This window comes from Puntigrus tetrazona, chromosome 8 (genome assembly GCF_018831695.1).
Source record: "Puntigrus tetrazona isolate hp1 chromosome 8, ASM1883169v1, whole genome shotgun sequence".
Lineage (NCBI taxonomy): Eukaryota > Metazoa > Chordata > Actinopteri > Cypriniformes > Cyprinidae > Puntigrus > Puntigrus tetrazona.
Genome location: NC_056706.1, coordinates 3,819,123 through 3,961,365, shown reverse-complemented (window position 1 = coordinate 3,961,365; position 142,243 = coordinate 3,819,123). Strand labels below are relative to the sequence as shown.

Here is a 142,243-nt window from a genome sequence, read left to right as displayed (position 1 = left end):
GTAGTTATGAATAATAAACTCGAATGATTGCGATCTCTCACCTCTCAAACTTCTCGATGAGCGAGAGGACACAAGTGGGGGAGGAGCTTCCCTCTGCTCTCGGTAAGGTGGCTCGTGATTGGCGGGGGTCGGCTGGGAGCGGGCGGGAGGGCGGAGGCGGGAGGGGCTTGTCCGGGGGGCGTGGCCGTCGAGCGTTCTGCTGCTGGAGATGAGGGGGTTTCGGGGGCACTGAACGAGACAAGATCAATACGAGAATCAATACAGTGAGACTGGTGCACGATCACATGACCGCAACACAGACAGACACAGATATTAAATTGGAACAGCAGGACAGAATAACAAGTATTTTTATTAGATTTCAACATAGTGCATTATTATATTATAGCATAAATTATACATGAGGTCCAAGAGAACACAGTAAACATTAAAATAACGCTGACCTCAATTTAGTTAAAAGTTCTGCTTACATTTAAATATGCATAAAACATACACTATCATTAAAAAATCTAGTTAATTTAATAAACAGTAAAGACATAATTAATAATAAACAATTCTCTGTAAAATCTTTTTAAAATATTTTTTAAAGCAGCAAATCAGCATATTAAAATGATTTCTGAATGCTCATGTGACACTAAAAACTGAAATAATGATGCTAAAAAAAATCAGCATTACATCCCAGGAATAAATAACATTTAAAAATGTATTCAAACAAAAAATAGTCCATTTAAATTGCAAAAATATATCTGTGTTTTTACAGCATTTTTGATCGAATAAATGCAGCTTCAATGAAAATAAGACATTTTTCGAAAACATCAAAAATTTTTCCTACCACAAATTTTTGAAGTACTGCATGCTATTGAATGTGCATATTTAAATAAATAACAAATTTTCCACAAATAGCAGAGCTATTTCATGGCTCTATGTGGATTGTTTAGAAACAAAGAGCTTGGATTTTCTTTAATATCTTGTGTAATATCATGTTGGTGAGTGAATGATGAATGTACAGAAAGTACCTTGAGGCTTCGGCCCAGGTAAAGGTGGGCGTGTTTTAGGGGGTGGAGGCGGGACGTCCTGAGGTCCGTTCTCACTTGTGCCATTGCAGTGCTGTGCTTCCAGGGGTCCAGGGTCAGAGCAGAGGCGCTGTGGGGTCTCGTGGGCTCCGAGGCAGGGGCCTGGCTCAAGGGAAAGGTTCTTGGTTAGAAGCCGTGAGTTGGTGGTGGACGGGCATGACAGAAAGAGAGAGGGTTCAGACTCGCTTTGGTTTGGAGAATCTCAATGAATGGAGTAAACCGTGCGTGGTGTTCTTTATCGGTTACAACCAATAACTTGCTGTGGGCTTTATTTGAGTAGATTTTGGTCGAAATAATTCACATCAGTTTGAGTTGAAATACGCCACTCTCTCTTTCGTAGCCAGAGCCTTTGTGATACAACAGCAGCATGTACACGACACAGGGAGTTCCCATCAGGGTCGTTCTTGTGATTAAAACTGGCTTTGGCAAGAAAATAAAAGAGTTTCGTATGCTAACAGTGTGAGTAATTTCAAATGAACAACCAAAACAGATTTCATGCATTTCCTAACTATTTTTACCATCAGAAGGTTGTGCAAGATGATGAATGTTTTTCTTCAGAACAACATGTGAATGAAGCCAGCACAACAATAAGAAAACAAATATGAGAAACAAAAACGACATCTGTTTATGGTCATTTTTATAGAGAGACGGACTGATTCATATTAGGTGCTATTATATCTTGTGTTGTTCAAGAGTTTGGGGTAAGATTTAATGTCTGACCAAATATACTGTATAAACGGTAATAATGTGAAATATTATTACACTTTAAAATAAATGATTTTTGTTTAGATATATATTAAGATGTAATTTATTCCCGAGGTACAAAAATTAATTTTAGGCTATTACTATAATCTTCAGTGTCACATGATCCTTCAGAAATCATTCAAATATGCTGATGTGTGGAAACTTTTCCGAATACTTTCATGAACAAAAATCTTTTTTTAGAAATGATCACTTTTGACAAATCCAGTTCATTCTTGCTGAATAAAAGTATTATCTTCTTTTCAAAACCCAAACAGTAATGAAAATAAGCCCATGCCAATGAGCACAAAAATGCTTGTCTTTAAAAAACGTAACAAAATGTAACGCAAAAATTTTAATCCATTCAAAAAGTACGTTGAAAAGGTAAAAGCTGGCTCGTCGCTGCTAGCATGATCATCTCAGACAGGAAACGCTTTAAGAATCAACAAGAGAGAGGAAAACAAGACTGGCAAATTCAATTCGGCCTAATTTAATGGAGCCGACTGGGCGTAATGGATTACAGTTCGGGTTGAGTGATGTGTCTGAAAGGCAGAAAGCATAAATGTACAACACGTTTTCACACAAATCACTGAACTGCGAGCCCAGATCCAGTGATAAGTCCGAGTATATACTCCACATCAATCATAGGCTTAAATTACACACCGGTTTGTGCTGACACAACGTGAACGTGACATCAAACTGTGTAAAAAAGACTTCTGGGTAAACGGGGAGAGCCGCAGAGCGCTCTGTGCCCGTGTTGGGCCGCCGCGTGTTAAGTAGGTCAGTGTGTTAAAGTGCCAGTCACTGCTGTGTATATTTGCCTGTTCAGCTCAATCAGCGCAAGACACTGCGATTCTGGTGACGCAACAAAATTCACAACTACAAGCGATGCACGCGGAAATATGATTCGAAGGCATTTTAGATCAAAAGGAGCATTGATAGAAAAAATCTCGACGGAATTTCTTAAAGTGGCACGGACGGGTCAGATGGTGGGCAGACCCGCCGTCTCGGTGACGTTGCCATTTTAAAAAAAGCTCGCCTGTCCCCCTACAAAGAGCTAATTGGTTCCATATGGGGACACTCATACCAGCTAGTGAAGGCAGGGGGCTGAAATGACTTCCACATGCTCCACCAAAATTACTTAAAGGTGAAGAAAGGCTAGTGAGGGAGAAAGCAGAGTTCTCCTAGCCGCACATTTGGATGTTGTTTTTCCCATGCACTCTGGAGTTACTGTATGGGAAAGGGATGTGCGCTGTGACCTACAAGCTGTAATATTTACAATTAATCACATGCATATATGTATATTCATATACTTGATATAGAAACGTAATATATTCGACTTAAATATATACATGCGTGGCTGTGTTTTTATATATACACTACCAGTCAAAAGTTTGGAAATAGTATGTTTTTTTGTTTTTTTTTAAAGATCATCAAAGCTGCATTTATTTGATCAAAAATACAAGAAAAAAAATTTAGATTGTAAAATACTATTGCAATGTAAAATGACAATTTTCTTTTTTAATATACATTAAAAAACTAATTTATTCCTGTGATCAAAAAACGACAAGTATTACTCCAGCCTTCAGTGTCACATGATCCTTCAGAAATCCTTTGAATATGCTGAAGAAGAGCATTTGTTTAGAACAGAAATCCTTTCTAACAATATACACTACCATTTGAATGTGTGTATATATATATATATATATATATATATATATATATATATATATATATATATATATATATATATATATTGATTTGCAATTATTTCTATAGTTTTCATTTCTTTAACATGTAATTAAAGTTTTAGGATTTTTTTTGTGTTATACTTTTCATTAGATTTTAAAATGTCTTTATAGGTTAGTTTTCACTCATATTCACTTATTATTTCAGCACATCAAGTAAAGTTAAATGAAAATGAGAAATGTCTTGGCAACTAGCTAAAATTAAACCAATTCAATGTTTTCAAATACTTTATTTCAGTTAATGTTTATTCTATTTCATGTAGCATTTCTTTTATTTAATCATAAAATTATATTTACAGTAGGCCTACTACAGTGCAAAAAATGACTGAAGTAATAATGCCACTACAAAGAGTGTTGCTTAATGTTAATTAAAATACAAATGTATCCCCCAAAACATTTTAACAGATGCATTTTACAAAGATGATCCCAGAAACCAACTGTTACATTTCTATTCAAAATCACCTAACTAGTTTCTCGCACGGTCTCCGATGAGACAGACTTCTTTTTCCATAGCAGACAGAGAAAAAAGATCTTTCCATTTACAGGCACAAAGTCAATTCAGGCACAAACTCATCAAGACATCTAAACACATGGGAAAATTTCTCCAGTGCAGCTGAAAGCATGCATTTTAATGAAGACTAGAATTACATGCTCATGCTACAAATTCAATGTCATCAAAAGCGCTGCTGAAATACGCTTCATGCAGGCGTCTTTTCTTTTGAGAAGTTTACTTCTGACTGACTGATATTTTCATGCTCCATTTCTCCTGAAGGCATAAAGTGCAGACAGGGGGCTTTTAGGGCCGTGAAGATAAAGCAGAGACAGACATAGTACTGGAGTAAAAATATGCTGTACTGCTCTTCAATTCAGAGACTTAAGATTAATCCTTGACATGCCTTGGCAGCGGTTTATTAAAGGAATAATTCACCTCCAGTTCAGTCTTCACCCTCATGTCATTCCTAATCCATATAATTAAAGAGGATTTTTATGGTTATACTTTTTTAGTCTTTTCTGGAGCATCTTCATGTCTTGGCAACTAGCCAAATACTCTGGTCACAATAGCCTGTCACTGGAGGATGTTTTTTAATTATAAGTTAGTCATACTGTAGAGCATAATATGCATCATCTGTGAAAATTCACGATATAAGGGAACATTTTTTCCTATGAGCTTTGTCTCATATTTATAACCAGTTAACATTTTAACATCGTTTACACGTCTATCTGGTGTATTTTAAGCAATATCACATTTTTTCAGAATATCAGCACACTTTTAATGTCATGCTGACTTTATAAAATAAAGTATAATAATGTCATTAAAAAGATCATTGCAACTTCTGCAGTGCAAAGACGGAATTTATTGATTAAATGTAAACATTTGACAAATAATGTAAAAATGCTGTACTTCAAAGGTTAGATTAATCCTTGACATGCCTTTTGAAAGCGGTTTATTTAAGGAATAATTCAAATATCGTCCTTCAGTAGATTCGTATTGGACTTACAGTTAATTTCTGTCATTGCTGTAAAGTGGCATCACAAGTCACTGGATATGTTTTTTAAAAATATGAAAAACTGTTAGAGCATAATATGCATCATCGTCCGGAACATTTTTTACTATGAGCAATGCATAGGTACACTGCTAAAATGATTTTAAGCAATAACATTTTTGTCAGAATAACACCATTAATGTCATGCTGACTTTATAAAAAATGTCATTAAAAGATGTGAATTTTACAAACAACGAATTTATTGAGTAAATGTAGAAATTTGACCAATGTAAATGCGAACACAAAATATGAGTTTAAGGTGCAAATATCGTCCGGTAGTAGATTCGTATTGGACTTACAGTTAATTTCTGTCATTGCCGTAAAGTGGCATCACAAGTAATATGAAAAATATGAAAAACTGTTAGGACGTCCGTGACAGGCCTAGACAATGCTAGGTACACTGCTAAAATGATTTTCCAAAATTGTGAATAACCCATTAAAAACTTTAGACTTTATGTTACTTTTAACTGTTATGTTTAATTCAAACGTGTTACTTGCAAATCACAAATATGTTAATTATTTGTGAATTTTACAAACAACGGCTTTTTGTTGAACTATCACCCCCAGACTCACTTCCAACAGGAAGCCCGGGGTACGGGCGTCTGTAAGCCTAATCTGAATTACCCATGATTCAATAGAACATCTGCCTCACCAGCCTCCCTCAAAAAACCACTCTGAAGACATTCAGAGCCAGATTTTCCTATTGACCGCCGCAGTTTGCATTTCAATACCAAGACCCGTGGCTTCACTTTGAAAGATTTCCAATCAAAAATCGAAAGTCCCCAGTAAACTATTTAGCAATATGTTAATGAGCGGCTCTTTTGGGTCACAACTCGACCAAGAAACTGCCAACCTGGCTAAAACTAAAGAAAACATTTCAAGGTCAAAATCAGGACATTCTCTTCGTGCATGAGCAAACGGGATGTACCGCACCTGCGCTGTAAAGGAAGTGACTATTAAAGACGTTCACACTTTAGGACGCAGGTCAAATTCTTCTCCTAAATGGTGCCAAGAGGCCTGTAAAAAAAATGAGCTGTGGTCCGGTGGAGACAGGTGGAGGTATTGCTTTCTAGGCACCGAGGCCCAGCGGACTCACGTTTGACAACCTCTGCAGAAATCTCCACCCCGTGGGTCTGATATCAGGATATCGGTTATATCCTCACAATTCAGATGGATGTCTGCACTATAAAACCACACACAAACTCTCTTATTTGAACGATGATGCACTAGTCAGACACTAGTGAAAGAAAAACGGCGTAAAAACAATTTTAACTCAGAAATCGATAGTAAATTGCACAATTAATTATAAAACATCTTGTTCACAGGTTACATTAAATTAAAGGTGAGATTTTTTTAAGGAGAAAGACTAAAATAGTATTTACTTATATTATTTCTGTAATAATAATATTTGCTTTGTTTACAACTAGGTAAAAAAAAAATGTTTACCACGCATATACTCGAAATTCTAACTATTGGGTTTCCTTCTCAGTTATTCACTACTGTTTGGGGTCAGCATTTGTTTTTATTATTATTCAGCCTAGGTTTTTATTCAGCAAATATTCAATAAATGATCAAGATATTTATAATGTTACAAAAATGTATGTTTTAAATAAATGTTCTTCTTTTGAACTTTGCTGGAAGAAATGTTTCACATTTTCCCACACAAATATCCACATTGAAAATGTGAAATCATTTTTAGTAGTAAATCCTCATATGATTTCTGAAGGATCATGTAACACTGAAGACTAGACTAAAAATACGGAAAATTCAATAAATATATTAATAGAATCATTCATATATATATATATATATATATATATATATATATATATATATATATATATATATATATATATATATATATATATATGTGTGTGTGTGTGTGTGTGTGTGATCAAATAAATGCAGACAATAAATAAGCATAAGATACTTTAAACATTTAATGATCCTCCTAATCCTAATTTATTAAACAATACAGAGTATAAATTCTAATAAAGTCAGAATAATATTGCATGAAACTGTCACATTAATTATATTTTTATCTATTATTCAATTACTTGCAACCACATTTCTCACTTTATTCTTTTTTTAATATTTTTCTTATCTTTATAAAGAAGCTAAACTATTTCAGTCTTTCTACTCAAAAAAAAATCTATTTAATTAACTGTGCTACTTGTCCTTTTTTTGTGATTATTTGTAAATCTACCACCAGTTTCTAAATGATAACTGTTCCTCGCCGGTGTTCTTGGTCTATGGTCTATGCCTGTGTTTTGGAACAAAGATAAAATAGGACACTTGTGGTTAGAGATGTGTCAGTCTGTGATTAGGGCTTCCTCGTGTTACAATAACACGACCAGTCAGAACCCCTGTGCCTGTCAATCAGCTCGGATCAATACCGCATTTAGAACCGCACCACTTTGCTGATTCATCTATCTTATGTGACTTTCTATGAATATTTCATGAGCTCACCGATATGGAGTGGAAACAAGCTCCTCAGAAATGCCAGACGTCGTTTTTTATACCTATTGTTCTGCTCTTCTCAACATGCAGGGAATATAAAGCGTAACAGCAAACATCGGGCCGCTGCGACAGCAGAAAGACGCGGAGGTGAAAGCAAACTTTCTCTTTGATAATACCCGTCCCGCCGTGTGCTGAGGGATATGTTGAAACAGAAGGACTATTTTTATCCTGATCAGGAGCGTGTGCGCTGACAGGACAGTCGACGCGCCGGCGCTACGCACAATCCAAACCGCAGAGAAGATTTGCTCTCATCTAAAACCTGGCCGAGACGCAGGCGAAGATGACACTGCATAACAATGCACAGCCTGTGAAGCTGAAAAACAAGTCTTTATCACAGCGGACCAAAAATCTGCGGGGAAACATTTCTGGAGTCTTCGGGAAGGTTTAAGGCTAAGCTATCGCAGGTGAAGAGGGTAAAAACTGCTAATTGACTGAGGCTTGCAGCGACTTGCACTAATTTGAATATATTTGAAGAATGGAAATCAGTAGATTGGTCGAAGCCAGGTTCAAAATACTCGTTTATAATGGCAATTAACAATATGGATATGAATAAAACTGTACAGTTTAGTGTATGCAAGCGCCACTGAAGTGGAGATTTCTGATTCGGTTTTATAAAAGCATGTATTGCAATAAAAATATTCAGACGCAAATAGATAAAAAACGTATGAAATTCCAAATAGCCCAAGATCTCATTGACCTGGCAGTTTAGTGCCGCGCCTTTGAACGGTATAATTCATCTAAAACTGAAAAGAATTCTCTCACTTACAGGCCATCCAACACGATCAAGCTTCATTTGTTTATTTATCGGAACAGGTTTGGAGAAATGCAGCATTACATCACTTGCTCAGCAATGGATCCTCTGCAGTGAATGGGTGCCGTCAGAGTGACAGTCCAAACATCTGATAAAAACTTTACAATAATTCACAAGTAATCCACCAATTGACATCTTGTGTAGTGAAAAACTGTGTGGTTGTAACAAATATATAATGAAGGCGTTTTAAATTTCAATCACTGCTTTTGGTCCCAATAAGTATCCATAATCTGCATGTAAGTGTTGCTTTATCCGAGCATATTTCTCTCCTGATTCAGACGAGATTAATTTTTCCACAAAGAAAACAATATTATGGATAGAAGACTTATATTTTAGTTGGATGCAATGGTTTTTTGTATTTTAATTAGCTGTTTAGACTCTCTATTCTGATGGCACCCATTCACTGCAGAGGATTCATTGGTGAGAAAGTGATGTCATGTTACATTTCTCCAAACCTCCAGACACAAGGCCTGTATGAGTACATATTTCCTAAAGTTTTCGTTTTTTGGTGAACTACTCCTTTAAGAAAACTACTGCAGTCAGAACAACATAAGCTTAAATTCTCTATTAGGTGACCTACTGAAGGTGGTCAATAATGTAGATTAAACCAGGCGTAGACATCTGTGCCTCTGAAGGCTGCGTTAATGGGTCAGACACCAGCAAAACACCCCTGCACGCATCTGCCACCCAATCTCCTTTATAAATCTAAACGGATCCACACATCAATCAATGCACTGCATCAAAAATCCGCTACAAGCGCATGAAACTTAATGGCGTTTTCAGGGAAAACTTGCGATGCATAAAGTTTCGGTGGGTGCACTAGAATGTAGTTCATTCATTTCCCAAATGCAGCAGTCTGAAAGAACGCATCGCTGTAATGGATACTGTAGTCAGGCACACCCACTCCGTGGTGAGTTGACAGCTAAAAGGCATTGTTTTGATGTATCATATAGTGCCTTTTGATTTTTAAAATAACAGATTGTCAGCTCATAGACATGGAATGACGAAACCGACATTGCATTCGCATAACCAGACCCTGACAGCAACATGGAAACACAAACAAACCGACAGTGCACGTTCCCTAATGATGGCAGGTGCATGCCGTCTTTGCATCGTCAAATAACCTTCAAAAGGCATGCATACTGCAAACACAAGGGTTGGCGACAGCGGTGGTGGTGCCCTACACACACACCCACTCACACACACACACACGTCTACATGTCAGACTGCACTGCATGTAACCCTGCATCCGTGTGCAGCAGGCATGATGCACCAGCCTGCAAAATGTAGGTGAAGCACCGGCGGTATTCCACAGACGATTCAAAACGGGCATGTCGGCGTGATTTATCATGTGCATAAGAAAGGTGCATGTCATTAATTTTACTCCATTGCATGTAAAAGCCCATCCCCCTCCACCAAAAAGAAAAAAAATCAGCATCGAATTTAACCCAAACCCAAAAATACACATTTTATGACAATGCATGGGCGAAAACAATCAAATGTCAATGCAAATGATGCATGTATAGACAGCAGATGGAGAATACACCCACTTTACATACTGACACACTGAACTATTGAACATGCATGTATAATATTCCGACCATGATGGTGTAGGCTATATGATGCTGCAGACGAGCACACAAGACTGCATATGCTCAAACTACGGTTACCGACACAATTTCGTTTCGAAAGCCCGCATTACGCTTTATAGTGTCGAAATATAATCTGAAATGCGAAAAAAAAAGGTTCTTACCCCGGAGCACACTGGTTTTATCCATGTACATCGCGCAGCAAAATACAAAACCAGTCATTAAAATACAGAACGGGGAGACACAATCCCCCCAGATGCTCAAGGACGAAATAAAAATCAAACAATTATCGCTAAATAAACGCAAGCCCCGGCTGCTCTTCCAGTCCACCGGCGAACGATCTAAGACGCGAGGAGAATCATCTCCAGCGCCTCGAGACCACGCGTTTACTACACAAACCCGACGCGAAAACCGCGCTAGCGACACCAAAACGACCCTAAAACCGACAGATTAGAAGTTTGTGCAGCGGTGGCCATGATGACACCGAAAATGCGGATATGATAAGGAAATAAAAATGCACCCTTGCGCCCCCCACCCCTCTCAGACTGCCCTGACACACACACACACACACACACACACACACACACACACACACACACACACCCGGTCCCTCCTCCCCTCACCGCCATCCTCACCATCCTCAGCTCTGTTTCCTTGACAACAGTTTAGAGGGTTTAGTTTGGACTGTGTGTATATTTTGATACCGCTAATATTATCATTCAAAACAAAATGCTACGATTTTTTTTTATCCGTGTTTGCAATATTTTGTAAATATCAGGCTTTCTGTTACAAAACGTGTCTTGGAAACACTATGGTATTTGAGAAAAAAATTATTTTGAAAGGCTATATGACATTGACATCACATTTATTAATTTTGTAATTTTTGTTTTACCCAACGCCACTTAATTTAAGAACTGTAATTTAATAATTCTTAAGATTACTAATGTATAAGGGGGTGGTTACTATGTGTTTCCCCTGACCTTGGCTACTGTCAAAGCGTTATGACTATACAGCGAAGATATCACATTGACCTAATATTATGCTCATTTGCTATTTACCACAGTATTCAAATTCATACTCCAGATATTTCGGATCAACTTTGACATGCATATAATGTCAAGTTATTTTAAATGTACAGTATTTGAACCAAAAATGCTAAGGATTTATGCTGATATCATCCAAAACCACACTTTTCCAGGGTGTTATATATATATATATATATATATATATATATATATATAAATAAAACATCTCTACTCTATATTCATCATCTCTCTACTAATACTACTTGATACTCTACTTGATGTGATTTTCAGATTTTCATTAAGATGGCACAATGAAACATTGTGCATTAGAAAAGTACTCAATTAAAAAGGTTATGACAGATCGAGGGCCTGTGACTCATGGAATAACCATCTTATAGTGAAAGCGCAGGCGTGGCGCTGTGTAATTAGGTTCTCTTTAAGAACAGGCATCACAACTGATCAAACACGTGAGCCTATCTGTCATCAAAGACATGTACTGCCTTCAGCCAGAGACTGTATGAGGAGGAGACGAGCCTTTCATAGGGAACTGAATGAACGAAACCGTAATGCTAAATCATGGAAGCTAAAGGAAAACTAAAGGAAGCTAAAGTATTTTAGCTATTTTAACTCTGAAACATGAATGTGCATTAGCTGAGTCAGCCTGAAAACACAGATTTTAATGGGATTTCTACAATTTCATTGCAATATATTAGTCTAGGGGCTGCTTTTTATGCATAAAAAATAACTGGCTGGGGTATTATAAGATGTTAGCACACTTTTTTTTTTATGAATATAAATATCAAGTGATCTGCAGTCATTTTAGACCAAACATTTTGCATTTTGAACTGTGACTTTATCAGAACGGCAAAGAATGAATGAGAAATACAAAAAACATAACATAAATACACAGCAATTCTGGGAGGTGAAACACTACAAATCAGCCACAATGAAGCAGATTTTGATAAAAAAAATTTTTTTGTAATATTTATATTTTACAGATAAATATTGTCTGATACCATGCAATTCCCTTAAAATACAAATTATTAAAGAATAATAATGTAAAGAAAATGACGTATTTATACAATTAATGTCTGGATTGCATTAAGCAAAGTATTGGAAAAAGATAATAAGGTAATTTTACTTTTTCACACTCATTTTAATTCATTTTGAACATGTCTTGATCTGAAACCAAACTTTCTGTTAAATGCTTTGCTTGAAAAATGTGCTAGCAATATAATTCATTCAAATGACGTTCATGCTTTGTTAAATTACTGATGCATAATGGTCAAAGTTTTCGGGGAGCTCAAGTTGAGTGTTCGCGAAATTTTGGCCTCCGTACATCCAGTAAAGTAAATAAGCACAATGACTTAGCAAATGCTTCTGGTGTTGCCATAAACCACTGCAAATCGTCCAGATGGGTTTCAAGCCGGATTAATGTAGCGTTTAGGACATCGAGATGAGCCTGAGAACACAGTAATGAAGTCTGACACAGAATATAAAAGTGTGTCACACTCTGCAACGATGACATCAGGTAAAGAAACAGACCTGGATGAGCTCAGAGGTCACACATTTTACACCCAGCTTTCCTCCAGACAAGACGCAACATGCTATGGTGCGCATCTAGGATCATTTGTGACGGCGTAAGTCTGTGTTGTCCAAGGTCTGAATAACCCTCTTGCACAGAGAATGACTTGAGATTACGTGGCAAGGGTTCGCCCCGTCTCTAACTCCGTTTCTTTTATTTTCCTCACCCCTGTTGTGTCGGCTACGCTGTTGCTCTCTCAGACACTGGCACAGGTTGTAGGCTTTAAATGGAGAGATTTACCCCCCTGATTTCCCTAGAGAGAAGGCCATCTGCCTACTGTCACCCGGCCCATTATTGTGAGTCGGACACAGAGCGCATGCTCGGCGACGGCATCACAAGGCCACAGGCCAGTGACTCACGTGTGTGCGCTTAGACACAGACCGGCAGACAGCATTCACGTTCACGATCAGACGTTTACTAAAAGCGTGCACTGATTTCCACGCGCGCTTAATATGTGTCGTAGAAACGTAAACGTAAAATCATCCGCGGTAACGGACAAAGACTTATATTCTGGAAATAGATAAATAAATAAATTAGAGTGGGCTCCTGGTGAAAAAGTAAAAAAATAAAAAAAATAAACATAACCTAAATAAATAAAAACAAAAAATAAAGACCATTAAAAAAATAAACCCACAAAATAAATGTGAGTGGCCTTTGGGAAAAAGTAAATAAAATGTTAACAAAACCTAAATAAATGCAAACAAAAAATAAAGACTACTGGAAAGACAAAACAAATAATTGAAAACACAAATACAAACAAATATAAACAAAGAACAAACATTTATTTATATATGTATTGTATATGAGAGGGGTCCTTGAGGAAGAAGTATACAGTTTTTTTTAAAATATATATATATATATATATATATATATATATATATATATATATATATATATATATATATATACATATATATATATATACATATATATATACATATATATATATATATACACATATACATATATACATACATATATATATACACATATACATATATATATATATATATATATATATATATATATATGTGTGTATATATATATATATATATGTGTGTATATATATATATATATATATATATATATATATATATATGTGTGTATATATATATATATGTGTGTATATATATATATATATATATATATGTATATATATATATATATATATATATATATATATATATATATATATATATATATATATATATATAAATACGTAAAATAAAAATAAACAAACAATAAAAATTATATGTCATTAAATATGAATGGCCCTTGCAACATATATATATAATGTAAACACACACACTTACATTAGAAAACAACACTAATAACAGCACGGTATCCCTGCGAGTACAACTCAATGAACTATGTATAAATTCCCAGTATTAAATTATTAAAATGATCTCCAGAGGTGCAATCATCCCCATGTGTTTACCTCAAGGCCATAAAACTCCAACAACAGCCCCTCTGGGTGAATGTAAGAGAGTTAGTAGAAGAGTTCACTGGTCTTTTGTTAGTAACAGGAGGGATGAACCAAGGGTTAATGGGGTTGACCTTCACTCTCTGTATTCAGTGCACTTTTATTGGCCTCTAGACAAATACACAGGGCACCTAAGTGTAATTAACAACACAAACTCCACACATGGGGCTCGTGCAGAATGAATTTCAAGTACTGCATCACCACATACAGCATCTTCTTCTTGACTTTTAACTTGACCAAATTAAATGCACCCAATGAAACATTCAACGTAACGAAGTTATGCAACACACTGCTGTTTGTAATGTTTACCATTGCATACTGCAAATATATTTAAAAATAGTATGCGGTATACAGTATTCCACACACAGGTTTTGCACATCATTTTAGCATTTTTTTCAATACTACATATTAGGGCTGCACAATTAATCAAATTTCTAATGACAATTACAATTACGGATGCGTCAAAAAAGCAATAATTGTTTAAAGTCCACTTATGTTATTCAAAGTGCTTAAGATGTGTTTTTTTCTTTCTACAGGTTGTCTTAAGGGTTTTTCCGTAGTTGTAATTATAGTTTTAGTTTAACAATAATTAATAATAATAATTTTATGCATATTTTAACTTTTTTTATATAATTTAAAGAAGACTGAATGAATAGTTGACATTTGAGACTTAGAAAAGCAATACAGATTTACAGAGTTTAAGTGGTCATGTGATGCAATTTCAAATTTTCCTTTCTCTTTAGACTGCTCTTGGTGCATGAATAAGATCTATACAGTTTCAAAGACAACGAGATATTCTTCATAAAATTTAGGACTTTTACACACATCCCTAAAACGGCTTGTATGAATATGCCCCTACTTTGTGATGTCACAAAGTGGGGGGCGTGTTTTTATAACATGCCCAAATGTTTATGCAAAGAAAGAAGATGGGTTTCTATGGGTTTTCACAGATGTTAAGTGTGGTAGCTCACGGAGTACAGAGAGTTGCATCAACAAATGTGTTTTTATATCAGCTTTGCATTTGTGAACACATTCGGGTGGGTTTATGTTTGGATTTGATGTAAGGCATATTTCCAACATGATGGAGCATTAACTTTTAACAAAGGTTCGAGGATAATGCCACTCTGCATCACTGCAATACTGATCTGTATCAACGAACTAAAACTGTGCCAGAGTTCACATACTGAACCTGTATTTTAGCACCACTCAGTGGACATTTCTCTTTGAAACTGCAGTGAAACATACAGCAAGAAACATAAAAACAACGTTACACAAAAAGTGCACAGAGGTACATATTTGTATGAGACCAGGTTGGTATATATAAAACGGAAGATTGAAGTGAAGTGCTTTGCATCACAAAATACAATATTCCTAATTTCGGCAAATATAGTAGAGTGGGTCATTTAGATGTTCAATGCATCCACATCAAAAATCTGCACAGCTACTACATAAGTAGTAAGAGTAGTATGCAAAATGCTATTTATGAACTGTGAAGTAGTGAAGTTCAAGCGTTTGAGTGGATTATGGCCGGCTGTTGTTGTACTGGAGGGTCTAGTGTCTGTAATGGAGCTGGTGTGGGTGCTGTACTGTAGGGCCAAATGAGGCCTTGAGAGTCTCAGCTGTTTGCTTGCTGACATGTCGAACTCACTCCCAGAGGGCTGGATTTGTTACGCCCCCTTTACCAGATGTCTAACAACACTCTCAGATAGAGGGGGCTGGTCGTCTGCTCACTTGCAAGAAAGCATGATTTTAAAAACATTAATAATATCCGGTCATTAAAAAAAAAAAAAAAAAAAAAAAAAAAATCAAGCCTTAGCTAAATTTCAAGTGCCTTCTGAATATAATCAGCAATCAGCATTTACAATTCGAATCTGATTTAAGCATCCTAATAAGCAGAATTATGTACGTAAACCGCAGTTAAAGTTCACGCAAAAAAATTCATTTACTCACCCTCGCTGTGTTATAAACCCATAAGGGATTTTTTCCGTTACTGGTAGCCATTGACTCTTGTAGTATTATTTTCCACACTATGAAAGTCAATGGCTGCCAGCATCTGTTTAGTTAACATTCCACAAAATATCTTCTTTTGTGTTCAACTTTTGTGTTCGGAAGGCAAAAAAAAAGTAGGGTGGCGATTTAAATTGTGTGGTGAACTATCCCTTTAAGTAAGTAGATACAGTCCACATCATAGGTTTTATCAGTTCCCTCCGAAAAGCGGTTTCTATTCAAGAAAGCTGAGATTAGGCTTCCCTAAACCAGACCTGCTCGATGCGTCTCTCTCTCTCTGGGACTGAAGCAGGTTGCAGATATTCAAGGAAGACCTTCAGAGCCGGTGCATGAGAGTAAAAGATTTATGATGCCATTGATTTTTACTGCAAGTAGCTTCACTTATCTCTTGCAAAGAAAGAGAATCCATCTTGCTTCGGTTACAGCATTCCAGGCTTCCATTTCAATTCTGATACTATTGTATGTATAGATGAGCTTCTCTGAGAGGTCAGGAATGCAATGCTTTGTTCAGCCCAGACGGTGCTGGAATGCGGGTTCAATGATCTTTGGCTTTGGTATTTGAGTCTGAGACCTATAATAGAATTCTTAAAGTCACGGAGCCAAGAGGCTAATAATATACAAACATCTTTAACATGGTCTATTTAAATGTTTATCAAAAAAGTATCAAATTCTCAGCAAGGCTGCAGTTAGATAAAGTTAGATATACTTTTTAGAATTTAAAATATTGATTTTCTGTTTGAATACGTTTTAAAATGTAATTCATTTCTGTGATAAGAACCTGAATTTTTAGCATCATTAATCCAGTTTTCAGATCCTTCAGAAATCATTCTAATGTACTGATTCACTACTTTTTAACTATTATATTTCATAATATTATCAAGGTTGAAACCAGCAGCATTTTTTTGAAATGTGTAATTTTTGGAAAACTGTAAATGTCTGTACTGCCACTTTTGATCAGTTTAACTCATCTTACAGAATAAACATTAATTTCTAAAATGAAAAAAGTTAAAAAGTTGCTTAAATGACCATGTTGACTCAACGTGTAACTATATTGATGCAATAAATATATTAAACAATAAAAAACTTGTACTAACTAGCAACAGCACTATTAACACATAAATTATACTGGCTTATAAGCAACACTGCATTTCAAACAAAACACAAACTCTACTCATTAATATAATAGAAACTTATATTTCAGAGCGCTAAACGCAAACAAGACTTTTCCACCATTCTTCATAAAACAGCACTTTGATCTTTAAGATGCATGCAATCCAACAGATTATGAAAACATCCATTTTACATACTTAACTGGAACAAAATGTTAAAGAATTCACAATGACTTTAAGTTTAAATGCAATTTCAATGATATGAACTCAACACCCAGTGAATGCATTAACTGTACAAATCAAATGCAGTGCAGTTTTGATGAATGCAACGCAACGCTTTGGATAAAAGCATTTGCTAAACACATACATGTAAATGCTTCATTTCTGTAGCACCGAATTAAATCTGACCGTTAATTTATTTAGTTCTCATCGTAAATAAAAGCTATGGATCAGTGAGCGCCATGAATATGTTTCATCTGTCGTCTGTATCATATGGTTTTGTCATTTTCACATCGACACCAGTGCACACGTGGACTTGGGCGCCGACTGTCGCTGAAAAAATGCATAAAATGCTACACGTATAGGAAAATCCATGAAGCACTGCGTGCATTTCTCTCATCCCTTCACTGCTGGAAAAAAAAAAAAAAAAACGCGTGGTTAAGAGGTCACATGTTTTATTTTGTCTGCCTCTCTCATTACATTTTCTGCTGTGGAGAAGCAGAGACCGAAGACGACCACCCCCCCTCTCTCCAGACGCACATTCGTCTCTCTCATGAGCCGTCTAATCAGCTCGTGATTTTGAGAGTCATCTCTGTACTTATCAAGCCCTCCCAGTTCACTTGAGCAGATTAAAGTGTCCAGGATTTGAGCGAGTGGGTTAAAGCTCCCTCTCGAGCGATTAGAGCTTCCGCTCTCTCTTTCTCTCCTGCCACGTTGTCCGTGGTTTTGAGCGGCAGCGCGGCATTCTCACACGCTGACACACTGACACACTGTCTTCGCTTTCCCTTCGTTTTCCCTCGTCTCATCCTCAGTCCACAGCTGCAGTAACAGACAGCACTTAAGCTCACTTCTTTGCTCAAAGAGTTTTCCTATTTTTTCCATTTTTACACACACACACACACACACACACACACACACACAATATGCAGCCTTATTCGTTCAAGGGTGTTTCTTTAACTACGGGAACTAGTGGTATGTATCTATACCAAGAAAATTAAGAAACCAAGAAAACTTTTTTTTATAGTTTCTGCTTAACAACCTGCCATTTCAAACATTTTTGCACTAAACTTCTTTGTCTATTCAGTGGAAAATACTATTTTTACACAATGTATTAAATATTATAATAGAAATACATAAAAGTAGTAAAAGACTAAATGCAATAACTGAATGCTTGGGACACAAACGGTCAAGGACAAGGAATATGTTTGATGCGATCTTCATAAAACTACAAAGAATTCATAAAATAGATGAAAAAAAAAGTAACAGAAATAAACAATTATCAAAATAAAAAATTTTAAGAGTAATACAACAACAAATAATAACAAACAAAAAATGTATTATATGTTAAAATAAATACATAATAAAATTTAATACAAATATATAAATAAATGTATACAATAAAATAAAATAAAAAACAAATTAAAAAGGAGAGGGTTTTTAATTTTTTTTTTTTTAAGTATTGTATTATATTTTATAAAATATATATTTTTAAAAATCCCCAGGATATAAAAATGCACCTAGTCACTTAAAAGACCTTGTTTCACAATAAAGAGCATATCAGTACTTACTGTTTCCCTGTTAGCAAAGGTCCTGGCTGATTAAATTTGTATTTGGGTTTAAACAAATTTAATAAAGGTAAAAAGCAGCCACACGGTGATAGTGTGTTTCACTGAATTGAGGAAAGAAGCAAAGAGGAAGAGGTGAGAGAACAGTAATAGCACCTCGCACTGTCTATCACACTGTCACTTTGTTCACAGCTAGCTAACACTCACACAGTACCTGCTAAAGACTGCTTGCTCGGACGACACTGTGATTAATCACATCCGCTTCAGGCTAGCAGACGTCTTTACGTAATATACAACTCTGATGATAACCTCCATTGCGCTGGGGAAATATAAAAAGCATGCCCTAAAGGGGTCTGAGCGTAGAGAGGTTGCGGGTTGGGAGGGAAATGTAGGGGTCAAAGGTAAAGTGTCTTGCTCAAGGGTGAAACCTGGTTCTCATGGTGTTGGGGGTGGCCTAACTAAACAAACTTTGTGAATGATTGGTGAAGCCGACGACTCTCATGAACAGTCACTGCCTGCTCTGTAACATCATGGCTGTCTTTTCAGTTCTCCTCTGTGAGCCTCGGCCAAACCTTGGTGGTTTCTATTTATACCCATGAGTGGTGGATGTGTGACCGAAATGCCTGTCAGTGCTCTTTGATAGCTATATATTCTCATCGTTTAACCGTCTACCTACCACTGTCCTGTTTTCATAAAACTTGTGAGAGCTCAGCAGAGGTGGAGATTATCGAAACTAAAAGACTTTCAACTTACGTGAGCCAATATTTTATTCTCAGTGAAGATGAATAAGCTGCTGAAGAGTTTGGGATCGTCTTTGATGTATTTTTCAATTAATGATGCGCCAAATGTTCTCCATAGGTGAAAGATCTGGACTGCAGCAGGCCAATTCAGCACCGGACTCTTGTATGTTGTAATAGCTGCAGTATGTGGTTTTGCATTGTCCTGCTGAAAAGCCTGGAGTTGGAGGGCCACTTTCATGATCATTGTCATTCTAAACTGAAAAACGCCGATAACACGCTGGAAGTTCTCCTCCAGCAAGACTGTAAAATTTGAACTCGTCTGACCATAAAGCAGTTTTCCACTTCAAAACAGTCCTTTTTAAACAAGCCTTGGCCCACAGGAGATGACAGTGCTCCTGGACCATGTTCACATATGGCTTTAATTTTGCATGATAGAGCTTTAGTTGGGATCTGCAGATGGCACCGTGGATTGTGTTTACCGACAGTGGTTTCTGGAAGTATACAGTATCATGCCAATGAGGGCCCGGGCACCCAACAAAGGTCTTCGGCTTCGTCCCTTACTCACAGATTGTTTCTCCAGTTTGTTTTTACATGTTATTTATGTACGATAGATTTGCAAAGCCTTTCCAATTTGATATTAGCTTAATTAATTAGTTCTCCCAGCTGAATCTTTTCAAACTTTCTTGCTTTTTCAATCCTTCGTTGCGTTTAAAGTTAAATAATGTCTTAATGATGGATTTGTTTCGTACCTGCATAGCTTTTCACTTCACAAAACATTAACTGACGGACTCATGGAGTCATGTGGATTATTGTCACGTATGCCAAGTATTACATTTTGTTGCATGTATTTATCTTTGTGGAAACGGTTTCTCTGAAACACCTGAAATGGTTCAATGCTAAGGCAACAATCAGTGCTAAATAAGGACTTCTTCTACTCGGTTTGTGTTTATTTCGTAACCTCCACAGCACGAAATATGGTCGTAATTATGAATCGAAAATGAAAATATGCAAAAACCAATAGAGAAAGACTTTTATGGGATCCTAACAAGAACCAGAACAGTAAAGCTTCATCAACACGGCTCCCAGTTGCTCCACTGACTCCACTGTTTATTTCCCCAAAGGCTCCAAATCACATTACCCTACAACAATAAAGAAAGTGTAGACTATGTCGAAATACTACACAGGGCTGATAAATCAACAAGTGAAATTGTAATCAGATGAACTCTCTACTGCGCTGCCTTTTCTTTTGTATTAATAAAAATTAACTGCTTGAAGAAGGAATGGTTCTGTTTCGGTAGAACATTCCTCGAGCGGCAAATCAGCTTATTAGAATGATTGCTGGAAAAGACTGGAGTAATTCAGCTTTGCATCACAGAAATAAATCACATTTCAAAATATACTCAAACACATCAAAGTTTAGCATTTATGGGTTCGATCAGTTCTCTAATACTAAATGCTAATACTACAGACCTTCAGACCCACACATTTACAGTATGCATCAAAGTGTGCAAACATACAATTTTCACAATTCATAATATTGGAAATAAAGACACACATTCCGAATGGAAACAACCACCTCAGAGTAATCTAATCTCTCCACCAGATGGCTTTTATATGAGCATGTGGGCGTTTATAAACGTCTTAAAGGGTACGTCTGCCGAACCGAAGGCATAGCTGGGCTGCCATTGTTCCAGGGGCTGAGGTCAGCGAAGCGTTTATGAAGGCCGGGATTTAGGATTTCACATTTCTATCTGATCAAATTTCTCTCTATCGCCGATTCTGCCAAAACGAATCAGAACTTTTATAGAGAAGCTTGAAAAACAATACAAGAGTTTATATGAGATTCATCCAGCAAGTTCTGCATTGCGTAGGTCGCAAATAGCAATATTACAGAAAGTCTGACTTGACTGGGAACGCGTTACTCAGCAATGAAGTTGATATTATGAGTGGAGCACAACAGTAACTGTCTGCTGTTTCAATGACCTTGAACCCGGCAGTATTTTTTCCATTTATTTCCTCCACTGGGCCTTTTTGTCAGTTCTAAAACATTAACATGGTCATGAACTGATAAATTAGAAGTCCCATGATCTTGATATATAAGAGGTCACTGAACAATCTTTCTAATTTCCCTAAAAACAGCTTATACCGAAGCCAATCCACGACATCTTGTGTGTAAAACGTGTAATGTAATTTATGAATTGATTGCATTTAGATATGCTTAAATTCATACACTACAGATCAAACATTTGGAATAACTACATTTTTTATGCCTTTTTTGTCATAAGTCTCTTTTGTTCATCAAAGCTGTTTTTGTATCAAAAATAGTTAGAACAGTAATATAGTGAAACGTTTTTAGATTTAAAATTTGTTTTATTTGAATATATTTAAAAAATGTACTCGGGTCTATGAATAAATGAATGCACGTTATGAATAATATTTTTTTCTTAAGTAGCAAATCAGCACATTATATTATATTTATTTTAATTAGATTATTATTATATAAGCATTTCTCATGGATCATTTGACACTGAAGACTGTAGCAATGATGCTGAAAATTAAATTTTAAAATATGTTCAAATAGAAAACCCTTATTTTAAATTGTAATAATAATTCTCAACTTTTTACTGTATTTTTGATCAGATAAACCTAATGACTGAAGTGCAATATACTGCTTTCAAAAATATTAAAAGTAATATAATTATTATAATTATATCATAATTATTCCAAACTTTTACTGCTATAGTCTGAGTTGTTTGAGAGTTTAAAGAGACTCAAGCAATGCATCATGGGAGTGGGTGGTCGCTCTCGAGCATTTTTGCCATAATTTATCACACTTACTTGTGGTTTGCACATAAACATAAAACATCATTTAACAAGCTGGGATTTGGTGGTAGGTCTGAGAGGTTTCTGTGTTACTTTTAAAAATAATTTTCTCTGAGAAGCAAGCGAGTGGGATTTTAACTTCCGCAGGCCGGCTGTTGCACTATATTGCACAGCAATCAAACAAGGATGAGTTAAAGTAAACATAATGTATTATCCGTACTCTGTGTTTATAAAAGAAACCAAAAGGGTCATGGGTAAAGGCTCTGTTTTGCATACAGGGCTTCTTTAAGGTTTAGCGAGCCATTACGAATTCGGTTTCCTTCATTCCCAACCTATATATGGATACCTCTCGAGGACTGTTTCTTTAACGGCGCTCTGGAGATTTACAAGGAGTTTGGCTCATTCACACAAGTGTAATTCTCCACAGAGTGCCAGGCCGAGCAGCCAGACAGACTTCCTACTCATCTACCGAATTGGCCGTTGACCAATGAGAACTGCTGCTCTTTCACGCCGTCATAATAACAGCACTTCAGCCGCTCTGAACCATCAGAAGTGAACGAGCTGGAGTTTTCTCGCTCACAGCTACTCGCGATAATCGTCTGGGAGGAGATAAGATTGTCTTCCAAAACTATGCGACAATGATCATGGGAGTTGTGGGGCTGATCGTACTCGGGCTGCGTTACGCAAATACACACCCTTTTAAGAACAGACGGGTCCAAGTTTTTGCAACACGTTCTTCCCTCACATTCCAACATTTTCCAATGAAACTCCTTCATCCAAGGCAAACAGACTCAGAGACAGAAAACATGGTGTGAGATATGGTTTCTGCCATTATTTCTACAACAGAATCATGTATTCTTAAAATGAAGACAAGATCAAGTTTCCACTAAGGTCGTCCAGTTAAAAAAAAGTACTGTGATAAAATCGTGGTGCATAAATTATAATACCACCATAGTACTGAATTATTATCATATTCATGGGGATCATATTTGTGGTCAATAAGTTGTTGGGGTTTTTTTTCCATTAATAGTTACAATAATACTTTTTTTCCAGATGAGAGTAAATAAAAATATGGAGCAGAACAACTGTCTTCAAGGAAATATGCATATTGGAATGATTACTAATATGACACTGAAGACTGGATTAATGATGCTGAAAATTCAGCTTTGCTTTACAGGAATAAATTACAATTTTAAATACATTCACATAAAAAATAGATATTTTGATTCATAATATTATTTCACAATTTTACTGTTTTTTTGATCAAATAAATGCAGTGTTGGTTAACATAATAGACTATTTTCAAAACATATAGAAATTACTGACCCAAAACATTTGATAAATAAAATCAATGCCAAACAAAAAGGGCACATGAAATTCGATTCCCTTTTAAATTGCAAATCTATCAACAGACGCTTGAAGAGCATTCAAACACATTTGATACAGCTGTTATATTGATTATACCAGATCCAAGTGAGTTTAGGGTAACAATGCGTGGACGAAAACCCAGTGACCCCATCTGTTACAGTCATGTGCAATGAGGATAAAAATGTTTCAAAATAACAGCAGATTAGAACACCCACACGCTATTTTTACGGGTGAAAATAGAAACTGATCCCGTTCACAAGTCTTAAGTGAGATCATTTCGCCGCTCTTGTTAAATCAGCCACAGACAGTGCTATTTCTACTCCACATTCATTCTTTCTTCTTTAACCTCAACATCGTGTTATTTATGATGTGCTGGGGTACATTAATTTTACTGAATTACACAGTCTGACTAAACAAGATATCATCATGCGTTGCGTTAAGCCAAACGATTCATATTCAAATACTACAGCGCCACAGTTTAAAGTCACCATGAAACCAAATTGACAATAGAGGAGAAAAGACAAATGCAACTTCCGTTAAATGCTGACATATGCTCGGTCCTTTCTATAATTTAGGGTGCATTTCATGCCCAATGATGATAATTGCTTTTAAATGAACAATATGACATATATTGTGCAGTTCATCTGTTCACTAGTCAGTTTGCCTTTAATTTTTTTGCTTGTTGGTTTGTTAAAATTAAATATATTTGTACAATCTACAATGAGTTTAAACGTAATTTCCTTTCAAATAAGAAAATATTTCATTTTATTCTTTCAAATCAGAAAATACTTCTTATAACTATAACTATAACCTATCCTCATAGTTCTATCAACTATATTATAACGTAACCTTAACCCTAACTAAACACCTTTGAAAATTAAAAAAAGAGGTATTTTGAGCAGTTTTAAGTTTGATCTCCAGTGACCCATACAAATTGGAAATCTGTATAAATGTATATCTATATAAATTTATGTAAGAAAATATACATTTCCTGTCAACTATGTTGGGTTCATGCATCGATAATTTTATGATTTATGTTCAAAGTAAATATTACAATTTGAGGTTAACCTGAATAAGAGCATAATATTTTGTTATACTATGGAAGTCGATGGCTACCAGCATCTGCCTGGTTACCAGCCATCTTCGTTTTGTTTTCAACGCAGCAAGAAAATAAGGTTTTAAACAACCAGAGTGTGAGAAATTGACAGAATTTATAATTCTGAGGGCGAACTTTCCCTTTAATTTGATTTAAAAACCCACTGTACGAACCTGTGAACCACTTGATTTCCCCCACAGAAGAGCTTTGAGGGTAATAGATTGAGCAAACACAACGAGTTATTAAAGAAGACCTTCCCCAAGTCCGACTCTTCATGTGTTTGGTCTTCCAGCGCGTCAAACACCACTGACACGTTTCTGAAAGGCCCCTAGCGAGTCGGTGGTCATCGCAGATGCGACCCACTGAACTGAACTGAACTCCAGACGCATTTAATTGGATTTCACAGAGCAGCGCTTGAGTAAATACCCCAAACTGACAGACCCTCAAGTAAACCACACACTCGAGTACAAACAAGGCAGCGTAGCGCCAAACAAAAAAACCCCAGTCAGGCTTCAAGGTCTCTGCTGTTGCCTTATCAGCAAGTGAGCAGCGGGGCATGTGAATATCATTACATGCACAACGAACATCTGACGAACTGCATCGCCAACACACGTTTATCTACATACATTACTGTGGCCGCTGCAAACTGGAATATATTGCACCGTGTTATCAAGATACGCGCCGCATGCTCTTTATACGGGAGCGTTATCTCCTTTTAAATGGGAATCGCATGAAAATGTCACTCCGAACGCAGGGCATTGATTTAGTGACACGCCGTCCTCTGAGACAAACGTGCGGTGGCAGGATAATACATTATGCCACTTTGACTGATGACCTTGTCTTCAGACACATCCATGCAGAGCACAATCGCTTCTGCGCCGCGTAGGATAAATAAGACAAATGCTGATTTCTTTTGGTAATCATTCAAATGAGCTCAGCCTCCCCTTAACAGCGCAAGGGCGATTTTTCCGGGACTCGATCGTACAAGCGCCTACACAACATGCTAAACGCGAGGACCGGAGTGGTGGCATTTTTCTAGTCTTAAAGACATCCGGAGTCAGAGCTCGCTTTCTGTGAGAAAAACATCAAGCATTTCAAGTATTCGGCATCTATGTCTGCGTTTGCATCAGCATGCGTGCGTTACTTCAGACGAAGCTTTTATCCAAAGTTTACAGGGTCACAATGCGTGCACGTTTACTCTTTGTAAACATCACTCGTGTCTGTTGTAAACATTATCATAATATAGATGCGTTTGTGATGAGAGTTTATTGGTTTGAAGCGTTGGGGTAGCAAAAAAAGGTTCTGTTCTTCTGGAGTCACAAGAGGTTAAGTGTCTTTCTCAAGGACACAACGGTCACAGTTAATGGATCTGGAGGGCTTTGAACCTGCAAGCTTTGGTTTAGCAGATCCTTAGCTACATATACTGCGTGGGCCAATGATACACGTTTCTGTAGTCTAGATCTATTGAATTATTAAAAAATTAAAAAAATGCGAGCAATGCACCTTTTATATGATAGCGTAAATGTTTTTCTTTTCGGCATTAAGCTCCTTTCGATATTTTTCAGCAGCTTTGAAGTAAAAAAAAAAAAAGTCAAGGTGACCATACAGACATTAAAATAATACAATTCTTGAGCACTTAGGCGTAATAATATTCCATTTGGTAAATTATTACTTTGTAAAAAAAAAAAAAAAGGAAAAAAAAAAAGACACGTTATGTAAATCAACATAAGTTAAAAGAAAAATAGTAAAACTGTTAAATAAAAAATCCTTTTTTTAAAATATTTGAATACATATTCATTACAAGAAATAAAGAAATTAAGTGTTAAATGTGAAATATTGCACAATATTAATTTAATATTTTAATGTATTTTACTGTATTACTGTTTTATTAAAATAAATGCAGCCTTATGAGCATAAACAAATATATATATATATATATATATATATATATATATATATATATATATATATATATATATATATATATATATATATATATATATTCCCCTTTGAGCATTTTTTTCTTATATTAATACTATAATAAAAAATTCATCCAAATTAAAACGAGTGAGGCATAACCAACATGCAGGAAGCCATTTTGTTGTCATGTGACAAGAAAACCATCAAAACAGTCAGGACCTCCTGACCCTGCTATTAAAAAAAAACTTTTACTTTTTGATGACAAGTCAAGTTCAGGTCAAAAGCAATAATCTCGAAGATATTTATGATTCAAACTTGAAAAATATATTTAAAACTGATCATTTTAAAGTAGAAAACAGCATCAACTTTTCAACATAAACATTTTAAAACACACTTCAAGAAGCTGGCACATTTTTTACAGAAATTCTCCTTCCTATCTTCCTTGTTTGTGTCGGACACATCTGCGTTTGCATACATCAATGTCACCTCTGTTATCTGTAACGACGCTTTGGCAGAACCGCACGCGAAACGCTCAAACTGAAAAGAAAAGAAACGACAAAGGCCACACGCGTGAGGGCATCCAGCCTTAGACAAGCTCCAGACTCACCTGATCTGCGCAGGGCAGGCTGCGGACTGGGCAGACCGCTGCTGATGTGGTACGAGAAGCGCATGCTTTTGAACTGGCTGGAATAGGAGGACGAACTGTGCGGGCTGGAGCTGATGAGATGCGCGCTCTTGGGTCGATTCAACTGCATCCCTGCCTGCGAAACCCTCCCGCAGGCATACAGGACACAAGACGCGGACGGTTTCCAGGGAGCGGGGCTTTATAATCCAGGTCCAGACGCGAAAGCTTCAGAACTGTCCAGGTCCAAAACCACCAGGCACTCTTGCGTCCCGAGGTCGTCCTCCTCCTGTAGATGCTGGAAAGGGCGAATCAGCCGGATCGATCCCCCCTGATCAGCCGGTGGACGGTAAATCCGAACAGAAACAGCCATCAACGATCAGTTCAACCAAAACCACACACAAGTCCGAGCAAACGCGATATAAGCAACTCCCGACGCGCAATGACCTTTATGAAAATGAACCATCTTCTCGTGGCAGCGTCGCGGTCACAGAACGCACAGGAGCGACGGATAACGTTATAAATCCACAGCAGAAGACGGTAGCATTATAACACGACGCTTCCAAAGCAAAAGAGCTCCGAAGAACCGCATCGGTTAGTGACACTCGCGTTTTAAAACGAACTTTCCCGTTTCATCTTTTCCCGAACTTCTCGTCGCGGAATGCAAACGGCGGCCGCACATTGCCGTTATTCTTCCGACGGGTTTTTCCCCCCCGTTTCCTCTCGGTATAACCGTATCCAAGAATATGCACACTCAGCTGCTTCGAACACAATTTTTACATTCGCCGTTTGAAAACTCCTCCGAGCGTCGGCGTGTATTTTAAGCGGGCTCCCCGAACAAAACAAACGTTCCAGCGCCGCGGCGTTCCATTGTTAGAACGTTGAAATTGTTACAGTTCTCGTCGCTCTCCACCGGTTGCTCGTCTGTTCTTTTGTGGGACTCGACAACGCCAAAGTGTGTTAAACTGAAAACCTCCTCCTTCTCCTCCTCCTCCTCCTCCAGGACATATGAAACCGAGCTTCAACCCCCTCCATCTCTCTCTCCTCTTTTCCCAAAGTCTGTTTCTCATTTTTTTTTTTCCCTCTCCCTCTTTTCCTTAAGGGTCTGTGCGTGAAATCCGATGCAAAGGGAAAACTTTCAAAGGATTTGAACGTCCCCCCCCCCTTCTTGAAAAGAAACCCCGGTGTGTCCTAATCGGGGCGGGGGGGATCGTTTATATTTCATAAATTAAACATTTACACCCCATAAAAATATGTGGATTTTGGAAGAGAGCTTAAGTGGTTGTAAACATGGACTCGTCCCATTTGACCTACATTGCACCAGTAGCTCAAGTTAAAAAGGCTTCAGAGGGAGGAGGGAAAAACTACTGAACTTTTAACCACTTTTGAATTTAGGTGGCTATAATTGGCTGCCATTAGATTAATAACGCTCCGTTGTACTTAAATCCCTTAACGGCCAATGATGAATGCATTGTGACGAATTAATTTTAACTCCACTTAAGATCTTAATTGTCAAAACCACAACACGTCCACATCTCTAAAAACAAAAAGAACACAAAGAAAGTAAATCCGTTCTTCGGTTTATGGCCATTTGTAGAGAATATGTGTCCTGAAAATGATGCAAATGAATAAATAAATGCTGTCCTTAACAACAGACTCCAATTCCTGTAAGCAATATGTAATTTACTTTTTTTTTTTTTTTTATTAATTAAATCATTTATGGTTTTGGAGTAAAAAAAAACCCCACAACTGTCATGTCCATGACGGATTTTGTGAGATCAACCTGCCTTTTTGCCTTTCTGTCAGCAGTGTGAACCTTCCGAGTGCGTTTTCCCATAAATGAACATGTTATGGGTGGAAAGGGCGCCGTCAAATTCAGCAATGTTTATATAAGTTGAGTTCGTACAGGCTGAGTCAGTAGATTCTGTCCAGCTGCAAGGACTGGAACTCTTCACACGTCTCTCTATGCAATACATTTTTTGCATGTTTATCATCTCAGCTTAATCAGTGGAGTTAAAAGGACATACAGTTCTGAACGTATTCCTGCGTCCGTCATAAATGGTACACAATTCAATCCACTTTTAACTTAAAAGAGCAAAAACGACCCGCCCACCACTAACTACTGTGATGACAGTATTTGACTATATAGGTGGTTTGAGCCTTTTTTTAATAATTGCAGGCATCAATTACAAAGTTTGACCATTAGATGTCAGTCTTGCCTATAAAGTCAGACACAATTAACCTGCTGCGCTTGTAGTGAAGTAAAGGGAGGACAAAAAGTTTAGAGTTAAAACTTCAGCTGTTACACTGGAATTTATTTATTGGTTTTGTAAAAAAAATCTGGAAAAAACGACAAATATAACGTTTAAGGAAGCATTAAAAGGATTAAAAAGGAAGAATGCACATTCAAAATGTCTATGATCTTCCATCTTTCGGAAGTCTTTGATCTAATGATTCAGAACAATTGTTAGTCCCTCTATCAGATCTTCAGAAGGCAATCGAACCTTTTTCTGATATTATACATCAGTCCTTCACTCCGTGAACATCCGGGCCACACAAAGATTTCCGACTTCTCAGGCTATACCTCGGCTGTTGGAGAAACAATGAGAATATAGCATAAAAACATAAATCAAACTGGAACACACATGCCATGCGTTTTATTGCAATAATAAAATTTATTTATTTTTTTAAGTAAATGATCAAATATTACCTAATTTGATGATGCTTTGTTTTAAAATAAAAAACTTTTCATGTATTTTTTATTTATTTTTTTTTACAAAATTCTATATATTTTCAAAAGACAAAATCAAACATCAAAAGTTTTATCTGCAAAGGGGTGGAAAAGCATGTTCAAAAACTTCTATAAACTCGTAAAGGCCTAGTTTCACAGACAGGGCTTAGGCCAGGACTAGGTCTTAGTTAAATGAACATATTTAAGCAGTTTTTTTTTTTTTATTATAAAAATGCCTAAAACGCCTTGAGACAGAACAATAAAACAGACATATTTTAAGATATTTTAGAGCAAGATATCTTCAGTTCAGACAGCTCAAACATGCATTTTAATCTGGCACTGGCTATAAGCAATGTCTGTGAAACCGGAGGATAAGGTTTACAAATAAGCTTTTATAAAGAATTACACTGGCTGTAATTCTTACCTTGAAATCAGGATTAGGCCTTCAACAAATCAACAAGAAACAAGTATTGAATTTCATTCAGTAAATATTATGCAGTGTCATTTGTGCTATTTTTTTTAAATAATCTTCCTGATATGTAGGAACGTAACCGCATTATCTCAACATTAGATCGGCTTTCAAGATGTAAAAAAAAAAATCTAAAATAAAACGATGCATTAATGTCAATGTCCAGGTCAATAACAACTTAACAACGTACTATGAAATGCATTTAAACGTCCAATTATTAAATAAACTATTAAAGTTATTGACTAATAATCTTCGTGGAAAGGAACCACATACTAAAACACTCCCATAAAAGTAATACATATATTAATGTATGAACAGCACCTCATTGTCATCCACCAGCACACTGTACACCGTGACAGAAGACGTCCGTGAACGAGCCCCTGACGTGCGCCGCTGACGTCTCTTCAGGGCTTCTGAGGTGCTCTGTGTCTCAAGTTGTCTGGCTGATGACAATATCCAATAAATAGTTTATATTGGAAATGGGATGTTAGTTCAACAAATCAGAGCATTAACTTTACTGTATCACATATCAATGAACTACTTATGTTTTATTACACAAATTTAAATCATCATTTGTGACCCTGGACCACAAAAAGTGTCATAAGGGTCCGTTTTTTTAAATTCAGATTTTATCATCTGAAACCTGAATAAATAGGCTTTCTATAGACGCATGCAGGTCTGTCAGGAAAGGACGATATTTGGCTGAAATACAATTATTTGGAAAAAGAAAAAAAGAAAAGTGCCATTAAAGTTGTCCAAAATGAAGCAATTAATATTACTATTTTTATGGTAATATACATGCACACACACCATCCATTACAAAATATCGTCATGGAACATTAACTTTGCTTAATATCCTTATGATGTTTGGCATGAAAGAGAAATCAATCATTTTTGACTCGTACAATGTATTGCTACAAATACACCCATGGGTACTTACGTCTAGTTTTGCGGTCCAGGGTCACATTTTTAACTTTCTGAAACATGCGGATTAAAATGTCAGCTCTTTCATAAGCAGCGCTTACCGTCTGGAGATGCAGCGGATGCAGACAGGGCCGCATTCACGACGCTAGAGGGATGCAGAACAACTAAACCGTCATCTCTCTCTTCCCACTTGCTCTGCCAACGTTTTTGTCTGGACCTCTTCCACTCGTCCACAGACGCCGAGAGACATTCTAGAAGGTAATCACGAGAAAGATCGAGAACAAATTCTGGAACTAAACCCTTTAAAATGTCAAGGTACCTGCTCACTTGGAGATACCTGCTTTTTGCAAGGCCTTCTGAAGATCAGAGTGAGTCTCTTTGAGTTCCTTCAGAATTTCAAGACTTTCTCGGCTGATGTTGCGGTAGCGCAGAGCGAAGTACAGCAGAACAAGGCAGCCAATCAGAACCATGGATTTTCTTAGAAGACCAACTAAAAAGACGATTTTCTCCTATGCAAAAGAGAAAAAAAAATTGCATAAATTAATCCACGATCGACAGTATGCAGATTTTGACCACGTTACTAATATGCAGTAGTCTTACCATCTGTTCAAAACCATGGTCCTCGTTTTCCAAAACCATCTTGCAGATCATTCTTTCGAAGTATACATTCAAAGCCACAAGTCCAAAAAGGAAAAATCTAAAATGAAACATGCTGCATCAATGTCGAAGTCTAAATTTAACAAAGATTCTAATCAGTACAGTTAAAACATTAAGGTCTACTATACTAAAGCACAAAATTGCCATAATTCACTGCATTCTGAATTATTACGAAATAAGTCGAAATTCAGGTCAGGTCCCCCAAGAACATTTTACCAATCCTAAACCACATCAGTCCTAATAACTACTATTGATTTTGTGCTTAATCATATATAAGTGATGTATAATTGTCCAGGAATATTATTATATTCAGGCGTTCCAAATTATTACGCACGTTTTCTTTTTCCAGCAAAATAATTAAAAATGAATGTCAAGAATTAGGGGAAACCATCAGGATCCATTTAGTCTCCAGCGCCATCGTTTTCCAGAACTGCAACCTTCCTAGAGTCTCCACAAGTGCGATGTTTCAGGTTCTAATTGACTTTGCTCGGGTGCAAAATCCTAAAAAAAAGACCCTCACTTAATACGAATAACATGCTGAAGTGTTGTGAAATCCATTAACACTGATTTTTCATAGGCTTTATGGACAGAGAAGAGTGACTTTTGAAGAACAGCATCACATCGTCTTGAATTACTGTTTGAAGAATTTACCTTCCAGAATCTGGCAGTATGTTTAAAGAGCTCATATTAGTCAATTTCTCCAAGACAGATATTTCAGGATGAGCTCCCCAAACTTACTGGCAGATTCTGGAAGATAAAGTCTTCAAACAATAGTTCAAGACGATGTGATGCTGTTCCGTCAAGAGCTGTTCCTTCTCATGGGCATTGAATCATTTTATTTAACTTTTAGTCCGAGTTCAATGTCTTTCTTGGCTTATTTTATCTGAAAAAAGAAAAGATGCGTAATAATTCAGAACACCTGAATGTAAAGGAGTTTTTGACTTTCAGCCTTTCTGGGCAGTTCTACCTCACACACAAACACACACATAATACACACACACATAATACACACACACATAATACACACACACACACACTGTATATGATTACACAAAATAAATAGATTAAGATTGATGTGGTTTGGGATTGGTAAAAAACTTCTTGGAAAAAAAAAATATGACCGCAATATCAACTTGCATAGCAATTAGGAACGCAGTGTATGTTTGCAGATATTTAAGAAACATGCTAAATTAACATTTGTCTGAAAAACAATGCTACAATCAGTTATTCTCTTTTGAAAATGGGCAATACCTGCATCAATTCTACATACAGCATAGATACATAGATTCTATTTTAAAAACCTTCTAAACTGTTGTTTTTTTTTTATTTGCATTTTTCCGACATTGGACAAATGAATAAAGCAGAACGCATGCCCACATTACACCTACTACGAAACTTATTAAAGGACAAATAATTAAAATTAATTCAAAAATAGCTTCTGCAATGTCTTGTTCTAAATTCGTCCTAGTGTCTTATGTCAGATAGATGAATAAATATAATATATGCACTCAAAACGAATACATTTTAATTAAAATATTAAATTGAATATAAGCTTTTTACATATGTGCACATTTGTAAGACACATGCGTACGTTTGAACATATGCACACTAATGCATAGTTTTAAGTGGGATAATTAATCCAACCAGTGCAGTTTGTAGCACCTACTACTCCGCATATCGCAAGAAACTATCAGCGACAGCTAAGAACCTTGATCTTGTGCTTGAGTGAAACATTTCAGTGTGGAGTGCTTTGTGATCATTTCACAAAATAATGCAGGGTGTCATTAAAGGATAGAACTGTTCAAAGCGATACTGATCTAACAAAACCTGCAAGCTAAGACCAAAAGAGAAGTGCCAGTTCTCATTTCCCATGCAAAGAAGAGGTTCACACAGAAACACTGCAGCATATAATCCTTCAGTAAAGGGTAAAAAGAAAGAATCAGATAAATTAAGAGAGAACCCTTTCACTTATTTCTATAGTATCATCTATTCTTGGTTTATACTCACCTTGCTCCAGCTGTGCGCCGGACAGAAGTCAGAAGGAAAGAGGCGGCAAAGCCCAGGGTGTTGTAAAAAAGAGAACTAAACGTGTGCGTTTCAGACATGATGAAGCTCTGGAGGAAAGCTACGCGGTTAAAGATTTCCGCAAATGCCACCTGCTGCTCCTGTGCAGAATGCCTCATCTCCGCAAACACATCTCTCAGGCCTGAAACATTTCAGCTCGGTGTGGATCACAGAACACGAGCAAAGAATGAGGTAAAAGACAAGACATTTTGAGGTCAAGCACATACTTCAGTTTGATTGGCATTGATTGCCTCATCTCTGCAACATGCAAAAAAAACAAGACTTTTCTGTCAGGCTGAAATTATCTACAAAACAGTCTGAATGGAGTCTGCATGTTAAGTGGTTAAGAGTGAATTAATTCCAGAATACGTTTAACTGCAGATACTTGCAAGAGAACCTAAGCTATAAGAGAGAGGAGGACTGTCACATCCCAACCTGACCTTTACATCTCGGAGCTGTAAGTAATAAGGGATGTATAATATAACGGTAGCATATTGGTTACTGGCAAATACTGCACAATTTTTAATACTATTTCAGCGTGCATGATCATTTGCCAAATATGACCTCTGCTAAAATACTCAATTGACATTAAAAAAAAATTAATAACACTGTAAAATATATTTTAACTTAAAATGAATATCCATTTTTTGGACTTTGTATCATAACGAGAAGCCTAAATAAGCATGCATATAATTTTTTTTTTAATATAAATGTGTATTTTAACATTTTATTATCTGTGAATCCAAACCAAATATCATACTTCAGTAAGCATATTTCCTTCTATTTTATGTTTTGGTCATCACCTTGAGTGGAGTCCTGCAGGGTGCTCTTGAGTTCCTCTCCATTGCGAAGGATGCTTTCCTGGGATTTCAACGCGGCACTTTGGGCCACGACCAGATCTTCTGCCATCCGCTGGGTGGAGGCCAACTGCTCTGCAACCCCCGCCGAACTCTCAGTCAACCTGAAACACAGATGAACATTGGTTCACATTAATATTTTATGCACATAAATACATTTCATATTCAAGATAGGCATCAAGGGACCTTTGTACCGGTGAATGGTGTTCTCAGCTCTTTGTTGCCAGCGCTCGCTCTGCAAGTAATGACATATACTGTGTGCGTGCGTAAAAAACTCAGTGTAGGTATTGAAGGCCACAGGATCCATGTCTTGGGTGCAGGTTTTGACATCACTATCTTCAGGACACTCTGGGAAACTACGACCTGACCTGTGATAAATTATTAGACATTTAACACTGAATAAAGACAAAATACTATGGATAAACAAGTGGTCCCCATCTGGTTTGTTCAGATACTGTCAAATCGATCAAATGCAATGAATTAAAAAAAAAAAAACAGTGTTAATAAAACGTAAATAATGCTTTTAAATATGCTGTTATTTAAAAAAAAAAAGCATTATCCGTTAAGATAGATAGATGAGATAGATAGATAGATAGATAGATAGATAATCTGAAATCTTAAAACACTTCTTTCCTTCTGAGGAAAAGTAAAAACTGTTTAAACAAAAACAAACTGGTTCGATGGTCTCCCAGATTAGCTGTTAGGGTTCAACGTAAACCACTGAAGACCAGCGAGCCTTAAGCTGGTTCCACCTGTTTTTTTTTCTGCCGAGTCAAGTAAAATGAGCTGTTGACCTTTGCAGGTGGCAGTGCGTGAAGGACAAGGCGATCTTGCTCTGCACATCGTCACTGAACTCTTTGCAGCTCGACTGTATTTTCTCCAGCGCGCGAGACCAGCACGCGCCGTAACGCGGCTGCCGAGACAGTTCACGCACGCGCTGCAACTCAACGCGGCCCTTGTCCTCCAGACTTCTGTCGCTACTCACGGCGCAGACGACGACAGCCACGGACAAAAACGACGTGGTCCACATCGTAGACCCCCGGGAGTTGTTGGACAGACGACAGCAGTGGTTAAAACCACGCAAACGTGCAATCTATATTGTGTGACGATTAGGAAGACCCAAGGCTTCACACCACCTCAATCTGTGTCATTAATCGCTGTGAACGGCAGTGGTTCCGCCTAGAGGCTGGAGAATGGGTGAATACGGCCTGCGTCTTGCATTAAGTCCACGCGATGTTGTGGAGTACATTCGACACGCGCACAATCCAATCCATATAATTATGCTGCATGCTTTGCGTTATGTTTAACCTTCGGGCCTTGATACACCACGAGAGATTCATTTCCAGAAATAAATGCACTTCCAATTTTTAAAAATGTTTCACTGGCGTTAAAACTTCGGGGATCGTGATGTTTTTGTTTATGTTCACCCTCACCAAGGCTTTATTTGATAATGGAAAAATACAGTAACGATTTCAGCGTAATTACTCCAGTTTTCAAAGTCACGTGATCCTTTAAATGTACTGATTTTCTTGCTGCTCATTATCATGATCATTATAGTACTTACTAAGTAGGTTTCAGATATTTCAGACAAGTAGGTTTTTTTTTGCATAACAGTATCTGTGTTAACAACTTTTAACACCCACCCTATACCCTATATACACACCCTATATACTGTACAAACACACAGGGTTGCTGTTGCAGAGAGCATGGTGAAGCTATTTTCATTCATTGTTCGTATCAACTGTTGGTAGTTTTCTGGTACTGAGAAGAAGGTGTGATGGTTATCATCATGTACGGATCACCTCAAAATGACCAAATGCATGCTATTTTATAGGCCTTGCCAATATACAGTGTATCACCCTGTCACTACTATTTTGTGTCTTCCATTCAGGGTCAGATATTAAGTAAACTGTAAAAAATGACTATTTACTGTAAAAATGCTACAGTAAGAACCTGTTAAATGATCAATGTTAAATTCATTTTTTTTACAGGTAAAAACCGTAACCGGACATTCCCAGAATTCCCTGCATTGCATTTTAAATTTAGTTTGAATTTGATATTTTTACTTTAAAATAAGTATAATTCTTCTTGTTTTTTTCTTATCAGTTATGTTTATTAGGATTTGTATGTCATGTGTAATGTTGTTAAATGAATGTTTATTGCATATTTCAGTTGAATGAGTCTCGCCATTATGTTGTTTAGTGTTTGTGTGAATGACACTAAGCACGTTCTATATATTTTTCATATTTAAAAGCTGCTCATGATAGGCTTTGGTTCATCGTGTGACTTTCTCGGTTTTCAATTGTAAATTTAACATAAAACCAAAACCTACCACAGCTGCCATTTTTTACCATACATTTTACTTTTTTTTTTTTTTTTACAGGATAGTGCTTAGTGCAAAAATGGTATCGAAAATGACAAAAACGCCTCGCATTTAAAATACTGGGCTGTGAAATGTCCCAGTAGAGCATTCATCTGTTTATTTTTATCTGTTACCTAACATTGTACATATTTCATTATATTCTATTCTAAGCCTTTCTATGATGGGTTTAGTATGGATTTAGTGCCTCTCAAGAAATTGTAGCTGTCAGATTTATTCTGTTTTCGCTGTTTCAGATGTGAGTGTTGTTGAATGCCCAAGCAAGTGTTTTTTGATTGCAGGAGGACGGGAGACTAAAATAAGCCCAGCTGAATGTAAGGAAACATCGTCAAGGACTCAAGGTCGCATGCATATAAATCACACCATGTAAAAGCTCATATGGATCTGGCGATTATTTAAAATTCATATGCCAGAGCTTTTCATGATATCATTTGCATGAGTGGCCCTTTAAGTATTCTCTAGTCTTTGATTTACGTTTGATGTTGAATCGGTTTTAAAGGTAACGGTCACATACATGTGCATTTCTTTTCTGTTTTCTGACAACTCTGTGAATGCACCACTTTACAACTGCAGGCCTGTAAGTAAAGATGTCCCACAATAGTACTCTGATTTCCTCTTGTTCTTTCGTTTTCTTACCTCATTATCACATTCATGTATCAAAAGAGGAAGTCGAAAAAAAAAAAAATAATTACAAAGACCAACCTTGTAAACATCACCCCGCAACACTTGTTGATTGCTCACAGCTAAACCGGTGAAAATGTCAATGTCAAGTAAAATGTGTAACTGTTAAAGTTAAAATTGCACAAAATGAATTCCACTTGCATAAAGTGCCTTATTTGCGCTTCGGTTTTTGATTTAGATCAACTGAAAACGACAACAACAACAGCAAGCAAATGGGCATCAAAAATAGATAAAAAAAAAAGCCAAATGTTTTTTTTTACAAGGTAGATTAAAAGGCATTTTTGTATATTAAAAAAATACATAATTGCTATATTTGTAATGTTTTTAACTTTTTTAGACTTAATATCTGTCACAAAACCAGTCATAAGGGACAATTTGATTTATACATATTTTGAACGCAGAATAAATAAGCTTTCCATTAATTTATAGTTTGTTAGGATACGACAACGTTTGCCCAAGATAAAACTATTTGAACATTTGGAATCTGATGGTGCAAATAAATAAATAAATAAAAAGCTAGGCCAAAGTATGGAGAAAATTGTCTTTGAAGCTGTCCAAATGAAGTTTTTAGCAATGCATATTACTAATCAGAAAGTTTTGTATTAATATAAGTAATAATCAGTAATATATCATCCTAATGATTTTGGCATAAAAGATAAATCAAGGGTCACATAGGCTATGTGAATCAAATTAAACCGTAAAGAGTCAAAGGTTTTGTTTTCATTTACATTTGTATTGATACAAATGTATTTCTATGACAGTCCTAGACTCCTCTATACGACGTGCAGACTTGTTTGAAAGGGGAGTTTATAAATGTTACAAATCTAAACTTTTATCACAAGGCAAAAATATCTGACAGCACATTCAAAAACTTGACATGGATTCATCCTAAAGAAAGAGGACTTTATCGCAGACCGGAATAATACAGTTAGGCACTATTATTCTATGTGCAATGCAGCTTTTCTCGCCCTGGACGTTATTTCCCTCTCTGCTTATCCACTTCTCAGCACTCGCGAGAGCGCAAGGGCTACCCCCTTTCCCTTCCACCCCACCTCTCGCGAGATCTCGCGTCCGAAGGATGGTGTTGTGTTAGAGGGAGTGGGAGAGGAGGGTGAGGGGTACCCACAAAGATGTTGCGTGATTTTTTGGAAATTTATTTATTTAAATAAAAATGGCCGCCGCAGAGAGCGGAGAGGAGAGACTGTAAGTGTGAATCGCATCCATTCCCATTGTCACGGATTCCAATGTCAGGCGTCGCGAGCGGCGATGGCGTCGGTTTTGATCGTCGCTGTGATATTTTGTCAGGCAGGCGCAGGCTGAGGGGGGGAAATGTTAGCCGCGCTAGCCCGCGAAGGCGTTGAGAATACGTCACTCGCATTTCTCCCGCTCTTTTTCCACGATCAGCGGACACTTTGTGCGGCACGCTTTAGCCCGGTGTCGTTTTCTGACGTTACTTCCAAAACTCCCCCGAAATCTGGAGCGAAGGGCTGCCTGGGGGTTTGGACGCACACATGTTTTGTTTTGCTGATATTCGCGGCTCTTTCGCGCGAATGTTACGGCGCTCCTGTGTTGTTTGATTCCGAAGCGCTCGCTAGCTGTCAAAAACAGCAGACTGAAGTAAGTTAGCTCGCTTGTGGCGCTGCAGGACAAGGCAGGGGACCGAATTGAGATTTGCTCCAGATAGATCTGCCTGTCCTGTTGTGGAAAGGCTCGCCTGAGTGCTTAGAAATGAGGTTAAGATGCGTTTTAGACCAGCGCGATGCTGTCGGGCTGCTTAGGTAGCTGTGCATCATCAGGTACCAAGTTTGCATATGCAAGCAAGTTGGCCAGTGTGCTATTTCTCTGCCTGATGTCACTGTGCGTGCGTCTCCGTGTTGTTATTGCTGCTTGTTTTGCCCCTGCAGCATGCAAACCGTGTAACTCCAGGTGCAAAACACACTGTTGTGCTTCTCGCATGGCTGAAATATAGATAGTCAGCTTGCTTTAGCAATGCACAAGGCACTCCCATGTGATATTGTTGAGCTGACTTCCGGTAGCCAGCTAACGGATCTAGCAGCATCATATTTGTCTGTATATATATATGTGTGTGTGTGTGTGTGTGGCCGACCGCAGGGGGATTTGCACGAACTGAGTAACATGCAAGACACAAAGCTCCATGTCTTCTGCACACACTTGCGACAGGTCTCGAAGATTCAACTTGCATCCTGTTCAACTTCTTCCTGTGTTACATGCTCCATGAATTCATTGCAAGGGCAGGTACTGGCTAGATGAAACATTTTGGTTGCCAGCCGTGGAATATTTTATAGTTTTAACTCAAACTGGTTATTATTTCGAACACGTATTACGAATTTCATTTGGTCACTAAAATGTAAAAGTATTTTTTACTCAAATGGCTAGTAAGTTTGTCAAAATGTTACAGAAAATGGCTAGTACGATTGGATAGTACTTTAAAACAATATGTTCTTCTAAGGCATTTTCTAGTAAACTTTACAGCGGGGTAAATTTTCAACATTGTGAGTCAAAAGGAACTTCAAATAAACGCCGTCACCATCTCTCCTTCCCTGCTTTTCCGATGTTTTTCATTCTGATTAAATATGGTCCTTGATTGTCAAACATGGTATAGTTGTTAATATTTGATAAGGTTTCATAAGAGGAGCTGTCTGATGCACATATGCATTGATTTCCAGCTTAGGTTCAAGGCCTTTGCCACCTTCTGCTCAGTGCTAAATTGAACAGTGAAAGTTCGCAGTAAAAACTTAATTATGAGCGATACCAATTAGCTTTTGTTATGCTTCTTTAATTGAGTGTCCCCCAACAAAGTTGTGGCTTAGAGAAAACCTACGACGTTCATTTGTGTTCATCTCATAAATGGGTAGTTCATGCTTAAGGTCAGATCTATAAATTATTCCATGGCTAACAAACAGAATATCTCATCTACGCCAGATGATCCAGTATCTGCGCTAGCAATAAATTCAAGGAGCATGCCACACACGATTCAGTCGTAAATTAATAAATGTGAACGCGTAAGATTAAGTTAAAATCTGTGTAAATAAGGGAAATTGTATACATCAGGTGATGTGACTGGACTTTTAATAACTTTTTAATAAGTCATTTTAGGAGGTCCTGCAGAGTGGATCATTTTACAAATATTTATGAAATGCAAATATAAAATGACACTTATTGGATGGTTTATGAACAAAGTAATCGTAGAAATGTATATTCACGACACTTGCCCTTTAAAAGATATGAATCAATAAGTCAAGTGAATATCACTGACAGTGTAGTGCAGTCGGTGGTAGTTTGTTTATTTAAAAATTAAATTGGAAACCACTTATTTTTTTTTTTTTTAGTTTTGCTATCGTTTTGATCCTGATCCTTGAATGATTCTTTACCTCATGCTGTCAGTTCTTTTATGTGTCACCAAGCATTTAAATCATTTTAACTATTCATATATAACTACTCATCCCATGTAACATTGTTTTAAAAAATGTGAAAACTAAAACTGGTCGATTTTAAGCAAAGCAACATTACATTCTAAACAGTATTCATCGTAGAATATATATATATATATATATATATATATATATATATATATGTGTGTGTGTGTGTGTGTGTGTGTGTGTGTGTGTGTGTGTTTGTGTATTTCTTTATTTGCACTGCTTTTTGAAAGTTGTCGATCACTGCAAAACTATATTGCCACGATTTTCATTTCTATATAAATGTTTTGGAGTGCGTCTCATTTTAGGATTATGGATAGCATCGTTTTTTTCGCTGGAAAGAAACCATTTTAAAATAAACAATTTATATTAAGCGACTTTTAAAAAGGAAGTTTCACTGACTTCTACATAAACGTATATGATAGGATCACTTAACTTTGAGGGCCTTTAAGTTATTTATGGTTTCATGTTATTGTTAAAAATTAAGGTGAAAATGTGCTTTCTGCTTCTGGAACCTAACTGTTGCTCTCTACTGAAGTTGTAAAACCTGTCAAATTGGCAAATGCTACTCTACGTAGTACGAGTGCAGATTAAATATTTTAGCTTTACGTCATGCATACTAAGTGCAGCATGTGTAGTTATAAATTGGCTGAAGTAAGTTTTATATCTACCTTTATTTGATAATGACGGAAACCGTCTAATGAATGTTGTCTTGTGTCGTGATTCTTGTTGATGTGCTGAAACATGTCAACGACTATTTTTGCGGATTGTTAGTCATTGATGAAGTCAGTGTAACATAAAAGAACTAAGGAACTGTTTGTTTTAGCTTCGTGTGCCTGGTAACTTTTTTTGGACGTGTTCATCGCTTGAGTTTGCCTTCTGACTTTTAATGCTTGTACTGTCATTGAAAGTGACAGCTTTTGAGCTAAGAACATGTGGGATCTGTTACCGTCTCCACCCTGGTAGAGTAACTGTAAATGCTCTGAAAATCTAAAAAATGTGTCATTTAATTCAGTCTGGCTGTGAAAGCTTAGTAAACTGGAAGTAGGCAAGTAGCATTGTAATAGACGACTGAAGGAAAGTTCGAAATGAGTAAGCAGTATGTTTTGGTTAGTTATTTCCCCTCCTTTTAATCTCTGTTTTCCTATGCTTTACATGTGGAAATGAAGTTTACAATATATTTGTGATTTGATGTTTTTTTATGGAGGTAATATTGCGACAGCAAAGTGGTTGCGTGTTTTTAGAGTAATCTGCCAATTACGTTTAAGTTGATGATTGTGTAAAAATTACAAAAGATTTTGTTGTCGCCTTGAGGGGCAAGCCACAGATGAGCGGGAAATTCCTCCGTTCTCTGAAGACACAATGATTCAACCTCGACACCTCCAGGGTGATTTCCGTGTGTCTGTAAGCAGAGTAGAAATCAAATTGAACGTGTTTCTCCTGGAGTTACGAAATAGACACATCCTAGGTTTCACATGACGCCTAAAGATGTTGAGATGCGAATTGCATCCGCTTACTCGGTTAGCCGAGTTTTATGCTAACACTTCAAATTCAGGCCACATCTCGCGTGCTCTTTGGCGGTATTTAATAGAGCTCGTGCGATCCGAAAATGAGCATGCTTTGATGCCAAACTGTTGAATTTACGATGGCAAACGTGCAACTACAGCACTTCTGTTCAGTAAAAAAAAAAAAAATACTAGACAAGCGGTTAACTTGAATACAGACCCGTAAGACTGTCGTTCTGTCTCAGTGTGCCACCTATTTCTTGTGTTGTCAGCAGAGGTGAGGACAAGAATGAAGACCAAGAGGGCTCAAAAGACAAGACGCAGAAGCAGAAGAAAAACAAAAGGGAACGGCAAGATGTGGAAAAACTGGAGGCCACAGTGTCCGTTCCTCCACCCCCGCCCCTCCCCACGCAGGGGGATGTTGGACAACGGACGGAGGCAGGGAAGTCTGAACCCATTGACCCTGAAGTCGGAGCTGCTCTCAGCGCTCCAGAATCTTCTGCATCGGCCAAGCAGCGGCGTTCTATCATTCGGGACAGAGGCCCACTGTATGACGACCCTTCACTGCCTCAAGGTTGGACGCGCAAGCTGAAACAGCGCAAGTCGGGGCGATCCGCTGGAAAATTTGATGTCTACCTGATCAAGTTAGTACAAGCTGCAGGAAGTTTGTGTTTTTTTTGAGAGCCACTGGGAAGATATTAGTTTCGTAATGCTGCGTCCAAATGACACACATGCAACAAATCAGTCATTATGAAAGTTAAGTTATTGCGTTTGGAGAGTCTTTGACCTCTAATTAAAAGGGACAGCATTCATCTGCGCAACAAAACTAAACCTGTTAACACTGGAAGTACCAGTTAGGCCCTCATATGATATGACATGTTCCCTGTTTACTTGTTATCATGAATAATTTATTTAAATCTTATTTGTTATATACTTGTTTATATTTCTCACTACACTTACATGTAGTTTTAGTATGTGAAATTGTTTCGGCTTGTCCAAAGACAGTTTTATACTGATGCTTTGAGTAAGAAACATAACCTTTTTATTATTAGTATGTCTGAAGCCATTAACACCAATGATAAAGATACAGTTTTAATAATCATTCTAAATTTAAACGAATAGCACACTGGAGCTACAACGTTACTAATAACAGCACAGTGGATCAATATAGTTGGAATTATTTCCAGAATGATTTTTTCTAGCTAATGAATGCCACAAACATTTGCATCCAATCAGAATCCATTCTGCTTTACAGAGCTTGAGAATTTAAAGTGGCAGACGACATACACAGCGTCGTCTTGTGTACGCTAATAAAGTTATCGTTCTTTATATGAATGGCCTTTTAATCACAGATTTATGGTTGATTTGATTTGAGGTGGTGTGTCACTTCCAGTGTAAGATGAGCTTGTGTAACAGGTCCCAACAACGTTTGAAGCATGATATAACAAATCAGTGGTTGTTCAATAAATATAAATTACAAGTATAAAGAGAGAGTTGTGCATTACACTGGTCGGGTTCACAGAGATTTATGTTTTAGAGCTGAATGTGGATTGATTTATAGGATTTGTTTTATGGCTAAATAATTCAGTGTTATAAAAGTGTATTGTTCTGCCAAACAATTTGACATCATGAATAGGGGTTCATGCTGTTCCCTTTGATTAAATTTTTTTTCTTTAAAAAAGTTGAATTAAAGAAAACATTTGTATCCGGACTATAGATTTGTAGGAGTGACTTTCCATAATTTTTCTTTTATTTCATTTTACTAAAAGGTGCTTAACAAGAATAAAAGTGGAATTCAAGGAAATATTCATATTTCATTTAAGATTTTTGTGTTTTAAAGGCGTATTTGATTCGTTGTATGGCTAAATAATTCAGTGTATATTGTTCTGCCAAACAATTTGACATAATGAATAAGGGTGCAAGCTGTTCAACGCTGGCCAATATGTCACGGCTTTCAATGTTTTTTCTTCTTTTATTTCATTTTATTTTTATTAAAAGGTCTTTAATAAAAATGCATGTGAAATTAAAGAAAATATTTTTACTTGGACTACAGGTTTACTCCGATTTTTTTTTTTTTCGTTTTATTAGAGGGTGCTTAATAATTATAAAAATGTAATTAGAAAATACTCGTATCTGATTTAAAAATTTAGTGCAAACAAACTTCATCAAATAGTTTTCTCAAAATTAAAGTTGTCAATTTGTATAATACAACAAATATTGTTTTTGGTTTTTTTTTTCAGCCCAGAAGGGAAAGCCTTCCGTTCCAAAGTGGAGCTCATGGCGTACTTCCAAAAGGTGGGCGATACCACCACGGACCCTAATGACTTTGACTTCACAGTCACGGGCCGCGGGAGCCCCTCTCGCAGAGAAAAGAGACCGCCAAAGAAGCCTAAAGTAGTCAAACCCTCCGGTCGCGGGAGGGGGCGGCCGAAAGGCAGCGGCAAAGTACGGCAGGCCACTGAAGGGGTGGCTGTAAAGCGTGTTATAGAAAAGAGTCCAGGAAAACTCCTCGTAAAGATGCCCTTTGTGGCCCCCAAATCTGAACCAGGGGCTCCAGTGGGGCAAGCGCCAGTTGCCAAAGTGCGGCGAGGCCGCAAGCGGAAATCGGAAAAGGAGCCGCCAAGCACGCCTAAAAAACGTGGCCGCAAGCCAGCAGCCGCTTCGCAGTCGGCGGTGGGGACTGGTTCAGCTGCTACATACGCCGCCGCAGCCATCCTCACCGCCGAGGCTAAGAAAAAAGCTCAGAAGGAGTCTTCCGTAAAGCCTGTTCAGGAGAGGGCGCTTCCCATCAAGAAACGCAAAACTCGAGAGACTTTAGAGGAGTTGGAAGGATCCACCGCTTCCACGACGGAGACCTTCACACCGGGGATAGCAAAGCGACTGACTGCATCAACTGTGACCCCTACTGGGGAGGAGGTAGAAACGAAGTCTCACAAGCATCCTGTCCGGAAGTACAAAGAGGCGTCCACGGATCCAGGGAATGGCAGCAGCGGCAGTGGGACGGCGACCAGCGGCAGCGTACCGAAGAGTCACAAGAAGAGAGATCAGCGAGGGCAGCACTTTAAACACCACCACCATCATCACCATCACCAACACCACCATCTGCAGGCCATGCCGCCCTCCACCTACACCCCGCAGGCTCACCAGCTCTCCCTAGGTCACTCCACGCAAGGGGGGCCGCCTGCGATGACGGAAAACGAACCCCAGGACTTGAGCACCTCCAGGCCCAAAGCGGAGCACTGCAGGGAGGAAGCCAGAACTGATAGCTCCTCGAGCAGGGACGCTCAGAACGCAAGCAAGATGGCCTCCTCTGACCTGAGAGGGCAGCAGATGACTGTGACGGGGGATGGCAAGGAGCTGAGAGACATTGTTCCTCCCTCTGCCGTCCCGAGGCCGAGCCGAGAGGAGACGGTCGAGTCCAGGACACCAGTGAGCGAGCCAGTGAGCTGACTGACTTAAGTGACTGATGGGCGGGAAGAGGCGGAGGCGGCCGCGGGCGAGACGAGTGATTTCTCGTTCTTTTTTACTGAGGAAAAGAAGAAAAAGGAAACAAAAATATACAAAAATGTAAACGTACTTAAACAAAAGGCAGCTGTTGTCTCGTTCTCTCTGTGGGTTGGACGCGGGGCGATAATTCTCTTTGCTTCCGGATGAATTCTCTGCTAAACCTTTTCTTTATGGTTTCCTTTTATTTCCCACTATATCTTTGTATTAGTATATCTTAGCAGTCACCTAAACCAGTTATTCCTTTGTCAGAGCTTGTAGGAAGTAGAAACACACTCAAGTGGTAATGGATACACAAGTCACACGCCATAGTCGTAGTAAAGCGAAACTTTCCGATCAAAAAATGCGCTTGAAAGTACTGCAATGCCTCAGAGTCATGTCATCTCAACCCTAGCAAAAAGGTGTCCTATCAGTGTCTTTCTTTTGTGTCTAAACGAATGGCAAGCTGAGGAAGAAAGGGCCACATTTTCCGATCTCCACCTTTTCCATTTGAATTGGACGCAGCTGTTGCAGCATCCTCACCCTTGAAATAAGACGCTAGCTTAACTGACAGAAAAGAACTTCCTAGTTGCGAGTTCATGCCAAGCCTACATTTCCAGCCTGTTGACCTGTGAAGATCAATTGAATTTGGAAGTAGTATTTCTTTTTTTAAGCACACGTCTATTAATTATGAGTAGTTCGGTTAACCTAAACACTTGTTTCGGCGGTGCCTGAGAAAATGCATTTTCTTCGGTGGGGCAGATAAAGCACAAATGTATTTGTTAGGGTATATTGAAAGCACAGTCCAGTGTAGCATCTGGAGTAGATGTCAACTCGCGTAAAAGAATACGAGAAAAGGAATTACGTTTACCTGCTTTTTTTTCCATGAAGTACAATTTAAAAAGTGGCCTTGTGTTCTTGCGACACAAATCCCTAACAAAAAAAGCATACCGTTTCAAATGATGTAGCTTTTGGTTTTATTGTGTGTGTGGTTCATAGACTAATCCCATAGAGCTGCTGTTCTAAAAACGATTCTGACGGGAAAGTTAATAGATGGCTATATTTATATAATGTCTTGTCAGGCTGTAGCTGTGTCAAATGCATGGGTTGCTGATGTTTGCGTGCTATTTATTACAGTACTCCGAGTTTGTCTTTCTTGTACATAAAGCCACGTTCAGCACCAACCATGAGGGTCAAACATTATAGATACTTAGATATTTCGAATCATGAGTATTATTAAACATTACTTGGCAACAAATTAAAGAGAAACCTGCATACATCGTACAAGACCATGCAATTACGATTAGTTCCATTAGTTTTCTAAAGCCTACTTTTTTCAAAATGGCAGAGAACATTTGCAATCAGAAAGAAGGACACCAAATCACAGCTCCGTGCGCAAAGTTGTTAGAGATTGGACATACTAAAGATGTCTTGGTAATTAATTTGATTGTACCTTTGGGATGAAGCGTAGTCCTAAGGAAATTCTGAACCAAAACTGAGGAAGTTCTTCTTTGTTGATTATGTTAAATAGATTTTGCTTTACAGCACTTTTCCTGTTTCATTTTTGTTTCTTCTTCTAGATGAACTGCACCTTACTTTTAGAACGTCTTCACAGAATCAAACATTGGACTTAAGAAAAGCCTACCAATTTATTTGCGTATATTTTTCTGGTTAGCCTTGCACAGACTTCTGTTTCATGTCCGGAGGTTGTTACTTTTTTCAGATGTGCGCTAGATTAGAATGCATGTTCAGTGTCGTTATAAAGAGCCATTCTACCTTTTCTGTAAAAAAAACAAAACAAAACCCATATTTATGAAATCATCATGCATAAAGGCTACATTTCACCAATAATAGTGTTGGGTCAGGTCAGAGTCGAGTCCAAATCTTTAGTCAATTTGTGAGTGGGAAATGATTTTTAATTTCTTGTCATCATAATTTTATTTTGTTTATCTATCATGTTTCACATGATGTGGATTCGACTTTACTCTGTAAAGAAGGTCTGAATGTCATAATCCGTGTCAAGTTCCACCCAAGTGCATCCAAGTCTGAGTTCACTCATAATAGCAGTCCAACTACCACATCTCTAACTTAAAGTATTTGAGATCACATATTTATGGCCAGTAATGAGATGACAAAGGCAGTTTGTAAATGTCCTGATGTTTGACTGTTACATGCAACTCTGTGTGCTTGTCTAATCTAATAGAAATAAATTATATATATATATATATATATATATATATATATATATATATATATATATATATATATATATATATATATATATATATATAAACATTATTATAAATTATGTATAAAACCAATTACAGACATCTGGGTCTGATTACGGATTATGATTTTGTTTTATAGATAATGCAATTGCTGTTTCGAGTGAGAGTTGCTGCTCCTTTTTTTTTTTTTTTTTTCCCAAAGTATTGTGGTCATTTTTTTTTGTGTATGAAATCTTCACGGTTATTGTGGCATGGGTGATGGATGTGCATTGTCACTGACATAAATGCTGAAAAATATGTACAACTAAACCTTAATCAGAGTCATAACACTTGTTAGATCTTTTGGTCTGGTAGTTCAACTAGAGCATGGTGTTTGTTTTTGTTTGGGTTTTTTTTTTATAAACTTGCTATCGTTTAGGAGATCAGTTGCATGCGAGAGAGAACTTGCTGGCCCTTTTTTCCGAGAGTGTTTTAGAGTAGGCCGTTATCTGGAATCTTACTTTTTTTTGTCGCTAAATGTGTAGATTAAATGATGATCGACAATCACGAAGAACATTGCATATTTATTTTTCCCCTCGAGTCTTATTAAGATTGAAAGCGTCTCCATTCTCTTCCTCCGGCCTCCCGCTCCCTCGACCCTCACGGGGGGAAGAGGCACAGAGAATAAAAGAGCGTTTCCGCTCTCCGAACAAGGGCTATGTAATCATTTCAAGTAGTCTAAAGCAGATGAAGGAAATTTAAGGACTGAAGGATTTTTAAGTCAGAGGAATGCACGTCTGGTCCTCGCTGCGAAGGCAAACTCCGTTAATTGCTTGAGGTCAAACAGGAGACTTTAAGTGTTAAAGTCAAACACCACCGGCTCACCCTCTGTCCTTGGCAGAGCTTGAGCGCTCACTTAACCGGCGGCTGACGTTGTGACCTGTCTGCGGTGAACGTCTCCCCTGGTCTGACTAAACTCGGGCGGGAGATCGGAGGTAGACGAATGGATTCCTCGGCAAGCACATTTCTCAGTTACAGAACCTCCAGACATGAATTGAAGTTACGACTCCCAAGCTGCATCCGTCTGGCTGAAACAGAAAGGGTAGTGCCTTTATTTTGGGAGACTTACTAAGGTGGTAGAAGTGACCTTTGATTCTAAGAAACACCTTTATCCCAATGAAGCAACGTGGAAGGTGAATTTACTCAAATGCTTGGATTTTATTAGGTCATTTTTCATTGGTAGGATGTGCACTGGTGTGTGTGTGTGTGTGTGTGTGTGTTGTAACTAGGGTTTCATTGTTCATTTTTTCTTTCTTTTTTTTTTCGCCCCATTGGCTGGGCTAATGCGTCCACCTAGAAATGATGTATTGTTAAATACCCTCTGCTTTATGAACTTCTTGCCTTTTGTAGCGCTCAAAGCCCACTGACAAAAATGGAGCCCTACAAACGGGTAAAGACAGGATAAGAAGATTACTTTTATTATTTATACATGTTGGTTTGTTTTATTTCCTGTTTTTGTTTGGGTTATTTGTGCCTCTGGCAGTGAAATATGCTTTGGAATGTCCTTGTGTCCCTGTAGCCAAAAATACATGCTATGTACGTGAACATGTATCAATATGCATGATTGCCATTAGAAGATAGGACATTGCTTGCCCTTTACTATTATATATAAGATGTTTTCAAACAGCACTCCAAGAGTTGAGCCCAACCACACCAACCGAATCCGAAGAGTTTCATGAGGTATACAATACTGAATGTTTTCCGTTTTAAATGAAGGTTGTGCACTTCAGGTCTGCTTTAATACGAACGGATTTGTTTCATTTGAAGTTTTTTTTTGATTTAACTCTTCAAGGAGCGGCTTCAAACGCCGCTCCTTGTAGTGGCTAGAGTAATTCGTAGATTTCTGTGTTAGATTTATTTTCATCAGTAGTATTTTTTTTTTCTCTTCCGATTATAAATCCAACTTAAGACGGTTCTATCTTCATAGCAATAGTGCACCCAGCAGATCGGATATGAGTTTCTCCTTTAGTAGGTCTCCGATTTGTGTAACAGTAGGACTGAAGTAAAAGAAATTTTCCCTTACGACTAAAATGCAGCACTTTGCAAGGAGGACAAATTCAAGTAAATGAAACAGAAGTTAAAACTATAAGAAATAGATTCCAGTTCCACCGTGGTAGAAAGTTCATGGTCTATTTAACATAGTCTTGTGCCTTGAAGTTTCAGTAATAGAATTTATCTTTATACTGTAGTTGTATTTTTATTCCGAGTCCTGTGTTTGCCTCTTGTTGGTATTCAGTGCTTTGGATGTATTAAGGATTTATAGAGATCAAGAATATGTTTGCCTTGCTTTATTTTCTTAATTGAGAAAAAAAAAAAAGGATAACATTAGGGAGATGTACTTGGGCAATATTGTCGATGTAAAAAGCTATAGGATTTTGATGTTTTTTTTTTTTGTTTTTCATCCCTGATATGTTGAATGTTTCACAGATTATTAAGTAAAGTGTGTTCGTTGGGAAATATTCTCCATTTTAACGAAAAAACTTGGCCTCAAACATAATCTTCCAATCACATTGCATTTTATGGAAAAAAAAAAACAAAAACTTCAACCTTGACCGGAAGGACAACGAGTCTAAGATCTGCACTTTATAAAGTATGTTTCCCGGCAGGACACCCATTAACTTTTTGTATGTGTTTTTTACCTTTGTCCAAAGCTGTTTTGTTTTCATATTATTTTTTAATTTAGTTTCAAATAAAAGGGATGGGTAGTATGTATCTAAAAAAAAAAATTATTTTAACCAAACAGACTAGGTGTCAGTGGTAATTCACCATCTGCCAAGCCTTGCCTTCCTGACAGTGAAAAGTATAGTTTGTGTCTACTTTTATAGTAATGTGTTACTGTATAATTTGTTTGCCGTATGTAACAGATACACAATAGTAAACAACATTTACCTGCTCTCTGTCTAAAACGTTTATTTGACTCGCATCACAAACAATGGCAGCGTTGTTTCCTGATTGTGAAATTAATGCGTTTTCGTTCATCATCGGGGTTTTGTCTGTAGTGTCAGGAAAAAAACATCTGGAAAGCAAAATCAAAGTTTCAATTTCACTTAGTTTTTGGTTTTCGTTTAGGTTTTACAGTTGAAAACAATACTTGTGGCTAATATTTTACATTACGTTCACATAGAAAAATGCAAAAACGGCACTTATTATCGGGACAGTGAAATTTAGCCTATTACTAAATGTGGAAAAAAGGAAATGAAAGATGTGAGGAAGTAGAAATTCATGAAATGTGATGGTGACGAATATGAATATTAATGAACGTAATGTGACGTTGGTCTAGATTTAATCTACTAACGTAAGAAAGTGGGCGGCATTCAGGATCGGTTCCTGTCCCAATGTGCGCGCTGTTCATCCTATCCGCCCTAAAAAGTATTGAAAGTTACTAATATCACATTTTAGGATGAACAATATGCACATTGGGACGCAAGTCAAATATCCGGCGGCGGCGCATGAATATTAATTAGATGACGCAACTGAGACGAAGCAATAAATATTCATGAGATTCTGTGACGGCTGCGGTCGTGACTCAAAGTAAAACGAAAAAGACCACCAACACAAGTGACAGCCACAAGCAGGAAACTCCCTCTTCCAAAGACCGCGTAAAACAATATCGGTGTTGATTAAAAAGATTTTCACGGCAAATAAGATAAAAGATAAAGGCTGGCGAAAACAGAAGGCTTTTGAAAATGTCCGGAGCGGAGTTTGACAGGGAGTTTTTGTACAAGTTACCCGCGTCTGTTATGGACGCCTTTGCACGGGTTATGGACTCGCTTTCGCGCTCGGACTGGATATCATTCGGTAAGAATGGCCTGTTCGTTGTTAGGTTTTTGTTAGTGTGGTGTTTTATTTGAATCTTAACGCGAACCACGGAGGATGTGTTGATTAGCACGCTCGCTAACTCCTTAGCCGTCTGAGCGGTGACGTCAAAAGTAAAGTTTTTGTGAAACGTTTATTTTGTTACAGCTGTGGTTAATTTACTCCGTTTAGTTGAAGTAAGTAAAGTAAAGTAAGTCTTTGTAGTGACATGTGGGTGTTTATCAGTGTATCTGAGGTTACTGCAAATGTTTCGCTAAATGTCAGGGTCGCCCTGGCCTGATGACCGATGACGCTGGAGTAAATAAAGGGGTTCATAATTTAATAACCTGATAACGAATAATCAGATTTAAAAGCTTACAAATGCACATGGACCACTGGAGTTGTTGCGGTTTATTTTGTGTCCATTGATTTATTTAGGCTAATCCATCATATTGTTGAATCACAGCATCTCTTCCATAGGGAATCACGGGATTGGAAATTAGTTTGATGCTGTTTGTGAAGTAAACGTTGTAGTGATGTTTTTAAATGAAAGATTCTCTCACTCAGTTGGAACTAAATCTCATATTAAATTACTAACTAAAATACTGTGGTGGAAACTTAACTAAAGCAGCTCTTTAATGTCCATTGCAGCTTCACAGGTAATATCAGACCAGACAGAACTACGTCTTTTGGAACAAAGCTCCAGACGGACAGACAACCTGATGCACAAATGGGGCTGTCGCAACGGGACGGTCGGAGAGCTTCTGAAGATTCTTGAGGGCTTGCAGTGGTTTAGGGCCCGTGATATCATCCTTGAATGTATGTATGCTTTTCGTATCATTGTGTCTTGTTTTTTTGCTCGCTTCTGTTGTCTATACGACATCTCGTGCCCTAACCCTACCCTAACCCTAAGCCAGGTTGTTAGGTGGGTTTTGTGGTCGTTGTGAAACTCTAGGCAATTTATTTGACAAGAAGCACATTTAAGTTGTGGCAGAAACACAATACTGTCAGTTGTGGCAGATTTATTCTGTGATCACACATTCTTATTTGTTTCAGTTTCTGTTCTCTGATCACTAGAGAGGCTGTCAGAGTCACAGCCACAAGCAATTACATTCTCTTCTGACATCTACGGCAACAACTAATTAGGATTGTTATTTGATCCAACTGGACCTTATTCGCTATAAAACACGTTTTAATTTAATTTTGCATGATTCATCGGTGTTTGTCTTTTCAAATGTGTAACAACTATAATGCAGATATATTTATTAAATAGGCTCATTAAGTTAAAGCAATTGAAATGACACTGTTTTTAACACAATATTTTCTTCAGATTCACTGCTTTTTTTCTTTTTTTTCAAATTGTGTATATATTTTGGAACTGGCATAAGGGAGAGAGAGTACTTTTTGTTGATCTATAAACTTTGCTGTTGGCAAAAGGCAAGTAATCTCAAAATAGCCGAATATCTGCTGATAAATGAATTATATCAGATTGTTATCAGTAATAATATCAGTAATATTAAAAGAGTAGTATTGTTATTGTTAACTAAAACTAAAAAGTATTCCAACTAAATTTGATTAAATTTGGTGAAAAAAAATAAATATTATATAATTTTTTTTTTGTTGATAAAAACATTAACAAAATTAAAGTTAGAAATATTCCCATGTTGAAAAATAAATTATAAAAATAAAATTACACAGATATGTAAGTGTAGAAAAGCTGATAATTCAATTTTATGGTTTACTTTCGCTCAGGCACTGAATGTCATATATTTGTATAATGGATCCATTAATGTACTTTTGCATGCGTTTCCACAGGCAGACGTATACCACCGATTCATTCAGAGCAGCAGTCACCTTCAATGGCGCCAACAGTCTCTTCATGTTCCACTTTTGTCAAAGAGCCTCTCCCTATCCCTGGTAAAGTTCAGTGATGGCATCTGTCAAACATGATGTTCTTTTTAAAAATGCAAGTTGACTGCTTCAGAATATCTGTGATAAGAACGGTCATTTTTCTTTTCCAGAAGTCAGACCTCTACCTAAGCCTAGCCCGCCACCGCCTGATCTGGCCTCTATGGATTCAAGAATTTCAAATGTAGAGGTGCTTTCTTTTTTTTCTTTTCTTTTTTTATACTAAAAAAGAAATTCAGCCAACAAATGTAAAAGAAAAAAACTTGCTAGGTTTGACTGTACAGTTTTTATTGTGCTGGTGAGGCATTAGTTAGCATGAATCTTCCTTGAGCCGTCATGTTTTTCTACCTTTTGATCTTTTAATCCACTAACACATTTGTGTCTGTTCGTAGTGCCCGTATGTGAACCGTGTGGATCCCCCGCCTCTTTCCTCAACTGCAATGAGCTGGCCATTTGAGGAAATCCAGAGTGGCACATGCAACTTTTGCCCACTCTATCAGATTGGAGAAGGAGGTTTCGGACACGTGTATAAAGCTTTGATGAGAAACACTGAATTTGCTGTAAAGAAGCTAAAAGAGGTAGATGGGAACTAACAAAGCAAATAATTATGATTCTGTTATCGAGTCATTCAGTTTGTTTTCTAAGCATCCATGTGTTTTTTCACTTTCTTTCATGTGGGTGTTCGGAACAGGACTCCCATTTAGACTGGAATGTTGTGAAGGAAAGTTTCAGGACGGAAGTAGAAAAACTATCGCAGTAAGAAACTGTCTGTCCATCTTTTGCTCCTGTGGCTTATGCTTTCTGTTCTCAAGCCTTTAAATCTGTCTTTCCTGTTTTGTCTTAAAAAAATGTCACCCAAACAAAAAACAATTGCTGAAAATGAACTGACCCTCAGGTCAACCAAAATGTAGATTTAGTTTGCTCATCAGAACAGATGTGGAGAAATTGAGCATTACATCACTTGCTCACCAATGGATCCCCTTCACTGAATGGGTGCCGTCAGAATTAACAGCCCAATAGGCTGATAAAAGCATCACGATAATCCACAAGTAATCCACACCGCTATAGTCCATCAGTTCATCACAGAAACGCTGTCTGCTGCTAAGAAACAAATCTTTTCATTAATATGTTTTAACTTCAAACCTTTGCCAAAAATACAAGCCCTCTATCCATAATAAAACTTATGCCAGTGAAGAAGGTGTCTTGTCCGAATTAAAAGAGAAATATGCATGGGTTCTAAACAAATATAATGGATTTTGATGTGAGGACAAAAGGGAATGGTCTGATTCACTGGAGGAAGCGGTAATATAAATTATGGACAGAAGTGACTGTTTAAATGTAAAACACCTTAATGGTGGATTTGTTTCATCCAAACCAGCAGCTGATGGAGTGGAGTAGTGTGGATTACTGTGGATTAATATCCACTGCAGAGGATCTATTGGTGAGCAAGTGATATAACGCTGAATTTCTCATTAAAATGTTGGATGTTTTTGGGTGAACTATTCCTTTTTGATTGGCTTTTTTCAGTTTGGAAGTGATTCATTTGTTTGTTCAACAGACGTGCAGAATGGGACTTACCCGCTTGAACTTTTGCTCTTTATTCACCACACCTCTTCATGACCCAAAAATGAAATTCATCAGCACACTCTCCAAAACATTTTTGTGGTTAGTTGTCACCCTTTTGTCTCTGACGCTCCAGCCTTGCTTCCTTCAGCTACTGTAATGCTCTTGTTGAGTGTTGTTATGCAATATATCTAAAGCCACATGGTTTTTAATTAGGCTCTTTCTTACACAGATACAGACATCCCAACATAATGGACTTTGTTGGCTATAGTATAGAGCGACAAACTTATTGTTTGATATATGTTTATATGCCAAAGGGCTCCTTAGACGGCTGTCTTCAATGTAAGGTAAGTTACCTCTCTCGCTTGACAATATAAGCTCTGCATCAGTGTTTAATATGTTACTCAAAGGATAGGTCACTTTGTATTAAACTTGTCATCATTTGCTCGCCCTCATGTTGTTCTAAATTTGCATGACTTTATTCTAAGGGAGATATTTTGAGGAAAGTCCCTGTGTGATCTATTTATTTGCACTGAATGTGAATGGGGACAGAGCTGTCGAACCCAAGAAATGACAAAATAATCACCTAAAAAATATTAATATGACTCCTATTTTAAGTATTCTGAGATTGTGAATGACATTTAAATGATTTTTCCACACAAATGCGGTTTTGTCCAACCTGGCTTTCAGATCTCATTTGAAGGCTTGCATGTACATATATATAATGAATCATAACTTGTAATCATCAAGTGTAGCATCAATAATGATCTCAACAATATCACTAATAAGATGTGGCATGGGTCTTACAAGTCATATGTGCAACTTCTGTGGTACTTGAGTGGTGCTTTTTATTAATTTTGTGGCTTGTTTTCTAACTAACTAAGCCCTCAAAACAGTAATTTGTGTTTATAACCGGATTAGTAAGTGTTTTAGTGTCATTTTAGGCCATATAACTCTCTTACTGTCATTCACAGTAATGCTTGTTTCTTTCAGGATAGCAACGCCCTCTCTTGGTCGCAGCGTGTAAATGTGTTGCTGGGAACTGCCAAAGCTATTCAGTATCTGCATTCTTGTTCACCTGCACTTATTCATGGAGATATCAAGAGGTGAGTGCAAGAGAATCCTTTCAAAAGATGATCAGAATTTGTGTTTGGAAATTTAGTATCCAGCACTAAGGTTTTTTCTTTTTGCTGAATATATTTAACTTGAACATGCATGTTAATCATGTTCCCTCTGTTACAGCTCTAACATCCTTTTAGGGGACCACCTGGAGCCCAAGCTAGGGGACTTTGGATTGGCACGTTTTTGCAAGAACCCTAACAAAACCCCAGGCAAGACTTCCACCGTAGCTCAAACCGCTAAGGTCCAGGGAACTCTTGCATACCTACCAGAAGAATACCTGAAGGATGGACAGATGGGGGTAGAGATCGACATCTACAGCTTTGGAGTGGTGAGATAAATCTCAGTCTCAAAATCTCATTAACTCCAATACATTTTTAATTTAGATTCTCTGATTGTATGAATTAAATTTAAGAAAGACCCAGCCTTAATTATATTTTGAGAACATTAACACATTTGCAAATGTGTTTTTGTATTTGCTCAACAAAAAAAAAGTAAAAAGATACTTTTTTTTTTTTTTTTTTTTTACTTAAGAACTAAATGAAAATGTAAAAATAATACGCACTTAAAGGTAAAACACAAAATATGTGGAAAGCAGACATGATTTAATTCAATCATGCTTGTGCTTGTGTATTATCATATATTTGATTTATCACCCATTCTTACAGCAAAGGTCTTTCTGCGTTCTGTATTTATTTATTTATTTATTTATTTTTCTCTCATACCGCAGGTAATGCTAGAGGTACTTACTGGACGCCAGGCTCTGGAGATCGATGACCAATCCAGAACTGTGTACTTGGTAAGAAGAGCTGAGGTTGTATTTTAGTCGCACATGTTAGTGTAGAGTTGACTGGTGGTTAAACCTGCTACTTCTCACAGAAAGATTTAGTAAAAGAGGAGGAAGATGATGGAAGAAGTTTCAGCAAGGGGAGGCACTCAAAGGAGCTGTCCTATGCTTACGCAGCAGAGAACATCTGCAGGAAACATCTGGATCCTCGACTGACTAAAGAAATACCTTCCCCGCATGGATCAATGGAAATCTCTCAGCTGGCATGTCAGTGTTTAGACCGACGGAGGAAGAAGAGACCTCGTATGACAAAAGTAGGAGAATCTATTCAAATGCTTTTTTTTAATTAGATTTTAAAAGTACATTTCTGTTAAACTCATCATGTCGTGACCCTTTTCGTAATTTGTTGTTGTTGTTGTTATTATTATCATTTAGTTCGAAATTTACTACTGTTGAAAATTTTGGGGTATTTTTTTTATTTGAATACAAAACGTATACATTTTAATACAGCATTAAATTGCATTACGTTAAATTGATTAAAAGCCATATATAATGTCAAAAGAGATTTTTCAAATAAAAACTTTGTCAGAATTCTTTGAAGAATACAAAGTATCACAGATTCCACAGAAATATGAAGTAGCACAACTGTTTTTAATGTTGATAATAATAAGAAATGTTTCTTGAGCAGCAAATCATCCTATTAGAATAATTTCTGAAGAAGCATGTAACACTGAAGGCTCGAGTAATGAGGCTGAAATTCAGCTTTGCATCCCAGAAATAAGTTGCAATTTAAAATCACTCTATTTCAATATGTTTTAAATTGTATTGCTGCCAGTGTATGCTTTAAGAAATAAAATTGGTAAAACATTACAAAATAAATAAGTCTTACTGATCCTAAACATTTAAACAGTTGTGGAATTGTAGTAGTATTTTTAGAACTAAAAAGTGCATTTCTTGAAGTTATTAAATATTAAAGGATGGAGTGAGTTTTAAAAACTATTTCACCTGACAACAAACAAGGGCGTGATTTTTTTTTTTTTTTTTTTTTTTTTTTTTTGATTTTTTTTTTTTTTTTTAAGGGAAATCATCCAGAAACAAAATTCTGTTCAAATGGAGAGAGTGGTCACAAAAAACGAATTATCACTAGCTAACAAGTGACCAATTAAAAACCAATAATACCCTTTCTTAATATTATGTTTAGTTAGAATTATCAGGTTTATTCTGGTGTTTTATTTCGCTGTTTTATAGGTCTTCAAAGCACTTCAAGATGTGGATTTAGAGTCGAAGACCTCTGGCAGGTCGACTACGTTCAGATTGTCTCCCGTATCATCTCATCCATCCACCCCTGAGCCTCTGCGCTCCGACACCAGCTCTCTGAACTCTCTTACAAATCAGTTCTCCAAACTCCGCCCTCAAGAGGACACGTTCCCCTGCCTTAAAAACACTGTCTGTCCCACCTTGACCTCTGCCGTGACTCAGTCCAGCTGCTCCGAGTTGGAGTTCAATGATGAATCATGGGCTTCACAGTCCTCTGGTGTGCCGTGTGAATCAGATGAGAGTCAAGGCTTCTCTCAGTACTTGACAAGTCAGTGTAGCAGAGCTCAGGCCATGTCATGTGGGGCCAGTGGCGTTCAGAGCACTAAAACAGGTGGTTCTCTAGCTGAAAACTCAAAGTCCAGTCCCAACGAAGGTAATGAGATTATTTACTAAAATTAGTAGATTATAAATAGTTAAGAGCCTTTTTCTGAATGTATGGTATTATAACTTTCTAGTTGACCCTGTCTGAATTTACAGATTTTACTGAAAAGAAAGTATTTATCAATCCTGTGAAGCAGCGACTGGTCCAAAAAATTGAGCTTTATGAAGAGGGAAGGATTTTAACTTCTGATCTGCTGTCATCAGGCACCTCTTTATGTAAGTGTCCAAATCACCTGTAGATAGATGAGATTACTGTATAAAAAAAAAAGTTTGTATATTCAAAGTGCAATTTGACGTATTATATATTATATCGGGACCCAATAAGAAATAAACACATTTCATGGCTTTTTATATATATATATATATATATATATATATATATATATATATATATATATATATATATATATATATATATATATATATATATATATATATATATATATATATATATATATATATATATATAAAAAACAATTAAAAGTTTTTAATTCAATTTATATTTTAAATTCAAACAAGAAAAAAAAAAGGAATCTTATTTTAGTTTTACTCCATGCACTAAAATAAACAAAACGCTGATAATGAATTAAAAACAATGAAGACATTTAAAATAGTTTATTTTCCAATGAAAATGACAAATCACACAACAAAATGACCAAAATATTAACTAAAATTCAAATGAAATATAAAAAATAAACAAGAAAAGACAATACCTGAATTGTGCTAAAAATAACCTGGCCTGATAGACACTAGAATAAAGTTGAAGCAACAAAGAACTGACATTATAAACCATGTTATAATAACTTCCATTCGCATTAGCATTCATTATACATTGCATAACAGATAATTAGATCTGCAGAGCTGATCAGTTATCATTTTGCAGAGTCAACAAGTTTAATCGACAAAAACAAGCAGCAACGGACAGCGACAGATGTAACGCACCGATTAGACAAAACCCCTCATATGTGTCAGTTGTGTGACTTCTTTAATATTGGGTTAAAATATACATGATCTTTAGAAAATGTGTTAACACAAAATGGGTGTGCTTGTTGGTTTGAATTAATGATATAGTTTATAATATAATTCATGCTATTTCATATATTTTGTAGACCGGGAGATGAACGCTGAAACGAGGGAGCCTGAAGAGAGTGATGAGTTTGCAAGCGAGACATCTGGAATCAACATGCAGTCTTCTGCTACAGTTTAACACTGGACGCTTGGAGGAGGGAACCCAGCAAATATGTTGTTCAAATACTCAATGATTTATTCACAGCTTGATGCTACTTTTTTTACAGTTGTGGTCGAGAAAATACCTTCAAAAATACCTCAGCTAAAGCTGCAAATTAATAAACTTGTCTTATGGCAATAGAAAGCGAACATGGTACGGATGAAGAAAGCACTGTAGTTATGAACCTGTAAATCTTCACTGACAAGCAAACAAAATATAAAAGTGCATAATTTGTTATACGCCAGTTTTTTTGGCGATTTAAATGTCTGTCTGTTGCATGTTTTTGTCGTAGTTTTCAGCAGGATTTTTTTTTTTTTATAACAATGTCAAGACTATGAATTATGGACTAATCATCTACTTGTATGAGAGTACTATATAACATTAACGACTAATCTATTTCTGTGGTACTAACTGGTGATTGTTACATACATTAAACCTTTAGCCTGTACAATCTTCATCATGCATGTTTGATTTGATTTTTTTTTTTTTTCCCTACATACTGCAATGTCAAGTTTTATTTGAAACACTTTGTGTGTGCTGCTGTTGGTTTTTTAATCAGGGCCCTAAATGCAATTTTGCACATTTCTACATTCAGCCCTTTGTAACTGTATACAACCGTTTTAAATGCACCCACTTAATGTGCTCTTTTGAAAGAAAAAAGAAAGTCAATTTTTGTGTCAATTATCGAACTTTTTTTATTTAAATTTTTTTATAAGCAGTGAAGTGTTTTGTAAACATATATTACCATGAAATGATTATCATATGAGTACTGGAGATGGTAAAACAACATGTTAAAGTGACAGGACAAATTGCCATGTTAACCACAGAATATGTTACGTAATAAAGTATTGTTTACATGAATTCTGAATGTATATATTCTGTAACTGAGACCCACTGTATAGATATTAATGCTAAAATATATCAACTTTTTTATATAAAGATTACATTAACAATAACAACTTTAAAAAAAACTTTTTACTATGCTTTTATGGTTTATTTTTAGATACGAAACATTCAATCTGAAACTACAAAAATCCAATATGAAAATATAAACTGTTTTAAAACTATGATAATCTAAAAGTGAAAGAAAGAAATATGGTCATTAATTCCTCCACCACTAATGTAGAGTATTAGTTGGCTAAAGAGACAAGTGGTATTGAAGAATTAACTTTAAAATTTAAATCAAAAAGCTTTACATTTAGAAAATACCAATAAAATAATTTAACTGTTTAATATCTAGCAATACTTATTAAACTGATGTATTTTATTTACTGTTTAATTCTATTGTCAAATTCAGCTTTAAATTCTCTGTATAATTAACAATGTCATTCATAAATAATAAAGCATAACTATATACATGAATTCAAATTTATTTTCATTCATCTTCCAAATTTATTCCAGCAGATTTGCAGGCTGGAAATAAAGTTCAATTATAGTTACATAAAACATTCATTTTAAATTCATTCATTATGTCTTGCATACTCTTACATTTTATGGATACAGAATCACATATTTACATACATAAAAATATTATGCCTTTTGTCATTTTTAAACATTCCAAACGCGATATGGTGTACTGGGAAAAAAAGATAGGCAGTGATAGGACCCTTGTTTCCAAACCAAAATCATATCTGGCCAGAAAATATTTGAGCGCATAAAGTAATGCAATATTTTGTGGGGTGCTGCGCGCGCTCTAGAGGCTGTTGAATTATTGAGCGCCTGTCAAGAAGATGGCGGCTTCCTGGGCGGCATGAAAAGATGTAGAGTTAGCAATATCTACAGTGAAAGGCGCACCCAGGGTCGAATTCGTTCTCTGAGTCCTCCCTCGTGATTTTTAAATTAAGTTAACGAATCGGAACGAGTAAGTATTTGGTGCCAGGCAATGTCAGAATCCGAATTTTGTTGCAGCTTTCTGTGACGGCTAACGGTACATCCGCCATTTTTCTTGAGGGAAGCTAAGCGAGTAGGCAGGGACGAAACAATAACTGAACTTACTGAACTGTGCATCTCGAATAAAATCACTCTTGCAATCTTAACAGTAAATAAACATGAAAACTGTAACATTTTTCTCTGTTGTGCCAAATGAGTATGTAGAATCTGCAGTGTTGTAATGAGCTGTTTAGCATTGAAGCTAACTGGCTGCCCAATGGATCTCATTGAACATTTCAGCTAGTGTGCTAACGCGGCTAATAGCTAACAACAGCGGCGGCCAGTTAAGTTGCTCTTTAATCTGACCTGCGCTGTTTCGTAGAGGGGAAAAATATGAGTTTGAAGAGTTTTATTGTGTATTTGTTTATAAATGTACATATGCATTTGAATCACTAAAAAGCACTAGGCTTTTTTTCCAGAGGGTGGATTGTTTGGTTTGTTTATCAAGATGGCGGCACCCAGACAAGAGAGGCATGAAAAATCCACATATCACATAAAGCTACACTACTAACCTCTGTCCGCATTTGCTTTAACGCGTAATTTTTGTAACCTTTTAACACATTTTACCTGCGTATTTAGCATTACAAAACGATTTCCGTAACATTAATTTCAATAAAAGCTGATATTTTGTTTGGTTGGCTCACCTTTTTTTATTTGCATTTATTTTTTCGTTAATCATATAGGTTCACTGTCCCGTGTGTGTTATTTTTAAATTTATACTTCCACTTCTCGTTTTAGTTTTAATATTATGGTTCATCATCATCATTTTCACGCCGCCCATTTTTTCCGCCGCCCATTTCTATTCACTAGCTTGTGTGTGTGTTAGCTTAGCCGCTTAGCAGCTAACTAGGCGCCTGTGCTGGTAGCGTAGCGTTTAGCTAGCCTCTGCAAGATGGCGGCGTACACATCCTCATCGCGCTTTTCTTTTTCTCCTTAAAGACATTTAACCCGAACACGCCTTTTCGCTTGCTATACAGAGATTTAAGAAAACATGCATAGGAGCCCATCTGCATGCGACGCTGTGTGTTTTCAATTGCTTCAGTTCGTTTCGCCGGTAATTCGCGTTTGCTCAGCCGCCGGCGTCTGTCTATTTATTTTCTTCTCGTGATGAAAAGCGTCTTTTGCCGCTAAAATGGCGGTTCGCGCAGAATTGAGCGGCTAACATGCTAACCGGCCGATATCGTTTCCACGCGCTATCCTTTAATTCCCAACGCGCATAAACGGTGATATTTACTACAACCGAGTCTTTTGCTGTGTTTTGGGGAGCATTTGGTCAAAAAAGGCGTGGAAGTCGAACCCATTTCGGTGACCTAGTTAGCTTGCGCGAAGCTACAGAGCACTAGCGGGCTAATCCAGTTAGCACGGACTTTTGACACACGAATGCTGTTGGAATCCAGACTAAAATCAGCGCTGTGCATGGGATTTGTTTCTCGCTAGAGAAGTGGACATGGCTTCTTCGGGGACCTCGGTTCTGCAGCCGCGCTGGAAGAGGGTTCTGGGCTGGTCTGGCCCGGTTCCTCGCCCGAGACACGGACACCGAGCTGTGGCCATTAAAGAGCTGATGGTGGTGTTCGGCGGAGGGAATGAAGGCATTGTAGACGAGCTGCACGTCTATAATACAGGTGAGGATGCTATTATACAGTAATAAAGGCAATGGTATTCCAGCGTGTAATTGCTTTTTACTTCTGCAGACGTTAGCTCGCTATGTTACTGCTAGCCAGATTGTCTATTCTGCCTTGTCTTGTTGGTTAGATTTGCCGTTTATCTATTTGACTTTTTTATTACAAACGCCACTTGACTGGTGAAATGATTAATTTGATATACAGCACTTTGCACAACTTTTTATTATTATTTCTTGAGCAATTTCTAGGCTTATTGTTTACAGTGTTAGCCGGGTGCATTAGCGCAGTTAGCGGCTAGACAAAATCTGCATAAGTGATCAGCTACATAAGCTAACTAGCCGTAAGGAATGTGCACAAAAATAACAACTGGCTGTGTTATTCAACTCACATTATCATGGCGTCTTTGCGTTAACGTTAGCACAGTTCATTTTCAGTGCATCGTCTGCTTAATGTGGCGGTGCATTTAGGTGCACTGTGAGCTGATCTGTGTTATGTTAATTTGTTTATGGGTTGAAGTGTCAGCTAACCAGCTAACGCTAGAGCAGTAGCCAAGCACGGGAACTGGCACGCCAGGAAAATGCAAAGAGAAATGGCGGGTTAAAAAGAACGCCGCTTTGCGTCATCACAACACACAGGCCCCGCCCACAATATTTCCCGCATTGCCATGTAAATAGTTCAGGGATGAATGGAAGACATTGTAATTCGGAGCATTTCTGGTCATGGTAACTTTATTGAGGTTTCAATCATTTTGCAGGGTTGCGGAAAGGCCTGAGGAATGATTTGAAATGATAAGAAGTAGATGCACTAAAAATTGTTTTACGTGGATATGTATTGCACTGTGCTACTGAGTGAAGATTTTTAAAGTCTTGATATAAAGATGTGCACTTTGTTTGTAGGCCATTTGTGGTCTTTTGGAAACCGTTTACACCAACACAGAATCAGTATAATTTTTAGAACCGTTAAGATGCAATTAAAGCACTATGCTAGATAGTATTGCATTTTTATAGACGTTTTGATCGAGTTTTTATGTTAGTTTTTTTTTTTTTGTAGTTTTTATTTATGTATTGTCTGTAGCTTTATTCATATTTTTATTAGGTACTTTTATTAGCGCACCAAGCTCTTTTTAATAGTATTTTAACTAATTGCCAAAGCAACATTTCTCATTTATATTATAAATATTTAATTTCACAGACAAAATATAGCATTTCTGGTCCTTTTTAAAGTGTGTATTTTCAGCCTGCCTGAAAATGCAAGCTTTAAACTTTTTTTTTTTTGTTGTTGTGAAAAATACTGTATGATTACAGAATCAGAGTTGCTATCAAAAGTAAGCTTATTTTACAGGTTTCCTTTTTTCTATTGATTTTAAGTAGTTTACTTCTAATTAATAAACGTACAAAAAGACTGGAATTAGCGTGGTATTTATATTATGTTTAAAGACTACATATAAGTTTTAGGTATTTTACTAATGAAGTTAAACTAAATGGAATGGAGACAGGTTGCTTTGGCTTTTTTTGTTGTTTTTTTTCCACATGGTGCACTGCAATACAGCACTGAAAGCACTTTATTTATCCAAACCCACAATGACGCAAATATATGTTTCTCAACAGCCACCAATCAGTGGTTTATTCCTGCTGTCCGGGGTGACATTCCTCCCGGCTGTGCCGCATATGGATTTGTGTGCGACGGCACTAGACTCCTTGTGTTTGGGGGCATGGTTGAGTACGGAAAGTATAGCAATGATCTTTACGAACTACAGGTGAGTCTCTCTGCATCATCTTTAACGTTGAACTCAAAAGAAACCGCTATTGTCTTTGTCATATTTCATATGTCGTAATTCATTCATTCTCTCAAATACTTCAAACAGGCCAGTAGATGGGAGTGGAAACGTTTGAAGCCCAAAGCCCCCAAGAATGGCCCACCACCATGTCCTCGCCTGGGCCACAGCTTTTCCCTGGTTGGAAACAAATGCTATTTGTTTGGTGGACTGGCAAATGACAGCGAAGATCCCAAAAACAATATTCCCAGGTAGAAAGCTTCGCACAGTTCATGCTTTAACTAATTCGTAGATGTTTGAGAAGCAGATCCACAAATAAGCTGTTTCTTCATTTCTGCTCCAGATACCTGAACGACCTCTACACACTCGAGCTACGCCCGGGGTCTAACGTAGCGGGCTGGGACATCCCCATTACATACGGTGTGCTTCCTCCTCCTCGTGAGAGCCACACTGCTGTTGTCTACACAGAGAAAACGTCCAAAAAGTCTCGTCTTGTCATCTATGGCGGCATGAGTGGTTGCCGTCTTGGAGACCTCTGGACTTTAGACATAGGTGAGAGAAAGTATTGGCGTAAAATGATTTGTTCAAGAAATGCCAAAGCTATAACAGTAAGTAACGTGCATGAACTGTGTTTTGGTTTGTAGATACTTTAACTTGGAATAAACCTGCCATAAGTGGTGGGGCCCCTTTGCCCCGCAGTCTCCACTCTGCAACCACTATAACCAACAAGTGAGTTATAACTCTCTTAAACCTCTTTAAACATAGTGTTTATTTAAACATCGACTGTCTTCAGCCTCGGAATTGATTTGAAATCATTATTGACTTCAACACACGTTCATAGGCTTACTGTGTTACATAGTCTTTTTTGTCAAAAACAAATTATTAGTTGATTTCTGTTATATTTGGCATTGTATGTTTTTCCTCTTTGGATGATGAGTGTCAGAAGCTTTATTTTAACAGTGCTTAAAATGCACCTGATCACATATAAAAAGGAGCCCCTGTTCTCCCAAAGCAATAGTTTACTGCCTTTGCTTATGAGTTCTGTCCACTTAAACTGTGTATGGAAGTATTATAGTGTTTGGTTCTCTGTTATTAGTAATATTTAATAATGTTACTAAAAAAAAGCTAGTGATTATAATCCTTTCTCATATAGCATTTTCTTTCATTTTTCTTTAAATAACAGAACAAATTAAACAATTCTTTATATATCTAGCAATTGATTAATTCCACAAACATTGCATACTATAACACACCCAGTTGTTAAATTTTGTTGAATAGATTTTTATTTTATCCTGCATAAAATTATATATATATATTTTCTTTACAACTTAATTTCTTTACAACTAAAGTATTTCAGTAAATTTTTATAGAATATATATTTAAGTGCAGCATGCATTATTTATTGTCTTTTAAATAAATAGTGTTTGTAACTTAATAGTGTGACAGAGTGTAGCTAAATAGTTAAATATATATTTTATCAACTTAACAGTATTTGCTTTAGCCATAAAATGCTTTTTTTTTTTTTTTTGGAAGAAATTAAGTGCAGTTTTCGTAATTTCTCAAACTAAAAAATGTATCAACCTTTAGTTAGTGTGGAAAGAACTAATACTGCTCTAATGTTTTCCTAGGATGTTTGTGTTTGGTGGATGGGTTCCTCTGGTCATGGATGATGTCAAAGTAGCCACACACGAGAAGGAATGGAAGTGCACTAACACACTGGCCTGCTTAAATCTAGGTTTGTTAAACAAAGAAGCCAAAGGCCTTTAAAAGAGAACAGCCTCTTAAAAAGGCTGCCTTTGTTCATATGCTTTATTATCATCATCACTGACCTCGACCTTTATTTCCTTTAGACTCAATGTCTTGGGAAACCATCTTGATGGACACGCTTGAAGATAATATCCCAAGAGCCAGAGCCGGACACTGCTCTGTGGCTATAAACAACAGGCTTTACGTCTGGAGTGGAAGAGATGGCTACCGCAAAGCCTGGAACAACCAAGTTTGCTGCAAAGATCTGTGGTATTTGGAAACGGGTGAGTTGAGCTGATACATCTGCACCCAAACCAGTACAAATACTTACATATGCATGGCAAGCCCACTGGTGTCAGTGTAGCACAAATAAACATCACAGATACTTTCCCGCAAGTTTATGTATAGTACATTCTCGTTTTTTATTTTTCACTAGTTCTTCGCATGAATATAGCTGTAGCCGGCATGGTGCTGTATATTATTTCAAGCAGTCTTTAAGAACACATTTTTTGCTTACAGATCGCCCTCAGCCTCCGTCACGTGTGCAGCTGGTCCGTGCCAACACCAACTCTCTGGAGGTGAGCTGGGGGGCAGTGCCTACCGCTGACACTTACCTGCTGCAGCTGCAGAAATATGACATCCCTGCTGCAACAGCTGCCACATCGCCAACGGTCAACCCAACCCCGTCTTTACCCATCAACTCGCCTAAGAGTCCGGCACCCGCCGCTGCTGCTCCTGCAGCTCAGAGTCTGCCCCTCACTGGGGTCACAATGGTGCCACAAGTTCCTTCGCCCACCACCGCCATGCCAAGCAGCCCGCTTGCAGCCTCACCTCGTGGACCAGGTACAATAACGTTCTGCTTTTTGCAGTTGGCAGACTGCGAACTTCATGTGAAGAATGATATTGTAAAATGATCTAAGCCAAATGATACCCTCCTTTCTCAGCTATTCTCAAAGTGGCAGCGCCTCATTCCACCCCTGGGACGTCAGTCGTTACTGTACGTCAGGCTACTCCAGGAGGGAAATCCCCAGTCACGGTTACATCACTTCCTGCAGGTGTCCGCATGGTTGTTCCTGCACAGAGCACCCAGGGGACGGTATGTAAATCGGCATCAGTGTAAATCTTACATAAGGGCTGCATGATTTATTTAAATAAAAGTGGAAATGCAATTTCGCGAACCCCGAAGGCTGACATTTTTATTAGATATATGTAGTTCATTTGCAAAAAATGGATAACTTAATCTCCATCAATCTGCAGGCGTTGGTGTGTGGGCCTGTTTTAATAAAACAAGCTTACCAAATAAGCCCGACTTATTTCAGTTAGTCTGACATTTTTTGAACCAAATCAACTAGCAATAGGTCAGACTAACTGAAGAAAGTCTGACTTATTTGGTTAACTTGTTTTAGGAAAATCTTGCAGGTGTGAAAACTAGGAAATTAAGACAAATATTAGTGTTGTAATTTGTCAGCCAAATATTACAATAGTAACAACCCTTGTGTAATAGTAACAATATTTTATTTAAATTAATAATATATTTTTATTAAATTAACTTATAAACAATGTTGTTCTTGTTAATATCCGTCCATCCATTTCTGTAATATATTAATTAGATTTAATTAGATCTTATTTATAAAAATGTATTAATAACAGATCTTACTATTATTTTTTGTTTTATTGATATAAAAGCACAGCATTTTTTGGCACTTTTTGTATATATATAAATTTAAACCATGCTGAATTTGCATTAAAACCCTTTGTAAAACTGTTTTGGTCTCTAGCCAATCGGCAGCAGTCCTCAGATGAGTGGCATGGCTGCATTGGCTGCAGCCGCAGCTGCCACACAGAAGATCCCGCCCTCTTCCACGACCACTGTGCTAAATGTCCCAGCCGGAGCCACCATTGTAAAAACGGTCGCTGTGACTCCTGGATCCACAACTTTACCAGCTACTGTCAAAGTAGCTTCACCTGTAATGGTACATATCTATTCTCATGACCTTTCACTAAACAACATAAAATATGTAGCTTATTCTGTCTGAGAACCATCTAGGCAATAGGCATCTTTTTAGGTGCCTAAAATGGATTGTTAGTAATAAATTAAGAAGATGGTATAGGTGTTTTGGATAAACTGTCTGTCTAATGTGTTCTTAAAATAATAGAACATGTATGTTTCATCAACTTCCCTTTCTCACATCCTTCCGGACTTGAACCGGCCAGATTATCCACTTCCTGTCCTGTAGCTGTTTGTGATTTGATGTTTCTTTTGTTCCTACTTCCATCCCAGGTTACTAATCCTGCAACCCGAATGCTGAAAACGGCTGCAGCTCAGGTCGGCACTTCTGCCATCTCTACTCCTAACACTCCGACTCGGCCCATCATCACAGTGCACAAATCAGGCACAGTAACCGTAGCCCAGCAGGCTCAGGTCGTCACTACCATGGTTGGAGGAGTCACTAAAACTATAACCCTCGTTAAGAGCCCCATTACAATGGGTGGCAGTGGTCCTCTGGTAAGGGAAATTTTTTTTTTTTTGAAAATCAAAATGACTTCTTTATTTCTAGTTCTTTATTTTTTTTTCATTCACTGTTGTTTTTCCAATTTTGGTTTTATATTAGTTGACTTGATAATCCTCATGTAATAATCGTTTGTTTTCAGATCTCCAGCCTTGGGAAAATGATGTCTGTTGTCCAGACCAAACCAGTACAAACCTCTGCGGTCACCGGGCAGGCTGGAAGCAGTCCTGTTACTCTTATACAAGTCAGTGTTTCTACTTGTTTTATGTCCATGCATTTCTTACCTGAGCTAACTAATTCTTAAAGGGATAGTTCACCCAAAATAAGAATGGTTCTCATTTACTCACCCTCAAGATGAATAAAACCTGTATTTCTATCTTTTGAGCTCAAAAGAAGACATTCTGAACAGTGTTTGTAACCAAACAGTTGACGGTAATCATTGACTATTGCGATTTGTACTTGTACATGTTGTAATTTCTGTAATGACAAAGCTGAATTTTGCACATCACTACTCCAGTGTCTTTGGTGTCACATGATTCTTTAGAAATCATTCTGATATGCTACTCTTATGAGTTTCTTATGAGGAAAAAAACAGGTGCTTATTTTGATTTGTACTTGTTTTTCATAGACAAAGACTCCTCTGCCTGCTGGTACCATCCTGAAACTGGTCACATCTGCCGATGGCAAGCCCACCACAATCATAACAACAACACAGGCAGGAGGGGCTGGCACCAAACCCACTATCCTGGGCATCAGCACCGTCTCTCCAACTGCCGCCAACAAACCCGGAACCACCATTATTAAAACCATTCCCATGTCTGCAATCCAACAAGGAGCGGCAGGTACGCTTAACATCTGACTGTTCATTTGCTTTGTAATTGTGCAATGTTTACAGAGCTTTGAGTTCAGTTTTTATCTCACTTTTACTCTCTTGTTTATCTGACTAACAGATCTGTTTTTTTACACATCGTTGCAAGCTCACATGATTTCCTGATGTTATTTCCTGTGACGTTACTAGGTCTGACTACCAGCTCTGGTGTCAAGTCCCCCATCACAATTATCACAACTAAGGTTGTTACTCCTGGCACGGGTACTCCAGGGAAAATCATAACCGCTGTGCCAAAACTGACTGGTGCGGGACAACAGGGGGTCACACAGGTGAGGCTCATTTGAACTCCGTAACCACAGTCAAAGCATATCCATGCATCATTTTAAGCTCAACTCATTTTGACTTGGTGTACTGTGTGGTCCGTGAACATTTGATTTGCTCTCAGGTGGTGCTGAAGGGGGCACCAGGGCAGCCCGGCACTATCCTGCGCACTGTGCCTATGGGTGGTGTGCGTCTGGTTTCACCAGGCAGCGTTTCTGCTGGAAAACCAACTGTTACCACACTGGTGGTCAAGGGCACCACGGGTATGAATATTTAGTCTTTTTCTGCAGTGTGGTTTTTTACAGATTACAGAGAAGTTGTTGTTTTTGATAGCTATGCCTCATTAATAATGCCCTCTCTGAATTCAGGAGTCACAACTCTGGGTACAGTAAGTGGCACTGTGTCGACTAGCATGGCAGGAGCCAATGTGGTAAGCGCTAATGCCAGCCTAGTGACTCCAGTCACCACACTTGCCTCTATAGCCACATTGTCCAACCAGGTTATCAGTCCCACCGCCATTACTGTATCTGCTGCCCAGACCAACCTTGCCACTGCTACAATACAAGTGAGTCACTCTTCTTCTTCTTCTTCTTCTTCTTCAGCTGGGATGTGTAAAGACAATCTATTAAATTAGATTTGCATGATTGGATTTGATGTTGTTCTATGTTTTTTAAAGAATCAAATCAAAGAAGTATTCAGCACAACTGTTTAACTTTGAAAATTAAGAAATGTTTCTTCAGCTGCTTTACATCACAGGAATGAATTACACTGTAAATATTCAATAGAAAATTGTAAAAAAAAAAGTTAAATAAAAATTTTTTGTGTATTCTTCATTAATCAATTACATTCTTGATGAACATAAGAGACTTCTTTGAAAAACCTTTAAACATAAAAATAGACATACAAAATAGGTAATAAATTAAAATTACTTGTACACTGTTTAAAAGTAGGGGGCTGGTGAGACTTTATTTTTATTTATAGAAACAAATATAAGTAGTAATAATAATTAGTGTTGTTAAAACATTAATCAAAAATATTTTTTGTTTACTTAGTGTGTATACTTTGTATATTTTTTAAATACAAACACATGCTTGTATATTTAGGAAAAATGTTGTTTATATGTTAAATATTTTTGTCATATAAACATGGAAATTTTTTCAAAATATGTACTATGTAAGTGTATGTGTATATACACATTTACAGTACACATACATACATAAGGTAAACAAAAACTTTTGGATGTGATTTAATTGACAGCACTAATCATAAATTACAATAATTTATCCATGCAGAATTAATTGTCATTGTTTTTTCCTCTTAGTCGGCAGCCCAGCCTACTCAAGTAACCCTCATCACGACTCCAAGTGGTGCTGAGGCCCAACCTGCACAGGATCTTCCTGTCTCCATCCTAGCCTCTCCCACTTCAGAGCAACCCTCCACCACTGGTGCTGATGCTGGTGACGGCGCTGGCGATGGTACTACCACTGTGACACTGGTCTGCTCCAACCCTCCTTGTGAGACCCACGAGACAGGAACGACCAACACGGCGACAACGGCTTCTGCTAAAATGGGCACCGAACAGATTTGTTCCAACCCTCCTTGTGAGACGCACGTGACGGGCACCACCAACACAGCCACCACGGCCTCTGCGAACATGGGCAGAACACAGCAGGTGTGCACCAACCCACCCTCAGAGACCCACGACACAGGCACCACCAACACAGCCACCACTGCCAGCTGCAACATGGGATCTAAAGAGATGGGAACTGTGAACAGCAAGACGGCAGCGTCTTCGTCAGCTACGTCTTCAGCTTCTGGTTCGGAGCCAGCAACACCCGTCTCGGAGAGCAGTGGTGGATCGGGCCCCATGCGGCCGGAGAACCTCCGCACAGGGACCACCAACACCTCTACTACCGCCCGCTCCAACATGGGCTCAGACCAGACGGGAACGGTGCAGAGCTCCAACAAGAGCCAGGCAGCCATCTCCTCTACGCTGATGCCTGTTTCCGCCAACTCTCCCGGCGAAACGAATGAGACGGGCTCCGCAAATGCTTCACCTGTGTCTGGTGATGTCCAACAGGTCTGCTCAAATCCTCCCTGTGAGACACACGAGACAGGCACGACCGACACGGCTACTCAGTCAAGCTCTAATACGAGCAGTGGACAAACCAATGTTGTACAGAGGGTGTGTTCCAATCCCCCATGTGAAACTCATGAGACGGTTACCACCAACACACCGACCCAGGCCTCATCTAGTATTGGTGTTGGACAGAATGCCGCTGTGCAGCAGGTGTGCTCCAATCCGCCCTGTGAAACCCATGAAACGGGCACTACAAACACACCGACCCAAGCCTCGTCTTCTATCGGTGCTGGACAGAACGCCACTGTGCAGCGGGTGTGTTCCAATCCACCCTGTGAAACCCATGAAACGGGCACTACAAACACACCTACTCAGGCCTTGTCTTCTATCGGTGCTGGACAGAACGCCACTGTGCAGCGGGTGTGTTCCAATCCACCCTGTGAAACCCATGAAACGGGCACTACAAACACACCGACCCAAGCCTCGTCTTCTATTGGTGCTGGACAGAATGCCGCTGTGCAGCAGGTGTGCTCCAATCCGCCCTGTGAAACCCATGAAACGGGCACTACAAACACACCGACCCAAGCCTCGTCTTCTATCGGTGCTGGACAGAACGCCACTGTGCAGCGGGTGTGTTCCAATCCACCCTGTGAAACCCATGAAACGGGCACTACAAACACACCTACTCAGGCCTTGTCTTCTATCGGTGCTGGACAGAATGGTGCTGTGCAGCGGGTGTGCTCCAATCCACCCTGTGAAACCCATGAGACCGGCACCACCAACACAGCCACAACAGCAACAAGCAGCTTAGAAACTGGAGAAGGAGCAGGTATTTATCTGTACAACACCTCAAGATTATTTTCTTTGTGTGTACACATTTATAATATATATGTATTTATCATTAATGCTAAATTTTCTGTACACTTTTAAAAGGAATACATTTTTCAGCTCAGTTGGCAGATGCATTTATTGTTTTCATGCGTTATAGAAGAGAGACTTTGGTGTATGTAACCAAGGGGTATTTTAATTAAGTACTTACTTTTGCCCCTAACTTGATTTCACTGATGTCACTGATCTCTTATGCCACTTGTTGTCATTAACCAGATCATCTGTGTTTGTTCTTTAGCCCAGCAGGCCGGTGATGGACAGAGTGACAGCGGCACCAGCTCAGAACCCTCATCATCTACAGAACCAGCCAATCCCACGACGCAAAGCAGAGCCATCACAACAGTAACACAGGCCACGCCCACTCCAGGACCATCTGTACCGGTACAAACACACCTCGAATCTGATCAGCTGCTTTTATGTGGATTTCCTATAGCCAACATCCCTGTATATTCCACTTTGAGTTTATAGGAAAGTCATTTTGCATACACACACAGAACTTTCCTGTCTAAATGTAAGCATCTTTAACAGATTAAGCTGTAGTGCAAGGTAACTACGTGGTTTGCTGATAGTCATGCAACGTTTTTACAAATTCTAAGGCGTGCAAATAAATTCTCCAGATAAAGATTTGTTCGTGTTTTCTCCACAATGCAGGAGATCTCATCCATGGCTGGATCTGCGGTAGTGGCTGAGGTCCCAGGAGAGGCCGAGGCCATGGAGCAGACCAGCGCTGAGGCCGTGGCGGTGGGAGAAGAGCCCATGCAGTCCGAGTGTCAGGGAGAGCTGGGTGAAGAGGCAGCCGTCAGGGTCGTTGCCATCGATGAAAGTGCAGAGGGTGAGGAGGGCGCCATGCTACAGGTTCATGTCGCCATGGAAGCACAGCCAGGACAAGGAGATCAGGCAGAGGTAAGGAACCTTTTGGCTAGTCACCTTTTATTTATTCAGTGCATTATACAGTATGGATTCATTATTACTGCCTTAAGTAACTCAGCATCAAAGTTGCATCATAAACATTTTTAGCATAATTCTAATGTAAAGCAGTTTTATAGATAATAGTGTCAAGTTCATTTATCAGTTTAGTGTTGATTCAGTTCAGCAAATATGTGGAGTTGATCAGTGATGAAGAATAAGATATGCTGATTTGCAACTTGAGAAACATTTCTAATAAATATATATATATTTCATGTTGTAACTATGCTGTTGTGCTGTTTAGTATTTTTGTGGAAGCTGTAAAATGTAAATAATTTGAATAGAAAGGTTGAAAGAATTGCATTGCATTTGAAATGAATATCTTTCGTGACATTTTAAGTCTTTCTTTTAAAATTCTCCTGTCACTTTTAGTCATTTTTCGTTTTTTTTTTGGTGTGTAAATAATAATGAATTCCCTGTGCTTTCCGTACAGCAAATGGAGGCTGGTGTGGAGGGCGCAGAAGCAATGAGTCTCGCTGCTCAAGACTCAGAAGCCCTTGCTCTGCCTCAGGAGCTGATGTCTGCAGAAGGACAGCAAACCACCCTCATGGTGACCGGACTGACCCCAGAGGAGCTGGCAGTGACGGCAGCGGCTGAGGCTGCAGCACAGGCTGCAGCTACAGAAGAAGCTCAGGCCCTCGCCATCCAGGCTGTCTTACAGGCGGCTCAGCAGGCGGTGCTCAGTAAGTGATCGAGAGACTGCCTTGAGCACTTATGATGTTTACAGTAGAGTTTGAATGCTCAGCTTGGCTTGGCTATTTCTCAGGCGAGGCAGACGCAGGCCACGACGGGCAGCCAACCACCACCATCCCTATAGTTTTGACTCAGCAGGAGCTCGCCGCTCTGGTTCAGCAGCAGCAGCAGCTCCAGGAGGCGCAGGCAGCCGCAGCCCAGCAGTTAAGCGCTGAAGCAGCCGCAGCGGCACTGCCCACTGAAGGCTTGGCACCAGCAGACAGTCTCAATGACCCAGCGTCTGAGAGCAACGGCCACGAAATGACAACTGCTGTTGTGGGAGCTGTGGCCCGTCTCCTTCCACGTACGTCTACAGAGAGTAAGAGATTTAAATGATCATTTTTAATGGTGCATACAAAAATGGTTGGTGACGCTTTACAATACAGTCGTATTTCACTTTAGCCATTCAAGCTGTAGATGAGTTTCTCTTAATCGGAACAGAAGTGAAGAAATGTAGCATTACATCATTTGCTCACCAATGGATCGTCTGTAGTGAATGAGAGTCCAAACAGACGAGTAATGCATCACGATAATGCACAAGTAATCTACACCACTCCAGTCCTTCAGTTAATATCTTGTGAAGTGAAAAGATGCAATTTTATCAGTAGTTTGAACTCTCATTCGGACGGCACCCATTCACTGCAGAGGTGCAATATATCTCTGCACCTTTTTTGATGAAGAAACAAACAATTCTTGCACTTTTATGTAGCTAACTAACAGATGGAACCTTGTTGTAAAGTGTTACCAAATTAATTAAGGTGGCCTTTATTTTTCTAATAAATCTGGTGCACGCTAAAAATGCCTCTCTTTTGCTGCAGCTCTAGCCCCATCAAGTACTTTTGCACCATCTCAGCCGATGGTCGTTGCCAGTCCAGCAAAGATGCAAGCGGCAGCTGCTTTAGCTGAGGTGGCCAATGGGATTGAATCAGTAGCTGGGGTAAGTTTACTGGTGGCACACGATTTGAACCAATGCATCGATATCCATTAACTTTGAGACTACTGATTATCTCTTTTTTTTTAACGTAGAAGCAAGAAGCTCCTCCACCTGTTGTAAAGCCACCGGTGAAGAAAGAGAATCAGTGGTTTGATGTCGGAATCGTTAAGGTCACAAACATGGTTGTCACACACTATTATGTGCCAGCAGATGATTCTGCGCTCACTGATGTAAGTAATGATTAAGTTGCTGTTTGTGTTTTGCTGCAATTAGTAAAATGTAAATGGCTTTTGGAAAAATAAGTGCTTAAGAACTTATTGAAATGGACTTTAGTGGTAGGGCCAGTAAGTTTTACACTTTGGCTGACATGCTTTGGATTTGAATATTCTTAACAGTTCTGTTTAATAATAGAATTACTTCTTAAAAGACTCAAATTTGTACTTGTCAAATGCTGGCATCCTATGAAAATATTATAGTGTCTTTCTATGTCAGTATCTGCATTTAAAGAGAGAGAAAGAATCTGTATTAGTTGACCAATAATCTTTTTTTTTTTTTACTGTGACATACAGGATGATTCTGGCACAATCCCAGACTACAGCCGAATGAAAAAGATTGAGCTTTCTCCGGGCACTGCATACAAGTTCCGTGTGGCCGGGATTAACACGTGTGGCCGTGGGACGTTCTCAGAGGTCTCTGCATTTAAGACATGCTTGCCTGGCTTCCCTGGAGCACCGTGTGCCATCAAAATCAGCAAGGTTGGTCACTGCAAATGGCTAGCTTTTGGTCTGCACGTGGGTTAAACTTGGTGACTAAAATAGTCTTTTCTCCTACTTTAGAGTCCTGATGGTGCCCACCTAACCTGGGAGCCTCCTTCAGTGACGTCAGGGAAGATCATCGAGTATTCGGTGTATCTGGCAATCCAAAGCTCACAAACAGTTGAGGCTAAAGCGTCCGCTCCGGCTCAGCTTGCCTTTATGCGGGTGTACTGCGGGCCCAACCCGTCCTGCCTAGTGCAGTCGTCTAGCCTCTCCAATGCCCACATCGACTACACCACCAAACCCGCCATCATCTTCCGCATCGCTGCACGCAACGAGAAGGGGTACGGCCCTGCAACGCAAGTCAGGTGGCTACAAGGTAAGGATATTTTGTTTTCTCTTTTACATTTTAAGTTAATTTTTATTTTATAATTTGTAGCATTATGTGCATTTTGCTTTTTTATATTAGTGTTGTCAAATGATCGATCACAATGAATCACATCTTGTAATTTGTGTATTTATAGTGTGTATATGTGTGTGTGTGCATTTATATATGTAAGAAATATTTTGTTCTTTTATATATTAAATTGTATATAAATTTATATTATAAATTGCATGAGTAGTATTTTTTTAAAAATTTGGCACATTGTATTTACACATGCACAGTACACACAAAAACTTGATTAATGTGATTAATCACTATTAAACTTTTTTTTTTTACTTATTTTTTTGTTTTTATTTTATTTAAAACAAAAGTTTAAGTGATGAATGTGCATCTGCTTTGTAAAAGCCCATATATGGCTGATATGGCAGTATGCTAATACTAATGCTATTGGGGATTTTTGCTGTTGAAGCAAAATATATATTTGTTGCTTCTATTCACTACGTTTTCCCAACTATGTTGTGAAAAGGTGTATTTAAATATCAAGCTATGGAATGGGGTTTTTAAATAATTTTCTTGAAATTTATGTGCAGAAACCAGTAAAGATGGCTCTGCGGCCAAACCTGCAGCAAAGAGGCCGGTCTCGTCACCTGATATGTAAGTTTGTGGCTATTATACCTTTCAAAATGAACAGTAGCGATCTGTGTACCCAAACCTAATGTGTTTCTTGACCTGTTCAGGAAAGGCGCCGGTCCAAAGAAGGCCAGATCTGACCAGTGAGAGTTCACCGTGACACCTGACCCCGCCCCGTTTATGAGCTGAACCATGACTGAACTCCACCTCCTGCTGAATGACCTTCCTGCTTTCACTTCTCAGCCCATTCCATCCTCTGCAATGAACCCGGAAGGAAACTGCAGCCAAAAATAGGAAAACGTTCAAAACAAGGAAAAAAGCTTTCCGTTTTTGAGAGATCCGTTCCTGTCACTGGACATGTTGGTGCCATGGACGCCTAATTTCCAACTGTATTTTTAACAAAAAAAAAAACAAATGTTCCTCCTCAGAAGCACATACATTTGCTTTTCCTGACGATTTTGTGTAAAGAGATTCCAACAGCAGCGTTCAACCTAGTTATAACTGTATTATCAGATACTCATTCTTTGTTTTCCTCCCTTGATATTCATTTATTTTTAAGCTTATTTCAATACAAGCAATAGATAACGACAGAAAAATAACTTTGCTCTCTTGTCAGTTTGTTGATGTTTTCATTGTTTGGGAGGTCTGTATATTTCAACCGCGTGCTGAAAGGAGACGGAGACACGGAGGAGAGAGTATGGAGGGCGAAACGAAGCAGGGGAAACGCATCAAAGTCTAAGGAAAACGGACAGCACTTGGTGACGCTTGTGAGGGAAAAGACTCAGTTCGTAATTATTCATTCACTTCGAGTTCAGTAGCCTGTTTTGCATCACTGTGTGTTCATACATTTGCTGTGAGGGACAATTGAGGACCGCAACGCTGAAGACTAAAAGGACTTCGATCCATGTAGATGAAAAGCATACTACTTTTGCATTGCATCAACTAGATCTTGTATAAAGAGAGAAAAAAAAAAATCCCAAAAATAGTAAATGGTGATACAGGAGTTCTTTGTGTGTGGTTTATTTTTGTATTATTATGTTTTGTTTTGTTTTTTTTCTTTTTAAATAAGAAAAGGTATTTCCTTCTCATGTGTTTGTGCTTCAGGGCGCAGTTTTAAACCTCACACCCCTGCTCAACATGTTAACTGCTCATTCCTGTAGTCTCCATGCTTGTGGATTTGACACGCGGGTCACAGTGTTTCCCGTGTTCATGAATTATTTCACATTTATTTGGGGAATTGTAGTGTAAAATGTATGTATTTGTTCTAAACAACGACCCACTTTTGAGGCTTTCTCCACCCAACTTTTTACTTTTCGGCATTTATAGAAGCTTACCGCAGAAAAAAAGATGCTTTTATTTTTGTTTCCCTCTTGTCATTAGTCTATAGTTCCTGTACATTTACTTTTCTGAATCTCACGTTTCTTTTATACGCTTGGTTTTGTGAGTTGCTAGATATGAGTTGGGATTCTTCTCAAGCTGTGCGGCAAAAGTTTGAACCATTTTCATTCTCTGCTTCGGACTGTTTGGACTTATGGATGCAGGCCTGTGTAAATGCGAAAACGCTGAAAAGTCGGGAGAGGTTTTGATTGGTATGTCTTTTTTGAATGGAAGTTAGAAACAGTTTGTTCCTGTTTCTAGTGGTTGGGAAATGTTGCTGATGGATTGTTGGCTTAGCCAGAGTTTGAACTCAGTTGTAAATTAGTTCTTTCACGTAGCAAGACGTACAAAAAAAAAAAAACTCTTTGCCTTTTTTATATAATTATCTGTAACAAAATGTTTTTACATGTTGTCATCTATTGATTGCTTTTGTGTCTTGACATATAAAAGTAATGGAATTCTGTCTCTGTGTTCATTTTGTCTCGTTTTGCATCTGTTTTTGTCATTTGTTTTGCTGATCGTGTCTGATGGTCTTGTCTTCTGAGAAATGAAATGTATAAGAACTATAGCTGAACAGCAAGAGATTAAAGATTATTTGTATCAGGAAAAAGAGGAGAAATTGCTTTGGGATTTTACCTCAGTGTTCTCTTTGAGTACAGTAAGTGAAAATGTGCTATACTTTCCCTCAAATGTTTGTATAATTATGCTGTCATTAAGAATTGCATAAGTGTAGGGCATGGATTTAGAAAATTATTAAATATATGAAAATGTATGTATGTAGGGCATATAAAAATGTGATCCTTTAAGTTATAGGATAACCAGGGTAAAGTAAGTGTACTAAGTTGGTGACGTTCCCATAAATTTAGAGATATTTCTTTGCTTTTTTTTTTTTTTTTTTTTAATTTTAGCAAGCGCAAACAATTTTGATTGGTTCGTGCAGACCAGCGCTGAGAAAAGTAACAGCTCCCACCTGACATAACTCTGTTTCTACCAGAAACAACTAAACCAATTATACTAATAATACATATATCGAAATAGTAGGAATCTATATTTTTTTGGCCGTTTTTATTTACCTGTTTGATTAGAATAAATCTGTGCGTGGTCGTTTTAAAAAATAATTTTGTCTTCATTCGCTTGCCGTAGCACAGAAACAATCTCCATGGCAACTGCTATTCGCCAGAATCGCCTCAGCCGAGCATCATCGGATCTTTGACACAGACAGTCTCTTCGAAACGATCGCTCTGCTAGCAATTGTTTTCCTTTTGTTTTATTTTATTATTTAGTTCTGTTTTGAACACTTTATATAGCGAATGCTTGCCAGTGCGTGAAAGGGAATCAAAGACGCACATTAGCTAGCCTGCTAACGTTTGTGTAACGTTAGCAGTGGAATGGATCAGTACAGTATTCTGGGCAGAATTGGGGAAGGAGCTCACGGAATTGTTTTCAAAGCCAAACACATCGAGGTAAGACTAGGCCGTTTTGGGTTTACCTATATTAATCCAATAGGTTAGACAATAGGTTGAAAAAAAAAACCCTGAATACTGCGTTATCTGTTTATTTTCAGACAGGGGAGACGGTGGCTTTGAAAAAAGTAGCTCTGCGAAGACTCGAAGATGGAATTCCAAACCAGGCCCTACGGGAAATCAAAGCTCTGCAAGAGATTGAGGACAACCAATATGTGAGATATACTGATCGCTTAATATTTCAAGTTTTTTGTTTAGTAAAGTCAACAACAAACAAAAATGATTGGGAAAATTATGCCATACCAAGTTATACTCTGAAAATAATGACAAACTAAGTCATAATTATAGCAACAAAAAAACACCCCTGCAAATATGACAAAAGGTTTAGAACATAGACAAGTTAATGTTATGACATAATGTCATTACATATTACATTAACACATATTAAATATATAACTGTGAGACAAAAGTCATAATTATAAGGTCATAAGTTGAAATTGACAGTTTATGAGTTGAAAGTTATGATTTATGAGATAAAACTCTGACATGAAAAGTTCAAATGATGACAGATATGTGGAAGTAAAAATATGACTATTATAAAGTTATAATCGACAGAAAGTTGAAATTATGAGTCATACTTAGGAGGTGAAAAAAAGTAAAAATTATGGCATGCTAAATTGTGATAAAAAAGTTGAAATAATGACACACTATGTCAATAAAAAAATGATAACATTAAAGTCAAAACCATAACAGAAGGTTGAAATAATAAAAAGTCATACCTATAACAAAAAGAAAAATCTATGTCATAATTAGTGTAAAAAATAGTTTCATAACTGTCACTTTTTATGACATTTTGATTCCACAAAACATGATTCTTTGAAGCATAAATGGTTATTTGAATAACTGGAAATCCATAGAGACATTATTTGTATTTTCATTATTCCTCGGATCTGATTATTTATTCATATTTTTATCATCTGTGTAGGTGGTGAAGCTGAAGGACGTCTTCCCGCACGGCACAGGCTTTGTGCTGGTGTTCGAGTACATGTTGTCAGATCTGTCAGAAGTCATTCGGAATTCCCAGCGTCCTCTCACCGCATCCCAGGTCAAAGGTTACATGATGATGCTGCTGAAAGGAGTGGCTTTCTGCCACGAGAACTCAATCATGCACCGGGTGAGACACCGATTGTTCCTGATGCCATTACATTTGTCTTTCACTGTGATCTGTGCTATATGTGCGCATCACATGTTTTTCTGTGTAGGACCTGAAACCCGCAAATCTTCTAATCAGCTCGACGGGTCACCTGAAGATCGCTGACTTCGGTCTGGCCAGGCTCTTTTCCAATGAAGGAGATCGTCTGTACAGTCACCAGGTGGCCACCAGGTGATCATTTACTAGAGGTTCTGTCATGCTAGCATTGAGCTACATTGAATTTCAGCTACAGTATAGATCATATGTGACCCTGGACCACAAAACCAGTCTTGGGGAGTATTAGTAGCAATACGCTTTGTTTACGCTTTAATAGGATATTAAGTAAGGATCATGTTCCATGAAGATTTTTTGTACATTTCCTACTGTAAATATATCAAAACCTAACTATTGTTCCTATACTAACAAACAATGTATCAATGGAGAGCTTATTTAGTCAGCCTTCAGATGATGTATAAATCTCAAATTGACCCTTATGACTAGTTTTGTTTTCCAGGGTCACATATGGATAAAAATATCTGTTGTGCTGTGTTTCAGGTGGTACAGAGCGCCAGAGCTTTTGTACGGTGCCCGGAAATATGATGAAGGAGTCGATATCTGGTAAGAAAGTGTGGAATAATTGTTTCCAGTCACCAACTTTTTTAATATAACATTTTAGTGTTTATTACAAATGAACTATGAACTGTCAGTTTTATCTATTTTTATACATTTTAAAATTAATTGTAATTATTATAATCCCATGCCTTATCAAATTATGTGAAATGCATAGTTTACATTTCTGTCTGTTTTCCATTTTTTGCTAAATTAATGTTGGTAAATTGTACCAAAATAATTAAATCGAACTAAATTGTCCGGTTTCAAAGTATAATGAGTAGACATTCTATTGAAATGAATACTGAAGCAAGTATTTAACAGAATTAACGGTTCATTTTGCGAAACTTTCTCATTCCTCAAGTGTCCACTAGATGGCAGAAGTGGCTATTCTTCACCCTTCAAGTGTCTCTGTGTGTCTTCTTCTGGCTTGTTTCAGGGCAGTGGGCTGTATTTTTGGGGAGCTTTTGAATAACTCGCCGCTTTTCCCCGGAGAGAACGACATCGAACAGTTGTGCTGTGTGTTACGAGTGCTGGGAACTCCCAACCAGAAAGTTTGGCCAGTGAGCTCTCGTTTATATCTGCTATGCCTGTTCAGCACTACAGTTCACAATTACAGTTCGTCAATGTTTTGACTGTGATGACCCAATCTAGGAAATAACAGAACTACCGGACTACAATAAGATCACGTTCAAAGAAAACCCCCCTATTCCTTTGGAGGAGATCGTGCCTGACACGTCACCGCAGGCTGTGGACCTGCTGAAGAAGTTCCTCGTCTATCCGTCCAAACAGAGGATCAGTGCTAGACAGGTGCGCTTTTAAAGTTCTCTGCGGGTCCATTCAGTCATGTGCATCGAACAAGTCTCATAATGCCCTGTCTGTTTCCTCAGGCTTTGCTCCATCCGTATTTCTTCACGGATCCTCTCCCAGCCCATCACTCAGAGCTGCCCATCCCTCAGCGTGGAGGAAAGCACTCCAGACAGCGCATGCAGCCCCCTCATGAATTCACAGTGGATCGACCCTTACACGAGAGCTTGGTGGATCCGAGTCTGATCCAGAGGCATGCGCGGAGCTGTTTATGACAGCGGTATGAGCAGAAATGTAGGGCTTTGTGCTTAGTTTCGCACCATTAAGCCACAGACTCTTATTTAATTTTTAAGGACAATGAAAAAAAAAAGGAATAAAACGTTACGTTATAAAAGCTCTGTTATGCAAGATTGAGCTATATAATGTTTAGGTGTTCTGAATATACTTTTAATAGTATTTTTCTGTGATATGTGTTTACATTTTATTAAATATTCTCAAGAACTAATCAATTACGAGACAAAAAGGCAAGGTGATCACATAGCAGGTCATAATTATGACAAAAAAGTCAAAACGTTTGTCATAATTAAGACTTTTTGCCATTACCAAAGTGTGATTTGTCTTTTTTTGGGGAGGAAAAATAAATAAATGTGCAAATTATTTGCTCTATTACAGGCAATATAGCGTTTCCATTTTTTTCCATTTTCCAGTATTCTTTTAGTAAACTTTCAAATGGCATAGATTTACTTTTTTTGTGATAGGTGTTCAAATTTCTAATGAGTATTTTTTTGTAATAGACACAATCAGTTATGGGATTAAAATTCAAAATGATGGCGTACTAAGACATTGATATATTTAATGTCATAGTTATGACTTTTTATGAGTTATTTTGACTTGTAATGATTTACCAAAGCGTGATTTGTCATTTGTTACTGAAAAAATAAAGAAAATATTCAGATTATTTTTTTATAATGCTCTATTATACAGAAGTAGGTTGTAAATTGTTTCAGTCATATCTAACGGTATTTGTATGTACATATTTCCATTTCAATTTACATGCTACAAGTTACAGAACACATTATAGAGGAGCAGCCTATTAGACTTGATTATATTCTTAAGCTGTTTTACTTGTAAAATGAGGATGGGAAAAAAACATTCTCCCTTTTTCCTCAATCACCATTAACTTTATGATTTCACACCAGCTGGTGTAAATGAACTGGTTTTGGTTTTATTCAGTTAGACACAGCTTTATGGTAATAGGTATACCCAAACAGGTTTGGTCAGGTTTAGTGCCAACACTCTTCAGTGTACCATGTTTTTGCACCAGAGAACAAATAAAACTAGTTTTGTATCATATACTATCATTCGAATATTTGGGGTCAGTTGCATTAAATTGCATTAAAGTTGCAAAAGTGACAATGAAGACATTCATACAAAGATTTCTATTTCAGATCAATGCTGTTCTTATGAGCTGCAACAGGTGTATCCACAAAATATGAAACGGCGCAACTGCTTTCAACATGTTTATAATAAGAAGTATAAGATATTAATAAGATTTTTTTTTCTTGAGCAGCTAATCAGCATATTAGAATGATTTCTAAAGAGTCATGTGACATTGAAAACTGGAGTAATGATATCAAAAGCTTTTTCATCACAGGAATGAACTGCATTTGAAAAGATATTCAAATAGAATAGCTATTTGAAACAGTATCAACATTTAACTATTCTTTCTGCTTTCACTGTATTTATGATCAAATAAATGCGTGATCAGAAGAGATCACACTTTATTTGAAGGTGTCCTTGTTACATTTCAGTACTGAGTTATTATTAATTAAATAAACGTACTTATTATATGGTTAGGATTAGAGTATAACTTAGGGTTACTTGCATGTAATTATGTACAATTTATTGTTATTACAGTAAGTACATGTAACGTTTAACAAGGACACTTTGAAGTGTTAAAGAGGCTTCTTTTAAACAGCTTAAAACTACTGAGCAATAGTGTGCATCCCCTGTTAAATAGTTAATAATAATAGGGAAGCGTTGTAACTTTCAAGTGATCGTTACATTGTTGAAAAGCTGCGAAGGAAACTAGTCTTATCAGTGAACATGCAAACAACTAGTTTCTATTAATAGTGCTAAAGCAGAGTTACTTTTTTCACTTAATTACTTTAACCATAACTCAGTGGTAGCGCTGAATCATTTCACAAAACCTCAAAGGTGAAGGCAAATAGTGTAGCTTTAGTGTATCTTCAATTAAAGCAGACATGATATTGCAGTTAGGGCATAACCAGGACTTCTGTTTTGTTCGTAGGCTAGTAAAAATGTCATATTTACATTTTTCAGCTAAATGACACACAGCCTCATTCCACCGCTCTAATTTCCCTTCTGACCGGGTGAACAATAGGAAAGAAAACGGTTCGCTTTGATTAACAAATGACTTCCACAGCCCTGGTCTGTGTGCATGTGGCCAGGCTGGATGCGTTTAGAATGATTGCAGCATTTGTCTCTATTTGCATTCGTTCGATCCGCTCAACTGTCCTCTTGTGTTACATATTAAGCTGCGCTTTGCATCTTTTATTGGCTGCACTTTCCCTTTTGTTCCATCAGTGGTTTGGCTTTTATCAAGATTTTTTTTTTTTTATACGTTTGGTTGTAATTCATCGAGTTTATAGCAAGTGTAGTTAATTCATACCAAAATAAATACTGTTGCTATTTGCAAATTTTCATGTCGTTCCATAATCTGTGTAACAGTCCGTTTTTTGTATCGTAACTGTCTTCAAAATATCCGAAAATATCCGAATTTGGGAAGACATGAGAATGAGTAAATCATGGCATTAATCTGTATTTGAATAGTTTCAAATCAAAATATTTTTTATTGTATTGAGAGTTTCCTCTTACTTTACGTGTGTCTTAGCAGATGTGTGTATTTGATTTTGGTCGTTTTACTCCTTGCAGCTTTGCGTGTTTGCAAAGCAGACCGATGTGGGATATTTCCAGACTTTTTTGTGCATTTGCACTCATCATGAGGCTCCACGTTTGCTGAAGCTGACCTGTCTTTTGCTCCTCCCACTGTCCCCACATGTCTAACCTCAATCACCCACAATGCCAGAGCACAGAAACCTTTGCGCATAAACTTCTAACCCATCAGCGGAGCTCATCGTCATCGCAGACACCTGTCCCGAAGCCTGAAGAGATAAGTTCAGGTATGAAACAATCAGATCTGCATTACCATATCTGCAGCTGCACTGGCAAAGCAAACAATGCAAGAGATGCTTATCGCGTTTTTAGAGCAATTTGATTCTGAATGTCATCTCGGTTAAACAGACAGGTGAGATTGTCATTGGTGTTGTGATTTGTGATGCACTTCAAATATGTGCGAAAAGTAGAGCAAGTATGGGTTTTGTAAGAATGTGGTTTAAAAATGCTAATGATGAATTTTTTCCAAACATATATAGAATGTTTCTATGTGGTCTCTTAAAAGTAACTGAAGATATTCTATTGCAGTTATTGAAACAAATAATCCTTTCAAGATTGCATATATATATATATATATATATATATATATATATATATATATATATATATATATATATATATATATATATATACAGTATAAGTGTGTGTGTGTGTAAATTTCCTTTTTCACACCATACAGAAGGAGTTCCTGTCAGACATGGAGACCTCAGCTGAACAGCCTCGCTGGGTTTCCTCCTCCATGGTATCGTCAGAGGTGATGCCCTCTTACCCATCCGACTCCAGCTATATGATCCACACTGAAGAGGGTTCGACGTTCCCCAGCTCTGATGCTGATCACAGCAGCCTGCCTTCTCTGTTCGGCAGCCCAGTCCATGGCCGTCCACCTGGAGCTTTTCAAAACAGCCCAGGTCAGTGCTGCACGTCCGTGACAAAGCACGCTTTATTACAGCAGTGTCACATAGTACTTACAGTAATATATGCTACATACCATTCATTTAAAATGTTTTCGAAAGAAGTCTCCAAAGCTTTCATTTGATCGAAAATACAGTAAAAACAGTAAAAGCTGTCAAATATGATTTCAGTTTAAAACTTTTATTTTATGTTTAAATAAATAAATATATATATATATATATATATATATATATATATATATATATATATATATATATATATATATATATATATATATATATATATATATATATATAAAGTTATTTATTCCTGTGATGCAAGCTGAATTTTCAGCAACATTAAGTCTTCAGTGTCACATGATCCTTTATAGATATGCTGATTTGCTGTTTAACAATCTTATAAATGTTAAAACAAGTTGGATTACTCCATATTTTTGTGGAACCGAAAGTGTATCAGGACTGTTTGATGAATAGGAAGATTAAAAATACGGCATTTATTTAAAATATCTTTTGTAACATGTTAAATGTCTTTACTGTTAGTTTCGATCAATTCGATGCATTCATCATGGATAGAAGAATGCATTACTGAGCCCATGATTTTAAATAGTAGCGTATACTTGACTGAGCAATTACTGTATGCATATCATACACTATTACATTTACATGGCACTAAAAGAGCTGGTATGGAAAAATAGAGATGATTGTTTGCTATGTGCAAGTATGGGTTTTGTAAGAATATGGTCTGGAATGTAAATATGGTCTTGTGTACATATGATAAATGTTATGGCAATTGATTTGAAAACAAATATTGTATTCCTCTAACAACTCTTACAACTGAAGATACATTATTGCAGTTATTGAAGCAAATAATAGTTTAAAATAAAATAAAAAAATCTTACTGAACCCAGGCTTTTTGAATAGTAGTGTATACTGCACTGAACATACCATATTACCATATTCATATTATAAACTGTTACATTTACATGGCACTATAAGAGCAATGCCGCAGCATTAACGTCCAAAATGTAATGCGCTGTTCTATCAAATAAAAGGCCTATAATTAATATAAAAAGTACCATCTAGTACAGAAATTATTATATGTAAGCCAAAGTATCAAGCCATAAGGTGAGCGAAATTTTTTTTTTTGTAAATATTAAAAGTTTATTTGCAAAAAGTAATTTTGATGTAACTAGATTACAAGTCTGTATCTAAAAGCTTGGTTTTAAGCAATGGCTATCTCACAGATGTATGGCTAAAGGCTGCTTTTTGCCCTTTCATAAGGAGAAATGACCCTGGCTGTGACCAGTTCCACTAAAAAGAATGTCGTTGGCTGTTTAAGTAAAAGCTGAATTAAAAAAAAATATTAATTTGTTTCGATAACTCAATAAGATGTACAAAATTACTGCTTTTATCAGAGGAAAGAGTACTTTAAAGCTTTAAATTAAACTGTAAGAATTGTTTTTTACTATTTGAACTTTAAATTTATTATGTTTTTTACTTCACACAAGTAAAATAATACTTTTGCTGTCCAAGTGCTTTCTCATTTCCTATTTTAATATGCAGAAAAGTTGATTCAAAAGAATAATTGATTAAAAGAATTAATTCTGTGTCTCTGTGGTGCTTTTATCTCCAGCACTGTCTCCAGAACCTTAACTTCTGTTCCTTTCCCTGAGATTTCTTTCCTCTCTCCCTCAGTATATCCCGTCTACTCCTCTCCGTTCCTCGGAAACCTGTCCTGGCTGGAAAGTTCTACCAGCCCCTCTCTAACCAACCTCTTCCCATCATCCCCGTCATCGTGGCACAGCGGTGCGTTTTCGAAGACGTCCTCGTCATCGTTCCACGGCTCCCCGGCCCTCTCTTCCTCCAGGCCACCTCGTCCTGCCCTTCACTCCCCCACCCAGCACCCCAAGGAGAGCTTTGGTGTGCAGGAGAGCATGAAAGGAGAGAGTCCTCCTGGAGGTGGCGAGGTGTTTGGCGGGGTGTTTCCCTCCTCAGTGAGCGACGTAAAGACACACTACAGTCCCTACAGCAGCTTCACGCACGATTACAGCAGTTCACTTTTCTACACACCCTCGTCCTTCTCACCCAAATTATGCAGCAAGATGAAATTCTCTCCTTTAGGTGAGAAAGCATCGAAAAGGGCAGATAATGTGGGGTGGTTGCGGTTAAAAACTATTTTCATATTTTCTGTTTCTGTCTTGTTTTCCAGTAAAAATATCTAAACAGTCTTAAATCAAGATAAATAAATACTAAGATATTAAGTTTTGTTTTCTGATCAGATTAGTTTTGCTTAAAGACGGAAAAAAAAATGTGCCAGTGGGGTCAGGAAAAATAAATTTCTTTTGAATTAAGTGTATTTTTAATTTCTTTCTTTTTTCTTTTTTGGAAAATTTCTTCATTTCTTAATTTTAACGATGTTTAGATATTTATGCTAGAAAAACAAAACAAAAATACAATCTATTTTCTTCAGTTAACCAGAGCCATTTTTTTTAAAATTCAGTTTTTATTAATTTTGTTATAATATCCATACAACACAACACAGTTTTTTTCCATCCTTTACAGTATACTGACAACCCAAAAATAATACAGAAAGCTACATAATCAAAGTTCCTCACAAGTAGCTTTTCTCCGAGCGGAGGTAAATACCGACACATATGAAAACAACGCAACAAATATTTATTAGCATAAGATGTTGCGTAAATAAATACTAAGACGAATGAATCAGCTAAATAAAAAATAATCTAATGTGAGCTGACACACTGGGAATGTCAGTTTACAATATTTAACTGTAAACTACAAGATGACTTATTCTTTACATTTTCAAAAATTGTATATTTGACAGCTGTTTACTATAAAATTACACGAAATGTCTCTTTAAGATGCAGTTTTGCAGTATAGAATAAGGGGACTTATTGTTAACCAACTAACAGATCTTTGTGTCATAACTGTGATGATTTTTTGTGATGAGTACAATCTTAAAGTTGAATATCCTGGTTCTTTGCAGTACCTTTGCCTCGGCTGCTATATGGCGAAGGTTCTTCAGCACTTTGCTTTCTGAAATGGATAAAAATCATCACCACATAAATGTTTTTTCTAAAAAAAGTTATCATAGTGCATCAGTCCTCGACGTTCAAATCGAATTCTTAAAGGTATTTCTGAGGGCGTGTTTCATTGTGTTTGTGTGTAAAGATTATTTCTGACCGTGTGTGGTGACAGAGCCGCGTGAGTGTGTGAATTGCGGGGCCACTGCGACCCCTCTGTGGCGGCGTGATGGAACGGGACATTACCTCTGCAATGCCTGCGGACTGTACCACAAGATGAACGGACAGAACAGACCCCTCATCCGGCCCAAAAAGAGACTGGTACGGCTCTCCCTCACTCACTACTAGACTGATACACTATCAAAATACTATAAAACGGTGAAATATTTCTTGGAAAGGATTTTAAAATGTACTTTATTCTTGTCGTGCAAAGCTGAATTTTTATCATCATTGGAAACCATTCTAATGTGCCACTATTGACTGTTAAAAACTGGCTTTTGTGAAAAAAGTGATACATTTGGATTGTTTGACGACTAGATAGCTCAAAAGAATACATGAACATTCTGCAATATTATATATGTCTTAGCTGTCACTTTTGATCAGTTTAAAATCCCCCTTGGCTGAATAAAACGATCAATTCCTCAAAGTCTTGTTAAACCCAAACTTTTGGACTTTCTCTTTCTGCAGGTCGTCAGTAAGCGAGCAGGAACTGAGTGTGCGAACTGTCAGACCAGCACCACCACGCTGTGGAGACGCAACGCCGGCGGAGAGCCTGTGTGTAACGCTTGCGGACTCTATTTCAAGCTTCACAATGTGAGCAACTTCCCGTGACTTAAACCATTCATTTAGTTCATTTAGTAAAAGCTGATAAGCCCCCATTTCAATGTAAGACGATGTGTCACTTAACACGTATTTAATACAACAAAAAATAGTACTCTGTTAATTTAGTAAAAGCTGACGAGTGTCACTTTAATGTAAAAAGTTCAGAACTTCACTCATTTCATCATTGCCTGTGCCTGCTGTATAAAACTGGAGGAACTGATGTAATATTATGGTTGAAATCCAAACCTCTTTTCCTCCTGTTTTGTTTTTGTATTATCTTCTGTTGCTTTAAGGTCCAAAACAAACCACACTCATTTCACTTGACTTGGTTATTTCAGTAAACGCCGATGTTTTAATTTTAAAAAATGATGTCGCTCAAAACTTCTACAATTTCTACAGTTACTTGATTTGCATGAATTCGTTGTATTGTTGAATTGCATGCAAAAGACATTCCTAGTAAATTCAATCTTGTAACTCTTTCAAAACATTTCGACATATTCAGCGCGTCGTCTTCTAATGAGCAGAACACCGTAAGGGAGTTTCTCAACCGTGTTTTTGTTATTCATGAATGAATTTTGTCATGTCCCACAGCAGCTTTAACTGTATGTCTAATAATCCGTTCATTCTCATCAGGTGAACAGACCGCTGACTATGAAGAAGGAAGGCATTCAGACACGTAACCGTAAAGTGTCCAGCAAGAACAGGAAAGGGAAAAGGTTTAGCGCCACAGAGGACAATCTGTATTTTTCGAAGAACCCCGCGTCTGATCATCATTTCGACCTGTATTCTCAAAGTCCTGGAGCTCTGGCCGTCTACAGCCACTCTTCCCATTCACTGCCGCCCACCTCTGCCTTCCACAGCCACGCCGGCCTGCCCTACCCCTATCACCCACCAGCTGCCATCTTACCCAGCGTGGTGTGACGGAAACCCGAAAGAAGACTCCCCAACTATGTGCTCAGATGCTCCAAAAACTTGAAAGCTTAACCAAAGTGGACACGTGAAAAAACATGTCGCCCTAAAAATATTTGGATGTTTATGGCTCACACAATATCTGAATGGCAATGCATTCCGTACAAAATCGGATTATAATAATCAGATGATAATATAAAGATATCAGATGATAATAATCGGAAATGTTCCTTGAGCAGCAAATATTAAAATATTTTATGAAGGATCACGTGATCATCCTGAAAGTCCAGCTTTGCATCACGGACACAAATGACAGTGTATTCAAAACAGAAAACTATTATTTTATATAGTACTAATATTTCACATTATTACTATTTTACTGTATTTCTGATCAAATTTATGCAGCCTTGGTGAAACTTTTTAAAATCCAACCCCAAACTTTCAAACTGTAGTGTACATATAGACTACCTTTACTTTTTTTGTGTGTTTGTAATGATTTTATTTTTATCAAAACATTTTTTGGGATTTGTAAGCTGTTTTTAAAGTGCTGTATAGGACATTTCATGTGCTTTACAAATAAACATTTAAGCAAAACATCTTTTTCTTTTTGCATTTACTGTAAATCTCGACAATAGATACAAGAGGAGCATGAAGACTCGCTTGAACGCCTTTTGAATTCGAAACGGTCTCCAAGCGATCGGGCTCCTTAACGTAACTGCATCGCGACAGACGTTTGATATTGTGGTTGTGGTTTTTCTATGGCTCCATTGTGAGCTCTGCAGCCTGCGTGAATCGGCTTGTAGTGGGAGTTCGACAGTTACGATATGACATGACGGCGCATATGCAAATCGACACTTTCCATAGCATGGCGGATCAAGTGCTGTCGGAAATCATATGGGCTGTTTCACCAGCCAGTTGCTTCAGACAGGAGAAATATTTCTTCAACAGCATTTGCTTATCGTGGGAGCCACGCGATCTTTAACAGCCTGAAACGCATTGCAGTTTAACCTTGCAAATCGCAAGCAAATTTATAGATGTTCCACTTTCTTATTTTTGTCACGTGTTGGTTGTGTGATGATTGCCTGTGCAGAATTCAACACCATATGTTGCTATGTGGTTGCTAGGGGATTTCAGATGGTTGTTTACAAATTAAAATCATAAATCCGACTGTTATGCCGATTTATGGCATTTAGTGTCAAGAAAGGATTATATGTATATCATATAAACTATATATATATACTGTATATATGTGTTTGCGTTTATATGATATAAATATATACATATTTTTTGGTTTAACCTTCATATACCAAAATATATTCCGGAATTTATTTCATTTTCAATCTTCCCAAGCCTATATAGACTCGAGATTAAAACCTATATTTAAAATAACATTCGTAATAGCTTAATACTTATTAAATATATTTTCTAAAATTCTAACAGAATATATTTTAGAATGTATTTTCAAAATACTGTAAAAATAAATTATTGGCAGCTATATTTAAGCAGGTTTTTTAAAGTAAATATATTCTGAAACATTTTAGCAAATACATATAGTTGGCCTTGGTATTTAAAAACATTTTAATATATGTGTGTGTGTGTGCATGCATGCTATATTCCTAGCGTCTCGTAACTGAACTATTCATAACATCGATTTAGCATATATTTACAATGTTTGGCTGTTGTGTGTGGTTGCCAGGGTGTTGCTATGCCACTTATAAGGTGTTCTTAAGTGTTATTTTTGTGCCTAAGTAGTTGCTTTCTAGTGAAAATCCTAACTCTTTCCAGCCCCGTTATGGCAGACAACGCATTTAGAGTCCAGAAAGGTCAAGCATCCCTGACCCAGCATCCCCGAGGCCAACAAATTGGCTTCACTGTGCGCATTGCTCCACGCCGGTCTGGGAAAAGGCCTCAGCGCTGTGGAATATGGGTTTCTGTGTGGTTGGCGATGATATCTCAGATAGCACCCCTCCCCTCTCCTCCATCTGTTTCCATCTCTCATGGTTGACCACATAGCTCTGCTCCCCTGGCTTCTAGTGGAGCCTCATTGTGCAACGCAGGCAGCTTCTGGTTTTCCGGACTCTATAAAAAAAAGTGCAAAAGGGAAAAGGAGATGCACAGAGAGAGGCTGCAAGCAATGGCACTGGCATTTTTTTTTCAAGCCTGGTGCACGAGGCACACCGTTCGCTTTTTTCTGTCACGGGCTTCCTCCATTCAGGGTGAAGCCGTGTTATCTGGTGGAGTCGGCACCATGGTGAGGGGGAAATGCTACTGAATGACTGGGAGAGATTAGCAACCACAGGACAGGTCCAGCCGACACGCACAGGCCCGAACGTTAGCGCTCGCAACCTCTTTTCCATTCACGTAACAGACTGACAAACACAAGTGGGGCTTAAATGAGGGCTTTCTAGTCACACCGTCACATCTCTCCATCTCGTCTGCACAGGGTTCAGAGCCAGAGCCTCCTCGAGACGGCTTTTCTGATTCAAAACGATGTAGGCGATGTCTCAGTGTGCCGAATAAACTGCTTGTGTGCGCGAAACCGCTGATGTCATTGCAAACTGGCTGATCTGTTTGGTATTAAATGTTTAAGAAATATACAGAAGTCAAAAAACAAGTTCCAGTAGGTAGGATTTATTTGATGGCCTCCTCCCAGGGTCAAGACTTTGCCGCCTGACCTCAGTGACCTCTTAAAAGCATCTTCCTCCGCTGACAGCCATACTGATGTAGCTGGTCATTTTGATGGAATATTGTAGTTGCTTTAAATTTACATTAATAAATTATTATTAATAGATTTAATTAATCTAACTCTTATGCAAATGAAGATGCTCAAAATATGATTTTTTTAATCAGCATTTGATTAAACTGATTTTCTCCATTATTGATTTTACTGAAGAACACACCGCTTTCAAAAGATCTGTAATTGCAAAATGAACCATGGTTACTTAAGTCAATATATTCAATATATATATATATATATATATATATATATATATATATATATATATATATATATATATATATATATATATATATAAAGCATGTTTCTGTTCTTCAACAAAGCAGCTTTGTTATAATTACAGAAAAATTACTGAAAATATCTAAGCCCATCTTTGAGATGTCACAAACCCTCAAAAACGATATTCTTTGAGCGAAGAATCATCATCTTAACATGTAAAATAAAACTATATATTATCATTTATAATTTATACTGTGAAAAGTGTATATTATTATAAATATATCTGTATCTATTTACACATTCACTACACCAATGCACTGTTAGGTGTTGCATTTGATTGTTTGTGTCTTTATTTATTATGTTAATAAAAATTTTTTTTTTATATATACAATCTAATTTTTTAGCATGTGACAAAAAAAGAAAAGAAATTCCCTGATAAACCTCTAGCAGACCTTAGTTTGATGCCTTTACAGAGCACTTGGGGCCTCAGTCCCCCTAAATTAAGAACAAAAAAGAGGAATTAAGTTATTAAAATAAATAAATAAATAAAAACGTATATATATAAAGTCTCGACTCATATCATAATCATGTTTTCTTTAACGCTTGTAAATACGCAACACCGACCTCCAGCGTTCGAGCGCGGACTGCAGCGAGCTCGAGCGGCGCGTTAATGACGTAATTTAAGTGCGACTGCTCGCGCGCCTAGTAGAAATATAAACGGGAAGAACGGGAGTTAACGTAAAGAGCGATTCAATAATGGGGGCGGGGCGCAGAGATGAGGAAACGATGTTTAGTTGGTTTGGTACGATGTGTAACCATCGTACCAATTACTTGGGCATTACTTGACCGAGTTTGAAGGTTAGTTATATGGGTAAACGCGGTCAGGACGGACCAATCACAGTCGTTTATGTTTACTGTAAATTATCTTTTATAGGGAGTACTAAATGTTTTTTTAATTGCGTGTCAGAAAACGTGATGTCAAATAACATTTAACTTTTTAATACGCTTTAATATGTGTCATTTATTGACGTCCGAGCCTCCACGCGCCCCCTGGAGGTTAAACTGCTTTATTTCTCTTAGAAGCAGATTCGCTTTCTCCCCTCTGCACAGTTGGGCGTGTTAGCCGTTAGCATTTCCAACTAAAACATTATTGTTTTCCTTCTTACCCTTTCTAGTGAACATTGATCTTACTGTTGTATTTGCTATGCCGTCCTCATTTTGCTTTGTTCATTTTTCACTTTGTTCATTTATGTCCAGTCCAGAGAATAACAACAAGCACGGAAACTTAGGAAAGCAGACAGCTTGAAGCTCAAATGACTGGCTTTTTTTTTTTTTTTTTACATACAGCATCTGAATTTCAAAGTGTGCTTTTGACAACGGCATAAGAATCTGACAGCAAATCATATATTTTCATACGAGTCAGACATTTCTGAAAGCAGTAAGTAAAACCTGTTCTGTACATTCTTGAGACATCTGTCACTTTAATCTTTTCCCCCCAGACGTTGTTTTTAAGAAAGAAAATTAATTGGTCTGTTTTGTTCTTCTGATTAAATATGCAAGTATTTTGCTCTCGAGGTCGAATTTGTGGAAAATCTGAATAATTGAATGGAGGGATGCCTTTATGTTTTCATCCCCTTCTTTTAATTGTGTTGTTGTTATTATTATTATTATTATTATTTATTTATTTATTACATAGAAATAATATGATATAAACACCTATCTTCATAGCAAATACAGAATAAAAAATGGGTTATTTATTCTGTATATGCAATAAAACCTAAGTGTAGCATCTTCAATAGCCCATATATTTGTTACTAAATTATTAATACATCCATATAAATAATCTTTCTTATACTTGCAATTTGGGAACGTTTGACTTTCTCAAGGTTTTTGGTGTGGATCTGTAAAATCCTCGACTGATGGATCCTGTTCCAGATTCCAGAGGTTCTACTCGATCACCAAGAGGAACGCCAGAAACCAAAGTGAGAGAATGATGTCTATATTTCATTGCCAGAAGGCATTCATGTTGACCATTTAGAGGAATAGTTCACATAAAATAAAGAAATTTTACTTTCTCCCAGGATATCCAATATGTAGAAGAGTTGTTTTTTAAAAAAAAATCTAAATAGATCTGGAGAAATGCTGCATTGCATCAGTTGCTCACCATAAGAATAAGTCTAAACAGCTGTTGGTTTCATGTTTGTAAGAAACATAAATCAATTAAGATTTTTTTTCCATCTGAATCAGAAGAGAAATATGATTTGTTCCGTTAGTGAGCAAGTGAAGTACTGCTAAATTTCTCCACATCTGTTCTGATGGAAAAAAAGGAAACTCGTCTGCATCTTGCATGGCCTGTAGTTGTGTTATTATTTTCATTTTTGGATGAAATATTCCTTGAAAACTTTTCGGCACCTGTATGTTGATCATTTGCTTTTTTCATCAGCGTGTACATGAGTAGCTTCATTCAGGGGTTAATATTCCACGGATATTTTTGAAGTTTGCCCACTTGATCTCTGCAGTGTTTTGCTCCGTTTGGCTCATTTGTAAATGTCAGATGTGGGAGCCAGTGCTTTATTTGGATTCCTGTTTTAGGGTGTTTGCGAATCTCACTAAAAGACATTTGTGCTCTCCAGAGAGAAAGCAACAATCCAAACCATAGGAAGAATCTACAGGAGGCGCGGAGGAAGGGCAGAATGAATAGGAGCAAAGAGGAGGAGGAGATGAGCAGTGAGCTCCAAAACCTGGTAAACTCTTAATCTTAGTCACAGTGTTTTTATCAAGAGCTGCATTCCACAAAGAAAATTTAAAAGCAAAATCCATCTTGCATAAATGTAACGGTTAAAACAGTAAAACAACCCAAAGTTTTCTATTATTGCAACATTATTTTTCCTGCAATTGATCCTGCTTCCATTTTAGATGGCAAGTAGCTTGTAGCATGGCAAAAATGATTTTGCATACGATCAGTTACGCGCATGCAGTGTTTTCTTTTATCAGTGTGAAAATGCCAGCTCAGAAATGCAATGCTTTTGGAGCCGCTGTTTGAATATTTTTGGGATGTTTTTTAGGACGTTGGTGGTAAGACTAATACAGCAGGAACAGGTCTCGTCTACGTAGATGCCTTTACTCGCTTTCACTGCCTCTGGGATGCCAGGTGATGCTTAAGCATGGTTAAATTAATTGGTTAAATTAATTAGTTCCAACTGGTAAGATGTTTGTTCTCTTTCGGAACGCGAATTCATTTTTGGGAGAACTTTTAACAAAAACAAGAACATTCTAGTCGTATGCACTGAAGCTGAATTGCATCAACTTGAATTTAGGATTTGTTTGTATACTAATACTGAAATAATATTTTTAGTGATTTAATCCAGAGAACTTATTCTTGATACTTAACCTCGTTTCAAATTGTTCACTTGGTATTGGTTAATAACCGTTGCTCTGTAACAGTGGGTTGGATGTGTTTGTTTTCAGTCACCCAGAGTGTCCAGACAGGGTGAGCGCTGTGATGGAGATGCTGGAGACAGAAGGTCTGTTGGGACGCTGCGAGCGAGTAGAGGTAAGCTACACTTGTAGCGATGCTGATATGTTTACCAGGTTCGTACCTGGATTCCTCCTAGCTTTGAGTTTCAATTGCTTTGTTTTTTTGCGCTTAAGGCCAGAGCCGTGTCAGAAGACGAGCTGCTACTCGTTCATACGTAAGTTTACATGCAAGACTGAACTGTTAATCGAATTGGTTTTATGATTAGCTTACGCCACTTGGGGGAATGCGTTGTGCACAATAGGAAGGAGTATGTAGAGCTGATGAAATCCACTCGGAAAATGACCGAAGAGGAGCTGAAGGCTCTGGCTGATAAATATGACTCCGTCTACCTGCATCCTGTAAGTCTTCACCCGTCCAGTCCCAGTGTTTCAGTGTTCATCTCAATCCAGTACATTCCCTGATGTCTCTTAAAGTCAGCATGATAATATTAGCTATGTTCACCATTATTGACTATAAAGTACTTGGTTGCTTATTGCTTATTACTTATTGCTTTTATATTGTGATACAATAGATAGAATGCATAGAATGTAGTTGATAGAATTGAGTTTATTTGTTTAATTATTGAATTTCCACCAGGAATTGTTCACCTCCGCCTGTCTGGCAGTGGGATCAGTTCTCCAGCTGGTGGATAAAGTGATGACGTCACAGCTGCGTAACGGCTTCTCCATCAACAGGTCTTGTGGCTTCTGTTGTTCCGAGTGGTAATAATATCGATCATTCATCTATTTGAGTTACTGGTTATTTTTCCCTGTACACGCAGGCCTCCTGGTCACCATGCTCATGCAGATAAGATGAACGGCTACTGTATGTTTAATAATCTGGCCATAGCAGCTCGCTACGCTCAGAAACAACATGGAGTTAAACGGTGAGAGTCTGCAGGGGGTTTTTAAGCACATTTTCGAGCCCTACATTCTTGATGAGCAATTCATAGATGCAAATATAAAAAATGTGTTTCGGTACTTTTTTTCGTCACACATAATGACTTTGTTCGCCTCTGAAATGCCTTTTTTTTTAACTGATGTATCTGCAAAATTTATTAACAAAAGATATAAATTAATGTGCAGTATATATCTGGTCAAATTCAAAGTCCAGTCCTGCATTTATTTCCTCTGATTATTCAGAAAATATGTAACATTACAGAAGCCAGATGTGTTGCAAAAAAACATTTCACGTTGAAATGAATGGTTTGAGAATCTATAGCATGAGTACCTTTTTTCTTCCTTCAGAGTTTTAATTGTGGATTGGGACGTGCATCACGGACAGGGAATCCAGTATATTTTTGAAGAGGATCCCAGGTAAATTTCCGTGTTATATTATGTCATATCGTGTGTATTCTGTATGAATGTCTTGCACTTGTAAAGACTTTCTCTTGTTTCTTCCAGTGTGCTGTATTTCTCAGTGCACAGATATGAAGATGGCTCGTTCTGGCCACATCTTAAGGAATCTGACAGCAGTTTGGTGGGTTCAGGAGCAGGACAGGGCTACAATATCAACCTACCCTGGAACAAGGTACACCGCACTAATTTACTTGTCAGTGTTTACGTGACTCATTTCAAGAGATCGACCAATTCATATTTGCATGCAGAAGTTCTAAAGATATCTGTTTAATTGAAAGGTCGAAAATGGTTCAGCAAAACTAAATTATCACTAACATTACATTGGGCTATAAGTGAAAAAATAAAATGCTAAGGAAGTGTGGTGATTTGGTGCCGAATGTGGTCTGATCTCTTTATTTAACTCCAGGTAGGGATGGAGGATGGAGATTACGTCACAGCTTTCCAGCAGCTCTTCCTGCCTGTGGCGTATGAGGTACACCTGTCAGATTAGTCACCTGCATGTCGAAATTAAAGTTTTATTGTTTATTAACGACTAATCAGTTGTGTGTGTGCTGCACAGTTCCAGCCTCAGCTGGTGTTAGTGGCTGCTGGATTTGACTCTGTGATCGGTGACCCAAAGGTGAGACGCTCAGCTTTGGTTCCTTTTAATGTGATTTTCTGAAACTCCTTCCATTTTAATTGTATAAAATTTTCTGTGTGCCTAGGGCGAGATGAGAGTGACGCCACAGTGTTTCTCCATCCTGACCCACATGCTGAAGAGTGTAGCACAGGGCCGACTTGTGCTGGCTCTTGAGGTATGACCGTGTTGTACCACATGAGAATAAAGCTTTGTGGCTAACGCCTCACTCAGACTCACTACTCATCTTTCATCTCTTAGGGTGGATATAACCTCCGGTCCACAGCAGAGGGTGTTTGTGCTAGCGTGAGGTCACTGCTGGGTGACCCTTGCCCTCATCTGACCTCTCCTGGTGCTCCTAGTAAAAGGTGAGTGAATTCGAGGAACACATCTCTATGCATTCCTTTACATTTCTTTGTGTTATTCCTTGTTTTCTTTTATTTTAATGTTTTGTTGCAGTGCTCTGAACTCCATCTCAAAAACCATCTCAGCCTTGTATCCATTTTGGAAGAGTCTTCAGACATTTGGTAAGAATTACCAAAAGACAAGAATTGTTATTTACAAATAAACTAATTAAATCACTGTATTACTTTGGTGCAGATATGCAACATTAAGACTCATTAGGAGTTTGATTACCTTGCATTATAAAAATGTAGTTATTAAGTATACAAAAGAAATATATTTTTATATTTACAAATCTGTCTTTGCACAAAAGTATATATTTTTAATATCCCTCATTATTTAATTTACTAGAAATGACCCTTTTATAAAAATCTCTACAAAAGTATCTTTAAATGTCCTTTTCAAAAACCACTGAAAAAAAGCCTTTGAGGTTTGTAGAAGTCATTGAAATGGACCTTATATTCTTGATGAGTGATTAATAGATGCACATCTAATATTGATATAAAAATGTGTGCAAATCAGTGGAAAAAACACTTTAAATTTTTTGGTCATTGATGTTTTAATAGGACATTAGAATCAACTTCATCTGTTATTGTGAGATATAAAAAAAAAACATTTATCAGCAACCATTTTTGTGCAAATTATGTGGTACATCAAAACTAACAGGTGCAAATTTTTCTGTGGCTATTGAATGTGTGTGTTTGTTCTTCAGAGGGTGGTCTTCTGTCAGATGTCCCTTCTCTGCCCGCTCCAGTGTGTGTAGAATTGAAGGCTTCCCCTCCGATCACTGGACTAGTTTACGACCAGAGAATGATGCTTCATCACAACATGTGGGACGGGTGAGAGCATTAATAACATAAAACCCCAGTATCCCGTGTCACAATATTTTTCAGTTCGTGTGTGATTTGATTGCTTGGTTATACATGACGTGTAGGATGAGAATGTATTGATTCCCACAGTCATCATCCAGAGCTCCCTCAGAGAATTTCACGAATCTTTTGCCGACACGGGGAGTTGGGTCTGGTCTCCCGTTGCCTTCGGATACCTGCTCGTCTAGCAACAGAAGAAGAGCTGGCACTCTGCCACAGGTGACATTTAAATGAGCAAAAATCAGTATCAACCCCATAGAAAACATTAAATGCAAATCTCTGTTTCCTCAATCCTGTTTCGTAATGAATTCTTGCTAAAACTAATTGCATTTGATCCAATTCGTGTCCCTTTATCTCTTTAGTTCTGAACACATAGGCATTATAAAGAGTACAGAGCACATGAAACCCCGAGATCTGCACCGACTGGGAAACGATTACAACTCCATCTACATTAGTAACGAGAGCTACACCTGTGCCCTAATGGCTGCTGGGTCGTGTTTTAACTCGGTACAGGCCATGCTCACAGGCCAGGTGTGTCATTTTGTCGTATTTATAAGTAATATGCTTCTTAATGTTTTAGTATGCAAAATGCAACAGCATTACTGCTTGAGTTTGTCTCCAGACCTTCTCAGTTCTTTGTTTGGTCATGCAGGTGAGAAACGGTGTGGCCATAGTCCGTCCTCCCGGTCATCACGCAGAGAAAGACACAGCTTGTGGCTTCTGTTTTTTTAATACGGCCGCGTTGGCGGCGCGCTATGCCCAGAGCATCACTCGCGAGTCCCTGCGCGTCCTCATTCTTGATTGGGATGTTCATCATGGGAATGGCACACAGCACATCTTTGAGGAGGATGACAGGTTTGTCCAGTCCAACAGTCAACCATAATCAAATACAGTAGATATAGTGACCTGGATCAGTGCTGTGTCTTAACAGCTAAATAGATGCGTAGAAAAAAAGTACTAAAATGATTAAAATAGATGAATAAAATAATAACATTTTATTTTACAGTCCTGTTTCTCATGTACATACTATGTATTTATTGTAGTAATTAAAATAACTAGGTACTAATCCTGAACCTACCCTTTGACCTAAACCTACACCGTGTAGTTACCTTATATTAACAGTAATTTCCCGGATAAGTATGCTGTAACTACACTGTTAAAAAATGACTAAAGCTAAAAATGAAAACAAAAATATAATATAAAAAGTATAAAAATAAAAGAAAAATATTTCAAATATTAATAAACGTTATAATAGTATATAAATAAAACGATAGTCTGGATTCCAAAGTCAGGGCTTCTTAAAAGGTCCATAATTTATTGTTTATGAAATTTTCCTTTTGCTTGTATTTTAGTTTGCCTAAAATTAAACCAACTATTTTGCTGTCATACCATTGAGACTTCTGAATGCAAGTTATATTTTCTGTTTGATCGGTCAACCTATTTGCATTTTAAATTACTGAAAATATGGATTTGTTCAGATCAAATCTAGTATTTAACTTCCACATCTTTCAACGACAAAGCTGTGTTCATAAAACAGTCAGTGCTAAAGTGTGATGATTAGTGCATAATCATGAATCTAAATGTTGCAGTTTAGATTGTTTGCATTATAAATGTGCCCTCTTTTTGTTGTCATATGTATAAATATCGTGGTTTGAAATCAGCCGCATTGCTGACTTTATCAAATGTCTTACTGGTCTCCCAGTGTTCTATACATCTCTCTGCATCGCTATGAAGACGGGGCATTTTTTCCCAATTCGGAGGATGCTAACTTTGATAAGGTGGGGCAAGGGAAAGGCAGAGGATACAATGTCAACATCCCCTGGAGTGGAGGAAAGATGGGAGATCCAGAATACTTAGCGGCTTTCCATCACATAGTAATGCCGATAGCCAGAGAGGTACGATCCCATCGTATGCTCATATTTACCTGACGTTGTTAAATGCTAACTAAATAGTGTTGTCTGTGTTCTAGTTTGCCCCAGAGCTGGTGCTGGTGTCTGCTGGTTTTGATGCAGCGCGGGGTGATCCGTTAGGAGGGTATCAGGTGACCCCAGAGGGCTACGCCCACCTCACCCACCAGTTAATGAGCCTGGCTGCAGGAAGAGTGCTGGTCATACTGGAGGTGGGTTATTTTCACTCACACATTCACAGTGTTTGCTCTTTGCACTGTGGAGGCTTTCAGTGACTTATGCTTGAAATCAATAACTAGAGAATGTCTCTAAGCCCAAGACAAATTTAAAGATGTCAGATAAGAAAAATAATAGTAAATCGAGCAGCAAATAAGCATATGAGACCCGTGCTGGCAAAATGAAATGGAATGTGAGACAAAAAAAAGTGCTTTTTTGCTCATTGTAACTTATTTTACCAGCACCAGTCACACATTAGAATGATTTTTGGGGGATTATTATGACACATATACCCCAGCGACTTAAAGAAATAGTTCACCCAAAAATGAAAATGACTCCATATTTTACTCACCCCCAAGCCATCCTAGTAGGTGTATATGACTTTCTTCTTTCAGACGAATACAGTAGTTTATCCTGGCTCTTACAAGCTGCGACGTAAAACCTATACACCTTCAGGGGGTTATCACATGTCCTCTGAAGCAGATCAATGCATTTTTGTAAGAAAAATATTTCTAGTTTCACAATTACAACATAAATAACGGACTGACTTCTGACTCAACGTCAGCCAAGAAGCCAGAACTGTATATTCTCGCGGAAAATAACAGTCAGTTATTTACGTTTAAATTTTAAAACTAAAAATATATTTGTCATTAATCTTCTTCAGAGGACATGTATGTACTGGAAGGCATATAGGTTCGTTTTACGTCACAGTTCTTATGGATATATCAAATTTATGGAGCTTCAATAATATTCACTATCCACTCATATTACAAGCTTGGAAGAACCAGGATAAATAATAAAAAAGTATAAAGAAGTAGGTGGTATACACCTAGGATGGCTTCGGGATGAGTAAAATATTGGGTAATTAAAATGTTTGGGTGACCTATTCCTTTAAGACCGGTTTTGTGGTCCAGGGTCACATTTATGATGTTATCTTGCTCTTATCACCATAGGGAGGATATAACCTTACCTCCATCTCTGAGTCAATGTGCATGTGCACCAGTATGTTGCTGGGAGACTCTCCTCCGCCTCTAGACCATCTGCCACCTCCAAAGACCACCGCCACTGTCACGATTAACGATGTCCTGCGCGCTCTCGCCCCCTTCTGGAGCTCCCTGAGAATACAGAGTGAGTTTGCTTCCTGTTAAGTCTGAAGAATTGCATTGTAAGAACAAGATCCTTGTTTGAATGCGACATGCTTTTGTTATTGTGTTTATATCAGTCCCAGAGTCACTTCGTTTGGCTTTGCCGTCTCCTAAACCGAAAGGCAAGCGGGCATCGACAGGCAGGGGCAAGAAATCTCCTGCCCAAAGTCCCGGACAGACACCTCAGCATCTCGAGCAGTCCGGCCTTGATGAGCTCAGTAAGGACCTGCTGTCTCTGAATCTCAACACGAGTACCGCGTCAAACCCCAGCCCAGAATCAGTCCCCATCGGAGGAGCCAGGCGGAAGGTGAAGCCCACCCCTAAAAACTCCGATTCAGATTCACCCCTAAAACTCAAGTTAGAGAAATCCAGAGCTGGAGACGACATGCACGCGGAGATTACGGCTGTAAAAACAAAGACACCTGTAAGCATTCTCTAAAGTCGTCTGCGATATGGTGGCTAGTTAATGTATTCATCATCAAAACCGCTCTGTTGAACAGGAGCGGAGGATCCCGGAGTCTGTGGTCACTGAAAGTTCAGCTGCCGTGGATGAGCAGGAGGGCTCAGTGCTGGAGGCTGCTGGTGGTCAAGCTACTATGATGTCAGTCTTAGAAAGCGTGTTTGGAGCACAAGCCTCAGATTTGGTAACGTATTAAAGTTATGTTGGTATAATAACATTGCAGTTAAATGTGGCCCATGCATGTAGTTATGTTTTTTTTTTAAACTATTATTACTATTATTAAATAACTAAATAGAATGAATAAATGATTTGATACATTTTACATTATTAAAAGTATATACAGTATGCAGAATGTTAGATTTTATTATTATGTATTATTATTTATTATATTAGATTTTATGATGTATACATATTTTATATAAAAATATGTTTATTAGTAGTAACTAGATACAAATATAATTAATACAAAAATTGAATTATGATATTATTCTCTCTCTCTCTCTCTGCATATGTGTGTGTGTGTGTGTGTAATTATAAAATGTAGTCCATATAATGTAGACGAAAATTGTGATTAGTCACAATCCATGCATAATCCATTACACATTTTAGGTAATATAATCAGACTACTTTTAGATTCTTTTTAAATTTCTTTTTTAGACTGAACCCGTTCATGATTTAAATAATCATTAGATAATCTTGTACCATATTGATATAAAAAAAAACTGTGTATTTTTAAAGCGAGTGATAGAATGGCATAATACTACAACTCTGCAACACTGAAATACGGAAAATGACTTTAGGATGAAATACAAACACATTTCAGTTCCCTTATTACAAAAACTTAAATTATGAAGAAACTGGATTTATATACAATAACCGTAACAGTCCACCCTTGGATTTGATTCAAGAAATCTTTCAAATGTAAATTAAAATAAATAAAACACTAAAAAATGAAAGATTTTAACTGGTTACTACTAGTTTATTGTAACTGTAGTCTGATTCCAGTTTAATCAAATTACAATTACTTTAAACTTTATACATATAGGTGTGTGAAGAGCTGGATTTTTTGTTTTTGCTTTCATTATGTCGTGTCACTCAATACTCTGGGTGATATTGTAAATGTGAATCTTAGTGGTGATCCAATCATGTGGCTTTTGTTGCTAGGACACCATGTATGTGGTGGACCCGTTGCCATGGTGCCCACACTTGGAGTCAGTGCGACCGGTGCCTGCAGGAGGCATCAATGTTTTCCTGCCATGTGAAGAGTGTGGAGGTGACGCAGAAAACTGGATCTGTCTCATCTGCTACAAGGTGACAGCTCAAATCACAGCGAAATTAACACCTAGAATAGATGTCAAACTCATTCATGTAGCAGAAGGAAGTTGCTGAAGGAAGGTACGGCTTGTCGCTGACAACAGTGATGCACACTAGGTCTCATTCACTAAGCATTTATGTCAATCCTTACATGAGTTGTTAGTTTTCAAGAATGCACAGAAAATAGTGAATTATTCACTTTGTTATATTTTCAATATTTATATCATTACCCATTATTATCAGGGAATATGCATAAAAAGCTATAAAACTATTTGTATCTGTATCATTTCTACCTGTAACTATTTGATCTGAATATATGCAGCTCAGTTTTTAAATGAAAAAAAATATTCGTGAATAATATTGCAGTATTCACTTACAGAGTTTGCATAAGCTCAGTTCCTAAAAGACCTGTCCTAATTGAAAGAAAATAAGTTGATTTAAAAAAAAAATAAAAAATAAAAAAAAAACCTAGTCCAAGGTGTGGTAATAATATAGCATATCGAAAAATGTATAAGCAATTTTTGTAGGATAGTTATTTTTAATTGGAAATACCAATGTAGCCAGATTGATAATCAGAAAACAGTACAAAAAAAAGGATAAAATTGGAAAGTTGGAAAAAAGTCTGCGTAATCTTCTCTAGGCTAAAATTTGCACATGTTGTGAATTAAGTGAATCTTCCTCAGAGGATCTCCTGTGTGTATAAATATGAATAATACACACAATTATGAGTGAATACGACCAATTATTTTTTACAGATCAGATATGAATCTTATGAATCACTATTTTTATTTTGCTTTCAGGTGCTCTACGGGCGTTATGTGAACCAGCACATGGTGACCCACGGGCAGGAGTCTGGTCACCCTGTGGTGCTGAGCTTCGCCGACCTCTCTGTGTGGTGCTACGCCTGTGAGTCATACATCCACAACAAGGTGTGTGCCCCCCCGATCACGACCTGTAACCTTCTCAATAACCAATCACTACCGACTTCAGGAAATTCATTTGATTGTAACTGTCAGATGTAACGGCTGTCACTGTCTGTCTCTGCACACACAGGTGCTCCATGAAGCCAAAAATGCCGCTCACATCGTGAAGTTTGGAGAAGAGATTCTTCCTTTTAACTAAGCCGGCAGAGAGAAGGAAGTGTGTGTTTGCATGCATGTAGAAGCCGCGAAGAGACCCAACTGATGGGCCGCGGACGCAAGTTTCTTCAGTTTATCTGTCTTCCTCACTTGTGTGTCTTGAGCGTACGTCATAGATTCTCTTTGTGAGGTTGTTTGCCAAAATACTGGTTTTATTAAAGGAATTATTTTAATCTTAAAGAAATTGTTTTTTAAAAAGGTCCTCTCTCTACGAATTGTCATTGTAGTTGTTCTTCCAAACAGTGCTTTGATTTTTAATGACGGGTTTTTGCAGAAGAATGGTAGCTTGGTGCTAAAACCACACCAGCCAAATCTGTAGTATTCAGTTTTTTTTTTAGATGTATACGTTCTCAACAGCGTTTGCACAGAGAAGCATTCCTGTTTTCAATGCATGACTCCGGGTCAAAACGATCAAACTGTGGAAATTACAAAACCACCCTAAAGTGAAAGCAATAAACCGTGCAATATTTACTTGAACAGCATCCGAGGACCGGCTGTAATGAGTTGATTTGTGTTTCTTTTCTTATTTTTTATGTTTATTTTTGCACAAACACAATGAATCAAATCTTTGGAAACTCTCACTTTGTAACTCTTGATATAAATCTAAATAAAAACTCTTCTGTTCCATGTTTCTTCTGATCTATAATTATACACTCACAGAAAAAAATACACCAGCTGGGCCAGTACCCTTTCAGAAGGTACATAAATACTAGTATTAAACACTTACATAAAGTACAATATTACATATATTGTAAAACATGTTTGTTGTAAAGGTATTGCAGTTTATGTTTATGGAATGATATATATATATATATATATATATATATATATATATATATATATCTATCTATCTATCTATCTATATATATATATATATATATATATCTATATATATATATATATATATATATATATATATATATATCTATATATATATATATATCTATATATATATATATATATATATATATATATATATAAAACCTACAAATACATTTATTAATATATATGCACTGTCAAACAACTAATTATGATTAATTGCATCCAAAATAACAGTTTTTGTGTACATAATAAATATGAGTTTACTGTTTATACTTATGTATATATAAATACAATTATTACAAATATTCTGAAATATATATGATTTCTCCTATGGTGTCTGTTCTTTTGTAATAATGAATGTTCATGTCCTGTGAGCGGTCAGGCTGGCAGTGAACCTGCTAAATGATGCACAGACGAGCTTCTTCCTTCCTTCCCCTGCTGCGTCTTTCTGCACTAGTTATCTTGTGCTCATCTGAAATGCATCACTTCTGCTCCATGTATTATTTTCCCACTTCCTCTTTATTCTGTGCATAATGTAACGTTTCTACAATCGATGAGCTGTAACTCTCTCTTTCCCCCCACAGGGACTGACAGATAATTTCATTTTCTCATTGTGCATCATTGGATTGCATTGCTGCGTGTGTGTGTGTGTGTGTGTGTGTGTGTATGTAGAGACCCTCCTCCCAATCAGAATGGCCCTGCGCTCCCCCTCCCGTCTCCCACTCTCCTCTCCCTCCATATGTGCGAGGAAGATGGTTGCGAGCGGCGTGGGCCTGTTTTAATGTCGCACATCCTGCCTTGATCCCTCCGGGAGGAAGAGGAGGAGAAGAATCCCTCCATTCGGGTCAATTTCTCTCTTTCGCTCACTCCTACATTTTTGCGTGATGCTGCTCTCGAGCCATTCAATTTTAATGAGATTTTTGTCCTCCAGATCCTGTGGTGGGAGGAAGAGACCTGGAATCAGCCAAAGCAGAGAGGTGAAGCTCCCTTCATCCATCTCTTCATTCACCAGGTTGACATCAGGTTTTCAGGTCATTTTCCTATAGGCATCAGCTCTCTCAGCTGTTCATCATGTCCCTTTTTATCATTTGAAATGTGTTTTGATGTGTGTATTTAAAATGACCATGGCATTATTATTTTCCCATGGTAATACCATGTGTTGCTAAACATACTACATTTTTCTTAAATATATGTGCATGTGTTTTTAATTATATATGCAGTATAAACAGTAAACTCAGTAATATTTATTATGTACATAAAAACTGCTATTTTGGATTATTGACAGCACTAATATATATATATATATATATATATATATATATATATATATATATATATATATATATATATAAACCCACATATAATTGCTTCATTGTAATGGTATTATTTATGGTGTAATGTAAATGAATAAATGTGAAGCATGATAAAGTATAGATGATATATTACCCTAGAGTACCATATAAAAACAATAACACCTCATAATAAGGGTACATCATCTAATGTACAATTAAAATAAAAATTGTATGAATTAATTCATTCATCCATTTAAAATTGTATATTTCTATATTATTCAAAAGACCTGAGATGACAGTTGTTTTTGTTAACAAATAATAGTTTTATTTTAATAGTTTCTATTAATAGTTTAAATAACAAATATTTTTTGTTAATATTATTTTATGTAATTTTGTGTTTTTGTCATTTTTAGTAGTTTTTTGTATTAAATTAACATTTAAAATTATTATAGTATATAGTTCAAAATATTAAAATAAGAAATGTTGTCTTGACAAATAAAACAGGTGACATGTTTTTTTATATATAAAAATACTTCATTTAAAGTAACGTTTTAAAATTTAGTTTGCTATAATGACCTTTAATTAATTGTATTATAATTTTAATTAGTGTGTAACCATATAAAGTATGTAACATGAATTTTAGTATCATAAATAAAAGCAAAAATGTTCTCTGAAACTGTTTCTTAAAGTTAATTAAATTAATAATTTTTTTGGTTGTTTGAAAAATGTAACATAAAATACAATTAGAAATAAAAAATTTAAGTATTCTTTTTATTTCAGCTATTTTTTTATTTCTCATTCTATTTACAGTTAAGTTGCCTTTGTACTAAAGTAAACACAAGAAATAATTTAAAAAAAAAAGACAATGGCAAAGCGCACAATAAAATAAAAAAAATAAATAAAAACTTACACTAAAAATGAAAAGGTAATAAAGGTATCTCTAGTGATATAATATGATGTCTGTGGTGTCCCTCCGGCTCCAGCATGCAGCATCACTCGTCTGAGGTGGCCCGTCTGTATCAGACCGAGTTCATCCGGAGCGCTCGGGCGGTGGGTGTGCTGTGGGCCGTCTGCACGCTCTGCTTCGCCGTGATCGAGGTGGTCATTCTCATCCAGCCGTCGTGGGTGGGCACACGTGAGCTGCACTTCCGGGAAGGGGGTCCGGCTCCTCCGACCGGGACGCTGGGCCTCTTTGAGGTCTGTATGGAGACGGACTGGCCCGTCCCAGAATGCCGGGGGTCTCTCCACACCCTGACCCCGCTCCCTGCCTTCCAGTCTCCCGCTGTGCTGGTCTGCATGTCTCTGACCATGGTGTGGGCCAGCGTGGGCTGCCTGTGTCTCTTCAGATTCTGCAATGCAGCAACCGTCTATAAGATCTGTGCTTGGCTGCAGCTCACAGCAGGTGAGACCCTTCAGCTCATCTCTCACTCAAACTTTTGGGAAGATGCATGCAAATGCATTTTCTTCTAATATGCGTTTATTTTTGCTCAAAGACTCCCAAACGATTCACTCAACGATTCATTTTTCCAAACCCCTCTTTTGCATGCCGCTAATCTGCAGTGATTGGTCGACTTCGTTTAAAAGCAGCGTGCAGTGCTGCTTTGTGTACAGCCGTTACCAGGGAAACTGTTTTTTAACACGCCAAACTTTTCTCTGCAAAGCTGTAGTACGTGAAGATATAGCATATCTGCTTTTCACGACCTGAAATCTAAAATAAATATGCGTGTGTGTTTTCGCCGCAGGCTTCTGTTTGGCTCTGGCGTGTGTGTTGTTTCCAGACTCCTGGGCTTGTGCTGAGATGCGGGCGTTGTGTGGGGAGCGTGTGAGTAGTTTCTCCCCGGGAAACTGCTCTGTGCACTGGGCGTACATACTGGCCATGCTGGGGGTGCTGGACGCTGCTATACTGGCCACGCTGGCTTTTGTTTTGGGGAATCGCCAAGATGCCCTGCTGCCAGAAGATGCAAAGGATGGTGACGGTAAACGCTTCACGCATTCTAAAATCTCTGAAAACAATGAACGATCCACTGAGTGACTTAAGAGAGTAGTTTGGTTGGTTAATGGTTTTGAAACTGAACCATAGTTTCTTTTTTCAGATAATATAGTAAATATTTCTACAATAAATACATTATATTAAATAACATATGTGGTAGTATTTATAAATAAATAGGAATATATCAAAATATTTTTTATTAATTTGAATAGAGCTGAAATAAAATATTATAAACATTATAGATGTAAATATTAGATTAAAAATGTAAGCTTTTGTAAAAAAATTAAAATGTAAAAAAACTGTGAAATTAAAACTGTCACATTAATTAATTATTATGAAAGCTGATAAAAATATTAATAAACATTATCGTTGCATATTATAATGATCATACGATACTATAACAATAATGCTGGTTTTATACTGACAAATAGTATGTAATAAATGTTGGGAAATTATTATTTTGTAATACAAATATGCAATGACAATTAACTGTTAAATCTGCTTGCTTGATTATTTTTTCCTAAATTAATTAAAATTACTAAAACTGAAATAAAATAAATGAAGGCTTTACAGAAATATTTATAAAAAGTAACATGAACAAAAATGCTAAAACTTAAGCTAAAAATAAAGCTGAAAGTAAAATAATTATTATAATAGAATATAAATGATAGAAAAACGTTTTATTGATAAATAATATGTTAATATTTTGCCAACAATAAACATTATTGCAAATTAAAGGTTTTATATATTACAAACATGTATGTATATATATATATATATATATATATATATATATATATATATATATATATATATATATATATATATATATATATATATATATACTTTCCTTGTGATTGTGACATTGTGATATTAGATAAGCTGTACTATTTGCTAGTTTGTTCTCTAGACAGAGATATTTTAATCATGTTGTTTTCTCCTCTCTTCAGTGACTGGCTTGTTACTGGCAGCATAAACCAGGACTGAGCTGTTCTCAGCAGTCAGAAACTGCTGATAAGACAGTAGTCTGGTTTCTCTGGGGATTGTTCTTCTCTCCTGTAAGTCAGGTCACAGTTCTTTCTCCTCCTCTCAGCTGACCGTTTCATCACGTCGTTTGTGCACTTCTCTTTCGACACATAATGATGACATAAAACGTGTGAAGAGATGCTTCTCTCTTCCCCCTCAGCATGATGTCATCATCCTGTGAATTCTGCTTACATAACCTGTCTGCATAGAAACAGTCACCTGGCAACAGTATCCGAGTCCTCTCTGCCCTGGCGGAGGAGCATTACTGTGATCTTGTAATGGCGGCTCTAAATAGAAAAGAGGAAAGGCCATTTTCTTTAGTGCATTTCCAACTGTCTCCATGACCTGCTGCGATTCACAAACGGATCGCATCAGTTTGGTTTCCAGTTAAATAATGTTTTAAGATGTGACGTTTTATACTGTGTTCTGGACGTTTTGTGCATGAATTTAAGACGAGGACTGGAGTAGTTATATATGCAGCATTATAATACTGTGAATCTGTTTAGTTAGTTTTGTTGTTTCCTTTGTCAGTAAGGTCTAAAATTTGTATTTGCTGATTCGATCGCCTTTAGGCTAAAAGTAGCAAATGCAATGCATGCAATCAGTATTTGCCTTTTTTTTTTGTCCAAGAGTTTATTTCTTCAGCAAAACAGATTTGGAGAAATTTGGTATTGCATTACTTGCTCACAAACACACCGCTTTTAACTCCACAAGATGTTAACTGATGGAGTGTTGTGGATTATTGTGACGCTTTAATCAGCTGTTTGGACTCTCATTCTGACGGCACCCATTCACTGCAGAGCATCCATTGTTCAGCTAGTACCGTAAAGCTACATTTCTCCAAATCTGCTTTTTTTTTTTTTTTTTGCATGCCACTGTTGCATTTGTCTTTAGCCAAATATAACGAATCCCTGTCTTAGTTGTTATTCTGTTTATATGCAATGTTAAAATGTCATTTCTTCGAACCGTCGCATTAAATGTTGAATGTGATGTAACTTTTAATCCACTTCCACTGCAAAAGCAATGCAAAGTTCTAAACAAAATATCGGTGTTCACATACACTTTATTAGCACTTACAGTGATTTTTGTTGTTTGACAAAACTTGCAGTGCAGAGATATGTATTTTTGTACAAGATTTTATGACTGCACAAATATCGAAAAGCATTTATATATACTAGGAGCCACGATTTCCTTCACAAATTCATAATAGTCAGATTACAAACCCAGAGGGCAAGAAGTTGGGACAGTGATTAGTATCAGACAGAATGTTTCCAAGCCAAGTCAAGGGACAAAAAACACTTCATCAAGCTCGAATAGGATGCATATGACATTAAGAAGATGGTACACCACTTTAGATAGCCATTCAGAGAAAGAGAGGACAGGAAACTCACTTACAGCAGGTTTGACATTTAGACAGGCTCTTTTTGAGTCTAAACTCCTGTAGCGCTGCCTCTTGCCGTATAAAGCAGCTGATCTGATGTGTTGTGCTGTTTAAACCTGTACCGGATATCTTATGCAATAAATAGATTCCAATCGTTTTTTGTCTCAGTCATTTGTTTCCAAGAAAAAAAAAATCTATAACCAATAAGCAATAGATATAGGAGTAGATATAGCAATGTCAAACATTGAGCTGATCTGATTAATAAGTCAGTCTGTAAATATAACAAATCAGGCCTGTTTCATTAGACTGATATAAATGATTTAAGCATGTCCTGTTTATATTCATTGCCATTTGGATCAAAATGTTCCTGCTCAAAATGTTGGATGCTGTAAGAATGTTTTAATGTTGATAGAAGTCTATTGCTAAAGGCATTTATTTGGTAACACTACAGTAAATTAGTAACATTAATATTGTTACGTGTTATTACAATTTAAAACGGCACTTATTTTGTATACATCATTTGTAAAAACCTTGATACATTTTTTCAGGATTCTTTGATGAACAGAATATTAATTTATTTGAAATACATACTGTATCTTTTTTAACATGATAAATGCCTCACTTCTAATCACTTTAATGCACTGTCGTTGAATAAAAGCTTGTTGGAATGAATATGTGTAAATAGAAATATACATTTCTGACCCCAAGCTTTTGAACAGTTGTTTAAGTAACTTAGACCATACAGTGTTTGTAATTATCAGTTGCCTATATCGCTAACCATCATAATTTAGAAGAGCGAGCTTCAAGAACAGCTTACGTTTTCAAAAACCTCCAAATGCTAAAATACAATAAAAAGTGTGTACGTCTGCTCGGACCCTGACGTGACGCTAAGCACTTCTCCACGTCAAACTCGTTTTAAGACATCGCACACTCTACGATCGAATCCGTGTGTATGCACGCTTTATAAATGAGGCCCCTGATAACTATTTAATCTGGCTGTCACATAATAAAGAAAAATAAATCAATATAGCATCTCTGAAATCGCTTTATTGTCCATCTAGAGCTGCCATTCAGTTACACAGCAGAAATACTGAAAGCACAGAGCGAGTCTGCTGTTATAGCTACTGCTGCTTGGCTCACGATATAAAACCCACTGACAGCTGTAGCAAAGCTCTGATAAATTTGGAGCTCTGTCGAAGCACAGTCACACTCCTTTCATCTGTTGAGAAACTGTTGAGGGATTCTGGGTCGGCGAATGGCAAACTCTCCCTAATGCACATGACAAAACACTCTTGGACGACCCAGATCATGGACCAAGTTGGAGTTATCAACAGCATTTCAACAGATCTTATTCATAGGTAAAAACGGTTGGCGTGACTACTTGTGCAAGACAATAACTGACGATCCTATCCGTGTCTGTAATTAAAGCCTGTACTATGGAAGCCTGTTTACCCCATGGAATAAAAAATAAAAAAGTAACTGAGACTTACGATCTCGGACCGTTCTGAGCTATTCTGAGGAAAAAAAGCAAAAGCTGAAAAATTCAGAAAGCAGAGAAGAAATTGAGAAAAACTCGTGAGTTTAAACCCCACAGTTTAGTTTGTCTCGCAACTCTAAGTTAAAAAAATTTAGCTAAAAATGAATTAAAACTAACTCTTTGTAAAACTAATGTAATTGCAAGAAGGTCAGAATATTGTGCAATTCTGACTCAGAATCGTGAGATGGAAAAGCTGAAATCTGAGCAAAGAAAAGGCAGGGTTTTGAGTTCATAAATCTGAGAGAAGGATAGGATCTCACAATGTTGTACATTTTTTTTGGCATAAACAGCCTTCCATACTGTATAATGTAGCCACAAAGAAGAAAAAAAACATATTCCATAAGCTGTTATGTGTGTGGGATTTATTATAGCATAACATTGAAACAGTAACATCATATCAGAGTACCTCGGCAAGCAGGCCTTGATTAGATTTAGGCAGATGACATTGAACGCTGGCGTATCTGTAAGCAAGTGAAATGTTGCAGTCCCTCTTTCTGTCTAGATTTCCTTCTGTTCCCCCAAACATTTCCTTGTTATTCCTCTCACTTTCTCTTTAGGCTGGCAGGTACTGCAGGATGTGCTGTGCGATCAGAGCGGGGTCGTAGGTCAGGGCTCTGCGCTTGCGGCTGTGTTTTTTGGGGGGTGGCAGGTCAGTGTCTATGCGCTTCATTCTCTGCAGGCCGACGTGTGGTGTTCTGTTGCTCTGGCCTGTGACCTCGTCGTCCACGTCACCGTCGAGCCGTTTCACCCTCAGCAGTGATGCCTCGACCTGGGGGGAGGGGCCAGGGGCGGAGTCCAGGGACCGGCGGGAGCGCTTTAGGACATGTCCTCCAGATTGCTCCATGTTAGCCACAGTACTCAGATCCCGTTTAGCACGCTGGTTTGAAGGGCCTCCCTGATTACCACCCGAAGCCAAGCTGGAGAGGATCTTCTCAACAAGGTACCTTTAATAATACAAAAAAAATTGCTTAAAATTGAAATTCACCATTGACACCATTTCCTTCATTAACATTCCTAAAATAATTTTTTGATACAGGGTAATTGTAGTATTATTTAGATACTTATTTTTTTAATATTAATGTTTTGAATTAGCTTTTTTAAAAATATGATCAGGTTTTGTTTGAGTTAAATATTTTTAGTAATTTTATGTGCTTTTCTCATTAGTTTTTCTTTCATTTAGTTTTTCCATCTAATAAATGTATTTATGTTTCTATACATTTTCTGAATTAATTTTTTAACTATATTTTTAGACTGTTTAGAAATTTTGTTGTGTATTATTTATATTAGGCTATTATTAATATTTGAATGATTTGATTTCTTCATTTTCAGTTTTTAAATTGTAATTTTGTATTATGCAAATGTTTTTTTAATTATTTCTAATCTTAGTTAAATTTTCCCATCTAATATCTTTATTTTTATTAAGAATTTTTGATTAACCTATGTACAATATTTTCAGAATTTTTAATTTTAATTTAATTTACATTTTTTGACATTTTGTTTTGTGCTTTTCTATTTGGTTTACATAGGGTTGGTTGAGTTGCAATTTTTAATTATTTAGTTATTACTTTTAGTGTTTAGCTTATGTCAGCTTTTTTTCAATCCTAGACTGTATTTTTTTTACATTTAAGTAACAACTTTTTTAATAGCTTATGTTTTTGATAATAACCTTGAATCTGAGGCACTGTTCTGGTCACTGGTTTTATTACCTGAGCATCTCTTGGTCTTTGTCCTGCTCTCTCTCAGGAATCCTGTTGGTGTTCGGAGCGAGTCCAGCCTGCATCAGTCTCTCCTGCTTGTAGCGGTTGAGTAGAGCCTGAGTAAGCTGAGGATCCAGAAGACCCTGCCACGAAGCCTGGGGCTTGGCCATGCTCACGGCTTGCTCGGTCTCATCGTAGTCTGGAGGGTACGGGCCCTGGAAATCGCCCCCCTCCTCCTCCTCTTCCTCCGCTTTGCCCTGTCCGTTATTCTGTGCCTCGTTCAGGAGCCGCAGCATTGATGCCAGATAAGCTGCTTCCTGTTCCCGCTTCTGATCGTTCTCCACCAGTCGCTGGAGGGCTTGTCCAAGGCCTTGAGCTCTCAAGACCTCTGGCTGGTAGTACAGATCATTGCTCCGACTCCTGAAGTCAGCTGCGGGGTAAGACATCATCTGGGCCTCGTAGGGCACCGAATCCCGCAGCTCTCTTCGCAGGCGGACTCCACCTCCTCCACGCATGGCAGAGAGAGGCTGACAAATACAGACAGGAAGACAAAGAAATCAAACAGATGACTCGTGAACAGGTCTCGTTTCTATGCTGAACAATATGCAAAGACAGATTTCATTTATGAATACAGTTGCTTATTATTCAAAATATTCAAATGACGCAGCGTCAATTATGTTTTCATTCAAATCATTAAATGAATAGCCCAGTAGCTTTCATTATCACAATTGGCGCATATAGTAAGATAATAGCAGGAGAAGAAAAACTTCGAAACAACGTTAGACGGAACGATATAAACTAAAGGAGTATAGAATACCCAAGTCGTGTCACTCGTATAGTTTTGAATAGGGAAATATGAAACTCTTAAAATGGCCGATCAATCACAAGAGGCCCCGCCTTCTAAGTAAAATAGCCAATCGCTAATCAGCAGTTAGAAGTTCTGGTTGCTACAGAAACAATCAGTAGTCTGAGACGTGCGCATGCGCACTGGCTGATGTCGCTTGAGAAATAAGATTTCTATAACGCCGTTTGAGCAAAAGAAACAGATTTCAGATGTCAGATTTCATTAGTGATTCGAAATATGAAATTTAATCGTAAGCTTAGTGAACATTTTGGGAGAAATGTTTCCCAATGCAAAGAGATAGGAGTTGCACTTGGATGCCCGAGTGGAATTTCAAAGATGGCTGCCAAGTGACATGACTTGTTTTAAAGAGACTTTCGTATAAATTTAACAAGGGATGGAGTGGAAGATGAAGTTAGTCTGCACACAGGTAAGTAGATGGTACATGGAATGGGGACCTCCATTCGTGTACAAATGCATATATCCCTGAGAGATTTGGGTACTTTATTTTCTATGTTGTCAGGGGACGCTTTGTCGTTGTGAATAAAAAAAATTCCAGGTAAATATTTGTAGATGCTTTAATGGAGTTAATTTGTTTTGGTTACTTCAGCTAAAGTTTTTCTTATTGTTATTAATTCATAATGAGTAACTGCAAAATTAGTTCCGTTACATGGACAGGTGGCGTGCTTTTGGGTGTGTTTTTTTCAGTTTGGTAGCTGTAGCTTGGTGAAATGATGTTATTTAAAATAGTTTTACAAATACTTGAATGGATTTAGGTCATTTAGTTTGGAGAGTTGAAATTTCGGTGTTAAACATTTCCGAGTTGATTGTAACACTGAAAGAGTCATTTTAACACATTCAGAGTAAAATGGCGTTTGGTGTTGGAGTTATTTGAACATCAGTGTTAAAACAACTCCGTAAAGATGTAATTAGACACCGCCCACGCTGTTCAAATGGCCGCTGGTGAAATCCACGAAGACGCCGCCATTATCTTCGAGTTTGTTTAAAAGGTAAGTTACCTCATCATAAAATCATACTTAAGCATTTGTAATTTGGTGATAAGTCAAGTACAGTAAAATGTACAATACTCGTGCCGTGATACACTGCACATAAACGTTATATTAAAATTTGGAAGTAAACGCACACACAGCCTGGTTATATTATGCACACCGTGGCCGCGGTTTGCTATGCTCGCTCATTTCTATTTAATTAAAACAAGGAATCAAATTATTACAGTGTGGCCACAATTTCATTAAAATGCGGGACCGAATTAATACATCGAATGAGAATTTTCTTTTACAAAGCCTTGTTTATTGTCAGGACTAGCACCGTCGATGACGTGATTAGCTAGCTACTGAAGCTGTATAAAACTTTTATAAAGGAAAACGTTAGTTTTACAAACTTAAAGTGATTATATATAAAATAGAGCGCATTTAAAACATTCACCTGATGCGTTTATGTAGTCTATAAGACTTTTATATATGCAATAGACACGTTGTAGACATGACAGTAAATTGCGCAGTACTTTTTTTTCCATTGCCGATTATATATTTGATTTTTCTTAAAACATTTTGTGGTTAAATAATCGGCCCTGTTGATAAAGTACGGTGCAGCGTGCCTGCAACGTGACTGTTATTGCACATCTGTACATTGTGATATTACTGCGATGTTGTGCATCCATTCATACAGTACTTTTTCATTTACATCTATTTACAATGTCAAACTCTTTTGCACGTTCCAGGTGAAATGTTAGTCCAGATAAAGTACAACCAACAGCAGAAGTAGGTGAAGCTGGATTGCATTGAAGGGAGGTTTGACACATGCAATTTCACCTTGTTTTTTACTTGATTATAATGACTAAGAATTTGACTTAAATACGATAAATTGTCTATTGTCCTAGCTGTCGTGTTTTTGACTCATTTGCTTACATGGATTTATCATATAATGTTTTATAATAGGGGATACATTGAAAGAAAAATCTTAAATTATACATATTTACATTATGCTTGCATCATAAAGACATTTTTATTCAACATAATTTGTTGTGAAGCAAGAAAGGATGTCAAAGTAAAAAAAAAAGAAAAGAAAAATCTTTTTTTTTTAGTCATTGAGAGATTTTGCTTGCCACCAGATGCAAACATTACATACAAGGATGCAACAGGGACAGAAGTTGATGCAGAAATATTCAGTGACCTCAAATTAGCAACAGTATCAATATCAAAGATTAAAATCAAATCGTCATATGCTTCCCTAGCCATTGAGTTGTTTGAACAATCGCTTTTTATAATGTTGTTTTCTGTGTCTAGACATAGTTTGTGTCTGATTTGCAATGTTCATTTCAGCTTTAGTCATGCTGCAGTTTGGAGGAGCACTTCAACACTTCATCCGTACCTTCTTGCTGTTGGACGCCAGAAAACCTTTCTTTTGCAATGTGTTAATTTGACTTTAAATTGCACTGCAAGTAAGAATTAAAAATAAACAAGTTAATGGAAATTATTTTGTGTGCTGTAGTTTATTTAACAATATTTTGTTGCTCTTGAGACTAAATGGAACCACCTTAAGCATGCAACTCTGAACGGTGTTTTTTCTGTTTATCTTTTAGTGTTATTTTAACTCTTTTTGAGTGAAATTAGGAACTCTGGCGTAGTGTTAACACTTTTAAAATAGTTAAATATTTAATTTAACTCCAGAGAGTGTGGAGCTATATAAACTCCGAAAAAGTGTTGAAATCTACTCTTGTTGTTATGTAGGCTATTGTTTAATAATTCAGTGCAATATCATGCCATGTAATAATGTAATCTTGATGAATGGCAGTAAGGGCAAATGGTTTGTTGCTTCTGACGCGCATCTGCCTTTGAGAGCACAGAAACGCACACCTCCCACTTCAGTGACGCTTTACATACTAATCATTCATGCACTGGAGAGGAAGCATTAGTAAGCATGTTTTCCTCTCCTCTCATCTGCACTCCCATCCTCACGCCTCCACTCCGTCCCCACTGAGACAGACATTCAATTACACTGGCACACCGTCGAGAAGCAAAGAAAGATGCTTTCTAGAGCCTGAAATCACTGTAGGGTGCATAGCAAGCACATTCTGACAGCATGAGTAACCAGCTCCTCTTCGGTGTATATTAGTTCTGTCACTGGCACTGATGATCTACGTCCACCATTACTGATAGAAGACAGTGATTTCAGCAGTGATTTACGATCTAGAGCCTAGAATCTATTTCTCTACTCATGTTAGCCACCGATAAGCACTTGAGCTCAAGCCTGAGGTTATAAACAAAGTGCTGAGTCACGGCTTTGTCTTCACCCTCTGTGTGCAGCATAGTCTAAAGTGATCAGAAACAGTGCTCGATAACTTCCACATGTGCAAGTTTTGTGTTCTAGTAAAGCATATTTTGTGTCGGAATGATAAATGAAGCTTTTTCTTGCGGAGTCAGTTTCTTGGTTCAAGCTGGTATTTCAGGGCTGTTATGATTAATAATAAATGAGGCAGATATAGTGACGTCTGAAACTAAGGGAGCAGGATTCCTCCGAGCGCTGTGTGAGATGAATCAGTGACTCACTCTGGCGCATTATGACGTCCGTAGCGCTCCAGACGTACACGTTGTGTGTGTGGGAGATCTTGCTGTTAATATCACGAGTTCATGTGGTAGCGATGTCCTCTGGTTCCTTACCATCTGCTCCACTCTGCAATACTCCGCCAATGGAAACATGAACACCTTTCTGCAAAGTTACTTTACTCCTGTAGGCATCAGCCAGAGTGCTTTGTCACATCAATTTGCGTATTGTTGTGTGTCATTATAAAATGTATTAGTGATCATCCGTATCAATTATTGGATTACACCTACTGAAGAAGTTTAAAAATATATATTTTATGAACCCACTTTTTTTTGCATTAAAATTAACTGCAAATGTTTACATTTTTTTTTTTTACAGTTTAAATGTACAGATTAAGTGTTATCTACTCGGTGTTGTTAACTAAAACTCATGTACATATTATGATAAGATATTAAAATAATACAAAATACAATTAGTGTTTTTGTTGTTGTTTGTTATTAAAAATCATTTGAGTGATTGATTTAAAATGAAATGAAATATAAATATTAGATGAAAAAACCTAAACATAAAAAACTTAAAATGTTTTCCATTGGAAAAAAAATAAATGTTAGAAATGTTACAATGGATCCTGACTAACTAATAAAGTTTTACTAATAACAAAATGACCAGAAATTAAGCTAAAATTAAAATGCAAACAGAAAATATAAAAAATAGTTAATTAATAGGTAAATAAAATATTAAATACTAAAATAACACTGATCCCATTCCCAATCTACTTGCACATATCGAGTGATTAAAATGTACATTTAGATGAGAGCACAAAGCACATTTTAAGTTGACATTTTTTACAGTAGAAATGGATGGATGGATGGATGGATGGATGGATGGAGGATGAGAGTGCTCTCTGTTGCCATGACAGCATTCCTCCTCCGCTTGGAGTGAAAGAGCGTCTGTTTGTTCTGCTAATGAGATTGTGCCTCCTCTACTATTGATTTTATACCGTGTTGTCCTTTAGATACAGCCTCTAATCCTTCACATTTCCCAAAATCACTGTAGTGTTTACATTCAGCTCAACAAGGCTGTGTGTCAGGGATAGCTGCTGTCCGTGGTGCTGAAGACATGAGCGCACGCTAATGACTGATACACATGCTCTTACTTCAATTCACAGCTCTTTATCAGATCAGATATCCACAAATCTCTCCAATACATCTGTACTGCTGGACTCTTGATTTTTATGATAAAGGATATAAGCAAAGGTATAGCAAAGGCCCTGTTGCCCTGGCACTATAAAAAAATGAAACATCATAGCAACACTATGGATTCATCATCGAGTCTAAACATGAATTACCTTTTTAAAATGATTGTTGCCAATTAGATTTGTTTTTATTATTCAATCAAATATTTCCGAGCAAAACCTCTTAATAAAATGCTTTTATCAGCACTAGAACTGCAGCGTCAACAAGTACATAAGAGACATCATCTGTTATATCATAGACATCTCCGGCTAAAAGATGCATGTTTAATGTGATCTTGGCTAGTTTTCAAGAACTCTTTTTTTTCCTGCATCCATTTCTGTCTTTCTGAGAAATTTCCAGAATCTAATCAGGATAGTATTCAACGGTAAAGCCCTGTTGATATGTGCTCTGTTGTTGCCAGGCAATGACGATTTGTACGCCCTATTTCACGCCATCTGGCTCGACTGATCTCATTGCTCTCGGTGACATATCACTTTAACGGAAATTAACACGCAGCCAAGCACCTAAATAGCACATTGTGTACTTTCACATATTCAATATGCGCAACGATTCATATACAAATACTTGAAATGAAATAGGAAAGTGCCCCCTAAACACAAGGAAATTTAGCACTAAATGCAAACCTAGCAGCATAGAGATTAAAAAAGAAGAAAACTGTCAGGTTAAATTGTAGCTATAGAGAAATCAGGGAGAGTTAAGCACCTAATCCCAGCAAGCACACATGATAAGGGTTTGCTTTACCTTTGCTTCTGGTGTGGGAGTCTGGAACAGCATCAGGGAGAGGAAGAGCAGAAGAGAGCTGGTCAGAAGGCCCGACATCCTGGAGGAGAGAATGAAGCTGCCCCTGCAGTGAAGAGAAACGCTGCCACCGAACACCAGCACGGAGACGGACAGATCCAGACAGAGCGAAACAGAGAGAGAGAGAGAGAGAGAGAGAGAGAGAGAGAGAGAGAGAGAGAGAGAGAGAGAGAGAGAGAGAGAGAGAGAGAGAGAGAGCAGAGGGGGAGGAGCTTCGCTGCTACTCTGAACAGAGATGCGTGTCAGAGAGAGAGAGAAAGCAAAAGAGAGTGTGCTAGGGATTTTTGTGCATCAAAGCTGATGAAAATAGAAATGGATAGCATTTGTATAACAAAGCAGAAATGGAATGGGTAGAAATGGGTAGTCTACATAATGTCTGACTGTACAAAATAATAATAATAACAATTGACAGTTTCAGTATTTGGCTGTATCTTTTTTTATTGTGCAATGCAAAAATGCAAGTGAAACTGTTTTGTAGTACTACTACACTATTATTATTATTATTATTATTATTGTAACAGACCTAGTAAAAAGTAAGAACATGAAATTCATATTTATATGAAATATATAGTATGTTAAAATGTTAATTCAAACTTTAAAAATGAAGCAGAATGCAAAAAGCCACAAACGAAAAAGCTAGTGAGAGGTAGTAATTGCAGAATAGTAGAGAATAGGCATTTAATTCATGGTTATAAATTGTACTTGTAAAGGTAAACTGTGAATAAAATAAAATGTAAATAATACTTGAATGTTGAGTATTATAGTTCACCTTGTAAAAACAATAATAAAGATTCTCATGATTCTAAAGATTCGCTGACAAGCTACGCAATATCACGTTCACTACCACATGCGATCCATCTGTGATTATGCACACAAATTGCATGGCTTGTCAGGTCATGGACATTTTTCTGCTAATCAAAGAACCAGGTTTACTGACCTTTGGGACATTTAACACTCTTCCACTTAGACCACAGTCACACCTTGTCCATTATTATTATATGAGCAATAAATTATGCCAAAACAAAATTATACTTGTAGATACTGTATTAAATTGAAACCACCAATAGATGATGACAGGTCGCTGTCTTAATGAGTGAGATATTCATTCATTCATTCATTCATTCATTCATTCATTTCTTCAGTCAGTCAGTCAGTAAAGTGCTGTAATTATGAATGGGTTGTTAATCGCTGACATTAAAATGTCGAATTCACTGCTTGTTGCTTGGAGGTGCACACCAGTTCTGTTGCAGATTTTGTTGGAAAAAAATTTCTAAATATAAATAAAAACAATATTGTGTTTAAAATGGAGGCTACAATTAAAATGTAAAATTTTTACTTTATATTACCTTTTTGTTAAGCTGTTATATAGAATATCGCGTATCGCAATATATAGAATATATAGAAAATCGCATTGTGTTTTATTAATAGAAAAAGAAGTCAAACGGAACAGTTTATGAGCAGTGTGAAAGCATTTAAGACTGTTTAAAAAAGGCATAGAAATCATTACAAAAACAAACAGCATGTCTTTGATGAAAAGAGGAAGGGTTGGTTGTTTCTGGTTACTGTATGATGTTGAAATAAGGAAATGGTCTCAAACAGTTAGTAAGTTAAGTGCAGAGTGTTATGCTTTCTAATAAATGCACAAATTGCATGTATTCAAACAGCAATACAAGACATTGTGGTACGCAAAGTCGATGATAATTTGAACCAAAACTCTGTTATTTGCCAACTTGCCACTAAAGTATTAGCAGTAGGCCATGCATCTGAAAAATCAAGACAAATGAAATTTTTATTGACTTCTGTAATTACACAAAGTGCAAAAACACAATATGAGGCAAGAAATGCAATCCACTTACTAAGAGCTGGCCAGAGGGCCAATAAAAGAATAAAAAGCTGGTTCATGCCATGAAAGAGTAGAAAGTACAGCTTTCTGATGTATGTAGGGAGGTGTGACATGACTGAGTCTTAACGCTTAACAGACTTCCTCAGTGTTAACAAGAACAACAAAAAAGGATGTGAAAAGTAGAACGTGAAATGTAGCGTGGTTGATCGTTTGCATTGGCAGCAATAGTCACATCGAAGGAGGTGTGGTGGATCAAAACATATGTTTTGATTCAAAAGAAAAAAACTTGCAGCCCTAACAAACATTTCTGTTGAATCTTCTCATTTTAAGAGGTACCTTTAAGGCTGATATAATGCCTGCTTCCATTAAGTTGGAGAATAAGGAACAATATTCATATTGTAATAAAAAGGACAACAAACATCATTGAAATATGACTTCACAACAGGCCATACAGATATTTTCTGCATAGAAAATGTATTGATTTACTTTGCACTCAATTTCATTAAAATCACAAATGAGGAGAAAGCAATACCTGATTTCAAGAATAAACCAGCATACTAAAATGTTATTTGCATTGTAATTAAAATATGGCATGGAGTAAATAAAAAAAAAAATCATTTTATGATTTTAAGAGTATTACGGTTTAGCATGCAGAAGATCATTTGATCAATCTTGATTGGTTGCGTGTTCTTTTCTCTTCAGCAGCTCTGATGTCTTCTTATGCATTAATGTAGTCATTATCTATTCCAGTATTCGTTGAATCTGTTGAAACAATCAAATGCTTTCTGCTGAGTGCATAGAACGCTAACTGTGTTGTGTAGAGCATGATGAGTGTGGCAAAACACCCTAAACTTGTGAAAACTCAGCAGAAAAGAGTCACATGTCAGGAGCTAGTGAGATCTAAATGTTACTTTAATTCTATTGCACTCTTTTTGGTTGTTTTTTAGTGCTTTTCTGTAGGCTTTATTTAAAACAAAATTATTGAAGAACAAATTTTGAATATAGTTTTATGTGTGCATTATGAATGGATGAAATATTTGGATGAAACACACACCTTTAACTTTGTTCTTAATGGTGGTCACAATCACTGCTGCAGTCATTATGAAGAGACCGACAACAATGAAAGAGAAGAAACTGATGTAGAGTGGAGATACTCCTTCGTGATTATCCAAGCCATGATGATCTGCAACAAAATCTGAAAAACACAGACGACATGTTCTGTACAGTAAAACATGGTTTTGGGACACACAGAGCACATACAGTATAAGATGCATTTTAGAGAGCCTTGATCCAACATGATAGTATTAAGATTACAATAGTTCTGTTGTTTTTTTTTTAAATGTGCATTCATGTTTTACCAGACAGACTATGGTTTATGTATAGTTAAGGAGCTGCTATAAGCCATTACAAGGAAATCATTAAATACTTAACGGGACAAGAACAAAAATCTATATTTTAAAATGTTTATATGTGATTATATTGACATACATGTTTATCTGTCAAAATTCAATACACTAGCAAAACTGGTATAAGCCGTGTCTTATACAGTAGCTACAGCATATTTTACCTGGCTGGCTGTAGGTGTAGGTCTCGCTCTGACGGTTCACAACAGAATTAATCTGGTGTATGCAGGTGAAGGAAACCGGTGGGCTAATTTTCACATCAAACACACACACGTCATTTAAAAAGCACAGTGGGTTCTTCAAGGCATAGCTGTATTCACTCTTCAGTGACAGCTGGAAAGAGCTCTCAGTGAGCCTCCTTCTAAATGAACACATGATGATCATGCGCTCTCTGACCTCCATCTGCCTGAACACTGTAATATTGGGCACTGGAACATCTGAATGATGTCCATCTGAACAACACAATCAGTAATTACAAACAGTTTTCCAAATGGACAGATGTTTTTATATTGCATTTTTTTTTTTAATGTTGATAAGTAGGAAATGCGACATACCCTGAATTTTCCAAAATGGAGCTGTGATATTTGAAAGAATAAAAAAAAAGGACAGAGAGAAAAAACCTTTTTTAAAATTATGAATTTAATTTAAGAACCATAATTATTAAAAAATCTGTATGACTCTGCAGACTTACTCTGAAGCTGGTAATGCACATTTCTTCTGAAGGGGGTTTGAGCTTTAATAAAACAAAGACAGGCACAGTACACTTAACAGTAAAAAACTAACAAACATTTCAGTGCATTTACGGAGGACTAATTCTTAAAACCTGCAAAGCAGCCTAAGCTTGCTGAGCACAGAGGCTATAAAGTGGACCAATTCTAACTGCAAGGACAGTCTGGCGCTTCTGACTCACAATCTTTGCGTAAGTTACATTTTCATATTAAAAGGACCTGCTTCTTACTATTCAAATGTGAGTTTTGAGCAGAGTACATCAGTGATTATTGTTTGTTTTGCACAGAAATAATAAAATACAATATGTGTAAATGTATGTGTTTTTTAAGCTTAAACTGCCTAAACACATTGCATTACACCAAAAACTCAAAATAGTGTTCTTTTTAGCAACATCACATGACCGCTTAAAAAAAAAAAAAAGTACAGTAATATAACATTGTAAATACTGACTTGTTGCATAGTAATATGGTTTTTTCCAAGTCGGGGCTTGAGCTTTAAGAACATAAAGAGAGTTTTAAACAGTTTTAACATTTGCTAGATGGTAAATATTCCTGTTAAATGTCAGTAATGTTTATTAATTTCAAATAAAAAAAAACAAATATCAGTTATATTACTTTATTAGCAAACATTATGGCATCAGTGCAACGTTGCTTATCTACATTATGCATCATAACATTATAGTGCATCATAACAAATCTGCTGACTTACTCTGTGTCTGGTAATACACATTCCTCCAGTCGGGTGTTTGAGCTTTAAAGAAAAATAGGGGCTGAACTGATTGTTTGACATTTTAGAAGAAAAAAACTCCAAAACATTTAAGAATATTTATTCGGATTAAAAAAAGGCATTAATATGCGTCAAAACAACATTGTAAAACTACTAACTTGATGCATAGTAATACGGGCTCCTCCAAAAGGGGGCTTGAGCTTTAAGAAAATAGTTTTTACAGTTTTAACATGTACTGAAATTTGTACTGGTAATGCTAAATTCTAGTAATGTTTATTAACTTATAAACAACAACATTGCACACTTACTCTGCGTCTGGTAATTCACGTTCCTCCAGTAGGGTGTTTGAGCTTCAAAAAAATCAGTAAAACAAAGAGAAACACAGTTGCTTGTGTATGTCTAGAATAAAATAATTTGCACAGTGTACACTTACTATAGTAATTTTAACAAAACCAAATAATACAAATGGTACGTATAAGATGGAAATAAAACATACATTTGTATATAATTGTCACGTCTCTGGACTTGTGTTATTGTTTTTGTTGTGTGCCATGTTCCATGTGACCTAATTTAGTTAATTGTCTTCAGCTGTGTATAGTTAATTTAGTCATTTACCCGGTGTATTTAAGTCCTGTGTTTTCAGTTCTGTTTGTCCGACCTCGTCCTTATTTGCGTGTGGTTATCATCCTGTCTGCCTGCCTGCCTATCTGTATTTATATTGTTTATTTCGTCTTCTGAGTAGAGTAAAACTCTTTATTTTCAGTTATACTCGTTGTGTGCTCTTGTGCTTATTGCACCCCTGACAATAATATGGTGCTAGTAATATAAATAAAAAAAAACATTATGCATCATAACATTATAGTGCATCATAACAAATCTGCTGACTTACTCTGCGTCTGGTAATACACGTTCCTCCAGTAGGGTGTTTGAGCTTCAAAAAATCAGTAAAACAAAGAGAAACACAGTTGCATGTGTATATCTAGAATAAAATAATTTGGACAGTGTACACTTACTATAGTAATTTTAACAAAACCAAATAATACAAATGGTACGTATAAGATGGAAATAAAACATACATTTGTATATAATATGGTGCTAGTAATATAAATAAAAAGACATTATGCATCCTAACATTATAACATTATAACATTGTTATACTTAGGCCTACGCTGTACCCTACACCATAACCTGAGGTGCATCTCTCCAAAAATTCAATTCTACGTGGAGTGCTGTGATTGGTCTGCTAAAACCCCACCCTCTATACGTACATAAGCTATGTCTGTTTTTATGAGCACTTTAATATATTTTAATGTTGAACCTTCTTATTTAAAATAAAACAAAGAACAATTATATTTATTTGCTGCATTCACGGCTCCTTCTGCTTTTGCATATGTACCGCATGTCAAATCAGACAATGCTACACCGTAAAACATCTTGGTTGCATACGTAACCACAGTTTCCTGAATAGGGAACAAGATGTTTATCGTATATGTATGGTAACACTCCTTGGCGTGGCGCATGTCTGACGCCCTGTATCATCCCGCCAGTCTGATTGGCCAAATAGTGCTCGGAGAGAGTGTGCTTGGGCTTGCAATTGTGATCATTTCAGCCAATCGTCCAGGTAATTCTGTACATGGATACCCTGAAGCCACAGCCGGACCAGCACAGTGAACCAAAGGCTTCTTTACGATCTATGAAAGTAAGTATTCTTCAGATCGATTGTCACAAACTAGGTGTCTGGGCAGATTTGAGATAAAATTGACTCGGAGCGTGAAGATTCAATCGGTGTAAATGTAGGATTGGCCCTTTTTTGGGCACAATAAAATATGCGCAGCACCCATTGAGAAATTCCAGGCAAGCATTCCCTCATGACTAATGACTATTAGTCGAGACCAGAGACTGAAGTCGCTACTGAAGGGCTCGGTGTTCGGCAGCCAGCAGGAAGATGAGGCCTCTGGGTTTATGAGAGACCTTTGTAGCAGTACCGGGCAGGTGGGAAAGTCCTAGGAGCCCAATCCTTGCGAGCAGCAGACTGCTGTTTCACAGCATGAAACTTGTCCACCACAGCCATGACCGATTCACCAAAGAGGCGGTGGCAGTGGTGTTTGCTGAGGACTTTTTGGAAAACACTGTTTACTCCTTAGGATTCTAACGTAAAACAGAGACGCTGGCAGCTTTAAAAAAAAAAGTGTGAACATATTCTCAAAGAGTAAGGAGTTCACACTGCTCTTAGACGCCTTTTTTAGGGAGCAGAAAATTCATTGCAATGCTTTCTATCTGAAGGAAATTAAATCTGTCGAAATAGCGAGACACACAGGTATACTAGGTACATGTAGCGCTATTTGGCCAATCAGGTGATATAGGGCTTTAGACATTCGTCACAGCAAGGGGTGTGCCTATATGCAGACACCGTGTTTCAGCACATCAGTGGATGGATACAAAAACACAAAGTAAAATACCTCTTTTGAAATCCTTAAAGTAAGCTGTATATAGTAATAATTGAAAACAAACTTTACAATGTTTTATATAGACACAAAATGCTGGGCTAAGACATGAAATCCACTTACCAAAAGTTGACCGAAGGGCCAATAAAAGGCCAATATAAAGCTGTTTCATGCTGTGATAGATTGGAGACTACAGCTGTCTGAGATACACAAACAATAGTGACCGAGTCTTAAAACATGCTGATATTAATGTAGAAAGCAGAAGTAACTAGAGGTTACCAAAGACAGGCAAGTTTTAGAAGATATTAAGCCTATTATACCAAATGAAAGCAAATAGTTTATGGATGTTTACACACACCCTTTATTTAAACCACACAACCACAGATCATGGTTTAGACATTGTGACGTTAGTATAATTTTCTCTCTCTCTCTCGCTGTCAAACACACTTAGACACACACACGTTGGGTTTTCATGTTTTATGGCGTAATGGTTTTATACTGTGCAGACTGTATGTGGTATTGTCCTACACCTAAACCTACCCCTTTTAGATTAGGCAATTTTAGATTTTTTAAAAATTAAACCCTGTATGTTTTATTTTATTAATTTGTTTCCTCACGGGGACCTAAAAAATTTTCAGACAAGGGAAAAATGTACTGGTATTCCTATTCTGCACACACACACACACACACACACACACACACACACACACGTGTATATATCAGGCCTGGTTCGATACATGTATTCGTACCGAACATTTTTATTGCTACCACTATTGGTACCTGCAATTCTTCTTTCTTTCAGCACTTTACTCTCAATTTCAACATTTTAAACATTTAAGGCTTTTTTTCTATTTTTTTCTGCTAGAAATTCTGTTTTATTTAATAATCCCTGATGAATATGCTTGGAGAAGGAAGCAAAAGTTAAAATCACATTTATTGCTGACTCCTGGTCTGAATTAATAAAATTTAGGAACTGAGTGAATCTGCTAACTGCTAAAGAATTTATGGTGATGTTGCCCTTCTTTGATTAAAAAGTGCTGTTACTCTTGGACAGGACAGAATATTCAAATAGAAGAAATTGTGTGCGTCTTTACCTGCTGATTCCTGTCTAAGGGCTGACACTTGTATATGTTGCTCACTCAGAAACTTTATCCTAGTGTTTAGACCAACTTCATGTCACTGCGTAACATTAGACAAGTGTTATCTGTGTCTGAAATCATTATGTTCACTGATTTTGTAGTTGGCGAGTGTAAAAAAACAAAACCAAACCTAACAGCAACACTAGGTCCTGTCTCTTCAACTGCACAAAACGCACACACGTATGGAAGATACCGTTCTATTTCTGGTTAGGAAAGCTGTGGACTTAATATCCTGACAGGCTGGAGTTTGTGTAACCGCCACAAACACAATAATTTACCATCACGGTACTAAATTAAATACAAAAACTACCAATAACACTGACTCACACCTGCTCAAAGCAGAGGTGGTCAAACAACTCCATCTTGTGATGTTGAAAGCGTTTTTTGAGAATTGTCAGCGAAACTGTCATCTTTTATACTAAAGTTTTGTAACATATTTTAAATCTAAACTTGTTATATGGTATTGAAATACAAGGTTATGTATTCCTTTAAAAAAAATCTAATCTGCAATATGCACTTTAATGAAGACGATTGTGTCTTGAGCACAAATAGATATAAAGTTGGTTCTTCCTGTTGTAGAATACATAGGGCTTTCTGAGATAGATGCGGGCAGAGTCTTACAGAAATATGTAGAGTGATGTGAGAAAGCAGAAGTGGTTCTCATGAAACCTTAACTTCATACATTTCTGCTGGTTTTACAAAAAAGAGCTAATAAGCCTATTGTTCAACAGCTAAGGCTGATATAATGCCTGCTTGCAATATGTGGATGACTAACTTACAATAGATACACCTAAGAATTAAAATCTCCTCATTTACATATAGTTTAAAGATGTTGTATTGTTTTCCTTTCTTTCTAAAAGGTTTGTGGCTACCAGGGCAGATCATCTGGTCTGACACATTCTTACAGCTGCCATTTCGTATCCATGTATCAGACAAAGCTTAAACTTGCACTTAAAAGAGTCTAAAAGAGTACCATAGCTGTTTTATAATTTAAGTTGTTTTGAATAAAGGTTATTTTGGAAGCTTATTTCGCCACAGAAATACAAATAAGGTAATTATGACTCTATGATCATCCACAAAGACCCGCCCTCCTTAGTTACTGTTGCCACGACTGACAAACAGTGCCACTTTTATGCTGATGTTACAAGTTTTTGACCAATCTTTTTTAAAAGATGTTTTATTAACTATGTAATTAATAATAATAAGCAATTGTTTTTGTGTATATGACATTTTATTTGTTTTAGGGAGATTAGATATGTCCCTTTCCAGAACAGCTCATCCTTTATGTCTGTTTTACGCTGTCAGTAATCCACTGTTATTCAGACGCCCACATAGTGGTTATTGAATCTGTTAAGAAGGAACAAAGATATACACACTTGAGTTTTTTTTTTCTTGTATATATCAGTAAATCCACTTTTACTATAAAGGAATGAATATTGGGCAAAACACACACCTTGTGCATTGCTTCTAATGTTGGTCACAATCACCGCAGCGGTCATTATAATGACACTAACAACAATAAAGGAGAAAAAGCCAATGTAGAGTGAAGATACTCCATCATGATGCTCTAAGACTGCATGAAAATGAAATACAGAAGATGATTATGCGTACATATATCTCCCATTGATTCTACATATTATTATACAAATTGATCATAATTTTTGTGTTATCTTTCAAAAAAATGCATCTACATAACAGTAATTTATCAGACTGACCGTAGGTCTCACTCAGCAGATAAATGTCATTTCCAAAGGTAATGATCTCATGTATACATGTCAGAGAAACAGGAAGCCTCACGGTGATGTTAAACATGCACACTTCATGTGCAATGCATGCTGGGTTCTTAAGGGTGTAGTTTTGTTCATATTCCACTGACAGCTGGAAAGAGCTCTCAATAAACCTTCTACCAAACGAGCACATGACGATCACATGCTCTCTGTCCTCCATCTGCTGGTACACTGTGATGACGGGAACTGGAGCGTCTGAAATAAACTGACGTAATAATTCAACCGCTTATAGGCTCATAAAACATGCATAACTGACAAATGTGTTTAGAAATAAAATATATTTTGTGCCAAACATAAATATTCAGACATAAACATTTGACATAGAAACCATAACAATCATAGTAACCATAAAAGAAAATAAACTACAAGTAACACAAAATTAAATATTTCTCTTGCCAAATCTGAAAATGTTTTATTTGTGACTTTTGAAAAAACCTAAAACACAATACAATGCATTTTTTGACAGCAAAAAGGTAAAACAATTAATGTGCATATTAATCCTAAACTAAATTCTATATGTTATGTGACTGGAAACAGGTCTGAAATGTCTGTCCGTAACTGTGTAAGATTATTGTTTACTGATTGTTTCCAGTCTTATTATGTTCTCCAACATAGATTTAGATCTCAAACAAATTGACCCTTGCACAAATCTTGTATCAGGCCTTTCAATTGCTATTAAAATTATATTATATAGGAAAATGTCAGATTGCATATTTTTTGTTGAGTGATGATACTCACTGAAAGATGAATGAGACAAATCTATACAAAAAGCAAAATAGCAATGCAGCAAAACAGCATTATTAAAAAAGACCCAAAATATGAAGAAAAAAAACTGTAAAGGAATCTCATGTACTTACTAATGAGTGGCCAAAGGACCGGTAGAAGCATGTAAAGCTGCCTCATGTTGTCAAAGATCAGACTGAAGTGACTCTGTCTAATATCACACCTGTCAGCTTTGATTTAAAAAAAGATTTTTCTGGAAATGTAACTTTAAGATCATCTGCACATTCATGAGGAACTGAAGCACACACAACCACAGAACTGTAGTAGCTTTAGAAACAATATCATTGTTATTATTGCTGTTACTTTCTGTTACATGTATAAACATGTAATGTACATGCCAGTTCTCTGTGCACTTCTCAACTGTTAAAGTCTTTTAGTTTGACTTTAAAATAGAAGCTGGGCAAAATATGTATTGCTAGTAATAAAATTATTTTTCTTAAATATTTTTGCACTGATAAACCATTATGAGCTAGCAGACTCATCATTACAGCTACACAATGCTGCCCCCTACTCCATGCAGATAAAAAGAGGATGTGTCTATATATCATTCTGTTTATACTTTTGCTTGCTGAATATGAAGCCAGTTTGTTTGTATGCAGAATGCAGATAGAGGACTGATTTAATGGCTGTGTGGTCATTATCACTGTCTTAAGAAATGGTTTGACCAGCAGTTAGCCAAGGGTTAATTAGTCTTACTTTTCTGATTCAGTCTATCTTTTGTAAAATACTTTTTGTAAAGTATTTTAGCATACAAGAAGAGTTTAGTGTTAGTATCAGAATATACAGAAATGTAATATGCTCTGGTCCCCTCCCGCTTACCAGGGTGATGAGATTTACAGCAGACTGCTGGGTCTCAATGGCTGGATGTCTAAGTGGTGCCCGCAGAACAACATAGGCTTTATAGACGATTGGTTGAGTTTCTGGGGCAGACTTGACCTGTTGAAAAGAGATGATATTCATTCCTCCTGGGGTGGTGCCGCTCTTATGGCATATAGTCTGGCATATAGTCTTAGAGCTCCAACTTGACCAACTAGTGCCCAGGTCAGGAAGCGGACAGCCTGGCTAAACCGACCGTCTGCTAGCTGCCTCACGTCACAGACAGCAGTTAATTCTCAACACATAGAGACTCTTTCACCTAGACATCACATTATAGAGACTGTGTCTGTTCCCGAATTTGAATATGCAGAGAACGTCCAAACCAAATTAAAAACAATAATTTAATTAATGTTCAACAAATAAAAACTACCTATAATACAAATAAGCAAATGATAAAACTTGGCTCGCTGAATATTAGATCACTTTCCACAAAAGCATTTTTATGTAGATGATTTGATCAAAGATCAGAACCTAGATTTGCTCTGTTTGACAGAAACCTGGCTAAAACCAGATGAATACATTACTCTAAATGGGGAGGAGTGTTGCTACAATTTACAACAATATTCTTAGTACTTCTCAGAGGGCAGGATTTAAGTATAACTCATTTGAAGTTTTGGTGCTGCACATAACATTTATCACTAGAATCATGTGCTAGTGATAAATCCCCTGTCATGTTTGTACTGGCTACTGTATACAGGCCCCCAGGGCACAGCACAGATTTCATTAAAGAATTTGCTGATTTTCTAACTGAGTTAGTACTGCCCGCAGATAAAGTCTTAATTGTTGGCGATTTTAATATCCATGTTGAAAATGAAAAAGAAGCATTAGCATCAGCTTTCTTAGACATTCTGAACTCTGTTCGGGTTAGACAACACGTGTCTGGACCTATTCATTGTCGAAAACATACTCTAGATTTAATACTGTCACATGTAATGGATGTTAAAATGGTGGAAGTTCTGCAGCAAAGTGATGACATTTCAGATCACTAGTCTTGTGTGAACTCTGTATAGTTAAACCTGTAAACTCTACACCTTATTACAAGTATGGTAGAACCATCACTTTCACCACAAAAGAGTGCTTTCTAAGTAATCTGACTTATCTTAAATCCTTAGCACATCCAATACGACGCAAAAACTTGATGATATAACAGAAACTATGCACTCTCTTTTTTCTAGCACTTTAGATACAGTTGCTCCTTTGCACTTAAGAAAGATGAAAGAAAACAATCTGACTCCATGGTATAATGAAAACACACACACTCTAAAGAGAGCAGCCCGGAAAATGGAGTGCAGGTGGAGAAAAACTAAATTAGAAGTATTTTTTATTACCTGGCGGGAGAGTATCCTGCCATACAGAAAAGCATTAAAAATTGCTAGATCTGATTATTTTTCATCTCTTTTTGAAGAAAACAAACACAACCCCCGGTATTTATTCAATAAAGTGACTAAATTAGCGAAAAATAAAACGTCAACAAGTGCTAACATTCTCCAAGAGTAAAGCACTAATTACTTTATGATTTTCTTTATTTCTAAGATGGATACCATCAGAGATAAAATTGTAACTATGCAGCCTTCAACTACAGTTTCACATCAGTTAGTGAGCTACAGATCCATTGAGGAAAGATTATACTTTTTCTCTATTATAGGAGAAGAAGACTTGTACTTGTTAAATCATCTAAACCAGCAACATGTATGTTAGACCCTATTCTATCCCTATTAAAAGATTTGCTTAGTCCTAGATCCTATTTTGACCATTATTAATTCATCATTGTCATTAGGATATGTTCCCAAAACATTCAAACTGGCTGTAGTTAAGCCTCTTATTAAGAAACTACATCTTGATCCCAAAGACTTAGTAAATTACAGACCAATCTCTAATTTCCCTTTTCTGTCAAAGATACTAGAAAAGGTAGTATCCTCACAACTGTATTCCTTTTTAGAAAAAAATGGTATCTGCGAGGATTTCCAATCAGGTTTTAGACCATACCATAGTACTGAGACTGCTCTCATTAGAGTTATTAATGACATGCTTCTATCACTGGACTAGTGCGCCTTCAACAGAGTTATTTCCTTTCAAAGTTTACAGAGGTTAGGGTAAGTATTCTGGCCGCCTTTGAGGTGACATATCTCGCCCCCGGTGGGCAAGAGACTTGATTCAAGAGTCAGAAAATAGGGAGCTTGAGCTGTTATCAATTTTCAAAGTATATGGAGGAAGTTTATGTTGGTAAGTTTTTTTGCCGCCTTTGAGACGACGTATCAGTGGATAGGGGCTGTGAGCTGTTGGATCGACCAGAGTTTGGTATGTTTTGGTTTACTTTCAACATAGTTATCAATTTTCAAAATTTATGCAGGAAGTTTATGTAGGTATCGCGTCGTTTTGCTGCCTTTGAGGCAACGTATATAGCACACCCCGGTGGGCTAGATTCTTGAATCAAGTGTCAGCGGATAGGGGCCTTCGAGATGTAGGATCCATCCGAGTTTGGTAGGTTTTGCACCACTTTCTAGGGAGTTATTCCTTGTCAAATTTAGTGAGGGAGGGTAAGCTTTCCGGTGGGCTAGATACTTGAGTCTAGTACTTGAGTCTAGTATCAGCGGATAGGGGCATCGAGCTGTAGAATCGACCAGAGTTTGGTAGGTTTTGGTTTACATTCAACATAGTTATCAATTTTCAAAATTTATGGAGGAAGTTTATGAAGGTACGCGTTTTTTTTGCCGCATTTGAGGCAACGTATCTCACCCCGGTGAGCTAGAGGCTTGATTCAAGTATCAGCAGATAGGGGGCTTCGAGCTGTAGGATCGACCAGAGTTTGGTAGATTTTTGTCCACTTTCAACAGATTTATTTCCTTTCAAAGTTTACTAAAGTTAGGTTAAGCATTCCAGCCGCCTTTGAGGCAACGTATCTCAGCCCCCCGGTGTGCTATATACTTGATTCAAGTATCAGCAGATAGGGGGCTTCGAGCTGTAGGATCGACCAGAGTTTGGTAGATTTTTGTCCACTTTCAACAGAGTTATTTTCTTTCAATGATTACTAAGGTCAACTTAAGCATTCCGGCCACCTTTGAGTCAACGTATCTCAGCCCCCGCTAGACTAGAAACTTGATTCAAGTGTCAGCGGATAGGGGGCATTGAGCTGTAGCATTGACCAGAGTTTGGTAGGTTTTGCACCACTTTCTACGGAGTTATTCCTTTTCAAATTTACTGAGGTTAGGGTAAGCTTTCCGGCCACATTTGAGGTGACGTATCTCTCGCCCCGTGGGCTAGATTCTTGATTCTAGTGTCAGCAGATAGGGGGCATTGAGCTGTAGCATTGACCAGAGTTTGGTAGGTTTTGCACCACTTTCTACGGAGTTATTCCTTTTCAAATTTACTGAGGTTAGGGTAAGCTTTCCGGCCACATTTGAGGTGACGTATCTCGGCCCCCCCGTGGGCTAGATTCTTGATTCAAGTATCAGCAGATAGGGGGCTTCGAGCTGTAGGATCGACCAGAGTTTGGTAGATTTTTGTCCACTTTCAACAGATTTATTTCCTTTCAAAGTTTACTAAAGTTAGGTTAAGCATTCCAGCCGCCTTTGTGGTAAGCGTATCTCAGCCCCGGTGTGCTATATACTTGATTCAAGTATCAGCAGATAGGGGGCTTCGAGCTGTAGGATCGACCAGAGTTTGGTAGATTTTTGTCCACTTTCAACAGAGTTATTTTCTTTCAATGATTACTAAGGTCAACTTAAGCATTCGGCCGCCTTTGAGTCAACGTATCTCAGCCCCGCTAGACTAGAAACTTGATTCAAGTGTCAGCGGATAGGGGGCATTGAGCTGTAGCATTGACCAGAGTTTGGTAGGTTTTGCACCACTTTCTATGGAGTTATTCCTTTTCAAATTTACTGAGGAGGGTAAGCTTTCTGGCCACATTTGAGGTGATGTATCCGGCCCCCGTGGGCTAGATTCTTGATTCAAGTATCAGCAGATAGGGGCTTGAGCTGTAGGATCGACCAGAGTTTGGTAGATTTTTGTCCACTTTCAACAGATTTATTTCCTTTCAAAGTTTACTAAAGTTAGGTTAAGCATTCCAGCCGCCTTTGAGGCAACGTATCTCAGCCCCCCGGTGTGCTATATACTTGATTCAAGTATCAGCAGATAGGGGGCTTCGAGCTGTAGGATCGACCAGAGTTTGGTAGATTTTTGTCCACTTTCAACAGAGTTATTTTCTTTCAATGATTACTAAGGTCAACTTAAGCATTCCGCCACCTTTGAGTCAACGTATCTCAGCCCCGCTAGACTAGAAACTTGATTCAAGTGTCAGCGGATAGGGGGCATTGAGCTGTAGCATTGACCAGAGTTTGGTAGGTTTTGCACCACTTTCTACGGAGTTATTCCTTTTCAAATTTACTGAGGTTAGGGTAAGCTTTCCGGCCACATTTGAGGTGACGTATCTCGGCCCCCCCGTGGGCTAGATTCTTGATTCAAGTATCAGCAGATAGGGGCATTGAGCTGTAGCATTGACCAGAGTTTGGTAGGTTTTGCACCACTTTCTGCGGAGTTATTCCTTTTCAAATTTACTGAGGGAGGGTAAGCTTTCCGGCCACATTTGAGGTGACGTATCTCGGCCCCCCCGTGGGCTAGATTCTTGATTCAAGTATCAGCAGATAGGGGGCTTCGAGCTGTAGGATCGACCAGAGTTTGGTAGATTTTTGTCCACTTTCAACAGATTTATTTCCTTTCAAAGTTTACTAAAGTTAGGTTAAGCATTCCAGCCGCCTTTGAGGCAACGTATCTCAGCCCCCGCTAGACTAGAAACTTGATTCAAGTGTCAGCGGATAGGGGCCATTGAGCTGTAGGATCGACCAGAGTTTGGTAGATTTTTGTCCACTTTCAACAGAGTTATTTTCTTTCAATGATTACTAAGGTCAACTTAAGCATTCCGGCCGCCTTTGAGTCAACGTATCTCAGCCCCCGCTAGACTAGAAACTTGATTCAAGTGTCAGCGGATAGGGGGCATTGAGCTGTAGCATTGACCAGAGTTTGGTAGGTTTTGCACCACTTTCTACGGAGTTATTCCTTTTCAAATTT

General features: G+C 37.4%; 11 protein-coding genes across 28 annotated transcripts in view; 7 read left to right on the top strand and 4 right to left on the bottom strand.

Annotated features, from left to right (window-relative positions):
* fgd1 (FYVE, RhoGEF and PH domain containing 1) overlaps positions 1-28,576 on the bottom strand; it is a 46,412-nt gene extending 17,836 nt beyond the window's left edge. Inside the window, exons 1-3 of one of the 2 annotated variants that reach the window (XM_043247083.1) lie at positions 27,571-28,576; positions 1,014-1,172; positions 42-228 (exon numbers count right to left, since the gene is read on the bottom strand). In XM_043247083.1, the coding sequence (XP_043103018.1) occupies positions 42-228; positions 1,014-1,172; positions 27,571-27,718 (494 nt within the window). In that variant the 5' untranslated portion in view covers positions 27,719-28,576. Of the gene's footprint in view, positions 1-41; positions 229-1,013; positions 1,173-10,187; positions 10,589-27,570 lie in introns of those variants that run through there. The other variant, XM_043247084.1, reaches the window with a different exon arrangement.
* A 1,301-nt stretch (positions 28,577-29,877) lies between these two features.
* LOC122350109 lies at positions 29,878-36,505 on the bottom strand. Of its 2 annotated transcripts, none has more exons than XR_006251567.1 (9): positions 36,082-36,505; positions 35,482-35,655; positions 35,234-35,391; positions 34,374-34,572; positions 32,310-32,406; positions 32,047-32,218; positions 31,811-31,960; positions 31,107-31,224; positions 29,878-30,174 (listed from the first exon to the last, which is right to left on the bottom strand). XR_006251567.1 is itself a non-coding variant. In XM_043246329.1 (9 exons), exons 1-9 carry the CDS (start codon positions 36,315-36,317, stop codon positions 30,109-30,111), a joined length of 1,374 nt encoding a protein of 457 aa, XP_043102264.1. In that variant the 5' UTR covers positions 36,318-36,502; the 3' UTR covers positions 29,878-30,108. The 2 variants fall into 2 exon arrangements, 1 of the variants encoding a protein (XP_043102264.1); XM_043246329.1 differs by having other exon boundaries at positions 31,107-31,228; positions 36,082-36,502.
* A 2,909-nt stretch (positions 36,506-39,414) lies between these two features.
* Positions 39,415-51,933, top strand: mecp2 (methyl CpG binding protein 2). 2 transcript variants are annotated; one of them, XM_043247004.1, is made up of 3 exons: positions 39,415-39,551; positions 43,566-43,934; positions 45,531-51,933. In XM_043247004.1, exons 1-3 carry the CDS (start codon positions 39,520-39,522, stop codon positions 46,738-46,740), a joined length of 1,611 nt encoding a protein of 536 aa, XP_043102939.1. In that variant the 5' UTR covers positions 39,415-39,519; the 3' UTR covers positions 46,741-51,933. The 2 variants fall into 2 exon arrangements, with proteins under 2 accessions (XP_043102939.1, XP_043102938.1); XM_043247003.1 differs by having other exon boundaries at positions 43,563-43,934.
* Positions 51,934-52,479: 546 nt separating this feature from the next.
* On the top strand, positions 52,480-61,999 carry irak1 (interleukin-1 receptor-associated kinase 1). Its single transcript, XM_043247002.1, has 14 exons — positions 52,480-52,838; positions 53,487-53,654; positions 54,651-54,752; positions 54,857-54,933; positions 55,136-55,321; positions 55,435-55,499; positions 56,539-56,653; positions 57,300-57,412; positions 57,549-57,756; positions 58,156-58,224; positions 58,305-58,526; positions 59,461-59,902; positions 60,007-60,126; positions 61,020-61,999. The coding sequence occupies exons 1-14, from the start codon at positions 52,727-52,729 to the stop codon at positions 61,115-61,117; spliced, it is 2,097 nt and encodes a 698-aa protein (XP_043102937.1). The 5' UTR covers positions 52,480-52,726; the 3' UTR covers positions 61,118-61,999.
* An 849-nt stretch (positions 62,000-62,848) lies between these two features.
* On the top strand, positions 62,849-81,079 carry hcfc1b (host cell factor C1b). 2 transcript variants are annotated; one of them, XM_043247001.1, is made up of 28 exons: positions 62,849-62,999; positions 64,505-64,689; positions 66,297-66,445; positions 66,554-66,714; positions 66,807-67,015; positions 67,108-67,192; positions 68,092-68,198; positions 68,314-68,493; positions 68,729-69,052; positions 69,154-69,305; positions 69,988-70,182; positions 70,491-70,715; positions 70,862-70,963; positions 71,348-71,561; positions 71,738-71,877; positions 71,994-72,132; positions 72,238-72,434; positions 73,191-74,778; positions 75,076-75,218; positions 75,489-75,740; positions 76,237-76,486; positions 76,570-76,839; positions 77,354-77,472; positions 77,562-77,699; positions 78,039-78,224; positions 78,306-78,603; positions 79,200-79,263; positions 79,347-81,079. In XM_043247001.1, the coding sequence occupies exons 2-28, from the start codon at positions 64,515-64,517 to the stop codon at positions 79,384-79,386; spliced, it is 6,102 nt and encodes a 2,033-aa protein (XP_043102936.1). In that variant the 5' UTR covers positions 62,849-62,999; positions 64,505-64,514; the 3' UTR covers positions 79,387-81,079. The 2 variants fall into 2 exon arrangements, with proteins under 2 accessions (XP_043102936.1, XP_043102935.1); XM_043247000.1 differs by having other exon boundaries at positions 62,850-62,999; positions 76,570-76,854.
* A 691-nt stretch (positions 81,080-81,770) lies between these two features.
* Positions 81,771-85,645, top strand: cdk20 (cyclin-dependent kinase 20). Its single transcript, XM_043246240.1, has 8 exons — positions 81,771-82,079; positions 82,181-82,294; positions 83,065-83,253; positions 83,342-83,463; positions 83,827-83,889; positions 84,320-84,443; positions 84,535-84,690; positions 84,771-85,645. The coding sequence occupies exons 1-8, from the start codon at positions 82,005-82,007 to the stop codon at positions 84,960-84,962; spliced, it is 1,035 nt and encodes a 344-aa protein (XP_043102175.1). The 5' UTR covers positions 81,771-82,004; the 3' UTR covers positions 84,963-85,645.
* Positions 85,646-87,787: 2,142 nt separating this feature from the next.
* On the top strand, positions 87,788-93,886 carry gata1b (GATA binding protein 1b). Its single transcript, XM_043247561.1, has 6 exons — positions 87,788-87,890; positions 88,343-88,571; positions 90,270-90,695; positions 91,791-91,936; positions 92,303-92,428; positions 93,071-93,886. The coding sequence occupies exons 2-6, from the start codon at positions 88,361-88,363 to the stop codon at positions 93,356-93,358; spliced, it is 1,197 nt and encodes a 398-aa protein (XP_043103496.1). The 5' UTR covers positions 87,788-87,890; positions 88,343-88,360; the 3' UTR covers positions 93,359-93,886.
* Positions 93,887-97,013: 3,127 nt separating this feature from the next.
* On the top strand, positions 97,014-109,872 carry hdac6 (histone deacetylase 6). 3 transcript variants are annotated; one of them, XM_043247789.1, is made up of 29 exons: positions 97,014-97,160; positions 97,650-97,740; positions 98,189-98,284; positions 98,936-99,046; positions 99,368-99,453; positions 99,771-99,855; positions 99,954-99,994; positions 100,082-100,178; positions 100,417-100,514; positions 100,601-100,705; positions 101,067-101,135; positions 101,223-101,349; positions 101,584-101,649; positions 101,737-101,796; positions 101,882-101,971; positions 102,055-102,161; positions 102,253-102,320; positions 102,908-103,034; positions 103,155-103,283; positions 103,427-103,595; positions 103,717-103,919; positions 104,767-104,959; positions 105,034-105,183; positions 106,141-106,315; positions 106,410-106,756; positions 106,833-106,976; positions 107,957-108,103; positions 108,907-109,035; positions 109,160-109,872. In XM_043247789.1, exons 3-29 carry the CDS (start codon positions 98,222-98,224, stop codon positions 109,226-109,228), a joined length of 3,255 nt encoding a protein of 1,084 aa, XP_043103724.1. In that variant the 5' UTR covers positions 97,014-97,160; positions 97,650-97,740; positions 98,189-98,221; the 3' UTR covers positions 109,229-109,872. The 3 variants fall into 3 exon arrangements, with proteins under 3 accessions (XP_043103724.1, XP_043103723.1, XP_043103725.1); XM_043247788.1 differs by lacking the exon at positions 97,014-97,160 and having other exon boundaries at positions 97,278-97,740; XM_043247790.1 differs by lacking the exons at positions 97,014-97,160; positions 97,650-97,740; positions 98,189-98,284; positions 99,368-99,453.
* A 903-nt stretch (positions 109,873-110,775) lies between these two features.
* lhfpl4b (LHFPL tetraspan subfamily member 4b) lies at positions 110,776-115,913 on the top strand. 4 transcript variants are annotated; one of them, XR_006251616.1, is made up of 6 exons: positions 110,776-110,911; positions 110,999-111,098; positions 112,343-112,761; positions 113,102-113,335; positions 114,300-114,407; positions 114,536-115,913. XR_006251616.1 is itself a non-coding variant. In XM_043247430.1 (5 exons), the coding sequence occupies exons 3-5, from the start codon at positions 112,344-112,346 to the stop codon at positions 114,323-114,325; spliced, it is 678 nt and encodes a 225-aa protein (XP_043103365.1). In that variant the 5' UTR covers positions 110,776-110,911; positions 110,999-111,079; position 112,343; the 3' UTR covers positions 114,326-115,913. The 4 variants fall into 4 exon arrangements, 3 of the variants coding, with proteins under 3 accessions (XP_043103365.1, XP_043103363.1, XP_043103364.1); XM_043247430.1 differs by having other exon boundaries at positions 110,999-111,079; positions 114,300-115,913; XM_043247428.1 differs by having other exon boundaries at positions 114,300-115,913.
* Positions 115,421-125,570, bottom strand: pcsk1nl (proprotein convertase subtilisin/kexin type 1 inhibitor, like). The gene is made up of 3 exons (XM_043247426.1): positions 125,393-125,570; positions 119,000-119,517; positions 115,421-118,237 (listed from the first exon to the last, which is right to left on the bottom strand). The coding sequence occupies exons 1-3, from the start codon at positions 125,468-125,470 to the stop codon at positions 117,847-117,849; spliced, it is 987 nt and encodes a 328-aa protein (XP_043103361.1). The 5' UTR covers positions 125,471-125,570; the 3' UTR covers positions 115,421-117,846.
* A 1,641-nt stretch (positions 125,571-127,211) lies between these two features.
* LOC122350007 lies at positions 127,212-132,857 on the bottom strand. Of its 9 annotated transcripts, XM_043246183.1 has the most exons (11): positions 132,718-132,857; positions 131,040-131,081; positions 130,459-130,500; positions 130,309-130,350; positions 130,133-130,174; positions 129,875-129,916; positions 129,387-129,428; positions 129,250-129,270; positions 128,860-129,147; positions 128,347-128,487; positions 127,212-128,054 (listed from the first exon to the last, which is right to left on the bottom strand). In XM_043246183.1, exons 1-11 carry the CDS (start codon positions 132,764-132,766, stop codon positions 128,011-128,013), a joined length of 795 nt encoding a protein of 264 aa, XP_043102118.1. In that variant the 5' UTR covers positions 132,767-132,857; the 3' UTR covers positions 127,212-128,010. The 9 variants fall into 9 exon arrangements, with proteins under 9 accessions (XP_043102118.1, XP_043102121.1, XP_043102120.1 ...); XM_043246186.1 differs by lacking the exon at positions 129,875-129,916; XM_043246185.1 differs by lacking the exon at positions 130,133-130,174.
* Between the last annotated feature and the right edge of the window lie 9,386 nt (positions 132,858-142,243).

Excerpts from the sequence above, each read along its gene's own strand:
- LOC122350109 (XM_043246329.1), bottom strand. The coding sequence starts at position 36,317 with ATGTGGACCACGTCGTTTTTGTCCGTGGCTGTCGTCGTCTGCGCCGTG. Across the intron at positions 32,407-34,373 it reads CGGCGCACAGCTGGAGCAAG|ATTTTTCCTTTTTGGACTTG; the intron begins GTGAGTATAAAC and ends GTTTCATTTTAG. Across the intron at positions 32,219-32,309 it reads ACCATGGTTTTGAACAGATG|GAGAAAATCGTCTTTTTAGT; the intron begins GTAAGACTACTG and ends TCTTTTGCATAG.
- mecp2 (XM_043247003.1), top strand. The coding sequence starts at position 39,520 with ATGGCCGCCGCAGAGAGCGGAGAGGAGAGACT. Across the intron at positions 39,552-43,562 it reads GAGAGCGGAGAGGAGAGACT|CAGAGGTGAGGACAAGAATG; the intron begins GTAAGTGTGAAT and ends TTGTGTTGTCAG. Across the intron at positions 43,935-45,530 it reads TTTGATGTCTACCTGATCAA|CCCAGAAGGGAAAGCCTTCC; the intron begins GTTAGTACAAGC and ends TTTTTTTTTCAG.
- irak1 (XM_043247002.1), top strand. The coding sequence starts at position 52,727 with ATGTCCGGAGCGGAGTTTGACAGGGAGTTTTTGTACAAGTTACCCGCG. Across the intron at positions 52,839-53,486 it reads CTCGGACTGGATATCATTCG|CTTCACAGGTAATATCAGAC; the intron begins GTAAGAATGGCC and ends TGTCCATTGCAG. Across the intron at positions 56,654-57,299 it reads ACGGCTGTCTTCAATGTAAG|GATAGCAACGCCCTCTCTTG; the intron begins GTAAGTTACCTC and ends TGTTTCTTTCAG.
- hcfc1b (XM_043247000.1), top strand. The coding sequence starts at position 64,515 with ATGGCTTCTTCGGGGACCTCGGTTCTGCAGCCGCGCTGGAAGAGGGTT. Across the intron at positions 71,562-71,737 it reads AATCCAACAAGGAGCGGCAG|GTCTGACTACCAGCTCTGGT; the intron begins GTACGCTTAACA and ends TGACGTTACTAG. Across the intron at positions 77,473-77,561 it reads GGATTGAATCAGTAGCTGGG|AAGCAAGAAGCTCCTCCACC; the intron begins GTAAGTTTACTG and ends TTTTTAACGTAG.
- cdk20 (XM_043246240.1), top strand. The coding sequence starts at position 82,005 with ATGGATCAGTACAGTATTCTGGGCAGAATTGGGGAAGGAGCTCACGGA. Across the intron at positions 82,295-83,064 it reads AGATTGAGGACAACCAATAT|GTGGTGAAGCTGAAGGACGT; the intron begins GTGAGATATACT and ends TCATCTGTGTAG. Across the intron at positions 84,444-84,534 it reads CCAACCAGAAAGTTTGGCCA|GAAATAACAGAACTACCGGA; the intron begins GTGAGCTCTCGT and ends GACCCAATCTAG.
- gata1b (XM_043247561.1), top strand. The coding sequence starts at position 88,361 with ATGGAGACCTCAGCTGAACAGCCTCGCTGGGTTTCCTCCTCCATGGTA. Across the intron at positions 88,572-90,269 it reads AGCTTTTCAAAACAGCCCAG|TATATCCCGTCTACTCCTCT; the intron begins GTCAGTGCTGCA and ends TCTCTCCCTCAG. Across the intron at positions 90,696-91,790 it reads GATGAAATTCTCTCCTTTAG|AGCCGCGTGAGTGTGTGAAT; the intron begins GTGAGAAAGCAT and ends GTGTGGTGACAG.
- hdac6 (XM_043247789.1), top strand. The coding sequence starts at position 98,222 with ATGGATCCTGTTCCAGATTCCAGAGGTTCTACTCGATCACCAAGAGGA. Across the intron at positions 100,706-101,066 it reads AAACAACATGGAGTTAAACG|AGTTTTAATTGTGGATTGGG; the intron begins GTGAGAGTCTGC and ends TTCTTCCTTCAG. Across the intron at positions 106,977-107,956 it reads GAGCACAAGCCTCAGATTTG|GACACCATGTATGTGGTGGA; the intron begins GTAACGTATTAA and ends TTTTGTTGCTAG.
- lhfpl4b (XM_043247430.1), top strand. The coding sequence starts at position 112,344 with ATGCAGCATCACTCGTCTGAGGTGGCCCGTCTGTATCAGACCGAGTTC. Across the intron at positions 112,762-113,101 it reads TTGGCTGCAGCTCACAGCAG|GCTTCTGTTTGGCTCTGGCG; the intron begins GTGAGACCCTTC and ends TTTTCGCCGCAG. Across the intron at positions 113,336-114,299 it reads AGATGCAAAGGATGGTGACG|TGACTGGCTTGTTACTGGCA; the intron begins GTAAACGCTTCA and ends TCCTCTCTTCAG.
- pcsk1nl (XM_043247426.1), bottom strand. The coding sequence starts at position 125,470 with ATGTCGGGCCTTCTGACCAGCTCTCTTCTGCTCTTCCTCTCCCTGATG. Across the intron at positions 119,518-125,392 it reads CTCCCACACCAGAAGCAAAG|CCTCTCTCTGCCATGCGTGG; the intron begins GTAAAGCAAACC and ends TGTATTTGTCAG. Across the intron at positions 118,238-118,999 it reads AAAGACCAAGAGATGCTCAG|GTACCTTGTTGAGAAGATCC; the intron begins GTAATAAAACCA and ends GTATTATTAAAG.
- LOC122350007 (XM_043246183.1), bottom strand. The coding sequence starts at position 132,766 with ATGAAACAGCTTTATATTGGCCTTTTATTGGCCCTTCGGTCAACTTTT. Across the intron at positions 130,501-131,039 it reads CGTGTATTACCAGACGCAGA|CTCAAACACCCTACTGGAGG; the intron begins GTAAGTCAGCAG and ends ATTTTTTTGAAG. Across the intron at positions 130,175-130,308 it reads CCCGTATTACTATGCATCAA|CTCAAACACCCGACTGGAGG; the intron begins GTTAGTAGTTTT and ends TTTTCTTTAAAG.